Below are 144,179 nucleotides of genomic sequence, written 5' to 3' on the forward strand. Positions count from 1 at the left end.
TCTATTCCTGGCCTGGGCCTTACGAGGGTACGGGGTACTTGGCTTGAGTGACAGCCGTACAGGGGCAACTTGAGGTTTTCCCACATCCTGGGGTCCCTTAGACCATAGACTCTCTGGTACTACGTCCAGTACCTCCTTGGGTAGGCCTCATCGGTTGTTTTGAGGTTCTTGTAGGGCCGCCAGCATGACCATGATTCCTCTTGGTTCAGGGATGAAGAAAGTGTCATGGTCCCATCTTCCTGGAACACTGTGGTTGCCTTCAGCTTCTGCAGTAGGTCCACTCCCAGCAGGTTGAGTGGCAGGTTCTTGACACCACAAACTGGGACAGGATAGAGTGTCCTTGCTGAGTGCACACGATCAGAGGCTTTGTAAGCTGAGAATGTCTGACTTGACCATCAATGCCCATGCGAGACACAGAGGATTCTGATAGGCAGGTGGGATCAGCGAGTTCCGCAGGTCTCATCACACTTCTGGCTGCACCGGTGTGCAGAAGAAAAGACCTGACAACGCCATCCACTTTCAGGGCAATTTGAGGTATTGGTCCTGCAGACAGGGTTTTACATGTCAGGAGCGTAGTGTCTTGCCGACCTGGCTTGCTTACCCCTGTCCCATGGACGGGGTACTTCACTGCCTTCTGTTCTTCTTCCTTGACCTATTTCTCTGGACCAACAATTGGGTTGCATGGGTGCTCTGCACTGGTTCCAGAAATGGCCAAACTTGTCATAGATGTAACACTTGACACTTCCTCTGTCTTTGTAGGGTGGTTGCGCTTCCAGGTCAGTGGTCACCATGAGAGGGGCTGTCTTCTGCACTCCTGGTTGGGACTCAATCCCTTTGGCTACTGTGGACAACGGCATGATGGACACTGTAGCGGCAGCTGGGTCCGGCCTGCTGATTGAAGCTGCGGTGGTAAGATGGGGCCTGCAGGTGCGCCCAGGGGTGCCATGAGACCGGTGGCTGCATCCAACCCAAGGTCTTGGGGTATTACAGGGGCTGTGGCCGCATCTGCCATTACTTCTTCCCCCTGCTTTGACATAGCTTCTTCCCTTTGCTAACCTTATTGAGGTTGGTCTCTCCTCTCTGGAGTCTGCAGCGGTTCTTCCGGTGTGTCGTTCGACACTTTGCAGCGTCTTCACCTCTGGCTTCCCTTCCGGCGTTCTCAGCAGCACGGCACCCGTTTCCTTCTTCGCGCTCTTTGTGGCGCTATAATGGCAGCAGTTTTGGTGACAATTGGCAATAAACAGTCTCCCAGGTGCACATAACCCGTTTTGCTGGGTCAGTCCACTGCTATTGACCTGTTCTCGGGCCTAGCCACTATCGGTGGTTTCCTGATTGGCTGTCTCAGTCCATGCACAAAGGCCTGTGCCAACATTTGCGTGTGTATCTGGTGATGAATGGTGAAGCCCAAGTCCTGGAATACTTGCATTAATCTGCCATGAAACTTCTTTACAGACTCTGTCTTGTCTTGGCTCATGTCATGTAAGCTGAGGGCTTGTCCTGTCAATCTACCTTTGGCTCACACTCTGAGCTGTTCAATTAGCTGTGGCCCTGACTCCCAAGCGTGTACATTTAATTCTGCTAGAAGTCTGAATTGTTCCTTCATGATTGGCCAGAGTGCATCACCTGTTTTTCAGTTCCATTTATGGCCCAGAGATCATTCCAGGTGGCTATATATGTTCGCTGGTTCTGCTACATTCTTCAGTAAAATGGCATGGGATGCATCCCTGGGTCTGGAAGATTGTCACCTGACTTGAAGTGCACATAGTGTAATGGTGGTGCATCTATCTGCCCATGCATTCTTGGTGCCTGTGGGTTTCTTTAACTAGTACTGGATAGCATGTATGATGTTCCCTCCTCATCTTCATCAGAGGAATAGTTGTGATAGCGTGTGCTGGGGTCATACACTGGCTGATTTTGGACTTAGAAGCTGCCTTTTTGTGTGAGGATGTCTCCCCCCCTTGCTGAAGCTGTGGTGGACTAGGCTTATAGCTCTATGTTGATGTGAATGTAGGCAGCTCTGACCGGTGCTGAAGTTGTACATTATCAACAGATGGTGATTATGATGATGATGATGTCAGTCCTCTTCCCCTCTGCACCCAGGGCTGAGCTGTCTGCCACCTACTGCAGCTTGGGGGGTGCCTTCTACTGGGGGATCTCCACCTTCCTCCCCCGATACCATGACTGTCAGAGGCTGGGCAGTATTGGGAACATAGAATGTGCCTTGTGCTATGAGCACCGGATACAGAGACACCTCACTGCTTGAATCTGGCATCAGGCAACAAAGCAGGAGAAGAAGGAGAGTGTGAAACAGGAAGAGATACATGGTGCAGAGGAAAAGAAGGAGGTAGAGATGTGAGGTGCGCAGAAGGCGGGACGTGCGGAGGTGAAGAGTGAGGGAGGTGAGCTGATAGAGCAAAAGACAGGTGGTTTAAGAGAAGGGGGGAGAGAGAGAGAGAAGGAGGCAAAGGGTGTGGCGAAAGAGAAGGAGGAGGTGTGGAATAATGAGACGTAGAAGGGTGAGGAAAAGAAAGAGGAGGAGTTAGAGGTGGAGAAGATAGAGGTGGAGGAGAGGGCAGTGCAGAAGACGGAGAGGAAAAAGATGGAGGAGAAAGAAAAGAAGAGAATTCCTTCTTCTTTGATGCAGCCCGTGCCGGCATCGTCAGAGTAACAGTGCCATCTCCCTGTACCAAGTTTGGGCGGGGCGCACCACATACTGTGCAAAAAAAAAAAAAACTCCCCATACCATGGATTCTGCTGAGAGCAGACTGCGCAGATCCAATATCTCCCGTCTTATACACACAAAAATCACTTCCTGGTTTGCTCACATATCTCTCTGTACCACCTAAACGATGTAAGCTCTGCTGCTACTGTATACCATGTATCAGCATTGAGCAATGTAACATCAGCTAACTTCCCTTATTTCCTTTCTACGTCATGCCATTCTGCAGCTTGAATTCTGCCGTTCTGATGAATTTCACATACTTTATACCTTCTAAAATTCTTCACGTACTTAACACCTTCGTGTTCTACCACTATCTGGTTGGCCGTTTTCTCATCAGGAAGTAAAAGGCTTTCCTGTTGCTTGGCCACTTTATTCCCCATTGCAAAAATAAAAATAAAAAACACAACAATAAAAACCTCAAGGAGGTAGATATATAGAAACACGAAAAATAAAAGGAAAAGGAGGCTTTCAAAAGATTGATGCAAGATGTTGAAATCAAAACATAAAAAAACCCATCAAAAACTCGGTACACGATCCAAAACTCAGGATCTTTACAGAAAAGGAAAAAAAACCCTTTTAAACAAAAAGTGAAGAGGCAGAAAAGAAAAGAAACTTTGAAAAACTTTTTTTTAAAAAAAAACTTTAAAAACTTCAAAATGCAACAAAAAACAGAAAATAAAATAAAATTAAAATGGCTTCTCTTCTCCCCCCTTTTTTTTCTGTACTCTGCGCTCAAATGCAGTCAGAGACACACTTCCCCTTTTTATCAGCAGCTGCTGTTTTACCCAAAAATCACGTATGTCACATCAAAAATAATAGATATCATTTAGTTTCACCTCTTCAAATAAATGTTATACCATAGCCAGATATACGCAAAAACAGGAAACTTAGAAAAAGGAAAAAAAAGCATATGACTGTGTGATTTATAATTGATATATCTCTGCTTGCGGCATGGAAAAGGAAAAAAAAGAAAAAAAGAGGAAGAGAAAAAAAACCTCTCTATACAATTATATGCTCTTAAAGCAGCAACATGTGACTCGAACCAAACAGATACAGACGTCCGAGAGATGCCCATTCAATTATTCTGTGACACGTGCAGGTTGCGCTGGGAACAGACTACTGCCAATCGCACTGGGCACACCTGTGCCCGGGCCGCCTGAGTTGGAAACACAAGCGGGAAATCTACCACCCCGGTCGTCATCCTGACTGGATCGCCGGCACTATGGGAATCTGCAGTAGCCCTCTTAGTTATCACTACCCGTGCCTGGATATGGAGCCACCTGCCCCAGAACTGAGCTGTTCCTCCTATGCACGGGAAACCTGCAATAACTTATCGAGCGATTTGACCTGCAGTCTGTTACCCAGCAACCACAAACAGTCACTGTTCCTTGCTTCTCCCGGATCTACACAAACACAGAACACATACACGGCACAAAGCAGACACCTTGATCCCAGGGTTTTGGGTACAGGCTTTGGACTTTTTACACTACCTGGGAATGCGGTGGTGACCACACCTGACCGGCAAGAGGTATAGACCCGGACTGGGCACAGGGGACTTTCAGGTAAGATGATAACATTTTCTTACCTTACTTATGGAGCTGCGCAGTCTCCGACCCGTGAACCAAGGCCGTGGCCAACACCTCCGTTTCTCCGGTCAGCGGGGTCGCCGTGTGTTTCGTCCACGCCCCACATTGAGTGCCATTTGATATGGAAATTTGGGTTGGATAAATCTATCCCGTGTGTGCTGCGGCCGTTCCCAATAAGACTGAGTATTTTGAGCGCTCAAGAATGAGTCTGCACACGATTGTGACAGGAAAGCATTCCATCAATACTGATCCTTTATTTCCTGATACATAGTTTTATAATTGCATATAGAAAGGAGTGGTTAGGGGTGGTTAATTAATTAACATATTGTCTAGCTCCTCTGTTATTGGTTATATGAATATATATGGAATATTGTGATTAATGCACATATGACTGCTAGGGTTGAGCGACTTTTACTTTTTTAGGGTCGAGTCAGGTTTCGCGAAACCCGACTATCTCTAAAGTCGAGTCGAGTGAAATCGGCCGATTATGGCGAAAAGTCGGGGATCGACTGAAACACGAAACCCAATGCAAAGTCAATGGGATTTTTTTTTCTCTCTCTCTCTCTCTCTCTCTCCTCCGTCCCTGAACAGAAAAGCTGGTGTTACACATTTCAAATCGCTGCAGCGCACAAGCGACAAAATGACGATAGGCGTCCACGCCCCAAAGACCTATGTCATCACTCTGCCCACACTCCTTCATTGGCTGAAAAAATGGCGCCAAGCGCGTCATACGAAACGCGACTTTGGCGCGAAAGTCGCGTACCGCATGGCCGACCCCACACAGGGATCGGGTCGGGTTTCATGAAACCAGACTTTGCCAAAAGTCGGCGACTTTTGAAAATGAACGATCCGTTTCGCTCAACCCTAATGACTGCTGATTAAGCAACAACAATGAAGTTCTCTGCATCTGGGACAAAGTTGAGACATCTCATCAGCACTTAAAGGGACAATCTTCAGCCATGAAGGCGGGGTTTCTGGGTGTTTGATTCACCCTTTCCTTACCCGCTGGCTGCATGCTGGCTGCAATATTGGATTGAAGTTCATTCTCTGTCCTCCATAGTACAAGCCTGCACAAGACAATCTTGCCTTGCACAGGCGTGCACTATGGAGGACAGAGAATGAACTTCAATCCAATATTGTCCCTTTAATACATCTGGAGTTCTTCTGCTTTTTGGGTGGAAAACACAGAACAATCTGTCTGGCTTATATTAGTTTATATCAGCCATTTTAAGCCATTGATTATAATGTATATATATATATTTGCGTTTATATGAGTATATATGATTATAGAGGAGTATACATGCAAGTGAGATCTACATGATAGAAATATTTCTATCACAGGCCCAAAATAAAAAAGTAGGCTAAAAGCAGTTCAAAATTGGTAACAGGACTAAACAGGCGCCATTGCTTTGTTCAGTGGAGGACAACTGTAATGAGTGGCACAGACACAGTTAGTAGGCCCAAAATAAAAAAGTTGGCTAAATGCAGTTCAAAATTGGTAACAGGACTAAACAGGCGACATTGCTTTGTTCAGTGGAGGACAACTGTAATGAGTGGTGCAGACACAATTTGTAGGCCCACAATAAAAAAGTAGGCTAAATGCAGTTCAAAATTGGTAACAGGACTAAACAGGCGCCATTGCTTTGTTCAGTGGAGGACAACTGTAATGAGTGGTGCAGACACAATTTGTAGGCCCACAATAAAAAAGTAGGCTAAATGCAGTTCAAAATTGGTAACAGGACTAAACAGGCGGCATAGCTTTGTTCAGTGGAGGACAACTGTAATGAGTGGCGCAGACACAGTTAGTAGGCACAAAATAAAAAATTAGGCTAAATACCGTTTAAAATTGGTAACAGGACTAAATAGGTGGCATTGCTTTGTTCAGTGGAGGACAACTGTAATGAGTGACAGACACATTTAGTAGTCCCAAATACTAAAGTAGGCTAAATACAGTTTAAAATTGGTAACAGGACTAAACGGGCAGCATTGCTTTGTTCAGTGGAGGACATCTGTAATGAGTGGCAGACACAGTAAGTAGGCCCAAATATTAAAGTAGGCTAAATGCAGTTTTAACCCCTTCCCGACCTATGACGCATACGCTGCATCATGAAAGTCGGTGCCAATCCGACCTGTGATGCAGCGTATGCGTCATGGCGGAATCGCGTTCCTGCAGGCCGGGTGAAAGGGTTAACTGTAATTTCACCCGGCCTGCAGGGACAGGAGGAGTTGTACTTTAGCCCCCCGTGGCTACGATCGCTCTGATTGGCTGTTGAAAGTGAAACTGCCAATCAGAGCGATTTGTAATATTTCACCTAAAAAACTGGTGAAATATAACAATCCAGCCATGGCCGATGCTGAAATATCATCGGCCATGGCTGGAAACACTGATGTGCCCCCACCCCACCCCACCGATCACCCCCCCAGCCCTCCGATCTGTGGTCCGCTCCCCTCCGTCCTGTGCTCCGCTCCCCCGTCCTCCTGTCCGCTCCCCCGTGCTCCAATCCCACCCCCCGTGCTCCAATCTAACCCCCCTGCACTCCGATCCAGCCCCCCGCACTGCGATCCACCCCCCCATGCTCCAATCCACCCCCCGTGCTCCGATCCACCCCCCCATGTTCCGATCCACCCCCGTGTTCCGATCCATCCACCCATGCTCCGATCCACCCCCCGTGCTCCGACGCCCCCCTGTGCCCTGATCTTCCCCCCTTATACTTACCTAGCCTCCCGGGGTCCGTCCGCCTTCTTTCCTGGGCGCCGCCATCTTCCAAAATGGCGGGCGCATTCGCAATGCGCCCGCCGAATCTGCCGGCTGGCAGATTCGTTCCAATGTGAATTTTGATCACTGTGATAGGTTTTATCACAGTGATCAAAATAAAAAAAAGAGTAAATGACCCCCCCCCCTTTGTCACCCCATAGGTAGGGACAATAATAAAATAAAGATTTTTTTTTTTTCCACTAAGGTTGGAGTTAGAACTAGGGTTAGGGTTATGGTTAGGGTACAGTATGTGCACACATATTCTGGTCCTCTGCGGATTTTTCCGCAGCGGATTTGATAAATTCGCAGTGCTAAACCGCTGTGGATTTACCGCGGTTTTTCTGCGCATTTCACTGCGGTTTTACAACTGCGATTTTCTATTGGAGCATTTGTAAAACCGCTGCGGAATCCGCAGAAAGAAGTTACATGCTGCGGAATGTAAACCGCTGCGTTTCCGTGCAGTTTTTCTGCAGCATGTGTACAGCAATTTTTGTTTCCCATAGGTTTACATTGAATTGTAAACTCATGGGAAACTGCTGCGGATCCGCAGCGTTTTCCGCAGCGTGTGCACATACCTTTAGAATTAGGCTATGTGCACACGGTGCGGATTTGGCTGCGGATTCCACCAGGTTTACAGTACCATGTAAACATACGGAATACCAAATCCGCTGTGCCCATGGTGCGGAAAATACCACGCGGAAATGCTGCATTGTATTTTCCGCAGCATGTCAATTCTTTGTGCGGATTCCGCAGCGTTTTACACCTGTTCCTCAATAGGAATCCGCAGGTGAAATCCACGCAAAAAACACTGGCAATCCGCGGTAAATCCGCAGGTAAAATGCAGTGCCTTTTACCCGCAGATTTTTCAAAAATGGTGCTGAAAAATCTCACACGAATCTGCAGCGTGGGCACATAGCCTTAGGGTAAGGCCGGGGACACACACAACGTATAAAAAAACGGTCCGTTTTTGACAGACGAGAATCGCACAAATGTTACCAAAACAGTGATCCGTGTGCAGTGCGAGGATGCGATTTTCTCGCATCAAATGATCTGTGTGACATCCGTGTGACATCCGTATGGCATCCGTATGGCGAGATTTTCTCGCAGGCTTGCAAAATGGACATATAACGGATTTTCCACCTGAAAAAATTTAAATCATCACCAAGAACATTATTTAATGGCCCTAAACACAGGTGCCACACACCAATCTAGGCAGTAGAGTCCCTGCTTGTGTTGGTGCACTTCGGATTGATGAGCAACATGTCTGATCTACTGACTTTTAACACCACAGAGCGTGTGCTTTACAACTGGGTACTTTCCCAACGTTTTGGCCAGCCATACCCAGTTATTGTCGATCCGAGGAGGCAGAGACGGATGTGGGTACATCCGCAACGGATCAATAAAGGCCATTTCAGCCGTCTGTATGCTGCTCTGAGGACAAATCCTGACAAGTTCTTCAACTATTGTCGGATGAGGATTCAAACCTTTGATATTTTGTTGGATATTTTGCGACCAGGGATCACAAAGAAGGACACCAGGATGCGCAAATGTATTTCAGCAGAGGAGCGCCTTATCCTTACCTTACGGTATGTCGAAATAATCTTTGTCCCAAATTATTTAACAATTTAATGTTGTTCCCCCTTATTCAAAGTAGCTAATTAAATGTTTAGGTAACTTCATTTGGCCTTCTTAGATAATATTTAATTTTGTCAAAGATGAAAGCCATCTCATGTCCTTAATGATTTAATAAGCATGCCATTTTTTATGAAATTTGTGTTGTTGCAAATATAACACTGTATTGTGTTCACTTTATATTTTTAAAGAATACTCTCTTTTCTTTTAGCTTTCTTGCCACTGGCCTATCATATGCGGCCCTGCATTTAGAGTTTCTACTGGGCAAATCTACAATTTCTGGTATTGTGCGGGATACATGCACGGAAATCTGGAGAAGACTTCATCAAGAGGTGATGCCTGAACCCAAAATGGCAGACTGGTTAAAAATTGCTCAAGGATTTCAGGACACCTGCCAGTTTCCGCACTGTATTGGGGCACTTGATGGAAAGCACATCCGTGTGCGTAAGCCGCCAGGTTCAGGGACCCAATTCTATAATTATAAACAGTTTTTCTCTGTAGTGCTGTTGGCCCTAGTCAACAGCAACTACAGGTTTATAATTGTAGACATTGGGGCCTATGGGAGAACTGGAGACTCTAGAGCCTTCAGTTCTTCCATTATAGGTCGGCGGCTGCGCAACAATGAATTGGATCTCCCACCCCCAAGTCACATACCAGGTGCTAATTTGGATGCGGTGCCTTACATGATGGTAGCAGATGAGGCATTTCAATTATCAAGGAATGTCATGAAAGACCTGGACTACCGGCGCAGAATTTTTAATTTGCGGCTTTCCCGTGCCCGCCGTCTGGTCGAGTGTTCATTCGGCATTCTCAGTGCAAAATGGCGGGTACTTCAGTCAGCAATCCAACTGAGTGAAGGCAATGTAAATGGCGTGATAAAAGCATGTGTTGTTCTTCACAACTTTACAAGATACCATGATTGCCCATCATCTGCTTCTAATGAAATTGATTCTGCAAATACTGTCTTGACAACTACACGTGTTGTTCCTTCACGTCGTCAGCCCTCAGGCCTTAAAGTTCGTGATGTTTTAACAAATTATTTTGTGTCACCAGAGGGATCGACTGTTTGGCAAGACAATGCTGTTTTGCAGTAAAGTTACGTTAGATTGTAAGTTAATAAATACCATAATTTTCCGTATTCAATTGTGTATTATGTATCTCAACCAGAAATTAGCTAAGTGTGTTAAGTTGACAAGTCATGCATGTAGTTTGACCAATACATAACACTCCGATTTTTTAACAAATTTTTACTGCTCATAGTATATATATACATATTCTCAAAACATATTATCAGCATATGTAATTAGAGCCATATGAGCAAGACAGATTTCCATGCCAAGGAAAAATAAAACTTAGGCCATACAACAACCAAAATGACAGGCCAAAAAAATGGGAAAAAAATTACAGGTTCTGGTAGGTTGGGGGTGGTGATGGTGATGGCGGGTGTCCAGCATGTGCGGAACTTTGCCTGGATGGTTGACCAACCAGACTGTCAACCTGTGTTAGTGTTGATCTAAATTTAGGTTGTTGTGGCAAGTTTCGATCATGTGTATGACTTAACACTTGATGTTGAGGGTAGATGGGCATCAAGTCCTGGGTACCGGCTTGTCCCATTTGGTCAGACCCCCCAATATGGCCATGTCGAGCAGACACTTGTTGGGACTAGCTTCCAAGCATGTGTCTGTTCAAGTGGTCATATTGGGCAGTTGCAGGATAATCATAAATTGCCCTGTTTTGTGGTTGTTGGGTGCTTTGGGTATGCTGATGTTGTGGAGCTATAGGTTGCGGGGGTGGTGCTGCGACAGTTTGTGATTGGTCCTGTGGAAGGTCTTGCACCGCCAGAAGGTTGGTAGCTGACATTTGCCACCGTTCCACATAATTAAAAACATCAGTGGGGTTGTTTGGGGGTGTGGCTGCATCTATCAATATTTGGATACAACCTCTGGTCCGCAGCCTGAGCGAGCGTGGAATGGGCCATAAATAGCGGGCAAGACTGCGGAAATAAGCTTCCTCCCCATCGTCATGGGCAGCTCTGGACAAATAGTCCAACACCCCTGTATCTACTTGCCTCCTGGTGCCAATGTTCGAAACCACCCTTCTGCGCCGACCACGGTTTGGTCTGGTATTAGGCTGTGGTGAGGTATCCAGAGCCAAGGTTGGACTGCTGCTCTGGGCTCCTTCCTCCACCTCTGGATTTGCCTCCTGTGTGGCAGAAGACGCTGCTGCTGGTTGTGGTGGTGGTGGTTGGTTGCTGCCTGTTTGCCCAGATGGTCCAGCCATTTCTGCCTCTTCACCATAGGATCAATCACCAACTCAGAGTCAGATGCAGTCTCCCTTTCTGTCAGATTTGACTCTGTTCTGTATTTCATAAAAGATTTTTATTTAGATAAAAAACATACATATTCACGTAATAAGATGTTTCACATTTTTTGAGACATGCATGCACTTACGGTCTGAGCTCCATCACCGGTGCCAGAAAATTAAGGCCATCAAAATAAAGGTATTTCCTTTTTTTGGTGGCTGCATCACCACTCCGCCCAGAAAGTTGTCGTTCACGCCGGTATTGGTCCCGGCAACTCCGCCAGCGTCTAGTGACATCATTGACTGCAAAGATACAACATTTGGTATATAAAGATCATGCACATAACTCAAACAGGGTTTACAATCACACACGGGCCCAGGAGCCGAGGGGGACATAAAATTCCTTGGGGAATATATTAAAGGACAATAGCTATTACATTTCATCCAAATTTGTGTGTCTTGGTAATGTTTTTGCATCTTCAACCAAGAGCATGGATCATTTACTTCAATCATAAACACACCACATATGATGTGTTCATGCTTATTTTTATCATGAACCCAATATACGAGGGGCGATCCAAAAGTAATGATAATTGGTTATTTCTATTGCACACAAATTAAAATAAAATGTTTTCTTCTCTCTTAGGTACCCACTAGTCCAGGAAAAAAAAATCACTTAAATAGACCACGAATCCTGGGAGCTACATTCATTTGAATATGAACTGCCGAGAAGTGAACATCAAAATGGAAAAAAACGAGCTCAGGGCTGTCATCAAATACCTCTGCTTGAAAAAATTGACTACCAAAGACATACACAGCGACTTAGTGGAAACATTGGGGGACTCTTCTCCTCCATATTCCACAGTTGCATGCTGGGCCAAGGAATTTAAGCTGGGAAGAACATCGACGGAAGATGAACATTGTGAAGGACGCCCATCCATGTCCCTCAATGAGGAAAACGTGAAAAAAGTTGAAGTTGTATTGGCAGATCGAAGAGTGACTATCAGGCATGTAGCTGAGGTCACAGGGATCTCATATGGCAGTATTCAAAGAATCCTTGCAAAAGAATTGCATATGAGAAAGGTCTCCGCGCGTTGGGTGCCAAAAATGTTAACTGACGAGCAAAAGAAGAAACGAGTTGACATTTCAATAGCAAATCTCGAAAAGTTCCAAGCAGACAAGAAAAATTTTTTGTCACTTTTTTGACCATGGACGAGACCTGTATCCACCACTTTGATCCCGAAACTAAACAACAATCGATGACATGGAAATGAGCCGACGAACCGACGCCGAAGAAATTCAAAGTGTCAAGCTCAGCAGGGAAGGTTATGGCGTCCGTTTTTTGGGACGCTGAAGGAATTATTATGGTGGACTATTTGGAGAAGGGAGCCACTATTACGGGCTCCTACTATGCAGAACAAATAAGAAGATTGCGGGAGGCTATCAAGGAGAAAAGGCACGGCAAACTGCGGGCTGGAGTGCTGTTTCACCAAGATAACGTGCCGGCTCACAAAGCTGCAGTTGCCATGGCTACCATTCAAGAAGCGGGCTTTGAACTGGTGGAACACCCCCCCTATTCACCAGATGTAGCCCCCAGTGACTTCTTTCTCTTTTCTCGGCTCAAGGAACACCTCCGGGGCAAGAAATTTGACGACAATAGCGACGTGATAACCGCTGTTGGGGATTTTTTTGAGGGTCAAGATCAAGAATTTTTTTCAAAGGGAATTCTAAGTTTAGAAAAGAGATGGACTAAATGTATAGACTTGTTAGGAGACTATGTAGAAAAATAAAAACATTTTTTGACTATATTCATTGTGTTTAGTATTGGTTATCATTACTTTTGGATCGCCCCTCGTAAAAACCCATTTTTGCATAAAGGATGGTACTTACAAATTTCTTGCTGAACCTCTTGAGGTCGATCATCAAAATCGGGGAACATGTGGCGACATATTGACCTCCATGCTGCGTCTTTACGTGCACGGTCCGCATAATGTGCGTCGCGTTGGTCCCATAATTCGGGTCTATCATGGACCAGAGCAATCAGCATCTCAACATTTATATGCCTGGCCATGCTGCTACACAATACACTCCGTGGAGGCGTGCTTCCTGGTTTGCAATCCAGCGTGGCCCAGAAATTAGCATGCCAAAGCTTCCTGATAATGGATGATTCAATTTCCTGTCACCTGGAGAAGTCTTCCGTATTTCTCGCAATGCACACGCATGGTCCATATGTAATCCGATTTTTTCTCGCACCCATAGACTTGCATTGGCGATTCTTGGCCGAGATACGCTGACAATCGCAGCATGCTGCGATTTCACTCAGATCCTGAATACGACCGAGAAAATATCGGATGATGGGAGCTGCCCCATAGATTAACATTGGGACGAGTGCTATGCGATTTTTTTTTTTAGCGCATTGCACTCGTCCGTATTACGGTCTAGTGTGACCCCAGCCTTAGGGTTGGGTTGGAATTAGGGTTGTGGTTAGGGTTAGGGGTGTGTTGGGGTTACGGTTGTGGTTAGGGGTGTGTTGGGGTTAGGGTTGTGATTACGGTTACGGCTACAGTTGGGATAAGGGTTAGGGGTGTGTTGGAGTTAGAACTGAGGGGTTTCTACTGTTTAGGCACATCAGGGGGTCTCCAAACGCAAAATGGCACCACCATTGATTCCAGCCAATCTTGTATTCAAAAAGTCAAATGGTGCTCCCTCACTTCCGAGCCCCGACGTGTGCCCAAACAGTGGTTTACCCCCACATATGGGGTACCCGCATACTCAGGACAAACTGTGCAACAATTACTGGGGTCCAATTTCTCCTGTTACCCTTGAGAAAATAAAAAATTGCTTGCTAAAACATCATTTTTTTGAGGAAAGAAAAATGATTTTTTATTTTCACGGCTCTGCGTTGTAAACGTCTGTGAAGCACTTGGGGGTTCAAAGTGCTCACCACATATCTAGATAAGTTCCTTGGGGGGTCTAGTTTCCAAAATGTTGTCACTTGTGGGGGGTTTCTACTGTTTAGGCACACCAGGGGCTCTGCAAACGCAACGTGACGCCCGCAGACCATTCCATCAAGTCTGCATTTCAAAAGTCACTACTTCCCTTCTGAGCCCCGACGTGTGCCCAAACAGTGGTTTACCCCCACACATGGGGTATCAGCGTACTCAGGAGAAACTGGACAACAACTTTTGTGGTCCACGTTCTCCTGTAACCCTTGGGAAAATAAAAAATTCTGGGCTAAAAAATTATTTTTGAGGAAAGAAAACGTATTTATTATTTTCACGGCTCTGGGTTATAAACTTCTGTGAAGCACTTGGGGGTTGAAAGTGCTCACCACATATCTAGATAAGTTCCTTTCGGGGTCTAGTTTCCAAAATGGGGTCACTTGTGGGGGGTTTCTACTGTTTAGCCACATCAGGGGCTCTGCAAATGCAACGTGACGCACGTAGAGCATTCCATCAAAGTCTGCTTTTCAAAACGTCACTACTTCACTTCTGAGCCCCGGCATGTGCCCAAACAGTAGTTTACCCCCACATATGGGGCATCATCATACTCAGGAGAAACTGGACAACAAATATTCGGGTCAAATTTCTCCTGTTACCCTTGGGAAAATTAAAAAATTCTGGGCTAAAAAATTATTTTTGAGGAAAGAAAACGTATTTATTATTTTTACTGCTCTGCGTTATAAACTTCTGTGAAGAACTTATCAGCGTACTCAGGAGAAACTGGACAATAACTTTTGGGGTCAAATTTCTCCTGTTACCCTTGGGAAAATAAAAAATTGCGGGCTAAAAAATCATTTTTGAGAAAATATATATTTTTTTTTTCATGGCTCTGCGTTATAAACTTATGTGAAGCACTTGAGGGTTCAAAGTGCTTACCACACATCTAGATTAGTTCCTTTGGGGGTCTAGTTTCCAAAATGGGGTCATTTGTGGGGGATCTCTAATGTTTAGGCACACAGGGGCTCTCCAAACGCAACATGGTGTCCGCTAATCATTGGAGCTAATTTTCCATTTAAAAAGCCAAATGGCGTGCCTTCCCTTCCGAGCCCTGCCGTGCGCCCAAACAGTGGTTTACCCCCACATATGGGGTATCTGCGTACTCAGGACAAACGGGACAACAAGATTTGTGGTCCAATTTCTCCTATTACCATTGGCAAAATAGGAAATTCCAGGCTAAAAATCATTTTTGAGGAAAGAAAAATTATTTTTTATTTTCATGGCTCTGCGTTATAAACTTCTGTGAAGCACCTGGGGATTTAAAGTGCTCAGTATGCATCTAGATAAGTTCCTTGGTGGGTCTAGTTTCCAAAATGGGGTCACTTGTGGGGGAGCTCCAATGCTTAGGCACACAGGGGCTCTCCAAACGCGACATGGTGTCCGCTAACAATTGGAGCTGATTTTCCATTCAAAAAGTCAGAAGGCGCGCCTTCCCTTCCGAGCCCTGCCGTGTGCCCAAACAGTGGTTTACCCCCACATATGAGGTATCGGCGCACTCGGAAGAAATTGCCCAACAAAATTTAGGATCCATTTTATCCTATTGCCCATGTAAAAATGAAAAAATTGAGGCGAAAATAAATTTTTTGTGAAAAAAAAGTACTTTTTCATTTTTACGGATCAATTAGTGAAGCACCTGAGGGTTTAAAGTGCTCACTAGGAATCTAGATAAGTTCCTTGGGGGGTCCAGTTTCCAAAATGGGGTCACTTGTGGGGGAGCTCCAATGTTTAGGCACACAGGGTCTCTCCAAACGCGACATGGTGTCCGCTAATGATGGAGATAATTTTTCATTCAAAAAGTCAAATGGCGCTCCTTCCCTTCCAAGCCTTACCATGTGCCCAAACAGTGGTTTACCCCCACATGTGAAGTATCGGTGTACTCAGGAGAAATTGCCCAACACATTTTAGGATCCACTTTGTCCTGCTGCCCATGTGAAAATGAAAAAATTGAGGCTAAAAGAATTTTTTTGTGAAAAAAAAGTACTTTTTCATTTTTACGGATCAATTTGTGAAGCACCTAGGGGATTAAAGTGCTCACTATGCATCTAGATAAGTTCCTTGGGGCATCTAGTTTCCAAAATGGGGTCACTTGTGGGGGAGCTCCAATTTTTAGGCACACGGGGGCTCTCCAAACGTGACATAGTGTCCGCTAAAGAGTGCAGCCAATTTTTCATTCAAAAAGTCAAATGGCGCTCCTTCCCTTCCAAGCCCTGCCGTGCGCCCAAACAGTGGTTTACCCCCACATATGAGGTATCAACGTACTCAGGACAAATTGGACAACAACGTTCGTGGTTCAGTTTCTCCTTTTACCATTGGGAAAATAAAAAAATTGTTGCTAAAAGATAATTTTTATGACTAAAAAGTTAAATGTTCATTTTTTCCTTCCATGTTGCTTCTGCTGCTGTGAAGCACCTGAAGGGTTAATAAACTTCTTGAATGTGGTTTTGTGCACCTTGAGGGGTGCAGTTTTTAGAACGGTGTCACTTTTGGGTATTTTCAGCCATATAAACCTTTCAAACTGACTTGAAATGTGAGGTGGTCCCTAAAAAAATTGGTTTTGTAAATTTCGTTGTAAAAATGAGAAATCGCTGGTCAAATTTTAACCCTTATAACTTCCTAGCAAAAAAAAATTTTGTTTCCAAAATTGTGCTGATGTAAAGTAGACGTGTGGGAAATGTTATTTATTAACTATTTTGTGTCACATACCTCTCTGGTTTAACAGAATAAAAATTCAAAATGTGAAAATTGCGAAATTTTCAAAATTTTCACCAAATTTCCGTTTTTATCACAAATAAACACAGAATTTATTGACCTAAATTTACCACTAACATGAAGGCCAATATGTCACGAAAAAACAATCTCAGAACCGCTAGGAACCATTGAAGCGTTCCTGAGTTATTACCTCATAAAGGGACACTGGTCAGAATTGCAAAAAACGGCCAGGTCATTAAGGTCAAAATAGGCTGGGTCATGAAGGGGTTAAATAGGTAACAGGACTAAACGGGCGGCATTGCTTTTTTAAGTGGAGGACAACTGTAATGAGTGGCAGACACATTTAGTAGGCCCAAATACTAAAGTAGGCTAAATGTAGTTCAAAATTGTTAACAGGACTAAACGGGCAGCATAGCTAGGTACAGGGTTGGGCTCCTCTGCTGAGTAGCAGACAGTGGTAGAAGGCGCAAAGTATTAACTGGTCTAAATGGAGGCCAGGGCCCCTGTATATTTTATCATCTATCATTTTAACAAATTTGTATTGGCAGTGCCATTGAAGGATTTAACAGCACAGACTACACAGTGGTGGAGCAGGGAGAGGTAAGTATTGCAAGTGGTAGAGCACTGTTTGAGCTGGGGGAATACTCTGTCGTGGGCGGCGGTACTGGCACAGGGCCCCACATACTACGACGGTGTGTCTGACGTTGGTTGTGCACCACCACTGTCAGAGATACTTCATTCTACTATGAGGGACCCTGTGCCAGTGCCGTCGCCCAAGAGTGGGCACACCCACCTGTCCAGGCAAATGGCACTCGCACGGTAGCTTGCGTCAGGTCAAATGTAGGAATTGAAGAAGTCAATAAGAGGAGGCCAAAAGCAAGACATTTTTCCGGCAAGCTACGTGTCAGCAGGGGAAGGTGGGGCAAAATAATTTGAAATCCATGATTGGTTCATTTTAATGAAGGTTAGATCATCAACATTCTGGGTAGCCATACGTGTTCTTTTTTTGGTCAGTATTGAACCAGCAGCACTGAAGGCTCTTTCTGATAGCACACTAGCAGCAAGGCAAATGAGCTCCTGTAATGCATATTCTGCCAGCACTCTGACTCAGCACTCCTCCCATCACCATGTGGTTTTTAATTGCATCTCATCACACTTGGTCCCGGCTAACTCATATGTAGGCTTTGCTGAACAGAGGTGTCCACATTCACCCAGGCATTCAGACATTGGCCTTCGGTAAGTGTTCACATTTGGACAGGGGGGTCAGGGACCCATCAGTTTATGAGACCACCTTGACGACGGTTAATGGGCTCACACTATTTGATTATATCAAATTCTGTGCAAAGCGTCTCTTAAATATTTTCCTAATGTTCAAAAGCCATTTTGCTATTCATATTTCATATATTTCAGATTAGACATGCTTTTGCACAATAGAGTGCAACCTTTTTTGTATATTTATGTATGGAGGTAGCTGCTCCTGGTATGCACCTATTCACACTAGTTTGGATGTGCGAGTCTTTGTTTTGTCATTTCTATGGTAGCTGACTGACTCAGCACTCCTCCCATCACCATGTGGTTTTTAATTGCATCTCATCACACTTGGTCCCGGCTAACTCATATGTAGGCTTTGCTGAACAGAGGTGTCCACATTCACCCAGGCATTCAGACATTGGCCTTCGGTAAGTGTTCACATTTGGACAGGGGGGTCAGGGACCCATCAGTTTATGAGACCACCTTGACGACGGTTGATGGGCTCACACTATTTGATTATATCAAATTCTGTGCAAAGCGTCTCTTAAATATTTTCCTAATGTTCAAAAGCCATTTTGCTATTCATATTTCATATATTTCAGATTAGACATGCTTTTGCACAATAGAGTGCAACCTTTTTTGTATATTTATCCAACAGCACGTTACACACATAACAGCGTCTAGTTGCTGTGACCGCCTGTACGGCGCCGTGCGCTTACCTGACCCAAGCCTGGGTGGTTAGTGGCGTCCGTTTGTGCGGCACCGCACGCACTCTTGTGCCACTTAATTATATTATTTCTGTCACTCTGACACCCCAGTAGTGGTGTCGAGCGCATGAGGTCTTTATGAACTCAAATCCTAAGTCTTGGGATTGAGTTCTGAGACTCTTTGCTTGCGCTCTTTGTGCAGTACCGCGGCCCTGTGACGCAACAGGGTTCACTTCCTTCACACAGGGTGAAGTTAACCCATGTGTGTATACTTATTGTACCGCCATATCGGCTGTCTCAACTAGCAGCAGGGTTTTCACCTGCACGGTGGACCTCGGACTGCGAACGCACCTAATACCATAACATCTGATTCTTGGTGCGTTCCGCCAGTCCTTAACAGAATACTAGCGCCAAGGTCTGGCTAGTAATGACGGACGATCAGCGTTCACAGCGGTACATCCAGCAGCTGGAGGGTAGGTTGGCGGCTCTAGAGCGTGCAACCTCAGCTGTGGACATTACTGCTGTCGCTGTTCAGGCTGCAAGTGTAGTTGCAGCCATTTTGTCCGCTGCCACCCCTGCTCCAACTTTATCCCGTCTCCCGCTTCCAGACAAGTTTGCTGGTGACAGTAAGCTATGTCGGGGATTCGTGAGCCAGTGCTCCATACATCTCGAGCTGCTGGCTACACATTTTCCTACGGAACGGGCGAGGGTGGGATTCATTTTGTCTCTTTTGTCGGGCAGGGCGTTGGAGTGGGCAACGCCGCTTTGGGTACGTGGTGATCGTGTGGTACAGAGTGCTCCTATCTTCCTGGACGCTCTGAGGCAGGTCTTTTTGGGACCCCGTGTCACCCACGATACCGCGCTCCAATTGTTGGCAATTACTCAGGCTTCGTCCATGGTCAGCCAGTTCGCCATCCTATTCCGGACTCTAGCTTCTGAGCTGGAATGGCCGGATAAAGTCCTTATTCCGGTGTTCTGGAGAGGAATGGCAGATCATGTAAAGGACGCCTTGGCCACCAGGGAGATTCCCGCCACACTGGAGGAGCTTATTACTATAGCTACCCGCATCGATCTCCGTTTTAACGAGCGGAGGTTGGAGCGGACCCAGTGTAGGCAGAGGTTTTGGCTGGCTCCCACCTTTGCCAAACCTCTAGAATCTCCTGTTATGGCGTCCGACTCCCATGAGGCCATGGAGGTTTCTCGAGCGGGACCTAGGTCTCAGACCGCTCGAGTACCTGTGGTGTGTAAAAATTGCCAGCAACCGGGACATTACGCTAATAAATGTCCACGGCGGTCGGGAAAACGATCGCGTCTAGTGACCATTGGAGGAGGTTCACTGGACACAGCGGCATTTTCCTTCAAATTGTCCTTTAAAGGGACAATCCTGTTAGGCACATCCACTCTTACAGTAGAGCTTTGTGTGGATTCAGGAGCAGAAGGAAATTTTATGTCTTCTGCTTTTGCTCTGCGCCACGCAGTACCTCTGGTTATGCTTGCCAAACCAGTAACCGTTAGAGTGGTGAATGGGTCGACACTTCCGTTACAGATCACACATCAGACTGTCCCTTTCACGTTAGCCATGTCCCCATCCCACCAGGAGATTATTTCCCTTCTTGTCCTTCCCGAGGGAATGGATGAGATTCTGCTGGGAATACCCTGGCTCCGTTTCCACTCCCCACATATTGAGTGGACCTCTGGGAGGATATTGGGTTGGAGTGAATCCTGTAAGGGCAGATGTGTGAAAGAGTGCGTTCAGGTTTCCACCACTGAGATACCCACAGATCTCTCTACTCTCCCCAAATACTATTGGTCTTATGCAGACGTCTTCTCCAAAAAGGCCGCGGAGACCCTTCCGCCTCACCGTCCCTATGACTGTCCTATAGATCTCTTGCCTGGAGCAGAACCTCCTCGGGGACGTGTCTATCCCCTCTCTCTCCCGGAAACGGAGGCTATGTCCCAATACATCCAGGAGAATTTGGCAAGAGGGTATATTAGGAAGTCAGTGTCACCAGCAGGGGCAGGGTTCTTCTTCGTACAGAAGAAGAATGGAGAATTGCGTCCTTGCATAGACTACAGGGGTCTTAACGCCATTACCGTTAAGAATAAGTACCCGCTGCCCCTGATTTCTGAGCTTTTTGATAGGCTACGGGGAGCTAAGGTATTTACCAAATTAGACCTGCGGGGAGCTTATAACCTGATTCGCATCCGTGAGGGGGACGAATGGAAGACGGCGTTTAACACCAGAGATGGGCACTATGAGTATCTGGTGATGCCCTTCGGGCTCTGTAATGCCCTAGCTGTTTTCCAAGACTTTGTCAACAAGATCTTCCGGGATATGCTTTCCACCTCGGTCGTAGTCTATCTGGATGATATTCTCATCTTCTCTCCAGATGTTGACTCCCACCGGAGAGATGTTGGCAGAGTCTTCGACCTCTTATGGGCAAACTCTCTTTACGCTAAGTTGGAGAAGTGTGTGTTTGAGCAGGAGTCTTTACCTTTCCTGGGCTATATCATCTCTGCCCAGTGATTGGCTATGGATCCTGCCAAACTACAGGCTGTGATGAACTGGCAAGAACCCCATTCACTTAAAGCGGTGCAGTGCGTTATGGGGTTCATTAATTATTACCGCCAGTACATCCTTCTCACATGTAAAGCGCCATGGAATAAATGGCGCTATAATAATAAATAATAATAATAATCTTGAAATAATGAACTCAAAAGTATGGGTTTGAGGAGGGAAACATGAAAATAATTAAGCAATTTAAATTTGTACGAGACTGCGTTAATCCGTTTCAGGACTTCAAAAGGACTGAAGAAGCAGGGACCCAGTTTGTAAGAGGGCATCTTCAGATGGATATATTTGGAGGAGAGCCATACCTTATCCCCTGGCCGGAAGGAAGGAGCCTCCAGACGTCTTTTGTCCGCATGCTTCTTCATACGTAGTGAAGCTCTCTCTAAGGCAACCTTGGTGTCGCTCCATACTTTCGAGAATTCCTCCGTAAAGGTATCAGCTGCAGGAATGCCAGAAGACCCAGAGCTGAGAAGTGGAATCCTGGGTTGGAGCCCAAACACAATCTGAAAGGGAGATTTACCAGAAGACTCACTTACTTGATTGTTGTACGAGAATTCTGCCCAAGGCAGCAACTTGATCCAGTCATCATGATGTACGTTGACAAAGTGATGCAAGAATCCTGTCAGAATTTGATTGGTCCTCTCTAGGGTTGAGCGAAACGGATCGGTCAATTTCAGAAATCACTGACAATTGGCAAAGTCGGGTTTCGTGAAACCCGACCCGATCCCAATGTGGGATCGGCCATTAGGTCGGAAATCTTCCTCCAAAGTCGCGTTTCGTATGACGCTTTAAGCGCCATTTCTCAGCCAATGAAGGTGCACGCAGAGTGTGGGCAGCGTGATGACATAGGTCTCGGTCCCCACATCTTAGAGAAGGGCATTACAGTGATTGGCTTGCTTTCTGCGGTGTCACAGGGGCTATAAAGGGGCGTGCACGCCAACCGCCATCTTACTTCTGCCGATCTGAGCATAGGGAGAGGTTGCTGCAGCTTCGTCGAAAGCAGGGATATAGTTAGGGAGGGAAGATTAACCCCCAAACCGCTTGTGCTGTAGCGATTTCCACTGTTTAACACCACCTTTTTTTTGCAGGGACAGTGTTTTTTTTTTTTTTTTGGGTGCATCAGCTCTGTAGCTTCTTAGGCTGCATTCTAAGGCTCCCTGATAGCTGCATTGCTGTGTGTACGCACAAACCAACTGCTTTTTTCAAAGCACAAATCCTGTTGCTTCTTTCTGCACAGTTCTGTTGTTTCTTTGTCCACAGCCTTTTGTGTGCACTGTGCAGCAGTCCTTTTTATTGCTGCCATACTTGTCCTTTGATCATTGTAGGGAGATTGAAATTCTACTACAGCCCTTGTATTTTTTGATATATCTGCCAGCCACGTTCTGCCTTGTCCATTGTGTGGTGTAATACACAGGGCCTGTTTTTTCCCGCAGTCTCCCGTCCAAATAAAAAGGGAGCTTTAAATAGCCACTAAGTCAGGGGTGGGCAATTAATTTTGCCATGGGGCCGCATGAGAAATTTGGATGGTTTTAGAGGGCCGGACTAATATAATTAACTCATTTTTACCCAATACTGTAGTATACATATATATAATAAGGCCATCTGCATGGGGCATTACAGCTGGCGGGTTCCATGATACATATGATGGGCAATGCCCCATACAGACACTTGCACCATATAGTGCTGCACAAACATTATGGCCCCATATACTGCAGCACAAACATTATGGCCCCATATACTGCAGCACAAACATTATGGGCCCCATATACTGCAGCACAAACAGTATGGGCCCCATATACTACATCACAAACATTATGGCCCCATATACTGCAGCACAAACAGTATGGCCCCATATACAGCAGCACAAACAGTTTGGCCCCATATACAGCAGCACAAACAGTATGGCCCCATATAGTGCTGCACAAACAGTATGGGCCCCATATACAGCAGCACAAACAGTATGGCCCCATATACAGCAGCACAAACAGTATGGCCCCATATAGTGCTGCACAAACAGTATGGGCCCCATATACAGCAGCACAAACAGTATGGCCCCCATATACAGCAGCACAAACAGTATGGGCCCCATATACAGCAGCACAAACAGTATGGGCCCCATATACAGCTGCACAAACAGTATGGGCCCCATATACAGCAGCACAAACAGTATGGCCCCATATACAGCAGCACAAACAGTATGGCCCCATATAGTGCTGCACAAACAGTATGGGCCCCATATACAGCAGCACAAACAGTATGGCCCCCATATACAGCAGCACAAACAGTATGGGCCCCATATACAGCAGCACAAACAGTATGGGCCCCATATACAGCAGCACAAACAGTATGGCCCCATATAGTGCTGCACAAACAGTATGGGCCCCGTATACAGCAGCACAAACAGTATGGCCCCCATATACAGCAGCACAAACAGTATGGCCCCCATATACAGCAGCACAAACAGTATGGGCCCCATATACAGCAGCACAAACAGTATGGCCCCATATAGTGCTGCACAAACAGTATGGGCCCCATATACAGCAGCCCAAACAGTATGGGCCCCATATACATCAGCACAAACAGTATGGGCCCCATATACAGCAGCACAAACAGTATGGCCCCCATATACAGCAGCACAAACAGTATGGGCCCCATATACAGCAGTACAAATGTTATGGCCCCATATACAGCAGCACAAACAGTTTGGCCCCCATATAGTGCTGCACAAATGTTATGGCCCCCATATAGTGCTGCACTGTCGGCTGCGCCCGGGGGCCCCCTGGATACGCCACTGCTGAGACCACCGCTGATGGAGACCATCAGCCAGCAACTTTCTTCACCGCAGCATCCCGCGCGGCCGTGGAGTGACGTACGCAGGTGACGTACGCACGTGACGTACAGGGCCGATGCGGAGCGCAGCCTCTTGTGACCGGTGGCATAATGCTGCCTCCGGAAACAAGAATGATTGACACAGCCAGGAGCCAATGGCTCCTGATGCTGTGTCAATCACATCCTGACCCTGGAGGACTCCCGTATGGAGGAACTGTATGCGCTGCAATGCGCAGCGTGTGGATGACCTCGGGGCCTTCACTCCAGCCGCCAGCCCTCATAAGCATCTGGCGGCTGGCCGAGCGGTGCCGGCGGCGGCTGTCAGAACTGACAGCTAGCTGGCGGGCCGTTAAAAATCATCAGGCGGGCCGGATGCGGCCCGCGGGCCGCATCTTGCCCAGGTCTGCACTAAGTGGAGCTACGTGAGTTCTGTTTGGCGTATATCTGCCAGCCACGTTCTGCCTTGTCCATTGTGTGGTGTAATACACAGGGCCTATTTTTCCTGCAGTCTCCTGTCCCCAAAAAAAGGAGCTTTAAATTGCCACTAAGTGGATCTATGTGAGTTCTGTTTGGCGTATATCTGCCAGCCATGTTCTGCCTTGTCCATTGTGTGGTGTAATACACAGGGCCTGTTTTTTCCTGCAGTCTCCCCCCAACAAAAAAAAGGGGGCTTTAAATAGCCACTAAGTGGATCTACGTGAGTTCTGTTTGGCGTATATCTGCCAGCAACGTTCTGCCTTGTCCATTGTGTGGTGTAATACACAGGGCTTGTTTTTTCCTGCAGTCTCCCCCCAACAAAAAAAGGGAACTTTAAATAGCCACTTAGTGGATCTACGTGAGTTCTGTTTGGCGCATATCTGCCAGCAACGTTCTGCCTTGTCCATTGTGTGGTGTAATACACAAGGCCTGTTTTTTCCTGCAGACTCCCGCCCCCCCAAAAAAAAGGGAGCTTTAAATAGCCATTGAGTGGATCTACGTGAGTTCTGTTTGGCGTATATCTGCCAGCCACGTTCTGCCTTGTCCATTGTGTGGTGTAATACACAGGGCCTGTTTTTTCCTGCAGACTCCCTTCCCAAAAAAAAAGGGAGCTTTAAATTGCCACTAAGTGGATCTACGTGAGTTCTGATTTGCGTATATCTGCCAGCCACGTTCTGCCTTGTCCATTGTGTGGTGTAATACACAGGGCCTGTTTTTTCCTGCAGTCTCCCCCCAACAAAAAAAGGGGGCTTTAAATAGCCACTAAGTGGATCTATGTGAGTTCTGTTTGGCGTATATCTGCCAGCAACGTTCTGCCTTGTCCATTGTGTGGTGTAATACACAGGGCTTCTTTTTTTCCTGCAGTCTCCCGCCCCCCCCAAAAAAGGGAGCTTTAAATTGCCACTAAGTGGATCTACGTAAGTTCTGTTTGGGGTATATCTGCCAGCCACGTTCTGCCTTGTGCATTGTGTGGTGTAATACACAGGGCCTTTTTTTCCTGCAGTCCCCCGTCCCCCCCAAAAAAAGGGAGCTTTAAATAGCCATTAAGTGGATCTAAGTGAGTTCTGTTTGGCGAATATCTGCCAGCGACGTTCTGCCTTGTCCATTGTGTGGTGTAATACACAGGGCCTGTTTTTCCTGCATTCTCCCGTCCCAAAAAAAGGAGCTTTAAATTGCCACTAAGTGAATCTATGTGAGTTCTGTTTGGCGTATATCTGCCAGCCACGCTCTGCCTTGTCCATTGTGTGGTGTAATACACAGGGCCTGTTTTTTCCTGCAGTCTCCCGTCCAAAAAAAAAGGGAGCTTTAAATCGCCACTAAGTGGATCTACGTAAGTTCTGTTTGGCGTATATCTGCCAGCCACGTTCTGTCTTGTCAATTGTGTGGTGTAATACACACAATGGTGTAATTCACAAAAGGGAGCTTTAAATAGCCATTAAGTGGATCTACGTGAGTTTTGTTTGGCGTATATCTGCCAGCCACGTTCTGCCTTGTCCATTGTGTGGTGTAATACACAGGGCCTGTTTTTTCCTGCTGTCTTCCAGCCAAAAAAAGGGAGATATAAATTCTCTAATAGTTAATATACACCTATCTTGTTTAACAGTAGCATATAACGGTTGTTATTTTGGTAACATTTCCGCAAAAATGAGGAAGTCTGGTGGAAGAGGCCGTGCGCGATCGTTGCCAGCTGGTACTGATGGTGGTGGTGGTGGTAGTGGAGCATCTGGTGGTACTGGGAAAAGCAAGATCGCACCAAATGCTCGAGGTGTTGAGGCAGCGTCATCGTCTGCTACACAAAGCCTCGAAGGCTACCTTATCTGGGAGTAGGAAAACAGCTTTTAAAGCCACAGCAGCAGGAACAAGTTTTGGCTTTCCTTGCTGACTAAGCCTCCAGCTTTTTCACCTCCTCTTCAGAAGCTTCAAAATCTAAAACCAGCGAGTCGTCAGTGGATGCTCCAGGTCTGGAAAAAGTTGCTTCCTTGTGTCCTTCACCCAAAACAAAAGTGAAGGATGTGGCAGGCAACACTACACTTTATTCCATGGAGCGCATTACACATACCATGCCTGGGTTAGAGAGGGAAATTGTTAAATTCCTATTACAGGAAGAATCGGACATGGAGTGCACAGATGCACAGCCACAGCTTGATTATTATGCTGTTCCATTTACTCAGATCACTACTTTGCCCTTACAGTGTACTGAGCCCGAATCTGACCCTGATAAGACTATGGTGCCCAGTCCCGAACGCTATAGCACCTTATACGGTGACACAGAGGACGGTGCACATGACATTGAAGAGGAGGTGATAGATGACCCAGTTGTTGACCCAGATTGGCAGCCATTGGGGGAAGAGGGTGCCACAGCCTGTAGCTCAGAAGCGGAGGAGGATGATCTGCAGCAGCCATCTACATCGCAAAAGTTGTCATTTGGCAGGCCCAAAACATTTGTCAAAAACCACAACAGGTGTGGGACAGCGTTGCAATCCGGTGACAGTAGCACGGCGTGCAAAGCCTGATAAGGTATGCCATAGTAGGGTGAGTGCAGTGTGGCAATTTTTTAACCAAGATCCGAATGATCAGTCCAAAGTTATATGTAAGAAATTCTCCAAGACCTTTAGCAGAGGGAAGAATGTTCAAAATGTAAATACAACGTGCATGCGTAGACATCTAACCAGCAGGCACTTGGAAGCATGGACTAACTACCAAACGTCCCATACCGTTGGTGCACCTGCTCATATTGAAGCTAGTCAGCAACGCAACATTGCTTCCCTAACTGGAAGCCCACCGGTTATGACACCACCAGTAGCAAATGTGGAGGTTTTGTCGCAAGGCCAAAGCAGTCAGGGAATCGCAAGGTTCTTGGTTGGAAACACACATCAAGAATACCATCGCCAAGCCTCTCTCAATCTGCCATGTCCACCACCACCCCCGCTAGTTCCACCATATGCAGCTCTCCAGTCCAGCTCAGCCTAAAAGAGACTCTCGATAGGAAAAGAAAGTACTCTTCCTCTCATCCGCGTACACAGGGTTTGAACGGCTACATTGCTCGACTAATCTCGTTAGAGATGATGCCCTACCGTTTGGTTGAAAGCGAAGCTTTCAAAGCCCTGATGGCCAATGCAGTACCACTCTATGACCTACCCAGTTGAGACTTCTTTGTGAGAAAAGCCATCCCAGCACTCCACCAGCATGTCAAAGAACGCATTGTCCATGCACTCAGGCAATCAGTCAGTAGAAAGGCGCACCTCACAACAGATGCATGGACCAGTAGGCATGGCCAGGAACGTTACGTGTCCATTACCGCACACTGGGATAATGTGGTGGATGCAGGGTCCACAGGGGACAGCCATAGTGGCACAGTTGTGCCTAGCCCACGGTCTAGGAAACAGTTGGCTGTAGGCGTTTGCTCCTCCTCCTCCTCCTCCAGAAGCGAAAGCTCGTCCACAGAGCGCAGTCGCACGACCACTCCATCCGCAGCTGCCAGTGTTGCACCCATGGTGTCCCATTATGGAACAGCTAGTGGGAAGCGTCTGCAGGCTGTGTTAGAAATGAAGTGTTTGGGCGACAACAGACACACCGCAGAAGTACTGGCCGAGTACTTGCAGCAAGAAACTCAGTCATGGCTGGGCAGTGTACATCTTGAGGCAGGCAAGGTAGTCAGTGATAACGGAAGGAATTTTATGGCTGCCATAGCCCTTTCAGAACTGAAACACATACCTTGCCTGACTCACACATTGAACCTGGTGGTGCAGTGCTTCCTCAAGAATTACCCTGATTTACCAGCCCTGCTCCTGAAGGTGCACAGACTTTGCTCGCACATCCGCCGACCGCCCGTACACTCCAGCCGTATGCTTAACCATCAGCGATCACTGAATCTTCCCCAGCACCGCCTAATAATCGACGTGGCAACAAGGTGGATCTCCACACTGCACATGCTTCAGAGGCTGTGCGAACAGAGGCATGCTATCATATATTTGTAGGAGGATACACATACACGGGCAGGCAGTTGGATGGCAGACATGGAGTTGTCTGGTGTGCAGTGGTCGAAGCTCCAAGACCTATGTCAAGTCCTTCAGTGTTTTGAGGAATGCACTCGGCTGGTCAGTGCAGACGATGCCATTATAAGTATGAGCATCCCACTAATGCGTTTGCTGATGCAAAGTTTGACGCACATCAAGGAGCAGGCGTCTGCGGCTGAGGAGGAGGGAAGCCTTGAAGACAGTCAGCCATTGTCTGCTCAGGGAACTTTCCTGGACGAGGTGGCGGATGAAGAGGAGGAGGAGGAGGATGATGGGGCAGAATATTTATGGGAGGAGGTTGCTTCACAGGGGGCAATAGAAACTTGTGGCATTGCAAGGTCAGGTACAGGGTTTTTGCAGGCCACAAGTGATGTAGACTTTCAAGAAAGTGCTCCTCAACCCAGCACAAGCAGTGAATTGACACCTGGAACTTTGGCCCACATGGCAGATTATGCCTTGCGTATCCTAAAACGGGACCCCCGCATTATCAAAATGATGACCGATGATGATTACTGGTTAGCATGCCTCCTGGATCCACAATACAAAGGCAAATTACAAAGTATCATGCCACATGAGAACCTTGAGCAAATATTGGCTACCAAACAAGCAACTCTTGTAGACCATTTGGGTCTGGCATTCCCAGCACACTGCAGCGCTGATGGTTCTCACACGAGCTGTAGGGGCCAACATGACAGAGGTGTTAGAGGTGCACAAAGCTGAAGTGGCATTGGACAGAGGGGATTTATGACCAGGTTGTGGAGTGATTTCCCAATGACCGCAGACACGACAGGTACTGCTGCATCGATTCAAAGTGACAGGAGACAGCATTTGTCCAGTATGGTTACCAACTATTTTTCCGCCATTATCGATGTTCTCCCTCACAGGTCATTCCCCTTCGATTACTGGGCATCTAAACTAGACACCTGGCCTGAATTGGCAGAATATGCATTACAGGAGCTCGCTTGCCCAGCTGCTAGTGTGATCTCAGAAAGAGTCTTCGGTGCTGCTGGTTCAATACTGACCGTAAAAAGGACACGTCTGGCTCCCCGAAATGTTGATGATCTAACCTTCATTAAAATGAACCAATCATGGATTTCGAATTATTTTGCCTCACCTTCCCCTGCTGACACGTAGCTTGCCATAAAAATTGCTTGTATTTGGCCTCCTCTTACTGACTGCTCCAATTCTGCCATTTGCAGGTGCCGAATGTCCACCATAGGCCATTTTTTTACCTCCCTAAATGGGCTGACTCCCCCAACAGGTCCATGGTCACAACTTGGCGCAAGCACCAGTGCGAGTGCCGTTTGCCTGGACAGGTGTGTGTGCCCACTTTTGGGCGACAGCACTGGCACAGGGTCCCACATAGTACAATGAAGTGTCTCTGACGGTGGTGGTGCACAACCAACGTCAGACACACCGTCGTAATATGAGTGGCCCTGTGCCAGTACCGCCGCCCACGAGAGAGTGTTCCCCCCCCAGCTCGAACAGTGCTCTACCACTTGCAATACTTACCTCTCCCTGCTCCACTACTGTGTAGTCTGTGCTGTTAGATACTTAAATGGCACTGCCATTACAAATTTGTTGCAATGATAGATGATAGTAAAAATATACAGGGCCCCTTGCTTGCTATTTGACCCCTTAATGCTTTGCGCCAAATACCACTGTCTGCAACTCTGCAGAGGAGCCCACCCCTGTACCTCGCTATGCCACCAGTTTATTTATGAACAATTCCTTGGCAGACATTTAGCTCAATTTAGTTTTTGGGCCTACTAACTGTGTCAGCCACTTATAACAGTTGTCCTCCGCTGAACAAAGCTATGCCACCTGAGTAATCCTGTTACCAATTGTGAACTGCATGTAGCCTACTTACTTATTTGCGTCTAGTTATTGTGTCAGCCTCTCATAATAGTTGTCCTCCCACGCAGAACCAAGCTAGGCCACCTGGTTAGTCCTGGTAGCAGTTTTGAACTGCATTTAGCCACCTTTTTTTTATTTTAGGCCTCTGTCTGTCTGCGCCACACATTACAACTCTCCCCCCCTGAAACAAGCTAGGCCGCCTGGTTAGTCCTGGTAGCAGTTTTGAACTGCATTTAGCCACCTTTTTTTTATTTTAGGCCTCTGTCTGTCTGTCTGCGCTACACATTACAACTCTCCTACCCCTGAAACAAGCTAGGCTGCCTGGTTAGTCCTGGTAGCAGTTTTGAACTGCATTTAGCCACCTTTTTTATTTTAGGCCTCTGTCTGTCTGTCTCTCTGCGCCACACATTAGAACTCTCCCCCCGTGAAACAAGCTAGGCCACCTGGTGAGTCCTGGTAGCAGTTTTGAACTGCATTTTGCCAACTTTTTTTAATTTTAGGCCTCTGTCTGTCTGTCTGTGCCACACATTACAACTGTCCTCCGCTTAACAAAGCTATGCCGCCTGTGTACTACTCAAACTAATTTTGAACAGACATTAGCCTACTTTTTTTATTTTAGGCCTACTCTGTCTGTCTGAGCCACTTAATACAGTTGTCCTCCTCCGCTGAACCAAGCTATGCCGTCTGTGTACTCCTCTGACAAATTTAGAACAGCATTTAGCCTACTTACTTATTTGGGCCTAGTAACTGTCTCAGACTCTCACAACAGTTGTCCTCCACCACTGAACCCAGCAATGCCGCCTCTGTAGTCCTTTTAGCAATTGTAAACAGAATATAGCCTTATTTTTTATTTTAGGCCTACTCAGTGTCTCAAAGCCACTAATTACACTTGTCCTCCTCCGCTTAACCACGCTATGCCGTCTGTGTACTCCTCGTACCAACTCTGAACTGCAATTAGCCACCTTTTTTAATTGTGGGCCTACTCTGTCTCTCTGAGCCACTTATTACAGTTGCCCTCCGCTGAACAAAGCTATGCCGCCTGTGTACTCCACTTACCATTTTTGTACTGCATTTTGCCTACTTACTTATTAAGGCCTACTAACTGTTTCTGCCTCCCATTACTGTTGTACTCCACTGAACAAAGCTGAGCCTCAATTTTCATCCGGTGTCATATATTAAACTCCATTTGACCTACTTCTTTGGTTGGGCCTACAAATGGTGTGTGCCGCAGCTTGGTGGTCTCCACTGAATAAAGCTAAGCTTAAATTTACAGGCTTTCAGCCTATATCAAATATTAAACTGCATTTGGCCTACTTGTTTGGTTGGGACTACTAACGGTGTCTGCTGCTACTTGGTGTTCTCCTTAACTTTACAAAGCTGAGCTTCAATCTTCAGGCTTTCAGCCTATATCAGATATTACACTGCATTTGGGCTACTGGTTTGGTTGGGCGTACTAACGATGTCTGCCGCTGCTTGGTGTTCTCCTCCACTTTACAAAGCTGAGCTTCAATCTTCAGGCTTTCGGCTTATATCAGACATTAGACTGCATTTGGGCTACTGGTTTGGTTGGGCCTACTAACAGTGTCTGCCACTGCTTGGTGTTCTCCTCCACTTTACAAAGCTAAGCTTCAATCTTCAGGCTTTCGGCATATATCAAATATTACCCTGCATTTGGGCTACTGGTTTGGTTGGGCATACTAACAGTGTCTGCCGCTGATTGGTGTTCTCCTTCAGCTTAAAAAGCTGAGCTTCAATCTTCAGCCTATATTAGATATTACACTGCATTTGGGCTACTGGTTTGGTTGGGCGTACTAATGGTGTCTGCGGCTGCTTGGTGTTCTCCTCCATTTTACAAAGCTGAGCTTCAATCTTCAAGCTTTCGGCATATATCAGATATTACACTGCATTTGGGCTACTGGTTTGGTTGGGTGTACTAACATTGTCTGCCGCTGATTGGTGTTCTTCTTCAGTTTAAAAAGCTGAGCTTCAATCTTCAGCCTATATTAGATATTACACTGCATTTGGGCTACTGGTTTGGTTGGGCGTACTAACGGTGTCTTCCACTGCTTGGTGTTCTCCTCCACTTTACAAAGCTGAGCTTCAATCTTCAGGCTTTCAGCCTACATCACATATTACACTGCATTTGGGCTACTGGTTTGGTTGGGCGTACTAATGGTATCTGCGGCTGCTTGGTGTTCTCCTCCACTTTGCAAAGCTGAGCTTAAATCTTCAGGCTTTCGGCCTATATCACATATTACACTGCATTTGGGCTGCTGGTTTTGTTGGGTGTACTAATGGTGTCTGCGGCTGCTTGGTGTTCTCCACTTTATAAAGCTGAGCTTGAATCTTCAGGCTTTCTGCCTATATCACATATTACACTGCATTTGGGCTACTGGTTTGGTTGGGCGTACTAATGGTATCTGCGGCTGCTTGGTGTTCTCCTCCACTTTGCAAAGCTGAGCTTAAATCTTCAGGCTTTCGGCCTATATCACATATTACACTGCATTTGGGCTGCTGGTTTTGTTGGGTGTACTAATGGTGTCTGCGGCTGCTTGGTGTTCTCCACTTTATAAAGCTGAGCTTGAATCTTCAGGCTTTCTGCCTATATCACATATTACACTGCATTTGGGCTACTGGTTTGGTTGGGCGTACTAATGGTGTCTGCGTCTGCTTGGTGTTCTCCACTTTACAAAGCTGAGCTTCAATCTTCAGGCTTTCTGCCTATATCAGATATTACACTGCATTTGGGCTACTGGTTTGGTTGGGCGTACTAACGGTGTCTGCCGCTGCTTGGTGTTCTCCTCCACTTTACAAAGCTGAGCTTCAATCTTCAGGCTTTCGGCCTGCATCACATATTACACTGCATTTGGGCTACTGGTTTGGTTGGGTGTACTAATGGTGTCTGCCGCTGCTTGGTGTTCTCCTCCACTTTACAAAGCTGAGCTTCAATCTTCAGGCTTTCGGGCTATATCAGATATTACACTGCATTGGGGCTACTGGTTTGGTTGGGCGTACTAACGGTGTCTGCCGCTGCTTGGTGTTCTCCTCCACTGAACAAAGCTGTGCCGCCTGTTTTCTCCTGTTACCAATTTTGAACTTCATTTAGCCCACTTTATTACTTGGGCCTACTAACTGTGTCTGCCACTCATTAGTTTTTCACCACTGAACTAAGCTTTGCCACCTGTTTAGTCCTGTTACCAATTTTTAACTGCATTTAGCCTACTTTATTCTTTGGGACTTTATCTGTGTTTCCTCCTCATCCTGCCCATTGGCCAGCCACTGCTACATGAGTCTGCTGGTACATTGACCAGACCACTAAATTCCCCTTGCACTCTACACAGCCAGAATCTGACCCTGCTGAAAGTCAGGTTACCCTTCCCGCATACTATACCACCTTACACGGGGACAAAGAGAAAGGTGCAGATGAAAGTGCAGGTTCCTTCATCAGGTGGGGGGGCATACTCATTGGCTACGTCACTGGCACAGGGCCCCTCATAGTACGCAAAAGTGTCTCTGCCGGGGGGAGGCGCCCCGCTGTCAAACACACCGCCATACTTTGAGGGGCCCTGTGCCAGTGCCAATGCGAACGAGTGGGCCCCCCTGCTTGCTCGGGATCAAAGCACTTGCAAAGTTTAAATACTTACCTCTCCCTGCTCTACAGCCGTGACGTAGTCTGCGTTTCCTGGCCCACGAAAATCTTGAGCCAGCCCTACCCCCCACAACTTTAGCCAAAGGACCCCCTGTTTTCAATGCCTAACTATTATTATAAAGTAAATTAAGATTGACAAGCTTAAGAAATAAAAATTGATGTTTTTGGCATAAAAATGGGCACTGTAGGTGTTTTCCTGTCCTCCACTCACTGCCGACTTTGATTCCCCATTGACTTGCATTGGGTTTCGTGTTTCGGTCGATCCACGACTTATTGCAATAAATGGCCGATTTCACCCGACTCGACTTTTGACAAAGTCGGGTTTCGCGACACCCGACTCGATCCTAAAAAAGTAAAAGTCGCTCACCACTACACAGCAAATACATAATATAATATGATCAGAGATCAATGACACCACCATACACCTTCTACTACATAATGACTGAAACAAAAGTATCTGTTACTAAATAAAAAAAGAAAAAAAGACTACTAAGGTGGGCTTTACATTTGCGGTTGTGTCCGCAGCGTTTCGGATGCTTACATTCGCATGTGTCTTGATTTCCTATCTTTTACATTGCAGACGCAGATTCATGTGTTTGCATGCATACACCCGCGTTTGCTTACGCATGCATAATTTGGTGGTGTGCGGCTGGGCGTGGCTAACGCATCATATTGGAATTTTTGTGACGGCAAATTTCCGCCACCATTCGCATGCTGATGCTTACAGATGGAGTGCATCAAATAAACGCATTACAGTATATGGGAATGCATGCGTACGCAAGGATTTGCGTATGCATGCGTTCTTATGAGTAAACCTGTCTAGGAACTTGTTTTAAGCCACCCCCCAAAACAAACCTTATAAAAGAAGGTGTGGGCAGTGGAAGTCCAGTACTCTGAAGACTCTGGAAGTGATACAAGCATTGCAGCATCTTTTTTGGAAGACTGACTATCAAAATGTAAGTATACAAGCTATATGTCTGCCTGTCTGCTTTTCTCTTTCTTCTATGACAGGCATTAATGTTTAAATATTACGTACCTTAGTGTCACCAGCAGACGTTCCTCAGCAGGAAACACTCTACGTAGCTGGGTGTCCTGCCTGCTGATGGCTCCTTTTACATGGTCCAGCAATTCCATAAAGCTGTATTTACACATCCTCATTTACTCAAAATATTTCTCTGGGTTTTCACGGACCTCACTGAATAAGGAGTGGTGGCCTCCACATCTCTGTCGGAGATCAAGAATCGGGTGCTGCCAAAAGCGCCGATGCTGTCTTCTCTGTTTGTCTCTTTTCAGTTCTTGCTCACAAGCAAATGCAAAGGAAAGAAACAAGTTGACATACAAATCCAGATTCTGATAGAAACTCTCCATGCGAAGATCCATTTTGACACAGGATACAGGAGCAAAATGAGAGGATTTAATCTGTACAAGGGTTTATATACAGAAATCCCATGAGCCACGCATTTGGTGTGGCTTGTTTCAAGGAAATTCTCCATGAAAATGTTTTTCCTATCAAATGCATGCACATAATCAACGTGAACGCATGCAAAAACGCATGCAAATGCGTGGAAATGTTGCGTTTTTTATCCATCATGCGTAAGTTGATGCAGATAAAAAACGCAGCGTTATCATGCATTTGCATGCATTTTTTCATGTGTTTGTGGTGAACTTAGCCTAAAAAGAGTATTATTACCACCTTACTGTAACCGTATATATTGGTAGATACCAGTCCCGCAGAACAAACATGCTCCTTTGAAGGATTTCATATTCCATTTGCCCCCTTCCAGCAACAAATACCCTAGAGTGTCCATTTCAAGTTAACAATGTCCCCACCCAAAAAAATTACTGAAACCTGAGTGCCCCTATCAAATCTCTTAATGTCCCCATTTATAACAAAAAATGTCCTGAGTGCCCACAAAGCTCCGCATATACAGAGCCCCCAATATACACAGCCCCCAATACACAAAATGGTGGTCCCCAAAGCCCTTTATTATATATTGAGGACCTCATGGCTCCCCATATAGTAAAATGGCTACATAGCTCCCATACACAATGTGATATCCCCACTGTTCCGTATATAGAGCATGATGGGCCCCACTGCCCCCTGTAAATAGTATCATTGTCCCCACTGCCCATATATATGGCTCTAGTTTTCACCACATATATAGTTTGATGGCCCTAGTGCTCCCATATATATAGTATAATGGCCCTAATTTCCCCATATAAAGTATGATGGTCCCCTAGGCTGCCTGTACAGTATAATGCACCCCCATAGGTAGCCTGTATAATATAATGCACCCCCCATAGGCAGCCAGTACAGTATAATACACCCCCATTAGGCAGCCTGCATAGTATAATGCACCCCCATTAGGCAGCCTGCATAGTATAATGCACCCCCATAAAGCAGCCAGTATAGTATATTACACCCCCATTAGGCAGCCAGCATAGTATAATGCACCCCCATTAGGCAGCCAGTAGTAGAATGCAGGGGCAGCACGGTGGCTCAGTGGATAGCACTGCAGCCTTGCAGCGCTGAGGTCTTGGGTTTTAATCCCATCTTGGTCAACATCTGCAAGGAGTTTGCATGTTCTCCCCATGTTTGCGTGGGTTTCCTCCGGGTACTCCAGTTTCCTCCCACATACCAAAAACATACTCATAGGGAATTTAGATTGTGAGCCCCATCGGGGACTGTGATGATAATGTGTGCAAACTAAGCCGCTACGGAATGTGTTAGCGCTATATAAAAATAGAGATTATTATTTATTATTAATGCACCCGATTGGGCAACTTTTATAGTATAATGTGCCCCCATCAGGAAGCCTGCATAGTATAATGCACCCCCATTTGGCAGCCAGTATAGTACAATGCACACCCATTAGGCAGCCAGTATAGTATAATGCACCCCCATCAGGCAGCCTGCATAGTATAATGCACCCCCATAGGCAGCCTGCATAGTATAATGCACCCCCATTAGGCAGCCAGTATAGTATAATGCAACCCCATAGGCAGCCAGTACAGTATAATGCACCCCCATATGCAGCAAGTACAGTATAATACACCCCAATTAGGCAGCCAGTACAGTATAATGCACCCCCATTTAGGCAGCCTGCATAGGATAATGCACCCCCATTAGGTAGCCTTCATAGTTTAATGCACCCCCATAAGGCAGCTAGCATAGTATAATGCACCCCAATTAGGCAGCCAGTATAGTATAATGCACCCCCATTAGGCAGCCTACATAGTATAATACACACCTATTAGGTAGCCTGCATAGTATAAAGCAACCCCATTAGGCAGCCAGTAGAGTTTAATGCACCCCCATTTAGGCAGCATGTATAGTATAATGCGCCCCCATTAGGCAGCCTGTGTAGTATAATACACCCCTATTAGACAGCCAGTATAGTATAATGCACCCTCATTAGGCAGCCTACATAGTATAATACACATCTATTAGGCAGCCTGCATAGTATAATGCTCTCCCATTAGGCAGCCAGTACAGTATAATGCACCCCCATTAGGCAGCCTGCATAGTATAATGAACCCCCATTAGGCAGCCAGTATAGTACAATGCACTCCTAGTAGGCAGCTTGCATAGTATAATGCACCCCCATTAGGCAGCATGTATAGTATAATGCACCCCCATTAGGCAGCATGTATAGTATAATGCACCCCCATTAGGCAGCCAGTATATTATAATGCACCCCCATTAGGCAGCCTGCATAGTATAATGTGCCCCCGTTAGACAGCAAGTATAGTACAATGCTCCCCCAGTAGGCAGCCAGTATAGTATAATGCACCCCCATTAGGCAGCCTGCATAGTATAAAACACACCTATTAGGCAGCCTGCATAGTATAATGCACCCCCATTAGGCAGCCTGCATAGTATAATGTGCCCCCGTTAGACAGCAAGTATAGTACAATGCTCCCCCATTAGGCAGCCAGTATAGTATAATGCACCCCCATTAGGCAGCCTGCATAGTATAAAACACACCTATTAGGCAGCCTGCATAGTATAATACACCTTTATTAGGCAGGCTGCATAGAATAATGCACCTCCATGAGGCAGCCAGTATAGTATAATGCACCCCCATTAGGCAGCCAGTATAGTATAATGCACCCCCATTAGGCAGCCTGTATAGTATAATGCACCCCCATTAGGCAGCCAGTATAGTATAATACACCTTTATTAGGCAGGCTGCATAGAATAATGCACTTCCATGAGGCAGCCAGTATAGTATAATGCACCCCCATTAGGCAGCCAGTATAGTATAATGCACCCCCATTAGGCAGCCAGTATAGTATAATGCACCCACATTAGGCAGCAAGTATAGTATAATGCACCCACATTAGGCAGCAAGTATAGTATAATGCACCCACGTTAGGCAGCCTGCATAGTATAATGCACCCCATTAGGCAGCCTGCATAGTATAATGCACCCCATTAGGCAGCCTGCATTGCATAATGTGCCTCCATTAGGCAGGCTGCAAAGAATAATGCACCTCCATGAGGCAGCCAGTAAAGTATAATGCATCCCCAATAGGCAGCCAGTATAGTATAATGCACCCCCATTAGACAGCAAGTATAGTATAATGCACCCCCATTAGGCAGTCAGTATAGTATAATGCACCCCCATTAGACAGCAAGTATAGTATAATGCACCCCCATTAGGCAGTCAGTATAGTATAATGCACCCCCATTAGACAGCAAGTATAGTATAATGCACCCCCATTAGGCAGTCAGTATAGTATAATGCACCCCCATTAGGCAGCCTGCATAGTATAATGCACCCCCATTTGGCAGCCTGCATACTATAATGCACCCCATTAGGCAGCCAGTACAATATAATGCACCCCACTTTGGCAGCCAGTACAGTAAAATGCACCTCCATTAGGCAGACAGTATAGTATAATGCGCCCCCATTAGGCAGCCTGCGTGGTATAATGCACCCCCATTAGGTAGTCTGTATAGTATAATGCACCCCTATTAGGATGACTGCATATTATAATGCACCCCCTTAGGCAGTCTGTATAGCATAATGCACCCTGATAAAAAAATTAAATCCAATACTCAGCTCTCTTCCCTTTGGTCGTGCGGTGCTCTGAGCGCCTGCATGTCTCCAGACCACAGATGCTGAGTACTGACGTCATCGCGACCCCCTGGCAGTGTCGACATCAGTGACATCAGATGCTGACATGGGGATGATGGGAGAGGGAGCGGTAATGCTTCCTCTCTCATCAATGCAGTCAGCTGTATGGGCATCCAACCAGTACAGCTGACCCTGCGATCATGGGCGGGGGCCCCACTGGCACAGGGCCCTCCTCCGCCTCCTCCAGGGGCCCCATAGCAGCCAGCATCAGATCAGGGAGATCAATTCTCCCTGCTCTGCCACAAAATGTAACTGTATCGGTGCAATGTGCTCACCGATACAGTTACATAGGAGGTGTGTATCAGCAGGGTGAATAATCCAAGAAGTAACACTTAAACAAAAGTAGCAATTGGATACAATAAAACTTGACTTTTATTCACTAATATTAAAAAGTACTAAATAAATGCGACATATACACCAAAACAAAAAAATATGTACACGGAGGAAAGGGACCAAGGTGAGGAAGTGCCCTATACCCTAACACAGAAGGGAAGACAAACATAAACACAAATATAAAATGACAGTACTGTTTTTAAGTTGGACTGGTAATGTACCAGCAACCAATGGTAGTGCAGCAAAACTACACTATTGAAATGCAATAGGGAAGCACTATACCTCCTAATCCCTATGGAGAGAATGCATATATTAAATCAAAAGAATAGTGCATCATAAGACTATCTACCATAAGGGATAACAAGATGTGGACTGATATCTACTGATTCCTCTATGCAGGCTAATGTCAAGACATGCATATATCAAAACCACTTGGAGGATACCTGAAGGGAATCAAGTTACAGCCCGCAGTGTTATATCAGGAGGCTTTTTTATATAAAATGTGAGGACAGCATAAATCACTGATGTGGGTCCATAGCCTATAATGTCACACCTGGGGACTGAACCGCTATATTGTGCTTGTGTGCGTCCCAATTATAAACCATACCACACAGTACTGTCAATTAGTAGCAGCATAGCAACGGGGCTTCAAAGCCAACATTATGACAAAATGCACAGTAGTCCGAATTCTTGTAAACATGGAACCATCCTGCCCCCTATAGTGTTGGTGGGCGTTCCCTTACAGTAGAACTACAGATGCTAAAAATAGCTTAAATATGTGTACGTCATTAACATTGGTCCAAACCAGCAACCAATGTATGTACTGAATATTCCCAAATAATGGGTAGATCTCACCAAAGATATTGGAGAAGTTCCTGACTGTCTGGAGTTCTCCCGTAATGGTGAAACAAAACTAGAAGCCCCGGCTATGGACAGCGTCTCCCGATGCGTTTCTTCCTTACGGAGTCATCAGGGGAGTGAAAAGACCTGTACTTGCCGCTATCGTCGGTCTCCCCCCTTCTGTGCCGCTTTATACCTTCAGATTTCTGGCGCGTCTAAGAGGCTCCGCCCCCGGCGTGTGACGCGTGCCTGGTTCAAAGGAGTACTTCCGGTATGCTCGGAACATTTATCTACATAGAGGAACGCAAGCATCTCAGGGAGGTGGAACGCAAGCACTCACCTCCACCAGGTACTGGCGCTTATGAGGGTCAATCTATTAACCCTTTCCATACCGAAAAGACTAGGAATGCATAGTGCGCTGCTGAACGCATCAGCGCGCACTGCAAACCAATGGAGAGACACATGCAAAGACAGAGAAGTCTGAATATGAGTAACAGACATTTATGCATGGGCCCAACACTCAAATAAAAAACGAATACAATTCATGTTCGCTTCATCCTTTATCTATCAACTATGGCATGATACAGGTTTAACTCAACCTCCATATTCTAGACACAAAAGAATGTCCTCATTGGCATGAGTGCGCTGTTACAATTATACACGAGACAAATGGAGTGGTGGCTCAGAATTTTAAAGAGAAAATGTATTTATATGTAAAAGGGGCCATACTAATTAGTACCTGGATATAGAAAGCAATCCAAGGCATGATTCTAAAATGTACGGGACACCACTAGATGAATCAAAAAGTGAAAAGTGAATAGAGAAAGGTAGCCTATAAGACCCTGAAACGAAATTGCCCTAAAAACTAACTGCTCCCTGCCTGACAGCGGAGGTTGGCACCCTAGGAGACCCTGCGCAGATGGCGCCCCCACTCAACGACGGCTGTCCCCAACTGTTAAACCCTACAAAAACCCTACTTAAAAAGAGGAAAAAAAGGGGGGGGGGGGGGGAAAGGGAAAAGTAGGAACAAAAAATAAAGGTAAAACAAAAATTGTGTAAATACACAATAGGGCAATATGGTATAATAACCCTTAAGCTGGGTCCTGCCTACTGTGGGGTTTTTTTTCCTCTTTTTAAGTAGGGTTTTTGTAGGGTTTAACAGTTGGGGACAGCCGTCGTTGAGTGGGGGCGCCATCTGCGCAGGGTCTCCTAGGGTGCCAACCTCCGCTGTCAGGCAGGGAGCAGTTAGTTTTTAGGGCAATTTCGTTTCAGGGTCTTATAGGCTACCTTTCTCTATTCACTTTTCACTTTTTGATTCATCTAGTGGTGTTCCGTACATTTTAGAATCATGCCTTGGATTGCTTTCTATATCCCAGGTACTAATTAGTATGGCCCCTTTTACATATAAATACATTTTCTCTTTAAAATTCTGAGCCACCACTCCATTTGTCTCGTGTATAATTGTAACAGCGCACTCACGCCAATGAGGACATTCTTTTGTGTCTAGAATATGGAGGTTGAGTTAAACCTGTATCATGCCATAGGTGATAGATAAAGGACGAAGCGAACATGAATTGTATTAGTTTTTTATTTGAGTGTTGGGCCCATGCATAAATGTCTGTTACTCATATTCAGACTTCTCTGTCTTTGCATGTGTCTCTCCATTGGTTTGCAGTGCGCGCTGATGCGTTCAGCAGCGCACTATGCATTCCTAGTCTTTTCGGTATGGAAAGGGTTAATAGAATGACCCTCATAAGCGCCAGTACCTGGTGGAGGTGAGTGCTTGCGTTCCACCTCCCTGAGATGCTTGCGTTCCTCTATGTAGATAAATGTTCCGAGCATACCGGAAGTACTCCTTTGAACCAGGCACGCATCACACGCCGGGGGCGGAGCCTCTTAGACGCGCCAGAAATCTGAAGGTATAAAGTGGCACAGAAGGGGGGAGACCGACGATAGCGGCAAGTACAGGTCTTTTCACTCCCCTGATTACTCCGTAAGGAAGAAACGCGTCGGGAGACGCTGTCCATAGCCGGGGCTTCTAGTTTTGTTTCACCATTACGGGAGAACTCCAGACAGTTAGGAACTTCTCCAATATCTTTGGTGAGATCTACCCATTATTTGGGAATATTCAGTGCATACATTGGTTGCTGGTTTGGACCAATGTTAATGACGTACACATATTTAAGCTATTTTTAGCATCTGTAGTTCTACTGTAAGGGAACGTCCACCAACACTATAGGGGGCAGGATGGTTCCATGTTTACAAGAATTCGGACTACTGTGCATTTTGTCATAATGTTGGCTTTGAAGCCCCGTTGCTATGCTGCTACTAATTGACAGTACTGTGTGGTATGGTTTATAATTGGGACGCACACAAGCACAATATAGCGGTTCAGTCCCCAGGTGTGACATTATAGGCTATGGACCCGCATCAGTGATTTATGCTGTCCTCACATTTTATATAAAAAAGCCTCCTGATATAACACTGCGGGCTGTAACTTGATTCCCTTCAGGTATCCTCCAAGTGGTTTTGATATATGCATGTCTTGACATTAGCCTGCATAGAGGAATCAATAGATATCAGTCCACATCTTGTTATCCCTTATGGTAGATAGTCTTATGATGCACTATTCTTTTGATTTAATATATGCATTCTCTCCATAGGGATTAGGAGGTATAGTGCTTCCCTATTGCATTTCAATAGTGTAGTTTTGCTGCACTACCATTGGTTGCTGGTACATTACCAGTCCAACTTAAAAACAGTACTGTCATTTTATATTTGTGTTTATGTTTGTCTTCCCTTCTGTGTTAGGGTATAGGGCACTTCCTCACCTTGGTCCCTTTCCTCCGTGTACATATTTTTTTGTTTTGGTGTATATGTCGCATTTATTTAGTACTTTTTAATATTAGTGAATAAAAGTCAAGTTTTATTGTATCCAATTGCTACTTTTGTTAAAAGTTACATAGGTGGCCGGCCATGCACAGCTGCTGTGGTAGCGGCCCATGGGGCTTTTGCCTCCCTGCCACCCGGCCCAGCCCACCCCTGTATACAGGCCTCTTTTGTGCAATCATATGCTGAACAATCACCCCCTCCATGAATTGGTAGGCTGTGAGTGGATGTCTTATTAGTATTTTGCACCTGTGTTGCCGCCATCTTTACTGCATCTTGAATTTTTGGAGGATTTTTAGTCCTCTTTTTGAGGCTTTGCTATTAAGCTTGCAATTTTTCCCCCTAGCCCCCTAGCAGTGCTGAAATTGGTGGTTCAGGTCTTACTGTGACCAGATGAGGAGGTGGTGGAGAAACCGGAGTAGGAGGAAGAGGCAACCTGAACAGTGGAACATCCAGCAATCTTTATTGGTGGTAGGACATGCATTAGAACGCCATCTGACTCAAACCCAGCTGCCACTACATTTGCCCAATGGTCAGTTAGGGAGATGTAATATCCTTGGCCATGCTTATTGGACCATGTATTGGTGGTTATTTGGGCCTTGCCACTGATGGTGTTGCACAGTGCACATCTGATTTGGTCCACAACATGTGTGTGCAGGGCAAGTGGGGCCTACCTTGAAAAGTAGTTGCGGCTGGACACCATGTACTGCAAGACAGCCTCCGCCATGAGTTTTTTTTAAATTGTCCATCTCCACCAGCTGTAATGGCATCATTTCAAATGTTAGTAATTTGGAAATGCTGTGATTCAGGAACATGGCTCGTGGGTGGGTAGGGGGTAATTTCTTATTGCTCTCAAGGTTTTTGGTTATGGAAAGCTGAACACTTACATGGGACAGTGTGCAGATGCTTGGTGACACTGCGGGTGGTTGTGGTGCATCACACCCTCTGTTTGCGGGGAGGAAGGTGGCCCTGTTGATTGTGACTGGGACAAAGATGCTGAGACCGCAGCAGAAGAGGGAGCAGGAGGAGGATTAACCTGATGACTAAACGGTACAGTGATAAAAAACGCCACAATTACATTTTTTTGTTGCCGCGACATTGCATTAACCCCTTTACCCCCAAGGGTGGTTTGCACGTTAATGACCGGGCCAATTTTTACAATTCTGACCACTGTCCATTTATGAGGTTATAACTCTGGAACGCTTCAATGGATCCTGGTGATTCTGACATTGTTTTCTCGTGACATATTGTACTTCATGATAATGGTAAAAATTCTTTGATAGTACCTGCGTTTATTTGTGAAAAAAACGAAAATTTGGCGAAAATTATGAAAATTTCGCAATTTTCCAACTTTGAATTTTTATGCAATTAAATCACAGAGATATGTCACACAAAATGCTTAATAAGTAACATTTCCCACATGTCTACTTTACATCAGCACAATTTTGGAACCAAAATTTTTTTTTGTTAGGGAGTTATAAGGGTTAAAAGTTGACCAGCAATTTCTCATTTCTACAACACAATTTTATTTTAGGGACCACATCTCATTTGAAGTCATTTTGAGGGGTCTATATGATAGAAAATACCCAAGTGTGACACCATTCTAAAAACTACACCCCTCAAGGTGCTCAAAACCATATTCAAGAAGTTTATTAACCCTTCTGGTACTTCACAGGAATTTTTTGAATGTTTAAATAAAAATGGACATTTAACTTTTTTTCACAAAAAATTTAATTCAGCTCCAATTTGTTTTTTTTTTACCAAGGGTAACAGGAGAAAATGGACCCCAAACATTGTTGTACAATTTGTCCTGAGTATGCCAATACCCCACATGTGGGGGTAAACCACTGTTTGGGCGCATGGCAGAGCTCGGAAGCGAAGGAGTGCCATTTGACTTTTCAATGCAAAATTGACTGGAATTGAGATGGGACGCCATGTTTCGTTTGTAGAGCCCCTGATGTGGCTAAACATTGAAACCCCCCACAATTGACACCATTTTGGAAAGTAGACCCCCTAAGGAACTTATCTAGAGGAGTGGTGAGCACTTTGACCCACCAAGTGCTTCACAGAAGTTTATAATGTAGAACCGTAAAAATAAAAAATCATATTTTTTCACAAAAATTATATTTTCGCCCCCAATTTTTTATTTTCCCAAGGGTAAGAGAAGAAATTGGACCCCAAAAGTTGTTGTACAATTTGTCCTGAGTACGCTGATAGCCCATATGTGGGGGTAAACCACTGTTTGGGCGGATGGGAGAGCTCGGAAGGGAAGGAGCGCCGTTTGACTTTTCAATGCAAAATTGACAGGAATTGAGATGGGACGCCATGTTGCGTTTGAAGAGCCACTGATGTGCCTAAACATTGAAACCCCCCACAAGTGACACCATTTTGGAAAGTAGACCCCCTAAGGAACTTATCTAGAGGTGTGGTGAGCACTTTGACCCACCAAGTGCTTCACAGAAGTTTATAATGCAGAGCCGTAAAAATAAAACAAAATTTTTTTCCCACAAAAATTATTTTTTTAGCCCCCAGTTTTGTATTTTCCTGAGGGTAACAGGAGAAATTGGACCCCAAAATTTGTTGCCCAATTTGTCCTGAGTGCGATGATACACCATATGTGGGGGGAACCACTGTTTGGGCACATGGGAGGGCTCAGAAGGGAAGGAGTGCCATTTGAATGCAGACTTAGATGGAATGGTCTGCAGGTGTCACATTGCGTTTGCAGAGCCCCTAATGTACCTAAACATTAGAAACCCCCCACAAGTGACACCATTTTGGAAAGTAGACCCCCTTAGGAACTTATCTAGATGTGTGCTGAGCGCTTTGACCCACCAAGGGCTTCACAGAAGTTTATAATGGAGAGCCGTAAAAATAAAACAAAATATTTTTCCCACAAAAATTATTTTTTAGCCCCCAGTTTTGTATTTTCCCGAGGGTAACAGGAGAAATTCGACCCCACAATTTGTTGTCCAATTTGTCCTGAGTGCGCTGATACCCCATATCTGGGGGGGAACCACTGTTTGGGCGCATGGGAGGGCTCGGAAGGGAAGGAGCTCCATTTGGAATGAGGACTTAGATGGAATGGTCTGCAGGTGTCACATTGCATTTGCAGAGCCCCTAATGTACCTAAACAGTAGAAACCTCCCACAAATGACACCATTTTGAAAACTAGACCCCATAAGGAACTCATCTAGATGTGTTGTGATAGCTTTGAACCCCCAAGTGTTTCACTACAGTTTGTAACGCAGAGCCGTGAAAATTAAAAAAAAAAATCTTTCCCCCCAAAATTATTTTTTAGCCCCCAGTTTTGTATTTTCCCGAGGGTAAGAGGAGAAATTCGACCCCAAAAGTTGTTGTCCAATTTGTCCTGAGTACGCTGATACCCCGTATGTTGGGGGAAACCACCGTTTGAGCGCATGGCAGAGCTCGGAAGGGAAGGAGCGCCATTTGGAATGCAGACTTAGATGGAATGGTCTGCAGACGTCACATTGCGTTTGCAGAACCCCTAATGTACCTAAACAGTAGAAACCCCCCACAAGTGACCCCATATTGGAAACTAGACCCCCCAGGGAACTAATCTAGATGTGTTGTGAGAACTTTGAACCCCCAAGTGTTTCACTACAGTTTATAACGCAGAGCCGTGAAAATAAAAAATCTTTTTTTTTCCCACAAAAAATATGTTTTAGCCCCGAGTTTTGTATTTTCCCAAGGGTAACAGGAGAAATTGGACCCCAAAAGTTGTTGTCCTATTTGTCCTGAGTACGCTGATACCCCATATGTTGGGGTAAACCCCTGTTTGGGCACACGGGAGAGCTCGGAAGGGAAGAAGCACTGTTTTACTTTTTCAACGCAGAATTGGCTGGAATTGAGATCGGACGCCATGTCGCGTTTGGAGAGCCCCTGATGTGCCTAAACAGTGGAAACCCCACAATTATAACTGAAACCCTAATCCAAACACATCCCTAACCCTAATCCCAACAGTAACCCTAACCACACCTCTAACCCAGACACACCCCTAACCCTAATCCCAACCCTATTCCCAACCGTAAATGTAATCTAAACCCTAACTGTAACTTTAGCCCCAACCCAAACTGTAGCCCTAGCCCTAACCCTAGCCCTAACCCTAATCCTAACCCTAGCCCTAACCCTAGCCCTAACCCTAGCCCTAACCCTAACCCTAGCCCTAGCCCTAGCCCTAACCCTAGCCCTAACCCTAGCCCTAGCCCTAACCCTAGCCCTAACCCTAGCCCTAACCCTAGCCCTAACCCTAACCCTAGCCCTAACCCTAGCCCTAGCCCTAACCCTAACCCTAGCCCTAACCCTAGCCCTAGCCCTAACCCTAGCCCTAACCCTAGCCCTAACTCTAACCCTAGCCCTAATGGGAAAATGGAAATAAATAGATTTTTTTAATTTTTCCCTAACTAAGGGGGTGATGAAGGGGGGTTTGATTTACTTTTATAGCGGGTTTTTTAGCGGATTTTTATGATTGGCAGCCGTCACACACTGAAAGACGCTTTTTATTGCAAAAAATATTTTTTGCGTTACCACATTTTGAGAGCTATAATTTTTCTATATTTTGGTCCACAGAGTCATGTGAGGTCTTGTTTTTTGCGGGACGAGTTGACGTTTTTATTGGTAACATTTTCGGGAACGTGACATTTTTTTATCGCTTTTTATTCCGATTTTTGTGAGGCAGAATGACCAAAAACCAGCTATTCATGAATTTCTTTTGGGGGAGACGTTTATACCATTCCGCGTTTGGTAAAATTGATAAAGCAGTTTTATTCTTCGGGTCAGTACGATTACAGCGACACCTCATTTATATCATTTTTTTATGTTTTGGCGCTTTTATACGATAAAAACTATTTTATAGAAAAAATAATTATTTTGGCATCGCTTTATTCTCAGGACTATAACTTTTTTATTTTTTTGCTGATGATGCTGTATGGCAGCTCGTTTTTTGCGGGACAAGATGACGTTTTCAGCGGTACCATGGTTATTTATATCTCTTTTTGATCGCGTGTTATTCCACTTTTTGTTCGGCAGTATGATAATAAAGCGTTGTTGTTGTTTGTTTGTTTTTATTTAGATAAAGAAATGTATTTATAGGAATAATATTTTTTTTTTTTCATTATTTTGGAATATTTTTTTTTTATTTTTTTTTACACATTTGAAAATTTTTTTTTTTACTTTTTTACTTTGTCCCAGGGGGGGACATCACAGATCGGTGATCTGACAGTTTGCACAGCACTCTGTCAGATCACCGATCTGATAGCAGTGCAGGCTGCTTCACAGTGCCTGCTATGAGCAGGCTCTGTGAAGCCACCTCCCTCCCTGCAGGACTCGGATCCGTGGCCATCTTGGATCCGGGGCTCGAGCAGGGAGGGAGGGAGGTAAGACCCTCGCAGCAACGCGATCACATCGCGTTGCTGCGGGGGGCTCAGGGAAGCCCGCAGGGAGCCCCCTCCCTGCGCGGTGCTTCCCTGCACCGCCGGCACATCGCGATCATCTTTGATCGCGGTGTGCCAGGGGTTAATGTGCCGGGGGCGGTCCGTGACCGCTCCTGGCACATAGTGCCGGATGTCAGCTGCGATAGGCAGCTGACACCCGTCCGTGATCGGCGACGCTCCCCCCGTGAGCGCCGCCGATCGCGCTGGACGTACTATCCCGTCCATGGTCATAGGGGCCCACCCCACATGGACGGGATAGTACGTCCGATGTCAAAAAGGGGTTAAAAGGCAATAACAGGCAATCAAAAGAATGTATCTGCACCGAAATGGTATCATTAAAAATGGCACGCAAAAAATAAGTCCTCAACCAAACCTAGATCACGAAAAATGGAGATGCTACGGGTAACGGAAAATTGTGATTTTTTTTCTTTTAAGCAAAGTTTGGAATTTTTTTTTGACCACTTAGGTAAAAATAACCTAGAAATGTTTGGTTTCTATGAACTTGTAATGACATGGAAAATCATAGTGGCAGGTCAGTTTTAGCATTTAGTGAACCTTGCAAAAAAGCCAAACAAAAAACAAGTGTGGGATTGCACTTTATTTGCAATTTTCACAGCACTTGAAATTTTTCCTGTTTTCTAGTACATGACATGGTAAAACCAATGGTGCTGTTCAAAAGTGCAACTCATCCCGCAAAAAATAAGCCCTCACATAGCCATATTGACAGAAATATATAAAAGTTATTGCTCTGGGAAGGAGGGGAGCGAAAAATAAAAACGCAAAACAAAAAAAAAACTCCGGTCATTAAGGGGTTAAAGGCACAGTACTCCCATAGGCAGGGGTGCATAGCACACACAGAGACTTAAAGGCACAGTACCCCCACAGGCAGCGATGCAGAGCACACACAGAGACTTAAAGACATACAGTTAGGTCCATATATATTTGGACAGAGACAACATTTTTCTAATTTTGGTTATAGACATTACCACAATGAATTTTAAACAAAACAATTTGGATGCTGCTGAAGTTCAGACTTTTCGCTTTCATTTGAGGGTATCCACATTAAAATTGGATGAAGGGTTTAGGAGTTTCAGCTCCTTAACATGTGCCACCCTGCTTTTAAAGGGACCAAAAATAATTGGACAATTGACTCCAAGGCTATTTCATGGACAGGTGTGGGCAATCCCTTCATTATGTCATTCTCAATTTAGCAGATAAAAGGCCTGGAGTTGATTTGAGGTGTGGTGCTTGCATTTGGAAGGTTTTGCTGTGAAGTAAACATGCGGTCAAAGGAGCATTCCATGCAGGTGAAACAAGCCATCCCTAAGCTGCGAAAACAGAAAAAATCCATTAAAGAAATTGGTACAATATTAGGAGTGGCAAAATCTACAGTTTGGTACATCCTGAGAAAGAAAGAAAGCACTGGTAAACTCATCAATGCAAAAAGACCTGGGCGTCCACGGAAGACAACAGTGGTGGATGATCGCAGAATAATCTCCCTGGTGAAGAAAAACCCCTTCACAACAGCCAACTAAGTGACCAACACTCTCCAGGAGGTAGGCGTATCAATATCCAAATCTACCATAAAGAGAAGACTGCATGAAAGTAAATACAGAGGGTTCACTGCACGGTGCAAGATACTCATAAGCATCAAGAATAAAAAGGCTAGACTGGACTTTGCTAAAAAACATCTAAAAAAGCCAGCACAGTTCTGGAAGAACATTCTTTGGACAGATGAAACCAAGATCAACCTCTACCAGAATGATGGAAAGAGAAAAGTATGGTGAAGGCGTGGTGCAGCTCATGATCCAAAGCATACCACATCATCTGTAAAACACGATGGAGGCAGTGTGATGGCTTGGGCATGCATGGCTGCCAGTGGCACTGGGTCACTAGTGTTTATTGATGATGTGACACAGGACAGAAGCAGCCGAATGAATTCTGAGGTATTCAGAGACATACTGTGTGCTCAGATCCAGTCAAATGCAGCCAAACTGATTGGTTGTCGTTACATACTACAGATGGACAATGACCCAAAACATAAAGTCAAAGCAACCAGGAGTTTATAAAAGCAATGAAGTGGAATATTCTTGAATGGCCAAGTCAGTCACCTGATCTCAACCACATTGAGCATGCATTTCGCTTGTTAAAGACTAAACTTCAGACAGAAAGGCCCACAAACAAACAGCAACTGAAAACCACCACAGTGAAGGCCTGGCAGAGCATCAAAAAGGAGGAAACACAGCGTCTGATGATGTCCATGAGTCCAAGACTTCAGGCAGTCATTGCCAACAAAGGGTTTTCAGCCAAGTACTAGAAATGAACATTTTATTTAAAATTATTGAATCTGTCCAATTAATTTTGGTCCCTTTAAAAACAGGGTGGCACATGTTAAGGAGCTGAAACTCCTAAACCCTTCATCCAATTTTAATGTGGATACCCTCTAATGAAAGCTGAAAGTCTGAACTTCAACTGCATCTGAATTGTTTTGTTTAAAATTCATTGTGGTAATGTCTATAGCCAAAATTAGAAAATTGTTGTCTCTGTCCAAATATATATGGACCTAACTGTAGTACTCCCACAGGTAGGGTTGTAGAGTACACACAGAGGCTCAAATGCACAGTACTCCCACAGGCAGAGGTGCAGAATACACACAGGCTTCTTTGCGCAGTACTCCCACAGACATGGGTGCAACATATACATACAGAGGTTTTTTTTACAGACTGCGCATACTGAGAACCTAACACTGTCCCTCTCCACAGCTGCACCTGTCCCTACGCTAATCAGAGCAGAATGGCGTCAGCACCTGTAATATGGCATTTACACAGGCTTGGTTACATGGCCAATCACAGCTATGACAATACTTGGCATGGCTGTGATTACTCCAGAAGTGCCAACACCTAGAATCTTGTTGATTGGCTGTGCTGTAGCCTTTAAGCAAGCTTTATTAGGCATCCGGACCTAATGTGTTCAGGATTCAGTACTGGACACTCCATGTCAGGTACGAACCCCAAACTGTACAGTTTGAGTTGGCTCATCTCTAATTAGGGGCATTTGGTTTGGCTACATCAGCTTTTCTCTCTTCTTTGGTATATACAGATCTAAAGCACTCATTTAATAGTTCTACTTTTTCTTGATCTTAGCCCCTTTACCCCCAAGGGTGGTTTGCACGTTAATGACCGGGCCAATTTTTACAATTCTGACCACTATCCCTTTATGAGGTTATAACTCTGGAACGCTTCAATGGCTCCCGGTGATTCTGACACTGTTTTCTCGTGACATAATGTACTTCATGAAAGTGGTAACATTTCTATGATATTACCTGCATTTATTTGTGAAAAAAATGGAAATTTGGTGAAAATTTAGAAAATTTTGCAATTTTCCAACTTTGAATTTTTATGCAATTCAATCACAGAGATATGTCACAAAAAATACTTATTAAGTAACATTTCCCACATGTCTACTTTCTATCAGCACAATTTTGGAACCAAAATTTTTTTTTGTTAGGGAGTTATAAGGGTTAAAAGTTGACCAGCAATTTCTCATTTCTACAACACCATTTTATTTTAGGGACCACATCTCATTTGAAGTCATTTTGAGGGGTCTATATGATAGAAAATACCCAAGTGTGACACCATTATAAAAACTGCACCCCTCAAGTTGCTCAAAACCACATTCAAGAAGTTTAATAACCCTTCAGGTGTTTCACAGGAATTTTTGGAATGTTTAAATAAAAATGAACATTTAACTTTTTTTCACAAAAAATTTACTTCAGCTCCAATTTGTTTTATTTCACCAAGGGTAACAAGAGAAAATGGACCCCAAAAGTTGTTGTACAATTTGTCCTGAGTACGCCGATACCCCATATATGGGGGTAAACCACTGTTTGGGCGCATGGCAGAGCTCGGAAGTGGAGGAGCGCCATTTGACTTTTCAATGCAAAATTGACTGGAATTGATATGGGACGCCATGTTGCGTTTGGAGAGCCACTGATGTGCCTAAACAGTGGAAACCCCCAATTCTAACTGGAACCCTAACCCAAACACACCCTGAACCCTAATCCCAACCATAACCATAACCACACCCCTAACCCTAATCCCAACCCTAATCCCAACCGTAAATGTAATCCAAACCCTAACTTTAGCCCAACCCTAACCCTAAACCCAACCCTAAAGCTAACCCCAACCCTAACCCCAACTTTAGCCCCAACCCTAACCCTAACCCCAAACCTAACCCCCAACCCTAACCCCAACCCTAAACATTGAAACCCCCCACAAGTGACACCATTTTGGAAAGTAGACCCCCTAAGGAACTCATCTAGATATGTTGTGAGAGCTTTGAACCCCCAAGTGTTTCACTACAGTTTATAACGCAGAGCCATGAATTTTTTTTCCCCACAAAATTTAATATTTAGCCCCCAGTTTTGTATTTTTCCAAGGGTAACAGTTGAAATTGTACCCCAAAAGTCGTTGTCCAATTTGTCCTGAGTATGCCGATACCCCATATGTGGGGGGAACCACATTTTGGGCGCATGGCAGAGCTCGGAAGGGAAGGAGCGCCATTTGGAATGCAGACTTAGATGGAATGGTCTGCAGGCGTCACATTGCGTTTGCAGAGCCCCTAATGTACCTAAACAGTAGAAACCCCCCACAAGTGACCCCATATTGAAAACTAGACGCCCCACGGAACTGATCTAGATGTGTTGTGAGAACTTTGAACCCCAAAGTGTTTCACTACAGTTTATAACGCAGAGCTGTGAAAATAAAAAATCTTTTTTGTCCACAAAAATTATTTTTAGCCCCCAGTTTTGTATTTTCCCAAGGGTAACAGGAGAAATTGGACCCCAAAAGTTGTTGTCCAATATGTCCTGAGTACGCTGAAACCCCATAAGTTGGGGTATACCCCTGTTTGGGTGCACGAGAGAGCTCAGAAGGGAAGGAGCACTGTTTTACTTTTTCAACGCAGAATTGGCTGGAATTGAGATCGGATGCCATGTCGCATTTGGAGAGCCCCTGATGTGCCTAAACAGTGGAAACCCCCAATTATAACTGAAACCCTAATCCAAACACACCAATAACCCTAATTCCAACGGTAACTCTAACCACACCCCTAACCCTGACACACCTCTAACCCCAATCCCAACCCTATTCTCAACCGTAAATGTAATCCAAATCCTAACCGTAACTTTAACCCCAACCCTAACTTTAGCCCCAAACCTAACTGTAGCCCTAACCCTAGCCCCAACCCTAACTCTAGCCCTAACCCTAACCCTAACCCTAATCATTGCCCTAACCCTAGCCCTAACCCTAACCCTGAAGGGAAAATGTAAATAATTCCAATTTTTTAATTTTACTCTAACTAAGGGGGTGATGAAGGGGGGTTTGATTTACTTTTATAGCGGGTTTTCTGGCGGATTTTATGATTGGCAGCCGTCACACACTAAAAGACCCTATTTATTGAAAAAAATATTTTTTGCGTTACCACATTTTGAAAGCTATAATTTTTCCATATTTTGGTCCACAGAGTCATTTGAGGTCTTGTCTTTTGTGGGACGAGTTGATGTTTTTATTGGTAACATTTTCGGGCACGTGACAGTTTTAGATAGCTTTTTATTCCAATTTTTGTGAGGCAGAATGACCAAAAACCAGCGATTCATGAATTTCTTTTGGGGGGGGGGCTTTTATACCATTCCGCGTTTGGTAAAATGGATAAAGCAGTTTTATTCTTCGCGTCAGTACGATTACAGTGATACCTCATTTATATAATTTTTTTATGTTTTGGCGCTTTTATACGATAAAAACTATTTTATAGAAAAAAATCATTATTTTTGCATCGCTTTATTCTGAGAACTATAACTTTCATATTTTTTCGCTGATGATGCTGTATGGCAGCTCGTTTTTTGCAGGACAAGATGATGTTTTCAGCAGTACTATGATTATTTATATCAGTCTTTTTGATCGCGTATTATTCCACTTTTTGTTCGGCGGTATGATAATAAAGCGTTGTTTTTTGCATTGTTTTTTTATGGTGTTCACTGAAGGGGTTAACTAGTGGGACAGTTTTATAGGTCGGGTCGTTACGGACACAGCGATACTAAATATGTGTACTTTTAGTTTTTTTTATTTAGATAAAGAAATGTATTTATGGGAACAATATATATATATATTTTTTAGGAATTTTTTTTAATTTTTTTTTACATATCTGAATATTTTTTTCTTACACTATAACATTGCCTCAGGGGGGTATCATGTTATAGTGTAAGATCGCTGATCTGACACTTTGCTGTACACTGAGTCAGATCAGCGATCTGACGTGCACTCCTGGAGGCTTCCCGACACCTGCTCTGAGCAGGCGCTGTGAAGCCACCTCCCTGCAGGACCCGGATGCAGCCCCGTGGCCATTTTTGATCCGGGCCTGCTGCAGGGAGGAGGAGGTAGGAGACCCTCGGAGGAACGTGATCACATCGCGTTCCTCCGAGGGTCTCAGGGAAGCACGCAGGGAGCCCCCTCCCTGCGCGATGCTTCCCTATGCACCCGAAACACTGCGATCATGCTTGATTGCAGTTTGCCACGGGTTAATGTGCCGGGGTGGCCCATGACCGCTCCTGGCACATAGTGCCGGATGTCAGCTGTGATAGTCAGCTGACACCCGGCCGTGATCGGCCGCGATCGCTATGACATACTATCCCATCGGTGGGCATACGGGCCCACCCCACCTCGAGGATAGTACGTCTAATGTCAGAAAGGGGTTAAAGGGGTTGTCCACTTTTAGGACAGCTCCTTCTAGATCAAAATATCTGGCTCCAATAAAATAATAAAGCTTATATTCACCTTCTGTGTGGGCGCCACTTTCCCCAGGACTCTCATGCAGTTTTGTGACATGTGATGCCAGCGCCCAATCAGCACTGGCATCACTGTCCCTGCCTTCACATGAACTGAACATGAAGAGGAAATCTGGGCAGCAGCTAATTTCAGACTTCCTTTTCCTGCTCAATTCAACAGGAGGTGGGGACAGTGATGCCAGCTCTGAGTGGCCACCGGCGTCATCTGTTACAACACCGCATGAGAGTCCCGAGAGACTGAATGCCGACACCGAGGGAAAGGCACCAGCATGGGAGGGGAGTACATGCTTTATTATTCTGTTGGGGCCAAGCGGGGCATATAAGAAGAAGTTGTCCTAGTAAGTAACTTCTTTAAGCGACCAAATTCCCCATTATCATTATTGGGAGAACATACCTGTAGCAAACTTAGTTTTTTATTGTATTTATGTATTAAATATGAGTTTCCTCGAATTACAGTTATGCTCAAAAGTTTGACAAACATAGAGATTGGAACAGCACCAGGGCTCGCCTTCTGGTTCTATGCCCCTTTGCTTATTTCATATTTCACCGATATATACCAATTGCGTTTTCCAGATAAAGCTACTGGATACGGTGCTCTGCTCAATAAGTAACAGCAATCTTCATATCTCATATCTCATAAAAGGATAATAAAAGAAGCGGCACTCACCAGTTTGCTGAAAAAAGTGTCTTTAATGCAGCATTAATCCATGCTTACAGGCTATTCAGACACGTTGCAGGTGATTGTGAGGGTGCGGGGAGTGAAGGAGGACGACGGCTGTTTCGTGCAATCAGCACTTCGACGGGTCCATGTGGGGGTAAAATGATGTCATTTCCTTTTAAAGGCAATATGCGCATCAAGGTAAATTACTGACATACATGTTTTTGTTTTTTTTTCTTTCTTTTTCATACATTTGCCAAATACTTTTAATTTAAACATTGTCAGTAAAAATACTCAAATGCTTGTTGCAACACTATATGAGATTTATAGAATTTTATAGAAATACGGCCATATCCAATTTGTCGTTTAAGCCCAATGGCCCCTGTGCGTTAGTTTTTATAATCCATTTTCCTTCTTCTCTTAGGAGGAGTTTGTTGTGATCACCTCCCTGGGGTGGATATTTAACTAACTTAAGGCCAGCGAATTGTAACAGTTCAGGGTTACTTTCGTGTTTCTGCTGCATGTGCGTGATAAATCTCATGCATCCCTTTCCTGAGACTACAGAATTGTAGTGTTCTCGGAACCGTACAAATAGGGGCCGTATGGTTTTCCCTATGTAATAAAAATTACAGGGACAAAATATTACGTACACAACGAACTTACTTTTACAAGTTATGAAGTCGGTAACTTTTTGTGTCATACCTCCAATTCTTAGAGGATTATCTAATTTGTGCAGATGGCAGAATTTACAGTTTTTATTGTGGTCCACAATAGATTGTTACCAACGTATAATAATTGGCTACAAAAAGATTCCCCTAAAGGGAACTACAGATGTAAAAACAAACTCCTCCTAAGAGAAGAAGGAAAATGGATTATAAAAACTAACGCACAGGGGCCATTGGGCTTAAACGACAAATTGGATATGGCCGTATTTCTATAAAATTCTATAAATCTCATATAGTGTTGCAACAAGCATTTGAGTATTTTTACTGACAATGTTTAAATTATAAGTATTTGGCAAATGTATGAAAAAGAAAAAAAAAAAAAACATGTATGTCAGTAATTTACCTTGATGCGCATATTGCCTTTAAAAGGAAATGACATCATTTTACCCCCACATGGACCCGTCGAAGTGCTGATTGCACGAAACGGCCGTCGTCCTCCTTCTCTCCCCGCACCCTCACAATCACCTGCAACGTGTCTGAATAGCCTGTAAGCATGGATTAAGGCTGCATTAAAGACACTTTTTTCAGCAAACTGGTGAGTGCCGCTTCTTTTATTATCCTTTTATGAGATATGCTCAAAAGTTTACATACCCCAGCAAAATACCCCTGTGCTTTCTCTTTTTAAATCATAATGACAACCCAATTCATCCAAATGACCCTGATCAAAAGTTCACATACCCCATTTCTTAATACCGTATATTGCCCCCTCTAACATCAATGACAGCATGAAGCCTTTTGTGGTAGTTGTAGATGAGGTTTTGATTTTCTCAGATGGTAAAACTGCCCACTCTTCTTGGCAAAAAAGCCTCTAGTTTCTGTAAATTCCTGGGCTGTCTAGCATGAACTGCACGCTTGAGATCTCCCCAGAATGGCTCAATGATATTGAGGTCAGAAAACTGAGATGGCCACTCCAGAACCTTCACTTTATTCTGCTGTAGCCAATGACAGGTTGACTTGGCCTTGTATTTTGGATCGTTGTCATGTTGGAACGTCCAAGTATGTCCCATGTGCAGCTTCTGGGCTGATTAGTGCAAATTTGCCCCGTGTATTTGCTGATAATGTGCTGCATTCATCTTTTCTTCAACTTTGACCAAGTTTCCTGTTCCTTTGTATCTCACATCACACATCCCTAAAACATCAGCTATCCACCTCCATACTTTACAATAGGAATGGTGTTCCTTCCATCATAGGCTTTGTTGACCTCTCTCCAAATGTAATGTTTATGGTTGAGGCCAAAAAGTTAAATTTTGGTCTCATCACTCCAAACTACCTTGTTCCAGAAGTTTTGAGGCTTGTCTCTGTGATGTTTTGCGTATTGTAGGCGAGATACTTTGCAGCATTTGCGTAGTAATGGCTTTCTTCTGGCAACTCGACCATGCAGCCCATTTTTCTTCACGTGCCTCCTTATTGTACATCTTGAAACAGCCACACCACTAGTTTTCAGAAAGTCCTGTATTTCAACTGATGTTATTTGTGGGTTTTACTTTCCATCCCGAACAATTTACCTGGCAGTTATGGATGACATTTTTGTTGGTCTACCTGACCGTGGTTTTGTTTTAACAGAGCCCCTGATTTTCCATTTGTTAATCACAGTTTGAACACTGCTAACTGACATTATCAATTCCTTGGATATCTTTTTTTTCCCTTTCCTGTTTTATACAGTTCAACTACCTTTTCCCGTAGATCCGTTGACAATTATTTTGCTTCCCCATGACTTACAATCCAGAAATGTCAGTGGCTGTATGAAATATGCAAGAGTCTGTCTGGATCCCAGAAACTCAATCAGCTTGTATGTCCATACACTGATTACAAGCAAACAGGTCACAGGTGAGGATGTTACCTTTAGTAGCCATTCAAACCGATTTGTGTCAACTTCTGCGCATGTTATCAGGCCTAAATGACCACAGTATGTGAATTTTTGATCAGTGTCATTTGGATGTTTTGGGTTGTCATTATGATTTAAAAAGAAAAAACCCAGTAGATTGACAATAAATGGCTTTACCCAACCACTAACCATGAGTGGAGAAAAAGTTTTGATGTTATCATTCATATTCTCTGAAAAAAAGGCCAAGAAAGCAAAAATTCTGCTGGGGTATGTAAATTTTGAGCACAACTGTATCTTGCTTTCCTTGGCTATTTGGAATTCCTTTTCTTCTTTAGCCAATTTGATTACCTTTTTTTTACAGATTTTATTTAGTTATTTGTAGTTTTTAAATATCTCTGATACATTCAGATTTATATATTCTACATGCACCTTTTTTATCCTATATAGCCTATCTAATGATAGGCGTAAGCCAAGTGGGGTTTAATTTTTGTAATCTACTTTTTAATTATAGGAATACATTTTGCAGTCTAATTAACTAATATAGATTTAAAGTGCTTCCATTTATCATTTGTATCACTATCTGACAGAAGATGCTCCCACTCAATGACCTGAAGTGCTGCTTTCAACCTGGGAAAATCTTACTTTTTAAATTAAGTGTTTTTGACCTCCTCACCCGAGTATCATTTTTCCAGTTTTATTAAAATTAAATGATATTGTTATCACTAGTTCCCAGCTTTTTGCAAATAGTGACATTGCCAAAAATCCCTGCATTGCTAGAAATGACCAGATCCAATAGAGCATCAATTCTTGTTGGGTCTTCCACAAGCTGACCCATAAAAATTATCCTGCAATAACTTGAATAATATTAACCCCTTTTCAGTTGAAGCAAAACCATGACCTCAGTCACTATATGGGTAGTGCCATAATCACTAGTGTACTATCCGGAGCAGCATGTACCATTTGAATAAGCAGCTAATCTTCCTACTCCTTATTGAAGTCTGGATGACAGACCTAAAGATTACTGCAACAATTATTTCTTAAGAAATAATAATGTCTGTTTGTTATTCCACCCACAAGGTGTCAACGTCCTCACAACCTTCGCCATTATGACTTCTGACAAATTTGCTTTTGTACCATTCCTTACATAGGGACATACTGTACTCCTCCTCCCTTCCTACTTACTCTGTGTTTTGAAAAAGCCTACAACCTGGATGATTTATAGTCCAATCAAGTGAAGAGTCCAACCGTATCTCAACAATATGAATGTTTCCCCAATACAATGATATCAAGCTCTCCTATTTTGTTTACACTTCTTCACATACTCTTTAGGTTTACATCCATTTTGCACATTTACTTTCAGAATTTTTAATTCCTGATATTTTGGGGGCATTTTTGTCTTCACGGTTTGTGTGAATCACATGGATTTCTCTATCTAAACCACTTCTTCACCCACCTCTGACCTCTATGTGACCTATCAACCCCTTTTTATTGATATTTTTATTATGCATTGCTTATTTAGCGCTATCATATTCCACAGCGCTTTACATACGTTATCATCACTGTTCCCAGTGGAGCTCACAATCTAATATTCCATCTCAAAAATATTTATTGTAATTATTTGATTTATGGCAATTCCTTTAAATGTTTGGTAAAACAGACATTATTCCACTTATTTCTGTTCACAAGTTACGCAAACTTACCTTCTTTTGGAACCCACACTGTAAAATTATCTTTTCTTGTTTACACATTTAAATTCACTGCTGGAATACACAGTTTTGCTGCTGCCAGTCTGTAAAGCCCATGCAGCTATTGTTCAGATATAATTTTCGGAAAGCTGCAGGTATATGAAATAAGATCAAAAGTTACAAAATCTTATCAACTGAGACAAAAAATATATAACAGGATATATATTATCTTAAAAGAATTGCCATGTCTAACTCATTTGCTCTATTTTGAGTACATGGTGAGCAATTTGTTACATGAACTTTGTGTTAGTAACAGCCCTGTAGGTCTTCTGCATGCTGAGTTCATAAATCAAGTGTGGAGAGCTAGCATTCACCAATCAATAAGAGAGTAGATTAAAGTGATAGCAGTATGTGTGCTGTGGGCTGTTATCACCTCTAGCATGGAACTAGTAAAAACTATTAAACTGTTCCTAAACAGAGAATGAAAAGAACGCTTCTTGATGTGTTCCGCAAAATGTATATGTGTGTGTGTGTGTGTGCATATACAGTATATATATATATATATATATATATATATTATGTATTATTATAGCGCCATTTATTCCATGGCGCTTTACATGTGAGGAGGAGTATACATTATAAAAACAGGTACAATAATCTTGAACAATACAAGTCACAACTGGTACAGGAGGAGAGAGGACCCTGCCCGCGAGGGCTTACAATCTACAAGGGAAGGGTAAGGATACAGTAGGTGTATATATATATATATATATATATATATATATATATATATACAGTATATTAATGTATGTGTGTATATATATACACGTGTATATGTTTGTATATACGCATATGTCATGTGGGACATGAATCGATAAAAAATGGAAGTAATGCACCCCATAACAAGAACATTTTGAAAAAGATATACAAAGGAGTAAAACAAATTTTATTAAGTATCAAAAACAATTCAAAGACCATAAGTAAACAAAGTATTAAAATGGGTCAATGGTGAAGAGACATGCAGACATAAAGACACAAAACAACAAGAAAAGAAGTCCAAGCAAAACGCGCATTGGGGTTGCAGGCACATACTGTGGACATGACTAACATATAAAAGCACTACAACCAGTCTATTCACTATTGGTCAGATATCTATGGATGCCAAACTAGGGTACTGTCTGTGAAATCCATGTGCTGTATGTTACTTTATGCTATTATCTTGGATGAGTCTTGGAATTGATTACCATTTACAGCTCATGTATATGTACTTTTTGATTATCGATTCCTGCTTCTATTACACTGGTCAACACAAACAAGTCACCAGCAAAAGTAATATGTCTATTTTATGGAGTTTGATGTGCTGATTCCAAAAATATGCTTAGTTTTGCTCTATCACATAAAGTTTCTAAGATATAAGTATTTTTGCTATTACGTTATTTCTGCATTTTCAATGTATGTGGTTTTTTCATATGTCATTCCCATTTCTTTGCTTGTCTTACCTAATTGTGAATTCTCTTACAGGGACAACATCAGATTGTGATGGCAGCAAGGAATGGTATGTGAGACTCTGACAGGAGACAGGCCTCTACAGGGCCTCTGAGCTCTGCCACAGGGAGATAGAAGGGAAGGCATCAGAGAGCCGCCATTGTGAGAGGATTTTCACTGCATTTCTGGGAGGGCAAGTTACCTCAGAGGGAGGAAAACAGCTCAGCCACTGAGGTGTAACTGAGTGAGGGTCTCCACAGAGATAGAACCTGAAAGCAGCCAATATCACACTAAGAAACTGCCTGTCTGCAAATGCTCAAGGAATAAACTGACCCGTTTACCTCACAACTGTATACAGTTATCTACCAGATTACCTCCAGTAAAATCAGTACAAAATACAAGCTACCTCTGTCATCTCTGGGGAAATCTACTATATAAAGCTGAATGTGTGTGTGTGTGTGTGTGTATGTCCGGAATTGGCATCTGCACCGTCGCAGCTACAGCCACAAAATTTTGCACAGTCACACGTCTGGACCCCGAGAGCATCATAGGCTATGTTGTGAGGCGAAATTTTAACCCCGCGCGTTCCAATTCACCAAACAATTTTGCCCCTATCGGGGAAAAAAGTGAAAGGAAAAGTGTTGGAAGCGTCGCAGCTACAGCAACAAAATTTTGCACAGTCACACGTCTGGACCCTGAGAGCGTCATAGGCTACGTTGTGAGGTGAAATTTTAACCCCGCGCTTTCCAATTCACCAAACTATTTTGCCCCTATCTACATAATGGGGAAAAAAGTGAAAGGAAAAGTGTTGGAGGCGTCGCAGCTACAGAAACAAAATTTTGCACAGTCACACGTCTGGACCCCGAGAGCGTCATAGGCTATGTTGTGAGGTGAAATTTTAACCCTGCGCGTTCCAATTCACCAAACAATTTTGCCCCTATCTACATAATGGGGAAAAAAGTGAAAGGAAAAGTGTTGGAGGCAAATTGACAGCTGCCAGATGTAAACAAGGGGGACTTAAAGAGTGAGAGCGATGGCGCCAAAGAGTATATAGCGTACAGTTGCTAAGGTGGGGCCTCGACATGGGATACTCACCACACACGGGGATATGAACACACACAAAATGCGCCACACACTACCACGTGCTTGAACACATATACCACCCTCAGCACACATTTCACCACACATACACCAACCTCGCCACATAAAAGTCGAAACACAAAAGTCGCCGCTCAAAACTCACCACGCGCAAAACTCGCCACATGCAAAAAATAGGCTCACGCAAAACTCGCCACAAGTGCAAAACTCACCTCATGGAAAACTCGCCACACGCAAAACTTGCACATGCGGAAAAATTGCCACATGCACAAAATTTGCAACACATGCAAAAGTTGCCTCACACAAAACTTGCACATACTCAAAAGGCACCACACATAAAACTCACCACGCGCAAAACTCGCCATGCGCAAAACTTGCTGCACACAACTTGCTACACTAACCTGTCACATGCAACTCGACACACAAAAAGTTGCTACACGCATGTCGCCACACACAACTCAACACACACAACTTGACAAACGAAACTCGCCCTAAAACACACACAAGTCTGGTATTAGCCTTCAAAAATAAAATTCTGATTAATAAGCAGACAAACTACAAGAGCAACAAATGTACCATAAAGGAAATACGGCAGCTGTCAGTCACATAACCTGTCTATTATGTGTATGTGTGAGCTAATATATACTGCCAGGGGGAGGGCTTCCTGTTGGCTGGGGATTTATCAGGCTGCCAATTTATCTTACAAATACTGAGGTAAAAATACTGAGCAAATAACGTGTTAATGAGGTCTAATACAGGAGATCACACAGGTATATACTATATACAGGGGAGGTGACACACAGATATATACTATATACAGGAGAGATGACACACAGGTATATACTATATAAAGGAGGAGATGACATACAGGTACATACTATATACAGGAGGAGATGACATACAGGTATATACTATATACAGGAGGAGATGACACACAGGTATATACTATATACAGGAACAGATTACCTACAGGTATATACTATATACAGGAGGAGATGACATACAGGTATATGCTATATATAGAAGATGACATACAGGTATATACTATATACAGGAGGAGATGACACACAGATATATACTATATACAGGGGAGATGACACACAGGTATGTACTATATACAGGAGGAGATGACATACAGGTATATACTATATATAGAAGGAAATGACATACAGGTATATACTATATATAGGAGGAGATGACATACAGGTATATACTATATATAGGAGGAGATGAAATACAGGTATATACTATATATAGGAGGAGATGACATACAGGTATATACTATATACAGGGGAGATGACACACAGCAGGTATATACTATATACAGGGGAGATGACATACAGGTATATACTATATACAGGAGATGACAAACATGTATATACTGAGGTGAAAATGAGAGGTGTGAGGTGAAAATGAAAAGGTGTGAGTGCAAAATGAGAGGAGTGAGGGAAAATAGTGTAGTGATCGGAAAATGACAGATGTGAGGTCGAAATGACAAGTGTTAGGCGGGAATGAGAGGAGTGAGGGAGAAAATGAGAGGTGTGAGGGGGAAAATTAAATATGTGATTGGGAAAATGAGAGGCGTAATGGGAAAATAAGAGAAGTGACGTGCTATAACTAACCACAGATATTTACTATGCCCAGGCAACGCCGGGCTCTTCAGCTAGTATCTACATATAATTGGTCGGCTCATCGCATTTTTTTGTTTGTCACCACCATTGAACTGAACTTACTTTACTGTTTGATCTGATTTATAGGAGAAAAATGCCCTGACAGTGTATCAATCATCGGAAAAGATTCTGCCATGTGTGTGGTTCTTTTACACCAAAAGCGCAAGTACTTTCAATCACTCAATCAAGACAAAAGCTGAGCCCCTAATGTGATATGCTCAAGTTATTCAAATGTGGAAAATTATACATTTAGCACACTCCAATATATGTGATGCAACAGGGGGGGTAATTAATGTCATACATACAGTAGTCACAAACGTTTCGGTCTGCAAAGACCTTCATCAGTGGGCCACAGAAACAAAATAAATGTGCATAAACATAAAAATAAAGAAACAAAAGTATATACAACCGAACAAAAATGCAGATATGGTCATAAATCATACTGTGAAAACAGCCATATAGTAATGCCAGCAACACCATCAACTCAAAGAACATTTTATATTATGGTTGATATAGGCAAGATATCGTTATGAAGAGCTAAGGATACGACGGAGAAGACGGGGGGAAGAGGAGGGGAGGGGGGAAGGGGGAGAGAGAGGGAGAGAGGGAAAAGAAGGTTGATGGGGTAGGGTTAAATGGTATGGAAAAGTACATACCTAATGGTAGCAAGAGTGGTACATATAGTGAAACCCCTGTAAAGCTTATTTGCATCTGGAGAAAAAGGAATGATGTAAAAAATGTGAAGAAGGACATGATTACCATATTAAACCACATGCAAGTCTGATGCAGTACCTACCAATAATAGGAATAAAGTGAATATGACGGAAAAATGTGGAGGGCTGTTCGACAGGCTAATCTGGGGACAGATATACGCCACTAAACATATACGAGGGTGGTTCCCTATGAAAGGCACAGATGGCACTAACAAAAGAGAGATATATGTGGTGCCTAACAAACTACTTACCCAGCCGCCAGAGGGCTATGGGGAAGAAAAAGAAACTACGCGGTATCCACCGCAAGTAGATGGTAAAGGGCGAACGAGTCCGTGGTCCCTGAAATACAGCGGCAGTGTGTGCACGCTGGAGCCGACAAATGAAAATCGGAAGGGGCGGGGCGGAAGTGACACGAATGTGTCACATGATCGATGAGAGCAGTGTGGGGTGCATTCCACAGATGCTGAAGCAACGGCAGTGCGGCCCAAGGAAAAAGTGAGACGCTGTGAGTCACAGGAGAGTGATGATCTTGTGGCAAAGCAGTGTCAGAGGATACAGACGTGGAGAAGATGTATCAAAAAGGACGGCTCTGTAGGGAGAGACAATAGATTAGTGTCTACAATTTACATGTTGCAGCAAATAGAGATAAATACAATAGACATTCTGTGGCTTATGTAGTATGACGGCACATCTCGAATGAATGGATAGGAACCAAATATTGTGATATGAAACATAATAGCAAAAAAACAGGAGGAAACAATATTACCTGGAAAATATTCACAATAATCATGAAATTCATGAGGTTTACATAAAGGATTGCAAATCGTATTCTCTATTGAGTCCCTTTGGACTCAAAGTGTTCAACTCATGGATCCAAAATGCTTCTCTGCGTTTAAGAATAGAGATCCGGTCACCTCCCCTATGGGGAGGTGTCACTTGTTCAATTATTTGGAATCTCAATTGAGACACATTGTGACATTTAGAAATAAAATGATTCGGTATGGGAAGTAGGAGGTTCTTACACCGAATGGTCAACTTATGTGTCGATATTCTGTCCTTGACCGATTGGGTAGTCTCTTCCACATACAATAAGCCACAGAGGCACTTGATCAAGTAAATTGCAAAATTAGTGTCACAAGTGTAAAAATTGTCGATATGATACCGTTTGCCTGTATGTGGGTGATGGATAGTGTCACCCTTAAGCACATTGCTACATTGATTACAATTCAAACAAGGGAATGTATCTGTCTTAGGATTACTCAAAAAGCATGAAGCGGAGGATGGTCACAAAGGACCAATGTCTGCTCGAACCAGACTGTCTCTAATATTACGTGGTCTCTTGAAGCAAGGCAGGAAGGGATGTTTAAATTCTTTGATAGTAGGATATTCCGTCTGGAGGATGTGCCAATGCTGGTGAATGGTTCTATGTAATTTATACGCTGAGGGATGGTATTGATGTACAATTGGTATTCAATGGTCAGCAGAGTTGTCCTTACTATTGGTGCTGCTATTCTGAATGTCAAAGACTTGTGGGGGGTAACCTCTATCATGGAACTTAGACTTCATTTCTAGAATTCTTTGTTCCCTTTGGTACTGGATTAGAAACTATTTTGGCCACTCTATGTAACTGAGATTTGGGTATAGATTTCTTAATGTTGCGTGGGTGAAAACTGTCATAATGCAACAGACTGTTGTGGTCTGTAGGTTTAGAATACAAGTCAGTGGACAAATTGCCACTAGCATCTTTGATGACAAGCGTATCCAAGAAGCTGATCTGGTTATAGTCGTACGTCATAGTGAAATCCAGTCCTGGCCAAGAAGTTCTAAGGAATTGATAGAAATCATTGAGGGATGAGGGATCACCTTTCCATATACAAAAGATATCATCTATATATCTTTTCCATGATACAACATTGTTATGGAAGGAATTATGTGCATAGATAAGGGTATCCTCACAGTGGGCCATGTAGGCATTGGCATACGGAGGTGCCACATTCGAGCCCATGGCTGAGCCCTTGATTTGGAGATAAAAGATGTCCTCAAAAAGAAAGAAGTTATTCATCAATACAATAGAGAGAAGTTCACAACAAAAGTCAATGAGATCGGGGCTCATGTTTGAGGTGGATAGAAGCCAGCGGGTGGAGCTAATGCCAGTAGTATGAGGTATCGATGTATACAGGTCTTTAACATCGAAAAAAAACTAAAATAATGTCGGTGGGTACAGGGTTAATATTTTTAAAAATTTCAAGAAAAGCTCCTATATCTAGGAGAAAGGAGCTAGTCCTTCTGATCAGAGGTGTGAGTATTTTTTCAAGGTATATGGAAATAGGTGCTAGAAGTGAATCGGTAGAAGCTACTATTGGTCTGCCTGGTGGGTTTTGTAAATTTTTGTGAATCTTGGGGAGAATTTATATGACTGGTATGATTGGGTGCTTTTTTGTCAGAAAATCACGCGTTTTGGTATCTAGTATACCTCGGGTTTGGAAATGATCTAATGTTGTCTTAATCATGCTTTGGTAGGATTAGAAAGTAGTTTCTTGCAAGTGGTGATATCTCTAAGTTGGCGGTATACTTTATTTCTATAGAATGATTTATCCATCACAACGATAGCTCCGCCTTTGTCAGCTGGCTTGATTATTATGTCTTTATCATGTTGGAATGACCTCAGCGCCTGTCTTTCAGATACAGAGAGATTAGAGGGATAGTGTATTCTACCTCTTTCAGTGTCATGACGTAATTTCTGGAAGGATGAATCAACAAACTGGATAAATGTCTCAAGAGGGTGGGAACCCTTAGGGGGCCAGTATGTGTTTTTATTCCGCAAACCAAGACTGGCTGTGGTGATGCCTGATGATGGAGTAATCTGTGTAGTGGGGGTGACCATGAGGTCAGTTTCAGCAAAGTGTAATTTCAATCTTAGTGAGCTGTAAAATTTCTGTAGGTCCATGTCCAATTGAAAAGTATTGATTTATAACTTGGACAGTAGGAGAGGCTTTTTGTAAGGCACCATACTCAGCTATACCTAAGGATTTTGAGGAAATATTGACAACTAGAGAGTGTATACCTGTGATCGGGTCACCCGTACAAGGTCCATATTTCTGTGTCCTACGGATCCCCCATCTGGTCCTCTTCTTCTTCCTTGTCGCCTCTGTCTGCCTAAAAAACGACCTGGGTTGGGATTTCTTCCTGGTCTCTCCGGGTCCGAATCGGATGTTATATAGTCCATGTATGAACGATAGCCATCCTGTCTGTATGATTTCTTGGGTGCCGATTTGTCTTGCCATCCGTATACTCTATTGAGTTCGTAGTCCTCGAGGTTCCTCTGAAATTTTGTTCTCTTTTTAAGTTCAATATCACGGCGATGTTGGGTGATGTTGGTATCGATTTTTTTCTTTAGAACATTAAATTTGTCTGTAGGGATAGTAGATGAGAGCTGACTCTCGATGTTCTTGATTCGTTCCTGAGTAGAGGTGATTTCCTTGTGCAGGTGTTCTAGTGTGAGAACCATAAGGTCAAAAGAACATTTATTTAGGATAAGTTCAAATTTAGTACAGAATTCTGGGGAGTTACTAAAAAGAGTGGGGCGGAGTGATATCGTCAGACCACGAGGTATTATTTGTGCCTTAAAGTATTCTGTCAGGGTTGCTCCATGTAACTCTAGATTGGTACAGAGTCGTAGTTCACACTCTACCCCGAATTTCACAGGGGGGAATTCTAAGGAATCACTCGGGACCTTAGATAGAGCGATGATGTTGGAGGTTTCCTCTGCGTTGTAAGAAAAAGTCAGTGCTGATATGACCACAAGAAGGCGTGCTTAGCATAAGAGTAAATAGTGTAGTACAGAAAATGTTCAACACAGCCTGAAGGAGAGGTGCATAAAGATAGGTTCCCAAACCTATATATGTGGAAAATTATATATTTAGCACACTCCAATAGATGTGATGCAAAAAGGGGTATTTAATGTAATTCATACAGTAGTCACAAACGTTTCGGTCTGCAAAGACCTTCATCAGTGTGCTACAGAAACAAAATAAATGTGCATAACCTTAAAAATAAAGAAACAAAAGTATATACAACAGAACAAAAATGCAGATATGGTCATAAATGATACTGTGAAAACAACCATACCGGGGATACCGCGTAGTTTCTTTCTCTCCCCCATAGCCCTCTGGCGGCTGGGTAAGTAGTATATTAGGCACCATATATAGCTCTCTTTTGTTAGCGCCATCTGTTCCTTTCATAGGCAACCCTTGTATACATTTACCGGCGTATACAGTATCTCTCCCTAGATTGGACTGCCGCACAGCCCTCCACATTTTTCCGGCATATTCACTTTATTCCTATTACTACTGGGTACTGCATCAGACTTGCATACGGTTTAATACAGGCATCATGTTCTTCTTCACATTTTTTACATCATTCCTTTTTCTCCAGATGCAAATAAGCTTTACAGGGGTTTCACTATATGTACCACTCTTGTTACCTTTTTCTCCAGATGCAAATAAGCTTTACAGGGGTTTCACTATATGTACCACTCTTGTTACCATTAGGTATGTACTTTTCCATACCATTTAACCCTACCCCATCAACCTTCTTTTCCCTCTCCCCCTCTCTCCCCCTTCCCCTCTAGGAGCTAGTTTATAAATAATGGGGACACAGTGCCATAGGATACCTCAAGAGCCAAACTTGTTACAAAAAAAGTATAAATATAGTTGCCCTAAACATATTTTTCATTTATAATGCAAAGGAGCATAGCAAAATACAATGTGCCGCAAAATACATGTTTTTGTGGCTATATGAACGGCTGTAATACCAACATGCCATAAAAAATGCCAAAACATGCATTATTAAGTAGCAATTAAAGTGTGCAAATACTGCTGTACATAAAGTGCAAATAAGAAATACGATTCCTATGAAAATGTGTACATATAGGTACCCCTGGGCATCCCTATGCCCCGACGCGTGTTTTGCACTGCTTCTTCGGGAAGCGTGTGAGAGAGAGGGGGCATGCCGGTTTGACTATATAGTGTCGCCCTGCATGGAGCACTGTGGCGCGTGCGCGAGTAATACTGGTCTGTATAGCCAAAGGAGAGCAGAGCCTGCGGTCACGTGGGTGGACATGCGGTGTCGTCAAAAGAAGACATAGGCAGACCGAAACGTTTGTGACTACTGTATGTATGACATTAAATACCCCCTTTTGCATCACATCTATTGGAGTGTGCTAAATATATAATTTTCCACATATTAAGGTTTGGGAACCTATCCTTATGCACCTCCCCTTCAGGCTGTGCTGAACATCTTCTGTACTACAAGTTATTCAAATGGTCTTCATGACTGGTTGAATATGGGGAAAGTGGCTATGCCATTTGCTGTTCTCATGATTTGGAGATAACCCAAAAATCGTAGTGATGACTGCTACTTTTGTTTTGACAAACTGAAGGGCTTTTCTACAAAGAACAAACATAAGATTAATTACCCTGAACTTGTATCTGCGAGTAGGCCAGTTTCACATGATGGTACCTTGCCAGTTCCTGTATAACAGTTGTCTAGATTGGATGAAAATGAAGTAGAATATTAAGACTATGGATCTGAAGCTACTGGCGAAGTCATGAAGACCTCAAGTCAAGATGAGTATGTACCTGATGGAGCAGCCAGAAGGCATTACTCAACATAAATTAAATTATCTCATCAGAGACCTTTCATTGTCAAGAGATATAGCTGAACTTCTTGCATCTAGGTTGAAACAGAAGAATCTTCATGATGATGTCAAAGTGTGTTATTACTGAAACAGAAGTAACACTTTAACACAATTTTCCACAGTTCATGGACTAATGGTGTACTGTAACAATGTGAATGGTCTCTTTGAAGAACTGAATCAAGAGTATTTTGTTGCAGATTGGCGATTGTTTATTGACTCATCCCAGAGAAGTTTGAAAGCAGTGTTGCTTCACAATGGAAATATAAAACCATCAATCCCTATTGCTCACTCATGTCATCTAAAGGAAAGTTATGAAAATCTGCCAGTTGTTTTGGATGCTGTATAATATAAGCATCATCAATGGAATATATGTGAAGATTTGAAATTGATCGGTCTGCTAATGGGAATACAAGGAGGTTTCACAAAATTTTGTTGCTTCTTGTGTTTATGGACAGTAGAAATACAGTAGAGCATTATGTTTGTCATAATTGGGGACAGAGAAGCATCTATGCTCCAGGTAGAGACAATGTTCAGCATAATCCTTTAGTTGTTCCAACAAAAATCTTTCTTCCACCAGTACATATAAAGTTTGGATTGATTAAAAACTTTGTGAAAGCCATGGCAGAGAGAAATTAACAAGGTTCCAGTACATTTCACAGAAACTCTCCAGCATTTCACCAGCAAAACTGAAGGAAGGGGTATTTGTTGGTTCTCAGATCAGAGAGCTTATGATAGATGATGTGTTTGAAGGAACTCTAAATTATAAGGAATTGAGATCTTGGAAAAGCTTCAACTGGATCTGCACAAACTTCTTAGGAAAAAAAAATCTCCAGAATATGTTGAAGGTGTTGAAGAACTGCTAAATGCATATCAGTTGGAAGTTGGATGTCTCTAAAAATGCACTTTTTGCATTCACATTTATATTTCTTCCCTCAAAATCTCGGGGATGTAAGCAATGAACGAGGCGAGCGGTTTCAGCAGGACATTAAAGTAATGGAACACGACTACCAGAGTTTTTGGAATGTCTCAATGATGGCAGATTATTGTTTGATGCTATATAGGGACAACACTGAAAAATCGTATCAACGACAGTCTAATGTCAAGCACTTATCATTTTTGCTCATATTTTGGTTTCTATTTAGCATGTGAAATTATAAAAAACTGTTTTGTAAGGTGAAGCATTTTTTTCTGATATGTAGATTACTGTTTTCTTATTGTCGCCAATATATTTCCTATAATTTATAATAATGGTGCTGCTTCATGGAAACTATACGTGCCGCAGAAAAACTACCATACTTACTCGTGTATAAGTTGAGCTTTTCAGCACATTTTTTAGTGCTGAAAACGTTCCCCACGGCTTATACATGAGTCATTGTCCAGAAATCTGGCAGGGGGAGGGGGGAGCGGCAGAGCAGCTGTAGGAGCCGGAAGCTGTGGCACAGTGACAGCCACACCTGCAGCCTCTGGCTTCAAAAAGACATTATAGTCACCCTCCTCGCGCTATTGCTGCATCTCCGTCCCTGCATCTCTGTTCCGACACCAGCAGCCCTTACCCTGTGCTGTAGGGTCACGTGATACTGCTCATTAACGTAATGAATATGCACCCATCTCCACTCCCATAGGGGTGGAGCGCATATTCATTACCTTAATGAGCGGTACTACATGACCGCTGAGCAAAGGAAGAGCTGCCTGTGTCGGGACAATGGAGGTGCAGCGACAGCGTGAGTAGGGTGAGTAGGACGGGGCCCTGTGGGACCGGGGGAGCCGAGCCATGCGGTACCAGGGGAACCAAGCCATGTGGGACCAGGGGAGCCATGTGGGACCAGGGAGCCATGCATATAACAGGGGGAGCCACACATAACAGGACAGGATGAGGGGGAGCCACACGTAGCAGGACAGGACGGGGGGAGCCACACATAGCAGGACAGGTAGGGGGAGCCACATATAGCAGGACAGGACGGGGGAGACACACAAAGCAGGACAGGACCGGGGGAGCCACACATAACAGGACAGGATGGGGGAGCCACACATAGCAGGACAGGGGAGACACACAAAGTAGGACAGGACGGTGGGGGGAGCCACACATACCAGGACAGGACGGGGGAGCCACGCATAGGAGGACAGAGATAAGGGGACAATGCATACCCAGCTTATACTCGAGTCAACAAGCTTACACAGTTTTCCTTTGCAAAATTTGGTGCCTCAGCTTATACTCGGGTCAACTTACACTCGAGTATATATGGTATATACATTTTTGAATTCCGGATAAAAAGATGATGCAGAAAAATATAAAGTCACCTGCGATGATAACAAAAAATATTTTTTTGTAGACCTGTGTTATCTGTATTCTTACTATTGATTCCAATTTATCTCTGTGCTATCCTTTTGTATATCTCCATTTTTTGTCCTTATGTGCCTTTATATATCTGTTTGTTTCCATTGACCCATTTCAATCATTTATTTTCTTTTGTTTTTTTATTGTTTATAAAACTTAACATTTATTACATTCTTTAATATATTTTTTCAAAAGTTCCTTTCTTGAGGTTTCATTGTTCTCATTCTTTAAAAAAAAAAATCATAAACTTGATTGCGTATTCAGATACCACCATAGCTTATCTCTATGTATAAGGATTCTGATATGACTTATAATTCACCTCTCTTGCTGAATCACTCTGTTCTTGCATGAAACTATGTGACTGAAATTACTGCCAAATGCTGTATTGCTCAAAAGGGAGGCTAATATGGGTGTTGGTGATGGTAACAATCAGATAGTAATGATTAACGGTTGTTGTTCATATTAATTATACTAATTATCTACTTTTCACATGAATAAGGGTATCTGCACATGTTGTGGATTTTGCTGCGGATCTGAAGCGGATTGGCCGCTGTGGATTCGCAGCAGTTTTCCCTGAGTTTACCGTACCATGTAAACCTATGGAAAACAAAATCCGCAGTGCACATGCTGCGGAAAAAACCACGCGGAAACATAGTGTTGCTTATTCCACAGCATGCCAATTCTTTGTACGGATTCTGCAGAGGTTTACACCTGCTCTATAATAGGAATCCGCAGGTATAAAACTGCAGGTGGAATCTGCACAAAATCTGCCAAAAAATCGCGGTAAATCCATGGAAATTCCGCAGGAAATCCGCAGTGTGGTTTACCTGCGGATTTACCAAAATCAGTCCTGAAAAGTCCGCAGAGTAATCCGCAACATGTGTACATACCCTAAGGCTTTTAGATAATCAATAGTTTGTACACAGCAATAATATGTACGCCCATTCAAAAAGGATGTATAATGCAAATCTGTTCAGTAAAGCTTTTATGGCTTCTTATGCAGATACAACCTGTCTCTGTGTGGATCCATCACTGCTCGAGCATCCTCATATTTCACAACCATTCAATATACTCTGTGGTCTGTTAGTGACCAACCTAACATTTTGGTGTCCTTGTGTGGGCTGGTCTAAACAAAAGACTTCCAATATCTGAAGCCTGGCAATCGCAGACTGAGGTCCAGTGGACACACAGACTACAAACCACCAGTGGAAGGTAAGAACTTTAGTTTCTTACAAACTCCCACTGTGTCTCCATCCTATCTCAAAATCTGCAGACTGGACTCTGGGTATGCTATAGCCAAGTCTTTTTACATGACCAGCCCATATTCGTTTGGCAAACAACTGTAGAATATCCTAGTGATACTGTACTTAACTGTTATGAACTGGTGGTTTAGGAGCAACATGGGACGAGCTCTGAAGGAGGTGGTACCTGTACTGACCGCAGTCCCTAAGCTCAACACAACACTAGAAGTAGCCGTGGGATGCTCCTGTCACTCCCTAGGCACCTCGTCACAGCCTGAGAACTAACTACCCCTAAAGATAGAAACAGGAAAACTATCTTGCCTCAGAGAAAATCCCCAAAGGATAGATAGCCCCCCACAAGTAATGACAGTGAGTGGAGAGGGAAAAGACATACACAGAATGAAACCAGGATGTAGCACAGGAGGCCAGTCTAGCTAGATAGATAGGACAGAATAGAATACTGTGCGGTCAGTATAAAAACTACAAAAATCCACACAGAGTTTACAAAAATCTCCACACCTGACTAAAGGTGTGGAGGGTAAATCTGCTTCCCAGAGCTTCCAGCTTAACTGAATTAGTCCATACTGACAAGCTGGACAAAACAAAGAATGCACGGAATGAATAAGTCCACAACATGTGGACAGAAAAGAGCAAAGCAAGGACTTATCTTTGCTGAACTGGTCAGGATAACAGGGAAATCCAAGAGAGATGTGAATCCAACCAGGAACCATTGACAAGTGGCACTGGCTGAAGGGAAGAGCCAGGCATAAATAGCCGAGCAGAAAGACAATCAGTGGAAGCAGCTGCAGACTGCTAAATCCAAGGAGCAGCCATACCACTTAAAACCACCGGAGGAAGCCCAAGAGCAGAACTCACAAAAGTGCCACTTAGAACCACCGGAGGGAGCCCAAGAGCGGAATTCACAACACTTAACCCCTTCACCCCAAAGCCTGTTTTCAACTTCCTGACCAGGCCATTTTTTTCAATTCTGACCACTGTCACTTTATGAGGTCATAACTCTGAAACGATTCTGGTGATTCTGAAATTGTTTTCTCGTGACATATTGAACTTTATGATAGTGGTAAAACTTCTGCGATTTGACTTATGTTTATTTTTTGAAAATTTTGCAATTTTTAAATTTTAGGTTTTATGCCCTTAAATTAGAGAGTCATATCATACAAAATAGTTAATAAATAACATTACCCACATGTCTGTTTTACATTATCACAATTTTAGAAACATAATTTTTTTGTTAGGAAGTTATAAGGGTTAAAAATTGACCAGCGATTTCTCATTTTTACAAAAAAATTTGCAAAATCATTTTTTTTAGGGTCCACCTCACACTTGAAGTGACTTTGAGGGGTCTATATGAAAATGCCCAAAAGTGACACCATCCTAAAAACTGCACCCCTTAAGGTACTGAAAACCACATTCAAAAAGTTTATTAACCCTTCAGGTGCTTCACAGGAATTTTTGAAATGTTTAAAAAAAATTGAACATTTAACTTTTTTTCACAACATTTTTACTTCAGATCCAATTTGTTTTATTTTACCAAGGGTAACAGTAGAAATTGGACAACAAAAGTCATTGTACAATTTGTCCTGAGTACACCGGTTCCCCATATGTGGGGGTAAACCACTGTTTGGGCCATTTGACTTTTCAATGTAAAATTTGCTGGAATTGAGATCGGACACCATGTCACATTTGGAGAGCCTCTGATGTGCCTAAACAGTGGAAAATAGTGTTGAGCGAAACCTTCCGATGTTGAGAAATATCGGATCAGATTGGATCGGACCGATACCCCCAAAATATCGGGTATCGCCGATTCCGATACCGGAAACCAATGCAAGTCAATGGGACACAAATATCAGAATTAAAATAAACCCTTTCTTTTCTTGTAGATTAATTCTACTTGAAGGAAAACAACTAAGAATAATGTAGAATGTATCGGGGGAGGTGGAGGAGATATTAAAGGCATTGAGGTTTAGCCCAATCAAATGGAATAGAAGGAATTTTTTTTTAAGACGTTCAGAGTTACAAAAATATTGACTATGTTAAGCTTTTTTATATTTTGTCAGATATTTATGTTTCACTACTTCCATGCTCTTCACCTTCTTTTTTACTTCTCCCACACTTTTTCCTTCATCATCCTCAGCAGCAGCATCTTTTTCATCAACTTCTTCTTCACCTTATTCATCTTCTTCTTCTTCACCTTCTTCCTATTATTCTTTTTTTTTACATTCTTCATATTCTTCTTATTCAACTATTATCCTTCTTCATATTCTACTTCTTCATCTTTTTCATATTCTTCTTCTTCATCATATTCTTATTTGTGACTGGCATTCCTGTAGTTATCTATAAAAGTTTGAAGATTACACCTTCCGTTCTGCCTGTGACAAAAGATTTACAACAGGATTTGTCCGCGTTCAGTTTTGCCTGCAGCAGAAGGTTTTTTCCAGGGGCGCCACGAGGAGGAATGGACTCAACCCGTACACTGCTTAGTCTTCTTCTGCTTATAATTTAGATAATATCTTTTGCTCTGATTTTTAGTCCTATGCTTAATGTTCTGCTTTTTGTTCTGCAGCTTCTTGTTCTTCTGCTTCTTGGTCTTCTGTCTCTTGTTCTTCTGTATCTTGGTGGTTGTCTTCTTGTTCTTTGTCATTTTGGTCAACTTCTTCAGGGTCATCTTCTTGGTCTTCCTCGGGGTGATTGTCAGGGTTGTCATCTCCAGGGTCATTGTCTCTGGGTTCGTCGTCTCTGGGATCGTCGTCTCCGGGGTCGTCGTTTCCTTCGGGGTGGTCTTCAGGGTCGTCGTCTCCAGGGCCATCGTCTCCCGGGTCGTCTTCTTTTTCGGGGTGGTCTTCAGGGTTGTCGTCTTTAGGGTCATCGTCAGGGAGATCCAGAGTGATTGAGTGATTACCAAAAACCATTTCAAAAAGCTTGAACTTGGAAATGTAGCAGAAGGTACAAGAAGGCTGAGAAACTGCTGAGAACCAGCTGACGGTAATGAAACCCGGATGGGCAGCCAAAAGTACAAGAGCCAATGGAACTACCGAGGACCAGCTGATGGTACTGGAACCCGGTTACTAAGCAGGAGGTACCCGTGCCAGAAAGCACTGCCAAGGACCACCAGACATTGGTGGAACTTGGATACCGAGAAGGAGGCAACTAAGCCAAAGGCTCTGCCTGGAACCAGGATGGGTAGCAGAAGGTACAAGAGCCAAATGGAACTGCCAAGGACCAACTGATGGTACTGGAACCCAGTTACTATGCAGGAGGTACCCGTGCCAGAAAGCACTACCAAGGACCACCAGACATTGGTGGAACTCGAATACCGAGACGGAGGCACCTAAGCCAAAGGCTCTGTCTGGAACCAGATGACGGTACTGGAACCAGGATGGGTAGCAGAAGGTACAAGAGCCAATGGAACTATCGAGGACCAGCTGATGGTACTGGAACCTGGTTACTAAGCAGGAGGTACCCATGCCAGAAAGCACTGCCAAGGACCACCAGACGTTGGTGGAACTTGGATACCGAGAAGGAGGCAACTAAGCCAAAGGCTCTGCCTGAACCAGGATGGGTAGCAGAAGGTACAAGAGCCAATGGAACTGCCAAAGACCAACTGATGGTACTGGAACGCAGTTATTAAGCAGGAGGTACCCGTGCCAGAAAGCACTACCAAGGACCACCAGACGTTGGTGGAACTCGAATACCCAGAAGGAGGCACCAAAGCCAAAGGCTCTGTCTGGAACCAGATGACGGTACTGGAACCAGGATGGGTAGCAGAAGGTACAAGAGCCAATGGAACTACCGATGACCAGCTGATGGTACTGGAACCCGGTTACTAAGCAGGAGGTACCCATGCCAGAGAGCACTACCAAGATCCACCAGACGTTGGTGGAACTCTGATACAAAGAAGGAGGCATCTAAACCAAAGGCTCTGCCTGGAACCAGCTGACAGAACTGGAACCAGGATGGGTAGCAGAAAGTACAAGGGCCAATGGAACTACCGAGAACCAGCTGATGGAACTGGAACCCGGTTACTAAGCAGGAGGAACCCGTGCCAGAAAGCACTACCAAGGACCCCTAGACATTGGTGGAACTCGAATACCAAGAAGGAGGCACCTAGGCCAAAGGCTCTGTCTGGAACCAACTGATGGTACTGGAACCAGGATGGGTAGCAGAAGGTACAAGAGCCAATGGAACTACCGAGGACCAGCTGATGGTACTGGAACCCAGTTACTAAGCAGGAGGTACCCATGCCAGAAAGCACTACCAAGGACTAGGGATGAGCAAAACGGATCGGTCATTTTCATAAGTCGCCGACTTTTGGCAAAGTCGGGTTTCATGAAACCCGATCCGATCCCAGCGTGGGATCGGCCATGTGGTGCGCGACCTTCGCGCCAAAGTCACGTTTCATATGACACGTTCAGCGCCATTTCTCAGCCAATGAAGGTGGACGCAGAGTGTGGGCAGCGTGATGACATAGTTCTCGGTCCCCACCATCTTAGAGAAGGGCATGGCTGAATTAAATCAAACTGGCTCATTGCATTATGGGAATTTCTGATTCCGGTATTCGATATTGCAAAAGTATTGGAACTCAGTATCAGAACTCCGATACCGCGAATATCGGCCGATACCCGATATTCGCAGTATCGGAACGCTCAACTCTACTGGAAACCCCCCACAAGTGACACCATTTTGGAAAGTAGACCCCCTAAGGAACTAACCTAGATGTGTGGTGAGCACTTTGAACCTTTAAGTGCTTCACAGAAGTTTATAATGTAGAGCCGTAAAAAAAAAATCATATTTTTTTCACAAAAAATGATCTTTTCGCCCCAAATTATTTATTTTCCCAAGGGTAACAGGATAAATTTGACCCCAAAAGTTGTTGTGCAATTGGTCCTGAGTACACTGATACCCCGTGTGTGGGGGTAAACCACTGTTTGTGCACATCGCAGAGCTTGGAAAGGAAGGAGCACCGTTTGACTTTTCAATGCAAAATTGGCTGGAATAAAGATCGGACAACATTTCGCGTTTGGAAAGCCCCTGATGTGCCTAAACAGTGGAAACCCCCCACCAGTGACACCATTTTGGAAAGTTGACCCCCACAAGTGACGAAGAAAGGAAAAGGGAATATCCAGCACGTCCATCCAGTGTAAGTAAAATATCCAAAATTTATTGAAGCATTTTAAAAAACAATATTAAAAAAGAGAGAGGGAGACTCTCTCTGCCTGACGCGTTTCTGGCGCACCACGGCGCCCTTAGTCATAGGAACAATTGGCCCCATTTTGGAAAGAAGACCCACTAAGGAACATATCTAGATGTGTGGTGAGCACTTTTAACCCCCAATTGTTTCACTAAAGTTTAGAATGGAGAGCCGTGAAAATTAAAAAATCATTTTTTCTTTCCACAAAATGATCTTTTAGCCCGCAATTTTTTTCTCAAGGGTAACAGGAGAAATTGAACCACAAAAGTTGTTGTCCAATTTGTCCTGAGTATGCTGATACCCGATATGTGGGGGGAAACCACCGTTTGGGTGCACGGCAGAGCTTCGGAAGGGAAGGAGCACCGTTTGGAATGCAGACTTAGATGGATTGGTCTGCAGGCGTTACGTTGCATTTGCAGAGCCCCTGATGTACCTTAACAGTAGAAACCCCCCACAAGTGACCCTATATTGGAAACTAGACCCCCAAAGGAACTTATCTACATGTGTTGTGAGAACTTTGAACGCCGAAGTGTTTCACTACAGTTTATAATGCAGAGCCGTGAAAATAAAAAAAAAAATTTCCACAAAAGTTATTTTTTAGCCCCCCCGGTTTTGTATTTTCCCAAGGGTAACAGGAGAAACTGGATCCCAAAGTTGTCCAATTTGTCCTGAGTACACTGATACTCCATATGTTGGAGTAAACCCCTGTTTGGGTGCATGGGAGAGCTGAGAAGGGAAGGAGCACTGTTTGAGTTTTTCAACGCTGAATTGGCTGGAATTGAGATCGGACGCCATGTCGCGTTTGGAGAGCCAATGATGTGCCTAAACAGTGGAAACCCCCAATTCTAACTGAAACCCTAACCCAAACACACCCTGAACCCTAATCCCAACCATAACCTTAACCACACCCCTAACCTTAATCCCAACCCTAATCCCAACCGTAAATGTAATCCAAACCCTAACTTTAGCCCCAACCCTAACCCTAACCCCAACCCTAAAGCTAACCCCAACCCTAACCCCAACTTTAGCCCCAATCCTAACCCTAACCCTAAACCTAACCCCAACCCTAACCCTAACCCCAACCCTAACCCTAACTTTAGCCCCAACCCTAACCTAACCCAAACCCCATCCCTAAATTTAGCCCCAACCGTATCCCTAAGCCCAACCCTAACCCCAACCCTAACTTTAGCCCCAACCCTAACACTAATGGGAAAATGGAAATAAATACATTTTTAAAATTTTATTATTTTTCCCTAACTAAGGGGTTAATGAAAGGGGGTTTGATTTACTTTTATAGTGTTTTTTTGGCTGATTTTTCATATTGGCAGCCGTCACACACTAAAAGACGCTTTTTATTGCAAAAAATAGTTTTTGGATCACCACATTTTGAGAGCTATAATTTATCCATATTTTAGCCCACAGAGTCATGTGAGGTCTTATTTTTTTGTGGGACGAGTTGACGTTTTTATTGGTACCATTTTCTGGCAGATTACATTTTTGATCACTTTTTATTCCGATTTTTGGGAGGCAGATTAAACAAAAACCAGCAATTCCTGAATTTCTTTTAGGGGGGGGGGGGGGCGTTTATACCGTTCCACTTGTAGTAAAATTGATGAAGCAGCTTTATTCTTCAGGTCAGTACGATTACAGTGATACCTCATTTATATCATTTTTTATGTTTTGGTGCTTTTACACAATAAAAACTATTTAATATAAAAATAATTGTTTTTGCATCGCTTTATTCTGAGAGCTATAACTTTTTAATTTTTCCGCTGATGATGCTGTATGGCGGCTATTTTTTTGCAGGACAAGATGTCGTTTTCAGCGGTATCATGTGTTAGGGCAAGCGGAACGCACCGAGTAAATATAGATGTTTTATTGTAATTGATGCGTTCACAGCCCGGGGTCCACCGTGCAGGAGAACCTGCTGCTAGCAAATAGCGGCACTATATGGCGGTATGAACTAGCTCTGTTATTTCACAGAGTAGCCGTGAAAGCAAAGCACTGCATCCTGTTAGACTTCACAGAGGCACAGGCTAACTACCCAAATGAGAGCAGTCAGTGGTCATGCATGCACGCAAAACTCCTCGCCGGAGGTGCCAGCATTCTAGGGGCTTATTTCAGCCGGGTCCCTGAACACAATCTTACATGACCACGCAGGCACAAAGCACATAACTTAGAAAGATACTAGCGCATGGCCGTGCAGCCATGCAAGCCTTAAATAGTTGTAGCACGTACAGGGCCTTCCTAGAAGGACCAATGAGAAGCTGTTACAGAGCCTGAGCACCTACAGGACCTTCCTGGAGGATCAATGGATTTAGCTGCAGTATCTGAACATGTGACCCTCGATCTCCACTGAGAGATCTTACTCTGGGCATGCTCAGAACGAGAAAAGCAGAACTTAGTCCTAGAAGCATCTGCTCGCCGCTGCCCAGCACTGACTTCAATGGCAGAAGCAGGAAAAGCAGCAGTAACTCTTTGTACAGAGTCAGACCTAGCAAGACGCTGGGACCGATGTCTCTGCCAAGCAGGCTCCACTGCGGCAGGAGAAGAATGGGAGACTGCAGCAGAGATGGCCTGAGATTCCCCCTTTGCAGAAGTGGGAACTGGACGCCGAACACCATGTTTATTTATATCCGTCTTGATCATGTGTTATTCCACTTTTTGTTCACCGGTATGATAATAAAGCGTTGTTTTTTGCCTCGGTTTTTGGGTGTTTTTTTTTCGGTGTTCATTGAAGGGGTTAACTAGTGGGATAATTTTATAGAGCAGGTTGTTACGGACGCAGCGATACCAAATAAGTGTACTTTTATTGTTTTTTTATTTACATAAATAAATGGATTTATTGGGAAATTTTTTATTTTTTCTTTATTTGGGGATTTTATTTTTTTTTTGCATACATTTTTTTTTTTTTACTTTCTAACATTGTCCCATGGTGGGACATCACTATATTAGATCTGATCGCTGATCTGACACTTTGCATAGCTCTGTGTCAGATCAGCAATCTGACGGGCAGTGCAGGAGGCTTTCCGGTGCTTGCTCTGAGCAGGCAGCGGCTAGCCACCTCACTTCAGGACCCGGAAGGAGCCCTGTGGCCATTTTGGATCCGGGGAGTCCTTCAAGAACATGGGAACAATGCGATTGCCTCACGTTGTTCTGGTGGGAGAGCACAGGGAGCCCCATCCCTGCGCGATGCCCCTATATGTCGCTGTCACTACTGACAGAGGGATTAAATGCCCATGATCGGCGCCAATCGTCGGCATTGCTGCAGGGTGTCAGATGTCATATACAGCTGACACCCGCACGCAATCGCCGCAGCGTTCAGGATAAGGCCGCACGATCGTGCTGCCGTACTAGTACTGCGGTTTAATGTTAAAACACAGAAACACCACATATCACTAAAATACTTCCGTACAAATACATAAAAATAATAATAATATTAACTAATCACACTGCTCTATGAAAGTTGGTGACCACCACCACCAAATAAGGAGAATAACCAAATCAACCAAGCTATGAACTGCCAGAGAAACCCCACGCAGGTATTATATAAAAAAATGCCTCTATTACATATTCCTCATGGCAACAATTTAAAACCAATAAATCTGTACGCATAACAGGAAATATAAGGTTATTTCATAAGATGGTATTGGCAGACCCAGTGTCCAAATAATGAGTCCCTTAATATGTGAAAACAAAGTGTAATCAAATATAACTCATAAAAAATGTATCTCATAAAAATAGTGCACTTAAATCCACCACGTATTGCATATATCCACTCCAGAATATAATATATAAAGTGCAATGTGCTATAAGCCAATAAACAGGCAAACCATGTGCTTTAATCTAATCAAAGTGCTATGAGCTGAGGGGGACTCAAAAAATTGCAGGTGTATACCTTTAAGGGTCGCCACGTCCTGTGATTGCGCATCCCGACGCGCATTTTGGAAGATTTCCTTCATCAGGGGGTGATTACTGTAAGGTCCCGGGGATGTTTTATACTGTGCATCCTCCTATCACTGTAGCCCTGAGTGTTACTGGTGCGTGCGTGGTCATGAGGACCCGGAAGTCCAAGCACCCGCCCCACGTGACCGGACGTATGGGGCCAAGTACCCGACATTTCCAAAGACACGGGGATGCGGTGTGCAAGGACTCCGGATCGCAGACCGGGCATGCGCACTACCCAAAGCGCAGTCTAGGAGGAATGCATGGGATTATGAGTAAATACGCTGGAGAGCAAGACATTGTGTCTCAGGCCAGCGTCACACTAGTGTTTTAAACGGCTGAGTGCAATGCGATAAAAAATCGCATTGCGCTCGGACCAATTTTAAGCTATGGGGCAGCTCCCACCAGCCGACTTTTTGTAGGTCGTTTTCCTCAGTCCAAGACAATCACAGCATGCTGCGATTGTCTCGGACGGAGGGACACTCTCGGCTCACTCGCACCCATATAAGCCTATGGGTGCGAGTGAAATAGCGCATACCACTCGGATATCATCTGAGTGATATACGTTATCAGCGGACCCCAGCAATTGAGGAGATGGAGAAATTCATTTCTCCGCCTCCTCCGCAGCTGTGCTCCGATCCTCCCTGTGCGAGAGAATCGGAGCACAGACGCATGACACTCGGCTCCTGCTCTGCTGCAAGCAGGAGCCGAGTGTCATTAGCATATCGCATCCGATGCTCTCACATCAAATGCAATACGCCAGTGTGATGCCGGCCTCATACTAAATAAAGCTAAAAAGAATTGTTTCTGGAGATAGTACCGATATATACCACGGTTGGCAAGTAAATAAGGCAGCACACTGCAGCGCTAAAACATGCAAACATGAAACACGAAAATTGAACTGCATTACTGCACTAGAAATATGAAAAATGAGAGCGTTTAGCGCATAAAAATGGCCAATTTTATGTGTACCTGGTAGCCACTTTACAGCATCTCTCTTATACCAGGTCCTATTTTTGAAATATACCACGGTGGGAACTTGCCAACTGTGCAGACCAATTCCAAAACAAGTTAATTAGGTAACATGCATGCAATATATACAATGGTGATTATACAGTGACAATATATAATGACAAATAGCACAAAAATACATAAGAATATATATAAAAATATATATATAAAAAAAATCATACATTAATCCATCAATATAATACTCAATTAAAAATACTAAATTAAATGGATTAAAAAAATAAATAAAAAAAATATGTATAGAAAAAGAATAAAAACACACCGGCGCTCCCAAAGAGTGTTGATGATAATAGGTCAAAGCTTCTGGTGCCTAGACAGCTACTGTGCTAAGTCTGTCATATGTCAAAAGAAATGATAAACATTAGGTCACCGCGCTAACCAAATGAAAGATGGTTCACTAGGCAAGCTCGGCCAATAACGTGCCTGGGTAAACCTTAGAGTACTGGTATATCAACAATTGAATAGCCAATCTAAATTGATGCTGACAGCCAGTGCTGAAAGTATGTGTAGAAGACCAATCTGGGTGAAGATTTGAGAGCTTTCTGACAGTCACCAATGATACTGGACATGTATGGAATATCACAATGCCAAATGATAATTAAACACTTCCTAGCAGTCACCGGTAATAATGATAATATGCCCAGATAAGTGATGCAACAATGAGTGAATATCTAAATGATGGTTCAACTTAAAAAAAGTGAGGCAAACACTACCTGATCTTGGGCCGCTCAAGTGCCGGTACTATGCCCATTCCCGAGTGGTGGTATGCCAGAAGAGAAGGAGACAAGCTAAAATCTGTGCATCCAGAGAATGGGGGTCAGAGCGGTGCTGTGGGGCGGCAGAGCACCGGGGAGCATCCTCCCCTGTTGGCGCCCAGCCACCACGCGCACCTAGAGGACGGGTAAGCGGCATGCCTTGGCCGAAGATGCCGCTAGACTGTAGCGGTGTGTGAAGGGGGAGTGGTCTGGGTGACGTCACCTAGAGATGAAACCAATGAGCAGGGGACGGATGCCGAGCAGGGCCAATTGCCTACGCGTTTCGAAGGTCACCGGACCTTCTTTGTCAGGTCCCTTGAGCGACGTAACATCAGATAGTGTTTGCCTCACTTTTTTTAAGTTGAACCATCATTTAGATATTCACTCGTTATTGCATCACTTATCTGGGCATATTACCATTATTACCGGCGATTGCTAGGAAGTGTTTAATTTTCATTTGGCATTGTGATATTCCTTACATGTCCAGTATCATTGGTGACTGTCAGAAAGCGCTCAAATCAAAGATTTGTCTCAAAGATTGGTCTTCTACACATACTTTCAGCACTGGCTGTCATCATCAATTTAGATTGGCTATTCAATTGTTGATATACCAGTACTCTAAGGTTTACCCAGGCACGTTGTTGGTCGAGCTTGCATAGTGAACCATCTTTCATTTTCAATCTTTCATTAGACCTAATTTTTATCAAAAAATATATATAAATGAATACATATATGCTAGCCACCTTAGGGAGAGACCCAAGTTGGGCTAAATGTAGCGGGACGAAAGAGACCGAAAAGCCCTCTACTTAAAGGAAATACATAGTGGATGCTTTCCTGAAACGGAAAGTACTTGCAAGCAGCATAATACAAAGAATAGCAGGTTTACCCAGAATCCTTTGCAGTAGGCGGAGCTATGCTATGCCAACCAATTCCAGCCCTGTGCTGATGAGGGCCTAAAGCCCGAAACACGTGTCCACAGGTAGGAATTGGTTGGCTGTGTAAATTTAGAAACTAATCCGCAGCATTGCACGCTTGGCGGTTCCATGCGCTGTGGATTAGACCGCGGTGGAAAGAGATGATTTTCATAGCTCCGCCTACTGCAAAGGATTCTGGGTAAACCTGCTATTCTTTGTATTATGCTGCTTGCAAGTACTTTCCGCTTCAGGAAAGCATCCACTATGTATATCCTTTAAGTAGAGGGCTTTTCGGTCTCTTTCGTCCCGCTACATTTAGCCCAACTTGGGTCTCTCCCTAAGGTGGCTAGCATATATGTATCGCTTGCTCACCGAGCCCCACTCCATACAGCCAACCAATTCTAGCCCTGTGCTGATGAGGGCCTAAAGCCCGAAACACGTGTCCACAGGTAGGAATTGGTTGGCTGTGGAAATTTAGAAACTAATCCGCAGCATTGCACGCTTGGCGGTTCCAAACGCTGTGGATTAGACCGGGGTGGAAAGAGATGATTTGCATAGCTCCGCCTACTGCAAAGGATTCTGGGTAAACCTGCTATTCTTTGTATTATGCTGCTTGCAAGTACTTTCCGTTTCAGGAAAGCATCCACTATATATAAATGAAAAAATTGAAAAAATGTGGAAAATATAAAAAGAATAAAAAATAAAAATAAAAATTGTGGGAAATATAAAAATAGCATCTCAGTATTAAATAATACTCTCTATAGTGAATTATATCAGTTATAATTACAACAGTATGTTTTTTAATTACTGCACAATACATTATTTTCCATCTTTGAAATATATAGTCCGCATATGATCGCCACAAAAAATGAAGACTTCCACCGGAAATACCAATCCAATGACAATCAGCATGATCTCCAATCCAGTCCACACCACCTCCTGTATGAAGGAAGTGATCCCTGTTGCATCACAGGGCCACGGTACTGCACAAAGAGCGCAAGCAAGGAATCACAGAACTCTATCCCAGGACACAGGATTAGAGTTCGTGTAGACCTCTTGCTCTCAACACCACAATTGGGGTATCAAAGTAACTGAAAAAGTAACTTATTGCACAAGAGTGCGTGCTGTGCCACTCTGGCGGATGCCACTAACCACCCTGACTTGGATCAGGAAAGCGCTCTGATAGCGCACGGTGCTGCACTGGCAGTCACAGCAATTAGATGCTGTTTTGTGTGTTTTTGTGCTGATAGCTCAGTCGAGCGCTAGATAGCAGACATCCACCTTACGCGAGCAGTCATACACAAGGGAGGGGATGATTAAAGAACGACTTTAAAGGGAAGATGCCATCAAAAAAAATTTTTTTCCAGCAATTGAAATAATGTAAAGAATTAATGTTCATATTTTCTTAAAAACATTATCATTTGTTTATAATTTAGTAAAATATGAAAAAAAAAAGGGGAAAACATTTGGCATTTCCACTTTTAAACACTAGGGGGAGCAGCTGCTAAAATTTGACAAAAACTAGTGTACAACTAGCTCACATTACAGCACTGCAGTAATTATGGGCGGAGTCTGCTGACGTGTGTGATGTCTCCTCTCCTCCCCTTCTGGGTGTTTGCTAAGGGATAAGAGGATGATATTCAGGAACCCAGTGAGCAGCCATTTTGTTGGTGATTGCAAAGTTATACTGACAAGTAGACAGTCACCGAGGATGGCAGGCAGCAAGGATTCTGGGAGATATATGGTGGAGGGAGCAGGGTGACAGCAGCGCAGAGTATTTCAGGAGAGCAGTGTGCTGGTCTATAGGGGCCCCCTGTTCGGTGCTCGGAGCAGCCAGGGATTGTACATAGAGCACTGTTTTTTCTACACATGGATGGACTGTCTCCTCAGAAATCCAGGAAACATTTCTGCGGATTGATGGCCTGGTCTGATCCCGACTTTGCATGCAGACCCCATTCCCCTCCTCAGATCCTGTCTTCTCCATCCTGTCCTGGCAATGTGTGAAAGCGAGGCGACAGGCGCAGTCCAGGGTGATGCTGGGAAGGAAATATAGCCATATAGTAATGATAAAAATGAGACACCTCTCTTCAGCTGCCTCACCAGCCCTCCCATGACTGCACCTACCTGGAGGTCATGCTGCCCCCTCTATTACCCCAGACCCGTGTGCAGGTGCTCAGCCAGAACCACCCTAGAATGGGTCCCCTTTTTGAAGATAATACTGCCATAGTGTTCTCACATAATACTACTATAGTGTTCTCACATAATGCCACCATATAGATCACACATAATGCTGCCATATAGATCACAGTGCCACCATATAGATCACACATAATACCGCCAGTGTTCTCACATAATACCACCATATAGATCACACATAATACCACCACATATGTCTCAGATAATACCGCCACATAGAACACACACAATACCACCATATAATTTTCACATAATACCGCCACATATCACACATAATCCAACAATCTAGTTCTGATATACCGTCATATAGCTTTTACATCATTCCACAATACTGATAAAAATAATACCGCCATATAGATCACATATAATACAGCAATAGATCACACATAATGCCATAATACAGCATGACCGCAGCTGCTCCTGTTATTGCACGCACTGAGCTGTGTGCGCAATGGGGAAAGACATGCAGGGGGGAGAGGACTGCATCTGAGAGGATTAGATACACAGCTCAGCAGACAGTATCACACAGGATAGGATTAGATACACGGCTCAGTAGTCAGTATCGCACAGGATAGAATTAGATACACAGCTCAGCAGACAGTATCACACAGGATAGGATTAGATACACGGCTCAGCAGACAATATCACACAGGATAGGATTAGATACACGGCTCAGCAGACAGTATCACACCGGATAGGATTAGATACACAGCTCAGTAGTCAGTATCACACAGGATAGAATTAGATACACAGCTCGGCAGACAGTATCACACAGGATATCATTGGATACACAGCTCAGCAGACAGTATCACACAGGATAGGATTAGATACACAGCTCAGCAGACAGTATCACACAGGATAGGATTAGATATACAGCTCAGCAGACAGTATCACACAGGATAGGATTAGATACACGGCTCAGCAGACAATATCACACAGGATAGGATTAGATACACAGCTCAGCAGACAGTATCACACAGGAGAGAATTAGATACACAGGGTGGCAGTCAGTATCACACAGGATAGGTTTAAATGCATGGCTCAGCAGTCAGTATCACACAGGAGATGATTAGATACACCTGGCGGCAGTCAGTATCACACAGGATAGGATTAGATGCATGGCTCAGCAGTCAGTATTACACAGGAGAGAATTAGATACACAGCTCAGCAGTCAGTATCACACAGGACAGGATTAGATACACAGCTCAGCAGTCAGTATCCCACAAGATAGGATTAGATACAGGGCTCAGCAGTCAGTATCACACAGGAGAGAATTAGATACACAGCTCAGCAGTCAGTATCACACAGGATAGGATTAGATACACAGCTCAGCAGTCAGTATCACACAGGATAGGATTAGATACACTGCTCAGCAGTCAGTATCCCTCAGGATAGGATTAGATACAGGGCTCAGCAGACAGTATCACACAGGATTGGATTAGTGTTGTGAATTCTGTTATCGAACTCCCTCCTGTGGTCATGAATGGTACTTCGGCAAGTTCTGTCCATGGACTCCCTCTGGTGGCTGTGAGTGGAGCGGCTGATTCTGAGGTTCCTTCCACAGGTGACTTAGTTTATTCTTTGGCTGGCTGCTCTATTTAACTCCACTCAGATCATTACTCCATGCCAGCTGTCAATGTTCTTGTACTGGTTCAGTTCGCTCTTGAATCTTTCTGGTGACCTGTCTACTCTAGCAGAAGCTAAGTCCCCGCTAGTTAATTATTTGTTCATTGTTTTCTTGTCCAGCTTGCTATCATGATTTTGCCTTGCTAGCTGGAAGCTCTGGGATGCAGAGTGGCACCTCCGCACCGTGAGTCGGTGCGGGGTCTTTTTGCACACTCTACGTGGTCTTTTTGTAGTTTTAGTGCTGACCGCAAAGATACCTTTCCTATCCTCAGTCTATTTAGTAAGTCTGGCATCCTTTGCTGAAACCTGTTTCATTTCTGTGTTGGTGACTTTCATCTTAACTCACAGTCAATATTTGTGGGGGGCTACCTTTTCCTTTGGGGAATTTCTCTGAGGCAGGGTAGGCTTTATTTTCTATCTCTAGGGCTAGTTAGCTCTTAGGCTGTGAAGAGGCGTCTAGGCAGCGTTAGGTACGCTCCATGGCTATTTCTAGTGTGTGTGATAGGATTAGGGGTTGCGGTCAGCAGAGCTTCCACTTCCCAGTGCTTGTCCTGTGTTAGTTTAACCATCAGGTCGTTCCGGGTGCTCCTAACCACCAGGTCCATAACAGATTAGATACACGGCTGAGCAGTCAGTATCACACAGGAGAGAATTAGATGCACGGCTCAGCACAGTATCACACAGCAGAGAATTACATACATGGTTCAGCAGTCAGTATCAGACAGGATAGGATTAGATACACGGCCAACGGACAGTATCACACAGCAGAGTATTACATACTCAGTTCAGCAGTCAGTATCACACAGTATACTAATAGATACACCATGGTGTGTTGTCCTTTATCAGTGGCTGCAGTGAGAGGCAGAGCCGGAGCAGCAGAGAGAGACTCTCCCCCTCCCTTGTGTTACCTCTGCAGCTTGTGATAAGAGGACATCAGACAGGCAGCAGAGAAGAGGACAGGGAACGGCTGCTGACAGTGTGAGGGGGAGACAGATGAAGCTGCCCCTCCAACAGCGCAGCTCTCAGTCACAGTGGAGCTCACAGGTACACTCCACTGTGGGCTGAAGAAAGATGGCACCGACCTCCTGCCTCTGCAGTGATGTGGAGACAGCCCAGGGGGCGTGGCCAGATCACAACAAGGTGCAGCACAATGATAGATATGCAGTTGGACGCCGACTGTTGACTCCTATGCCCAGGGCTGCCGTATTTGCAGAGTGTAAGTGTTGTGCAGCTACACTTACATTCCTGCAAAGCAAAATGGCGGAGCCCAGTGGCTCCAAAAATAATTAATAATAAAAAAGATATTAAAGTTAAAAAAATTAGTTTTGTATTAAAAATAATTTAATATATTTTATATAAACAATCATTTTTAATACAAAAACAAAATTGCGGCACCTTCCCTTTAAAGAACGACTTGCACTCATCAATACACACGTTTTCAAATGTACACTAGCGTATGGCCGAGCAGCCATGCGAACCTTTTATAGTGGCAGTGCTACAAAACATTCCAGATGGACCAATAGAAGCCGCAACAGGACCTGAATATGTGACCCCTCGACCTCCAATGGGAGTTCGCCCCATGGGCATGCTCAGTATGGGAAAAGCAGGACTTAGTCCCAGAAAGACCTGCTCATTGCTGAACATTGCTGGCTACAAAAACAGAGCCTGGAAAGGCAGTAGTAACCAGTCATCCAGTATCAGCCTGAGCTATGCGCTGGGACTGACGTCTGTGCTGAGCAGACTCCACTGTGGCTGGAGAAGAATGCAGCGGAGATGGTTTGAGATTCCCCTGTGCAGAAGTGGTAACTTGACACCAACCATTACTCCCCCTCCTTGGACCTTGCTGCTCTCAAAGGCAGCAATGAGCTGTGGAGATCAAATGTGCTCAGCAGGCTCCCAGGACCTGTCCTCTGGGCAATAACCCTTCCAATCCACCAAGTAAAATTTTTTACCCTGTACCACCTTACACCCCAAGATAGCGTTAACCTTGCAATCATCCATAGATGAACCCGATGTCCCAGCAGATGACTCAGAAAACCAGGACAAGTATACGGGCTTCAAGAGGGACACATGAAAGGTGTCAGTGATACCAAGGCGTGGAGGAAGGGCCAGACGGTAGACCACAAGGTTAACCTGTTTGAGGACCTTGAAGGGACCCAAGTAGCGAGGTGCTAACTTAGTGGACTCAACTCGCAGACTGATGTTATGGGCGGAGAACACAGTAAGGAGCAAAGATCGGTGTGGGGAGCCGGTGTGCAATGGCAGAAACCCTCATTCTTTCCTTGGAGGTCCGGATGGCATCCTGAGTGCGGTCCCAAATATCCCGTGTCCCGTGTCTCCACAGCCCAGTCTGCTACCCTGGAGTTGGCGGAAGACACGGGCATAGGCACAGGAACCCACGGATGCTGGCCGTAATTAAAGAGGAATGGGATCTGACCAGTAGAGCCAGCTATGGCGTTGCTTAGCGCAAATTCCACCCACGGTAGCAAGGATGCCCAGTCATCCTGCCTGACTGAAACAAAATGTCGCAGATATGTGACAAGGGTTTGGTTGGCCCTCTCTACCAATCCATTCGTCTCGGGATGATATGCTGAAGAGAGATTTAACTCAAAGCTGAGAAGACGACAAAGCTCTCTCCAGAACCGAGACGCAAACTGGGGACCCCGGTCACTAACAATTTTGTCCGGCATACCGTGTAGGTGAAAGATATGTTTAATAAACAACGCTACCAGAGCCCGTGCAGAACGTAGCCGTGGAAGAAGCACCAATTGCACCATTTTGGAAAAATGGTCGGTGATCACCCAAATAATGGTGCAGCTACGAGACTTGGGTAAGCCCCCACAAAACCCATCCCAACCATCTCCCAGGGCCTGTCTGCCATCGGCAGGGGGTAAAGCAACCCAGCTGGCCGTTGTCGAGGGACTTGTTTTTGGCGCAGGAGACACATGCACGAACATAGTCTCCGATGTCACGGGTCATATGCGGCCACCAGTATGTCCTTGCCAGCAGCTCAGATGTCCTTTTAGTCCCAAAATATCCACCCTCCCTGGATGAGTGAGCCCAAGAGAGAACCTCTGGATGCAAATTTGGTGTTACAAAGGTCTTGCCCGGAGGCACAGACTATAGCAAAACCGGAGCCACGGTTCTCAGGCTCTCAGAAGGGACAATAAGCCAAGGCTCCTCTTCCTCCTCCTCAGATGATACAACGGAGTGAGAGAGAGCTTTGGCACGGATGTTGTTCTCCCCAGAGAGAAAATGGAGGGTGAAATGGAACTGGGAGAAGACAGGGACCATCTGGCCTGGCGAGAATTTAGCTGCTGGGCTGTCTGTATGTAGACCAAATTTTTGTGATCTGTGAATACTTGGAAGGGAAAGCGAGGCCTCTCCAAAAGATGTCTCCATTCTGAGAAAGCCAACATCATTGCTAGCAACTCCCTGTCCTGGGTGGAATAATTCTTCTCCGCTGGAGTGATGGTCTTGGAAAAGAAGAAGCAAGGATGCTTCTGACCTTGAGCATCCTTTTGGAAGAGGACTGCTCCAGCACCAACGGATGAGGCATCCACCTCCATTATAAACGGCTTATCTAGATCGGGGCGATGTAGGATGGGAGCGCTAGAAAAATAAGACTTTATAGAAGTGAAAGCGTTGGAGACCTCCTCCAACCACAATTTTGGATTTGCTCCCTTCTTGGTGAGGGTTACCAAGGGAGGTACCAAAGTTGAGAAATGAGGGATGAACTGTCAATAAAAGATAATGAACCCCATAAAGCTCTGCACCGCTTTAAGGGAAAGGATTTCATGTAAGTCCATCACAGCCTGTAATTTGGCAGGATCCTTGCCCAATCCCTGGGCAGAGATGATATAGCTCAGGAAAGGTAAGGACTCCTGCTTAAAGGGAACCTGTCACCCCGTTTTTTGAGATTGAGATATAAATACTGTTAAATAGGGCCTGCGCTGTGTGTTACTATAGTGTATGTAGTGTACCCTGATTCCCCATGTATGCTGAGAAATAACTTACCAAAGTCGCCATTTTCGCCTGTCAATCAGGCTGGTCAGGTCGGGAGGGCGTGTTCACAGCGCTGGTTCTTCCTCAACTTTACGTTGGTGGCGTAGTGGTGTCCGCATGTTGAGGTGACTAATCCACTGTGGGCACGTGAACAAGCAGCGCGCGATCTGCGCTGTCATCCCTTTCGTCGGTGGGGGCGGCCATCTTCCTGGGGCCGCGCGTGCGCAGATCGAGTGCTCTGCTGCACGGGGCTTCAGGAAAATGGCCGCGGGATGCCGCGCGTGCGCATTAGAGATCGCGGCGGCCATTTTCCCAAAGCCGAGATGCAAACTCGGCTTTGGGAAAATGGCCGCCGCGATCTCTAATGCGCACGCGCGGCATCCCGCGGCCATTTTCCTGAAGCCCCGTGCAGCAGAGCACTCGATCTGCGCACGCGCGGCCCCAGGAAGATGGCCGCCCCCACCGACGAAAGGGATGACAGCGCAGATCGCGCGCTGCTTGTTCACGTGCCCACAGTGGATTAGTCACCTCAACATGCGGACACCACTACGCCACCAACATAAAGCTGAGGAAGAACCAGCGCTGTGAACACGCCCTCCCGACCTGACCAGCCTGATTGACAGGCGAAAACGGCGACTTTGGTAAGTTATTTCTCAGCATACATGGGGAATCGGGGTACACTACATACACTATAGTAACACACAGCGCAGGCCCTATTTAACAGTATTTATATCTCAATCTCAAAAAACGGGGTGACAGGTTCCCTTTAAACACGCATTTCTCTAACTTGGCATACAGGGAATTTGCCCGTAAGAGGTCAAAGACTCTGCAAACATCTCTCCGATGGGAGTCAATATCTGGAGAGTAGATGAAAATATCATCCAGATAGACTACAACCGAGGTGGAGAGCATATCCCGGATGATATCATTTACAAAGTCTTGGGAAATGGCTGGGGCATTACAGAGCTGAAAGGGCATCAATAGATATTCATAGTGCCCATCCCTGGTGTTAAAAGCCATCTTCCATTTGCCCCCCTCACAGATGCAAATCAGGTTGTAATCACCCCGCAAATCTAGTTTAGTAAATACCCTTGCTCCCCGTAGCCTATCAAAGAGCTCAGATATAAGCGGCAGAGGATACTTATTCTTAACGGTGATGGCATTAAGACCCCTGTGGTCTATGCTTGGACATAGTTCCCTGTTCTCCTTCTGCATGAAGAAGAACCCAGCCCCTGCAGGTGACACTGACTTCCTAATGAATCCTCTTGCCAGATTCTTCTGGATGTACTGTGACATTGCCTCCATCTCTGGGAGAGATAACAGATAGACTTGACCCCGGGGAGGCTCAGCACCAGGCAAGAAGTCAATAGGACAGTCATTGGGGCGGTGATGCGGAAGGGTCTCCGCAGCCCTTTTGGAGAACACGTCCGCATAGGGCCAACATTGCTTGGGGACAGAGGAAAGATCTGCAGGTACCTCCGTAGTAGCAACCTGAACGCATTCCCTCTGACATCTACCCCTACAAGATTCACCCCATCCCAAAATTCTGCCTGTGGACCACTTAATATGAGGAGAGTTGTACCGTAGCCAAGGTATCCCTAACAGGACCTCATCAATTCCCTCAGGAATGACGAGCAGAGATATAATCTCCTGATGAGATGGCGACATGGACAAAGTAAAAGGGATGGTCTGAGGTGTTATCTGTGAAGGCAGTGTCGACCCATTCACCACTCGTATGGTACTGGTTGAGCAAGCATCACCAGGGGTATTGCGTGTCGTTGGGCGAAGGCAGAAGACATAAAATTGCCCTCCACCCCAGTATCCACACTGAGCTCTACTGAATGAGTGGATGAGCCTATTGGAATTGTCCCCTTAAAGGATATTTTGGAGGCAAATGCCGCCATGTCTGGTGTACCTCCACCTACTACCACTAGACGCTGACATTTCCCCGATCGCTGGGAACATCTGGTGGCTAGATGTCCTGACTGCTGGCAAACATGACAGACCTTGAGTGTACGAGCAGTCCGGGACTTAGATCCCGCTCGTGACACTTCCATGGCCTCATGTGACTCAGGAACCACAACCGGAGATTCCAGAGGTTTGGCAAAGGTAGGAGCCAGCCGAAACCTCTGCCTACACAGGGCTCGCTCTAACCTCCACTCGTTAAAACGGAGGTCAATACGAGTGGACACAGCTATTAGCTCCTCCAGTGTGGCGGGAATCTCCCTAGTGGCCAAAGCGTCCTTCACATGGTCAGCCAGCCCCCTCCAAAAAATAGGGATAAGGGCTTTATCTGACCACTCCAGCTCAAATGCTAAGGTGCGGAAGTGGACAGCAAAATGGCTGACCAAGGATGAGCCCTGAGTCAATGTCAACAGTTGGAGGGCCGTATCATGGGTGACTCAAGGTCCTAAAAAGACCTGTTTCAGAGTGCTCAGGAACAGCGGAGCACTCTGCACCACATGATTGCCACGCTCCCACAGCGGCGTAGCCCATTCAAACACCCTGTCCAACAGGAGAATCAAAATTAATCCCACTTTTGCCCGCTCTGTGGGGAAACATGCAGAAAGGAGCTCGAGGTGTATAGAGCACTGGCTCACGAAACCCCCACAAGATTTGCTATCACCAGAAAATTTATCTGGCAGCGGGAGGCAAGATAGGGTTGGAACAGGGGTGGCAGTGGACAAAGTTTCTGCAGCCACGCTAGCAGCCTGAACATCTACAGCTGAGGTTGTGCGCTTGAGAACCGCCAATCCACCCTCCAGCTGCTGGATGTACCACAAGGATTGCTGTTTGTCTGTCATTACTAGCCAGACCCTGGCACTAGTGTAATGTTAGGGCTAGTGGAACGCACCAAAAAATTAGAGAGAAGGTATGTGGTGCGTTTGCATCCCGGGGTCCAACGTGCAGAGATGGAACCTGCTGCTGAGTAATGACAGACTATATGGCGGAACAATGTGGATGCACACATGGGTTAACTTCACCCTGTATAAAGGAAGCGAACCCTGTCCTCTATCCGAGGACACAGGATTAGAGTTCATGTAGACCTCTTGCACTCCACACCACAATTGGGGTATTAGAGTAACTGAAAAAGTAACTTATGTGCACAAGAGTGCTTGCTGTGCCACTCTGGCGGATGCCACTAACCAGCCAGACTTGAGTCAGGAAAGCGCTCTAATAGCGCATGGTGCCGCAATGGCGGTCACAGCAATTAGAAGCTGTTTCGTGTGTTTTTGTGCTGATAGCTCAGCCGGGTGCTAGATAGCAGACATCCACCAATGTGAGCAGCCATACACAAGGGAGGGGATGAATAAAGAACGACTTGCACTCATCAACACACACACTTTTCAAATGTTCACTAGCACATGGCTGAGCGGCCATGTGAACCTTTTATAGCAGCAGTTCTACAAGACCTTCCAAATGGACCAATAGGAGCTGCAACAGGTTCTGAGCATGTGACCCCCGACCTCCAATAGGAGGTCATTCCGTGGGCATGCTCAGTATGGGAAAAGCAGGACTTAGTCCCAGAAAGACCTGCTCGTTGCTGAACATTGCTGACTACAAGGACAGAGCCTGAAAAGGCAGTAGTAACCAGTCGTCCAGTATCAGCCTGAGCTAGACGCTGGGAATGACGTCTCCGCTGAGCAGACTTCACTGCGGCTGGAGAAAAATGTGAGACCGCAGGGGAGATGGTTCGAGATTCCCATGTGCCGAGTCGGGAACTCAACACCTAACAGTGTGTTTTTCAGCTGCATGGACAGGACATCTGGTTGTCATTGAAGAAAACAAGAATGTGGCCAAGTACAGAGATATCCTGGATGAAAACCTCTTCCAGAGTGTTCTGGACCTCAGACTTGGCTAAAGGTTTACCTTTAGTGATGAGCGAGTGTACTCGTTGCTCGGGTTTTCCTGAGCACGCTCAGGTGATCTCCGAGTATTTGTTAGTGTTGGAGATATAGGTTTCATCGCCTCAGCTGAATGATTTACAGCTATTAGCCAGCTTGATTACATGTAGGGATTCACTGGCAACCAGGCAACGCCCACATGTACTTAGCCTGGCTAGTAGCTGTAAATCATTCAGCTGAGGCGATGAAAACTGTATCTCCAAACACTAACAAATACTCGGAGATCACCCGAGCGTGCTCGGGAAAACCCAAGCAACGAGTACACTCACGCATCACTATTCACCTTCCAACAAGACAATAACCCTTAGCACAGACCTAAAATAACAAATGAGTGGCCATTCTTGACTGGCTCAGCCAGAGCCCTGACCTAAATCCAATTGAGCTTCTCTGGAGAGACCTGAAAATGGCTTTTCACCAATGTTCACCATCCAACCTGACGGAACTGAAGAGGATCTGCAAGGAAGAATGGCAGAAGAACTCCAAATGCAGGTGTGAAAAACTTGTTGCATCATTTCCAAGAAGACTCATGGCTGTACTAGCACAAAGGGGTGCTTCTACTCAATACTGAACAAAGGGTCTGAATACTTATGACCATGTGATATTTCAATTTTTCTTTTTTAATAAATTTGCAAAAATTACTACATTTCTGTGTTTTTTTTCAGTCAAGATGGTGTGTAAATTGTACACTAATGAGAAAAAAATGAACTTTTTTGAATTTACCAAATGGCTGCAATGAAACAAAGAGTGAAAAATTTAAAGGGGTATGAGTACTTTCTGTACCCATATTCTTGCGACAGAAACAACCACGTTAGGATAATTGAAACAAATACCAATCCTTCCATACTATTTCAAAACTATTTCAAAACACTCTATTTCGGTGATTATTTTGTATTTCAGTTCATACTGCTCCAACACACACAAATGACACACTATTTGAAAGGTAAACTTGCCCCCTTCAGCAAAGAAAATAGCCAAACAAACCACACATCCATGATGTTATCACAAAATACATTTTAACCCCTTTACCCCCAAGGGTGGTTTGCACGTTATGGACCGGGTCAATTTTTACAATTCTGACCACTGTCCCTTTATGAGGTTATAACTCTGGAACGCTTCAACGGATCCCGGTGATTCTGACATTGTTTTCTCGTGACATATTGTACTTCATGATAGTGGTAAAATTTCTTTGATATTACCTGCGTTTATTTGTGAAAAAAACGGAAATTTGGCGAAAATTTTGAAAATTTCGCAATTTTCCAACTTTGAATTTTTATGCAATTAAATCACAGAGATATGTCACACAAAATACTTAATAAGTAACATTTCCCACATGTCTACTTTACATCAGCACAATTTTGGAACCAAAAATTTTTTTTTGTTAGGGAGTTATAAGGGTTAAAAGTTGACCAGCAATTTCTCATTTTTACAACACCATTTTATTTTAGGGACCACATCTCATTTGAAGTCATTTTGAGGGGTCTATATGATAGAAAATACCCAAGTGTGACACCATTCTAAAAACTGCACCCCTCAAGGTTCTCAAAACCACATTCAAGAAGTTTATTAACCCTTCAGGTGCTTCACAGGAATTTTTGGAATGTTTAAATAAAAATTAACATTTAACTTTTTTTCACAAAAAATTTACTTCAGCTCCAATTTGTTTTATTTTGCCAAGGGTAACAGGAGAAAATGGACCCCAAAAGTTGTTGTACAATTTGTCCTGAGTACGCTGATACCCCATATGTGGGGGTAAACCACAGTTTGTGCGCATGGCAGAGCTCGGAAGGGAAGGAGCGCCATTTGACTTTTCAATGCAAAGTTGACTGGAATTGAGATGGGACGCCATGTTGCGTTTGGAGAGCCACTGATGTGCCTAAACATTGAAACCCCCCACAAGTGACACCATTTTGGAAAGTAGACCCCCTAAGGAACTTATCTAGAGGTGTGGTGAGCACTTTGACCCACCAAGTGCTTCACAGAAGTTAATAATGCAGAACCGTAAAAATAAAAAATCATTTTTTTTCACAAACATTATCTTTTCGCCCCAAATTTTTTATTTTCCCAATGGTAAGAGAAGAAATTGGACCACAAAAGTTGTGGCACAATTTGTCCTGAGTACTCTGATACCCCATATGTGGGGGTAAACCATTGTTTGGGCGCATGGGAGAGCTCGGAAGGGAAGGAGCGCCGTTTGACCTTTCAATGCAAAATTGACAGGAATTGAGATGAGACGCCATGTTGCGTTTGGAGAGCCACTGATGTGCCTAAACATTGAAACCCCCCACAAGTGACACCATTTTGGAAAGTAGACCCCCTAAGGAACTTATCTAGAGGTGTGGTGAGCACTTTGACCCACCAAGTGCTTCACAGAAGTTTATAATGCAGAACCGTAAAAATAAGAAATCATTTTTTTTTCACAAAAATTATCTTTTCGCCCCCAATTTTTTATTTTCCCAATGGTAAGAGAAGAAATTGGACCACAAAAGTTGTGGCACAATTTGTCCTGAGTACTCTGATACCCCATATGTGGGGGTAAACCATTGTTTGGGCGCATGGGAGAGCTCGGAAGGGAAGGAGCGCCGTTTGACCTTTCAATGCAAAATTGACAGGAATTGAGATTGGACGCCATGTTGCGTTTGGAGAGCCACTGATGTACCTAAACATTGAAACCCCCCACAAGTGACACCATTTTGAAAAGTAGACCCCCTAAGGAACTTATCTAGATGTGTGGTGAGCACTTTGACCCAATAAGAGCTTCACAGAAGTTTATAATGCAGAGCCGTAAAAATAAAACAAAATTTTTTTCCCACAAAAATAATTTTTTAGCCCCCAGTTTTGTATTTTCCTGAGGGTAACAGGAGAAATTGGACCCCAAAAGTTGTTGTGCAATTTGTCCTGAGTGCGCTGATACCCTATATGTGGGGGAGAACCAGCGTTTGGGCGCATGGGAGGGCTCGGAAGGGAAGGAGAGCCATTTGGAATACAGACTTAGATGGAATGGTCTGCAGGCGTCACATTGTGTTTGCAGAGCCCCTAATGTACCTAAACAGTAGAAACCCCCCACAAGTGACCCCATATTGGAAACTAGACCCCCCAAGGAACTTATTTAGATGTGTTGTGAGAACTTTGAGTCCCCAAGTATTTCACTACAGTTTATAACGCAGAGCCGTGAAAATAAAATAAAAAATTTCCCCTCAAAATTATTTTTTAGCCCCCAGTTTTGTATTTTCTCGAGGGTAAAAGGAGAAATTGGACCCCAAAAGTTGTTGTCCAATTTGTCCTGAGTGCGTTGATACCCCATATGTGGGGTGAACCAGCGTTTGGGCGCATGGGAGGGCTCGGAAGGGAAGGAGCGCCATTTGGAATGCAGACTTAAATGGAATGGTCTGCAGGCGTCACATTGCGTTTGCAGAGCCCCTAATATACCTAAACAGTAGAAACCCCCACAAGTGACCCCATGTTGGAAACTAGACCCCCCCACGAACTTATCTAGATGTGTTGTGAGAACTTTGAGCCCCCAAGTGTTTCACTACAGTTTATAACGCAGAGCCGTGAAAATAAAAAATCTCTTTTTTTCCCACAAAAATTATTTTTTAGCCCCCAGTTTTGTATTTTCCCAAGGGTAACAGGAGAAATTGGACCCCAAAAGTTTTTGTCCAATTTGTCCTGAGTACGCTGATACCCCATATGTTGGGGTAAACTCCTGTTTGGGCACACGGGAGAGCTCGGAAGGGAAGGAGCACTGTTTTACTTTTTCAATGCAGAATTGGATGGAATTGAGATCGGTCGCCATGTCGCGTTTGGAGATCCCCCTGATGTGCCTAAATAGTGGAAACCCCCCAATTATAACTGAAACCCTAATCCAAACACACCCCTAACCCTAATCCCAACGGTAACCCTAACCACACCTCTAACCCAGACACACCCCTAATCCTAATCCCAATCGCAAATGTAATCCAAACCCTAACCCTAACTTTAGCCCCAACCCTAACTGTAGCCTTAACCCTAACCCTAGCCCTTACCCTAGCCCTAACCCTAGCCCCAACCCTAACCCTAACCCTAGCCCTAGCCCTAACCCTAACCCTAATCCCAACCCTAACCCTAGCCCTAACCCTAGCCCTAACCCTAGCCCTAACCCTAGCCCTAACCCTAACCCTAGCCCTAACCCTAGCCCTAACCCTAGCCCTAATCCTAGCCCTAACCCTAGCCCTAGCCCTAACCCTAGCCCTAGCCCTAGCCCTAACCCTAACCCTAGCCCTAACCCTAGCCCTAACCCTAGCCCTAACCCTAGCCCTAGCCCTAACCCTAACCCTAACCCTAGCCCTAGCCCTAACCCTAACCCTAGCCCTAACCCTAATGGGAAAATGGAAATAAATACATTTTTTTCATTTACTTTTATAGTGGGTTTTTTAGCGGATTTTTATGATTGGCAGCCGTCACACACTGAAAGACGCTTTTTATTGCAAAAAATATTTTTTGCGTTACCACATTTTGAGAGCTATAATTTTTCCATATTTGAGTCCACAGAGTCATGTGAGGTCTTGTTTTTTGCGGGACGAGTTGACGTTTTTATTGGTAACATTTTCGGGCACGTGACATTTTTTGATCGCTTTTTATTCCGATTTTTGTGAGGCAGAATGACCAAAAACCAGCTATTCATGAATTTCTTTTGGGGGAGGCGTTTATACCGTTCCGCGTTTGGTAAAATTGATAAAGCAGTTTTATTCTTCAGGTCAGTACGATTACAGCGATACCTCATTTATATCATTTTTTTATGGTTTGGCGCTTTTATACGATAAAAACTATTTTATAGAAAAAAATAATTATTTTTGCATCGCTTTATTCTCAGGACTATAACTTTTTTATTTTTTTGCTGATGATGCTGTATGGCGGCTCTTTTTTTGCGGGACAATATGACGCTTTCAGCGGTACCATGGTTATTTATATCCGTCTTTTTGATCGCGTGTTATTCCACTTTATGTTTGGCGGTATGATAATAAAGCGTTGTTTTTTGCCTCGTTTTTTTTTTTTTTTTCTTACGGTGTTTACTGAAGGGGTTAACTAGTGGGCCAGTTTTATAGGTCGGGTCGTTACGGACGCGGAGATACTAAATATGTGTACTTTTATTGTTTTGTTTTTTTTATTTAGATAAAGAAATGTATTTATGGGAATAATATATATATTTTTTTTTCATTATTTAGGATTTTTTTTTTTTTTTTTTTTTTACACACTTGGAAATTTTTTTTTTTACTTTTTTACTTTGCCCCAGGGGGGGACAATACAGATCGGTGATCTGCCAGTTTGCACAGCACTCTGACAGATCACCGATCTGTCTGAGAGCAGTGCAGCGTTACCAAGTGCCTGTTCTGAGCAGGCACTTGGTAAGCCACCTCCCTCCCTGCAGGACCCGGATCCGCGGCCATTTTGGATCCGGGACTTACTGCAGGGAGGGAGGTAGGAGACCCCCGTCACATCGCGTTGCTGCGGGGGTCTCAGGGAAGCCCGCAGGGAGCCCCCTCCCTGCGCGATGCTTCCCTGCACCGCCGGCACATCGCGATCATCTTTGATCGCGGTGTGCCGGGGGTTAATGTGCCGGGGGCGGTCCGTGACCGCTCCTGGCACATAGTGCCGGATGTCAGCTGCGATAAGCAGCTGACACCCGGCCGCGATCGGCCGCGCTCCCCCCGTGAGCGCGGCCGATCGCGCTGGACGTAATATTCCGTCCTTGGGAATTAAGGCCCACCCCACATGGACGGAATATTACGTCCAATGGCAGAAAGGGGTTAAACATTAATTTTCATAAAACTGCAGTAAGGAAAAATGGCCTGCAGGTGGCACCACACTACCCCAAAGCACAATACCACAAGACTGAAACAAATCCTAATATTTGGCTTGGGGGCTTTCCAGCTTGCCGAACTCCTTGCTCAGTCAATTTCAGGCAGGTACACATAAAATATTTGCTACATATGGTGAAGTAGAATACAAGTAAAACTTTACCTGTTTAAGACTTCTGCTTTAAAACTGAAGATATAAATGAATGCAGCCTAAATGGGACCAAACAGGTCCTGAACCATCAGATTTTCCATATTATTGAACAGTCATTGAAAAGTCTATCTTCCTTCTAAGGTTGCAGCTTATTGGTGACCTGGAGTTTCTTCTGGTTTCAAGTAAAAAAAAAACTGCAACATTGACATAACTCAGATTGTACATTTTTTTCCGATGGGAGAGATTGCAAAACCTTGCAAAAATCAAAAAAAAATCCAACTGTAGGGAAAAAAAAGGTAAAATAATCTGCAGATAATACTTTTTTTTTTTTAAAGGGATATTCCCAATTATTATACAATGGTGTAAATACGCTCAGTTATTGGGTCAATTCTCCTTCATCATTTTTACTGTCAAAGTGGCACTGCTGTACAGGGAGCTGCTCCGTTCACATACAGGGCTGTGTTGCACTTACCTACACTGCAGATAGATGGCAGTGCTGCTGTGGAGGGGAAAAAGTGCTGCAGCCCTGTTCTTTTGCAAGGTCCTGACAACCAGACCCCTTCTGATCAGTAAGTAAAACACCATTATGTTTACTGTTGGGGATCTCCCTTAGGCTGGAGTCACACACAACATATAAAAAAATTGGTCTGTTTTACATGGACGAAAAAGCGCAAAAAATGTTCCCCGAACAGTGATCCGTATGTCATCCATGTGCAGCGCAAGGATGCGATTTTCTCTCATGTAAGCATCCGTGTGACATCCGTATGATGTCCATATGGTGAGATTTTCTCGCCGGCTTGCAAAATGGACATTTAATGGATCCATGGGCTCAAATATTTGTGAAAACATATATACAATCAGTGAGACACATACCTCTCTGTGTTCATCATCTCGTTAAATACATTTACATTTCACCAGCTTGATTTTCCTGAAATTGCCTGCGCCCCCGACAACTAATGTGGAAGAATTTTGCACGGGCCAACTAATAACAGAAAATAAAAACCTACAAGAGAAAAAATGAGCAAAAACCCTGCTGTAAATAAGTGAAAAGCAAAAGTGCTAAATATCACAGTTTTTAGTAATACTGTTTTTGATCAAAAATGGCACAAAAGCCATCCCACCACATCAAGGTAACTCTGATCAGGGCAGTCCTACACTGTCTAATATTGAAAACCTTGCCATGTGTCACTGTTGACCTCAGTGTGAATAAGAGCCCAACCAGTATAGCACCAGCCTGGGGGAGCTTTAAATAAAATCTCTAGCTCAGAAAAGAGTAGCCACACCCCGGCTTGCACAGAATGCAATAATACGAAAAAAACACAAAAATTGAGCTTGACTTAAGTTGGTACATATTCAGAAAAAAAGTCTGCCACATGTCTGTCGAGGGTAAATATATAATTATATGACTTTCTTAGCGCATTGTAACAAATAATGAGTGTATCCATAAATCAATTTTTATGAAATTGTATTAAGTAATACATTTGAGTATTTTTCACCCAAATACAATTTGTCCTTTTCTTTGTATTTTATTTTGTCAAAATTACAGGTTATATAATAGAATACATCAAGGACTTGTATATAGTCAAAATAAAGGACAACTGTAAGATGACATGATTATCCCAGGACTTGTTAAGCAATAACCCTGTTGAAAATGTTAACAACAGTGTAGATCCAGTGCTATAAAAATATACAGACCATATCTTGCTTTATTAATTACTTAGTAATGGTTACTGCCTTTTATAGGTCTTATATCATGGTACAGCAACTTTAGAATACTGTTGGTTCTCTTAACTACTCTATTGATGTTTTATCGCTGTCCTACAAAAGGCTCTAAAGCAATTGCTCAGTACATTTTCCCTATCAATTATATTTTTGAAAAAGCAAATAGTTTCTATTGAACAACAAGCAGAAATTCATTTTTGAAAATGTCTTATTTAAAAAAAAATATATATATATATTATGCTCACACCAGTCTTGGAATGGAGATTTTGAATTTATCACATCAATATTTATAAATATAACTAGATGGAGGCCCAATGCTATTGCATCGGGAGGGCGGTAATGTCATGATGGGGGCAGGATTTGCAGCGTTGAGATTCTCTCCCCCCACCCACCTATCCACTCTCTGCATTGTTTGTGTCCCAGCGATGCTGTTGCTCTTCAAGTGTCTCTTTCGCCCGTTGTTGTCTTTGACGTTATGCCTTTGCTGCTTTCCTTTCATTGTCATTGGCGTACTTTTTAGGAGGAGCCATGTTGACGTTGATATTTGCTTTTTAAAGGGGTTTTCCCATGAATGAAAGTTCATTTTAAAAATTGTCTGTGTCTGACCATGTACAAAACATACCACAGCTCCTGGGCAGGGGAGAGAGCAAAAGACAATGCTGACATTACAGCAGGAGATCGCAGAGAACACATTTTGTGAGGTAAAATACTGTTTAAAAACAGTCAGTTAAATATTTTACCTCACAAAATGAATCCTCTGTGATCCCCAGCTGTAATATCAGTATTTTCTTTTGCTTCCTCCCCTGCCCAGGAGATGTGGTATGCTCCGTACACGGTCAGACACAGACAATTTTTAAAATTAACTTTCGTTCATGGGAAAACCCCTTTAATGTGACCGGCTTCCTCTGCCTGTAGACACTTCACGCATCTGCCACCGGGATCAGCCGAATGATTCACTGCGCCTGCTCGAAATTCATGCATGCGCAGTTAATCAGACCTCCACCATCTTTGTGCAAGCAGATAGCGGCGGTCACACAAAAACTGCGCATGCGCACCTCCTGTACAAAGATGATGGCTGTTATGAAAGGCAATTCAGTATCACAATGGACATGGAGGTCAGAGCACATACAGTGATCTGACAATAACCCAAAATAATAGAACGAGCTCTGAGACGTGGGAACTCTGCAGACCGCAATCCCTGATCCTCTCCAAACACAACTAGAGGCAGCCGTGGATTGCGCCTAACGCTACCTATGCAACTCGGCACAGCCTGAGAAACTAACTAGCCTGAAGATAGAAAAAATAAGCCTACCTTGCCTCAGAGAAATACCCCAAAGGAAAAGGCAGCCCCCCACATATAATGACTGTGAGTAAGATGAAAAGACAAACGTAGGGATGAAATAGATTCAGCAAAGTGAAGCCCGATATTCTAGACAGAACGAGGATAGGAAAGATAACTTTGCGGTCTACACAAAACCCTAAAGAAAACCACACAAAGGGGCAAAAAGACCCTCCGTACCGAACTAACGGCACGGAGGTACACCCTTTGCATCCCAGAGCTTCCAGCAAAACAAATAGACAAGCTGGACAGAAAAAATAGCAACAAATAGCAAAAAAGCACTTAGCTATGCAGAGCAGCAGGCCACAGGAATGATCCAGAGAAACACAAGTCCAACACTGGAACATTGACAGGAAGCATGAATCAAAGCATTAGATGGGGTTAAGTAGAGAAGCACCTAACGACCTCACCAGATCACCTGAGGGAGGAAACTCAGAAGCAGCAGTACCAGTTTCCTCCACAAACGGAAGCTCCCAGAGAGAATCAGCCGAAGTACCACTTGTGACCACAAGAGGGAGCTCTGCCACAGAATTCACAACAGTACCCCCCCCTTGAGGAGGGGTCACCAAACCCTCACCAGAGCCCCCAGGCCGACCAGGATGAGCCACATGAAAGGCACGAACAAGATCGGGAGCATGGACATCAGAGGCAAAAACCCAGGAATTATCCTCCTGAGCATAACCCTTCCATTTAACCAGATACTGGAGTTTCCGTCTTGAAACACGAGAATCCAAAATCTTCTCCACAATTTACTCCAATTCCCCCTCCACCAAAACCGGGGCAGGAGGGTCAACAGATGGAACCATAGGTGCCACGTATCTCCGCAACAATGACCTATGGAAGACGTTATGTATGAAAAAAGAATCTGGGAGGGTCAGACGAAAAGACACAGGATTAATAACCTCAGAAATCCTATAAGGACCAATGAAACGAGGTTTAAACTTCGGAGAGGAAACCTTCATAGGAATATGACGAGAAGATAACCAAACCAGATCCCCAACACGAAGTCGGGGACCCACACGGCGTCTGCGATTAGCGAAACGTTGAGCCTTCTCCTGGGACAAGGTCAAATTGTCCACTACATGAGTCCAAATCTGCTGCAACCTGTCCACCACAGTATCCACACCAGGACAGTCCGAAGACTCAACCTGTCCTGAAGAGAAACGAGGATGGAACCCAGAATTGCAGAAAAATGGCGAAACCAAGGTAGCCGAGCTGGCCCGATTATTAAGGGTGAACTCAGCCAAAGGCAAAAAGGATACCCAGTCATCCTGATCGGCAGAAACAAAGCATCTCAGATAGGTTTCCAAGGTCTGATTGGTTCGTTCGGTCTGGCCATTAGTCTAAGGATGAAAAGCCGAGGAAAAAGACAAGTCAATGCCCATCCTACCACAAAAGGCTCGCCAAAACCTCGAAACAAACTGGGAACCTCTGTCAGAAACGATATTCTCTGGAATGCCATGCAAATGAACCACATGCTGGAAGAACAATGGCACCAAATCAGAGGAGGAAGGCAACTTGGACAAGGGTACCAGATGGACCATCTTAGAAAAGCGATCACAGACCACCCAAATGACTGACATCTTTTGAGAGACGGGAAGATCTGAAATAAAATCCATAGAGATATGTGTCCAAGGTCTCTTCGGGACCGGCAAGGGCAAAAGCAACCCACTGGCACGAGAACAGCAGGGCTTAGCCCGAGCACAAATCCCACAGGACTGCACAAAAGAACGCACATCCCGCGACAGACGGCCACCAAAAGGATCTAGCCACTAACTCTCTGGTACCAAAGATTCCAGTATGACCAGCCAACACCGAACAATGAACCTCAGAGATCACTTTATTTGTCCACCTATCCGGGACAAACAGTTTCTCCGCTGGACAACGATCAGGTTTATTAGCCTGAAATTTTTGCAGCACCCGCCGCAAATCAGGGGAGATGGCAGACACAATTACTCCTTCCTTGAGGATACCCGCCGACTCAGATAAACCCGGAGAGTCGGGCACAAAACTCCTAGACAGAGCATCCGCCTTCACATTTTTAGAGCCCGGAAGGTACGAAATCACAAAGTCAAAACAGGCGAAAAACAGCGACCAACGAGCCTGTCTAGGATTCAAACGCTTAGCAGACTCGAGATAAGTCAGGTTCTTATGATCAGTCAATACCACCACGCGATGCTTAGCTCCTTCAAGCCAATGACGCCACTCCTCGAATGCCCACTTCATGGCCAGCAACTCTCGGTTGCCCACATCATAATTCCGCTCAGCAGGCGAAAACTTCCTGGAAAAAAAAGCGCATGGTTTCATCACTGAACAATCAGAACCTCTCTGCGACAAAACAGCCCCTGCTCCAATCTCAGAAGCATCAACCTCGACCTGGAACGGAAGAGAAACATCAGGTTGACACAACACAGGGGCAGAAGAAAAACGACGCTTCAACTCTTGAAAAGCTTCCACAGCAGCAGAAGACCAATTGACCAAATCAGCACCCTTCTTGGTCAAATCAGTCAATGGTTTGGCAATACTAGAAAAATTGCAGATGAAGCGACGATAAAAATTAGCAAAGCCCAGGAACTTTTGCAGACTTTTCAGAGATGTCGGCTGAGTCCAATCATGGATGGCTTGGACCTTAACAGGATCCATCTCGATAGTAGAAGGGGAAAAGATGAACCCCAAAAATGAAACCTTCTGCACACCAAAGAGACACTTTGATCCCTTCACAAACAAAGAGTTAGCATGCAGGACCTGAAAAACCGTTCTGACCTGTTTCACATGAGACTCCCAATCATCCGAGAAGATCAAAATGTCATCCAAGTACACAATCAGGAATTTATCCAGGTACTCTCGGAAGATGTCATGCATAAAGGACTGAAACACTGATGGAGCATTGGCAAGTCCGAGTGGCATCACTAGATACTCAAAATGACCCTCGGGCGTATTAAATGCAGTTTTCCATTCATCGCCTCGCCTGATTCGCACCAGATTATACGCACCACGAAGATCAATCTTGGTGAACCAACTAGCCCCCTTAATCCGAGCAAACAAATCAGATAACAAAGGCAAGGGGTACTGAAATTTAACAGTGATCTTATTAAGAAGGCGATAATCTATACAAGGTCTCAGCGAACCATCCTTTTTGGCTACAAAAAAGAACCCTGCTCCTAATGGCGACGATGACGGGTGAATATGCCCCTTCTCCAGGGATTCCTTCACATAACTGCGCATAGCGGTGTGCTCAGGCACGGATAAATTAAACAGTCGACCTTTTGGGAATTTACCACCAGGAATCAAATTGATAGCACAATCACAATCCCTATGCGGAGGTAGGGCATCGGACTTGGGCTCATCAAATACATCCCGGTAATCAGACAAGAACTCTGGAACCTCAGAAGGAGTGGATGACGAAATTGACAAAAATGGAACTTCACCATGTACCCCCTGACAACCCCAGCTGGACACCGACATGGATTTCCAATCCAATACTGGATTATGGGCTTGTAGCCATGGCAACCCAAAAACGACCACATCATGCAGATTATGCAACACCAGAAAGCGAATATCCTCCTGATGTGCAGGAGCCATGCACATGGTCAGCTGGGTCCAGTATTGAGGCTTATTCTTGGCCAAAGGCGTAGCATCAATACCTCTCAATGGAATAGGACACTGCAAGGGCTCCAAGAAAAACCCACAACGCCTAGCATACTCCAAGTCCATCAAACTCAGAGCAGCGCCTGAATCCACAAACGCCATGACAGAATATGATGACAAAGAGCAGATCAAGGTAACGGACAGAAGAAATTTTGACTGTACCGTACCAATGGTGGCAGACCTAGCGAACCGCTTAGTGCGCTTAGGACAATCAGAGATAGCATGAGTGGAATCACCACAGTAGAAACACAGCCCATTCAGACGTCTGTGTTCTTGCCGTTCAACTCTGGTCAAAGTCCTATCGCACTGCATAGGCTCAGATTTAAGCTCAGGTAATACCGCCAAATGGTGCACAGATTTACGCTCACGCAAGCGTCGACCGATCTGAATAGCCAAAGACATAGACTCATTCAAACCAGCAGGCATAGGAAATCCCACCATGACATCCTTAAGGGCTTCAGAGAGACCCTTTCTGAACATAGCTGCCAGTGCAGATTCATTCCATTGAGTGAGCACTGACCATTTTCTAAATTTCTGGCAATATACCTCTATCTCATCTTGACCCTGACAAAGAGCCAGCAAATTCTTTTCTGCCTGATCCACTGAATTAGGCTCATCGTACAGCAATCCGAGCGCCAGGAAAAACGCATTGATATTACTCAATGCAGGATCTCCTGGCGCCAGAGAAAATGCCCAGTCCTGAGGGTCGCCGCGCAAAAAAGAAATAATAATCAAAACCTGTTGAACTGGATCACCAGAGGAACGAGGTTTCAAGGCCAGAAATAACTTACAATTATTTTTGAAACTCAGAAACTTAGTTCTATCTCCAAAAAACAAATCAGGAATAGGAATTCTTGGTTCTAACATAGATTTCTGATCAATAGTGTCTTGAATCTTTTGTACTCTTGCCGAGAGCTGATCCACAAATGAAGACAGACTTCTAATGTCCATCGCTACACCTGTGTACTGAACCACCCAAATGTCTAGGGGAAAAAAAAGACAAAACACAAAGCCAAGAAAAAAAAATGGTCTCAGAACTTCTTTTTTCCCTCTATTGAGAATCATTAGTACTTTGGGCTTCCTGTACTGTAATGAAAGGCAATTCAGTATCACAATGGACATGGAGGTCAGAGCACATACAGTGATCTGACAATAACCCAAAATAATAGAACGAGCTCTGAGACGTGGGAACTCTGCAGACCGCAATCCCTGATCCTCTCCAAACACAACTAGAGGCAGCCGTGGATTGCGCCTAACGCTACCTATGCAACTCGGCACAGCCTGAGAAACTAACTAGCCTGAAGATAGAAAAAATAAGCCTACCTTGCCTCAGAGAAATACCCCAAAGGAAAAGGCAGCCCCCCACATATAATGACTGTGAGTAAGATGAAAAGACAAACGTAGGGATGAAATAGATTCAGCAAAGTGAAGCCCGATATTCTAGACAGAACGAGGATAGGAAAGATAACTTTGCGGTCTACACAAAACCCTAAAGAAAACCACGCAAAGGGGCAAAAAGACCCTCCGTACCGAACTAACGGCACGGAGGTACACCCTTTGCATCCCAGAGCTTCCAGCAAAACAAATAGACAAGCTGGACAGAAAAAATAGCAACAAATAGCAAAAAAGCACTTAGCTATGCAGAGCAGCAGGCCACAGGAATGATCCAGAGAAACACAAGTCCAACACTGGAACATTGACAGGAAGCATGAATCAAAGCATTAGGTGGGGTTAAGTAGAGAAGCACCTAACGACCTCACCAGATCACCTGAGGGAGGAAACTCAGAAGCAGCAGTACCAGTTTCCTCCACAAACGGAAGCTCCCAGAGAGAATCAGCCGAAGTACCACTTGTGACCACAAGAGGGAGCTCTGCCACAGAATTCACAACAGATGGCGGTCAGTGAATCATTGGGCTGATCCCGCCGGTGGCGTGTTCGCGACGGTATTCCACTGGTGGTACCGCGCAAGAGCCCGCGTACAGCGTATACAGTGTGTGAGTGTGTGTGGTGCGTACGGAAGATACAGAGTCTGTGTGTGTGTTTGGTGAATACAGCATATACAGTGTGTGTGCGTGTGCGTGTGGTGCATACGGAATATACAGTGTGTGTGTGTGGTGCAACGGTGTTCCACTGGTGATACCACACAAGATGCTGGTACCACCAGCAGTTTCCATATTGAGACACCCATTACTTGGGTGTCCCAACATGGCGGTCAGTGAACTTCCGCCGCTTGGAATTCTGGGATCCGGACACATCTGGATGGAACAGGATCTGAAGACATTACATGGTAATTAGATAAAAAGAAGTTTCTGCTGCTACTATTTAAGGTAGACATGGTTGAGATGATAGCAGAGAGGATAGTATTATAAATATTAGAAAAAATCTTAGAGAGTTAATCTTTTGAAATTTGAATTTACTTGTTCACTAAATTTTCCCCAAAATTTTGATTCACATGAAATAAATGTGTGTGAATCTCAATACTGGCAATCTTTTAATATAATGCATATTGAGGAGGGGGAAAAAAGAGAGAACCTCACTGACCATAAAAGCTTACAAGCTATAGGAGAAAGGTAAGCTCAAAGTGTTCAAATTCAGATGAAACTGCGTATCTCTGGAAAGTCGACTCAAAATCAATCACCCATACAACAAAAATTAAGTGACCACTGCAAAATGTTCAGTTTGTCTGATTTTTCTCTTTATAGGTATATTTTTGAGTAAAATGTAACTTGTTCTTTTAGTCTATTAACATCTGACAACATGTTTCCGAATTTCCAAACAATACATTGTGTATTTTTTTTCTGAAAAAGAAAAATGGTCAAAATTAAAAAAACAGTGCCTTCAGACCTCAAATAATGCAAAGAAAGCAAGTTCAAAATCATTCACAAACAACAATATTAATGTTTTAACTCAGGAAGAGTTCAGAAATCAATATTTTGTGGAATAACCATGATTTTTAATCAAAGCTTTCATGCATATTTTCATGCTTTCCACCAGTCTTTCACACTGCTTCTGGTGCAAAAATGTAATCAGTTTTTCTTTGTTTGATGGTTTGTGACTATCCATCTAAAAACGGTGTGGATCCGCATCAAAATCCGCAATGTGCACACATAGACTTATATTTTTTACATTTTTAAAAACCTTTTTTTTTACTTGGGAGACTAGAAGCTGCTATCATCCGATCGCTTGTGCTACATAGCACACTTGCTATAAGCACCAACCACTGGGAGGTGCTCATAGCAATCCGACAATGACAACCACAGAGGTCTCGTGCAGACCCCGGGTTTTTGTGCTAACCCATCGGCAACCCGCAGTCATGTGATATGGGCGCTGATGGGTGGGGTTAATGACGTGCTTCCTATAGCCCCATCCAGCTATGTCTGCTGTCACATAGAACAAGAACAATGACAGCATTAGCCGATGATGGGACAGTAGTAGTCCCATCATCTGGCTACTCTATAGAATAGTAAAACAAACATATACATATACAGTACATACTCACCAAAACAGGTAATCCCTGACACCCTTGATAGCCTGCAAAAAAGATAAAATAATAAACCAACAGTATACTCCCTGTTCCGATCTAATCCATTTAATAACAATTGTCCCTCGATAATCTCCTGTGTAGAACTGTCACATCGGGAGATATGACTGCTCTACACAGCTCCGGTGATATAGTGATCGGAGGTATCCTACCACAGTTGATCACTCCACTGCCTAGAAATCACTAGAGTTCATGCTGTCACTTGCGGCACCGCTGTGTGAGAAAATTCTCACGCAGCAGTAGTGCCGTAAAGTGAGAGCACAAACTCTGATGAAGTATACTGCAGGAGTATTATCTGCGGACAGTGTATCATTGGAGGCCCCTGTAGAGCAGTCACATCTCCCGTTGTGACAGCTCGACACAGGAGATCATCGTGGGACACTTGTTATTAATTGGATTACATCAGAACAGGGAGTATTTGTGTCAGTTTATTATTTTCTTTTCTTTGCAGGAGATCGAGAGCGTCGCAGGAATAGCGTATAATAAATAAGGCAAACTGTTGTGTTTTATTTCATGATAAGACTTTATTCTGGCTGTTTCTTTATTTCACCTATAACAAGTATAGGATTAGTAAAGGATAAGTGTCTTACTGACACCTCTCCATTAGTAAGCTGGGCTTACAATACAAAGGTGACATCAACCCCACAACTATTACCCCACTTGCCACTGCTACAGGGCAAGTGGGAAGAGAGAGGCTAATTGCTAGAATTGGCACATCTTAGAGATGCACCATTTCTGGGGTGGCTGAGAGCTGATGTTTGTAGCCGGGGGCCAATATCCATGGCCCCTTCTTAGGCTATTAATATCAGCCTGCAGCTGTCTGCATAGCCTTTTCTGGTTATTAATTATAGGGGGACCCCACATCATTTTATTTTTGGGCTCCAGTATTTTTATAGCCAGTAAAGGCTAAATTGTAATGACCTGGTGGTCAGGACAATAATGGACCTGGTGGTTAAGAGCACACGGAATGACCTGATAGTTACTGATAATAAGGACGAGCTCTGGGACGTGGGAACTCTGCTGACCGCAATCCCTAAACCTATCAAACACACTAGAATTAGCCATGGATTGCGCCTAACGCTCCCTATGCAACTCGGCACAGCCTAAGAAACTAGCTAGCCCTGAAGATAGAAAAATAAAGCCTACCTTGCCTCAGAGAAATTCCCCAAAGGAAAAGGCAGCCCCCCACATATAATGACTGTGAGTAAAGATGAAAATACAAACACAGAGATGAAATAGATTTAGCAAAGTGAGGCCCGACTTACTGAACAGACCAAGGATAGGAAAGGTTACTTTGCGGTCAGCACAAAAACCTACAAAAAGACCACTCAGTGGGCGCAAAAAGACCCTCTGCACCGACTCACGGTGCGGAGGCGCTCCCTCTGCGTCCCAGAGCTTCCAGCAAGCAAGACAACAAAATAAATAGCAAGCTGGACAGAAAACTAGCAAACCAAAGAAATACAAGCTGGAACTTAGCTTCTGATGGGAAGACAGGTCACAAGAACGATCCAGGAGTGAACAGACCAATACTGGAACATTGACAGGTGGCATGGAGCAAAGATCTAAGTGGAGTTAAATAGAGCAGCAGCTAACGAATTAACCTCGTCACCTGTGAAACTCAGAAACACCCACCAGAGGAAGTCCATGGACAGAACCAGCCGAAGTACTATTCATGACCACAGGAGGGAGCCCGACAACAGAATTCACAACAGTACCCCCCCTTGAGGAGGGGTCAACGAACCCTCACCAGAGCCCCCAGGCCGACCAGGATGAGCCAAATGAAAGGCACAAACCAGATCGGCAGCATGAATATCAGAGGCAAAAACCCAGGAATTATCTTCCTGACCATAACCCTTCCACTTGACCAGGTACTGGAGTTTCCATCTCGAAACACGAGAATCCAAAATCTTCTCCACCACATACTCCAACTCCCCCTCAACTAACACCGGGGCAGGAGGATCAACGGATGGAACCACAGGCGCCACGTATCTCCGCAATAACGACCTATGGAACACATTATGGATGGCAAAAGAAGCAGGAAGGGCCAAACGAAATGACACAGGATTGATAACCTCAGAAATCTTATACGGACCAATGAAACGAGGCTTAAACTTAGGAGAGGAAACCTTCATAGGAACATAACGGGACGACAACGAAACCAAATCCCCAACACGAAGTCGGGGACCCACACAGCGCTGGCGATTAGCGAAACGTTAAGCCTTCTCCTGGGACAATGTCAAATTGTCCACCACATGAGTCCAAATCTGCTGCAACCTATCCACCACAGTATCTACACCAGGACAGTCTGAAGACTCAACCTGCCCTGAAGAGAAACGAGGATGGAAACCAGAAATGCAGAAAAACGGCGAAACCAAAGTAGCCGAGCTGGCCCGATTATTAAGGGCGAACTCAGCCAACGGCAAAAAGGACACCCAATCATCCTGATCAGCAGAAACAAAGCATCTCAGATATGTTTCCAAAGTTTGATTAGTTCGTTCGGTTTGGTCATTTGTCTGAGGATGGAAAGCCGAGGAAAAAGACAAATCAATGCCCATCCTAGCACAAAAGGATCGCCAAAACCTTGAAACAAACTGGGAACCTCTGTCAGAAACGATGTTCTCCGTGATACCATGTAAACGAACCACATGCTGGAAAAATAATGGCACCAAATCAGAGGAGGAAGGCAATTTAGACAAAGGTACCAAATGGACCATCTTAGAAAAGCAATCACAAACCACCCAAATGACCGACATCTTTTGAGAGACGGGGAGATCCGAAATAAAATCCATAGAAATATGCGTCCAGGGCCTCTTGGGGACCGGCAAGGGCAAAAGCAACCCACTGGCACGAGAACAGCAGGGCTTAGCCCGAGCACAAGTCCCACAGGACTGCACAAAAGAACGCACATCCAGCAACAAAGACGGCCACCAGAAGGATCTAGCCACCAAATCTCTGGTACCAAAGATTCCAGGATGCCCAGCCAACACTGAACAATGAATCTCAGAGATAACTCTACTAGTCCATCTATCAGGGACAACAGTTTCTCCGCTGGGCAACGGTCAGGTCTATCAGCCTGAAATTTTTGCAGCACCCGCCGCAAATCAGGGGAGATGGCAGACAAAATTACCCCCTCTTTGAGAATACCCGCCGGCTCAGGAACACCCGGAGAGTCAGGCACAAAACTCCTTGAAAGGGCATCAGCCTTCACATTCTTAGAGCCCGGAAGGTACGAAACCACAAAATCAAAACGGGAGAAAAATAATGACCATCGAGCCTGTCTCGGATTCAACCGTTTGGCAGACTCAAGATAAGTCAAATTCTTGTGATCTGTCAAGACCACCACGCGATGCTTGGCTCCTTCCAGCCAATGACGCCACTCCTCGAATGCCCACTTCATGGCCAACAATTCACGATTACCAACATCATAGTTACACTCAGCAGACGAAAACTTTCTAGAAAAGAAAGTACATGGCTTCATCACTGAGCCCTCAGAACTTCTTTGTGACAAAACAGCCCCTGCTCCAATCTCAGAAGCATCAACCTCAACCTGAAACGGAAGCGAAACATCTGGCTGGCACAACACAGGGGCAGAAGAAAAACGACGCTTCAACTCCTGAAAAGCCTCTACAGCCGCAGAAGACCAATTGACCACATCAGCACCCTTCTTGGTCAAATCAGTCAATGGTTTAGCAACACTAGAAAAATTAGCGATGAAGCGCCGATAAAAATTAGCAAAGCCCAGGAACTTTTGCAGGCTCTTCACAGATGTCGGCTGAGTCCAATCGTAAATGGCCTGGACTTTAACAGGGTCCATCTCGATAGTAGAAGGGGAAAAAATGAACCCCAAAAATGAAACCTTCTGCACTCCAAAGAGACACTTTGACCCCTTCACAAACAAGGAATTCGCACGAAGGACCTGGAACGCCATTCTGACCTGCTTCACATGAGACTCCCAATCAGTCGAAAAGACCAAAATATCATTCAAATACACAATCAGGAATTTATCCAGGTACTCTCGGAAGATGTCATGCATAAAGGACTGAAATACTGATGGAGCATTGGAAAGCCCGAATGGCATAACCAGGTACTCAAAATGGCCCTCGGGCGTATTAAATGCTGTTTTCCATTCATCGCCTTGTATAATACGCACAAGATTATACGCCCCTCGAAGATCTATCTTTGTGAACCAACTAGCCCCTTTAATACGAGCAAACAAATCAGACAGCAACGGCAAAGGATACTGAAATTTGACTGTAATTTTAATAAGAAGGCGGTAATCAATACAAGGTCTCAAAGAACCATCCTTCTTGGCCACAAAAAAGAACCCTGCTCCTAACTGTGATGACGACGGGCGAATATAGCCTTTCTCCAAGGATTCCTTTATATAACTCCGCATAGCGCCGTGTTCTGGCACAGATAAATTGAACAATCGGCCTTTAGGAAACTTACTACCAGGAATCAAATTAATTGCACAATCGCAATCCCTATGAGGAAGTAGGGCACTGGCTTTGGGCTCATCAAATACATCCCGATAATCCGACAAAAACTCTGGAACTTCAGAAGGAGTGGAAGACGAAATAGACAAAAATGGAACATCACCATGTACCCCCTGGCAACCCCAGCTGGACACAGACTTAGATTTCCAGTCCAATACTGGATTATGAACCTGTAGCCATGGCAACCCCAAAACGACCACATCATGCAGATTATGCAACACCAGAAAGCGGATATCCTCCTGATGTGCAGGAGCCATGCACATGGTCAATTGGGTCCAATACTGAGGCTTATTCTTGGCCAAAGGCGTAGCATCAATTCCTCTCCATGGAATAAGTTACTGCAAGGGCTCCAAGAAAAAACCACAGCGCCTAGCATACACCAAGTCCATCAAATTCAGGGCAGCGCCTGAATCCACAAATGCCATAACAGAATAGGATGACAAAGAACAAATCAGAGTAACAGACAATAGAAATTTAGACTGTACCGTACCAATGGTGGCAGACCTAGCGAACCGCTTAGGACAATCGGAGATAACATGAGTGGAATCACCACAGTAAAAACATAGCCCATTCTGACGTCTGTGTTCTTGCCGTTCAGCTCTGGTCAAAGTCCTATCACATTGCATAGGCTCAGGCCCATGCTCAGATAGTACCGCCAAATGGTGTACAGCTTTACGCTCACGCAAGCGTCGATCGATCTGAATGGCCAAGGACATAGACTCATTCAGACCAGCAGGCATGGGAAACCCCACCATGACATCCTTAAGGGCTTCAGAGAGACCCTTTCTGAAGATTGCTGCCAGGGCACATTCATTCCACTGAGTGAGCGCTGACCACTTTCTAAACTTCTGACAATATATCTCCGCTTCATCCTGACCCTGACACAGAGCCAGCAAGATTTTCTCTGCCTGATCCACTGAATTAGGTTCGTCATAAAGCAATCCAAGCGCCAGGAAAAACGCATCAACATCATGCAATGCCGGATCTCCTGGCGCAAGGGAAAATGCCCAGTCTTGAAGGTCACCACGTAATAAAGAAATAATGATCTTTACTTGTTGAATAGGGTCACCTGAGGAGCGAGGTTTCAAGGCAAGAAACAATTTACAATTATTTTTGAAATTCAAGAACTTAGATCTATCACCAAAAAACAAATCAGGAATTGGAATCCTAGGCTCTGACATCGGATTCTGAACCACAAAATCGTGAATGTTTTGTATCCTTGTAGTGAGATTATCCATCCAAGAGGACAGACCTTGAATGTCCATGTTGACACCAGTGTCCTGAACCACCCAGAGGTAAAGGGGAAAATAGAGACAAAACACACTGCAAAGAAAAAAAAATGGTCTCAGAACTTCTCTTATCCCTCTATTGAGATGCATTAGTACTTTGGGCCACCTGTACTGTTATGACCTGGTGGTCAGGACAATAATGGACCTGGTGGTTAAGAGCACACGGAATGACCTGATAGCTACTGATAATAAGGATGAGCTCTGGGACGTGGGAACTCTGCTGACCGCAATCCCTAAACCTATCAAACACACTAGAAATAGCTGTGGATTGCGCCTAACGCTCCCTATGCAACTCGGCACAGCCTAAGAAACTAGCTAGCCCTGAAGATAGAAAAATAAAGCCTACCTTGCCTCAGAGAAATTCCCCAAAGGAAAAGGCAGCCCCCCACATATAATGACTGTGAGTAAAGATGAAAATACAAACACAGAGATGAAATAGATTTAGCAAAGTGAGGCCCGACTTACTGAACAGACCGAGGATAGGAAAGGTTACTTTGCGGTCAGCACAAAAACCTACAAAAAGACCACGCAGAGGGCGCAAAAAGACCCTCCGCACCGACTCACGGTGCGGAGGCGCTCCCTCTGCGTCCCAGAGCTTCCAGCAAGCAAGACAACAAAATAAAAAGCAAGCTGGACAGAAAAATAGCAAACCAAAGAAATACAAGCTGGAACTTAGCTTCTGATGGGAAGACAGGTCACAAGAACGATCCAGGAGTGAACAGACCAATACTGGAACATTGACAGGTGGCATGGAGCAAAGATCTAAGTGGAGTTAAATAGAGCAGCAGCTAACAAATTAACCTCGTCACCTGTGAAACTCAGAAACACCCACCAGAGGAAGTTCATGGACAGAACCAGGGAGCCCGACAACAGAATTCACAACACTAAATATACAGCTGTGAGCTGATATTAATAGCCTTGGAAGATCCATGGGTATTACCCCCTTCCCAGGCTATAAACATTTGCTCCCAGTCGCTGGCTTTCCCTCTCTGGTTTTGAAAATTGAGCTGGAGCCCACACAATTTTTTTGCCTTTTTTTAATTAAACATATTCCGGGGTCCCATTTGCGAGAAACTTGCATGAGTGTCACACCTCAGTACCTGGCACTGTATTTCTATGCAACTGAACACTCCGGTCCAAGTGCCAGCGGCAGTATCGGGTACTGAGGTGCGAGACTCGTGTCAGTTTCTCACAGCTGTGACCCTGGCCTAAGGCATATTTTGTGTGTGTGTGTGTGTGTGTGTGTGTGTGTTTTGTGTGTCTTTATTTAACTCTTTATGTACCATTTAATTATGTTCATTACTAAACATCAGGCTTGTTATTATATATTTATTTATCTATCTTTAGAAATATCTATCTATATATATTCACTTATATTTGTTTTGTGTGTGTAAACATTATATTTGGACATGGTATGTAATCATATTATGGTATTCAATGGAGTATGTAAAAGAAGAGGTTGGACAAAGAAATTACATCACAATTCTTTTTTGTTAAATAGTGAATCTTTATTTAGCTTGCAAAAACACATACAAATCTGCATTTAAAAAATGCATGAAAATCCGCATCAAATCTGCATCAAAAATGCATCAAATCTGAGTTGATTTTCTACTGATTCTTCTGCCAAGAGAGGAAAAATCCGCGCAGAAAATTCCACAGGCAACTTGTGCACATAGCTTAAAAGTTCAAGTTACCCCCCCATTCGCCCCATTCAAAATAAAACAATTAAGAAAAATTAAAAATACACATATTTGGTATCGCCGCATTCAGAATTGCCTGATCTATCAATATATAAAAATAATTAATTCGATCAGTAAGCAACAAAGCAAGAAAAATCAAAATGCCAAAATTATGTTTTTGGGTCCCTGCAATATTGCAATAAAATGCAATAACAGGCGACCAAAAGGTCATATCTACACCAAACACATATCAATAAAAACGTCAGTTTGGGAAACAAAAAATAAGCTCTCATACGGCCCCAGATCCCGAAAAATGGAGATGCTACGGGTCTCGGAAAATGGTGACTTTTTTTTACAAATGGATTTTTTTTCCACCACGTAAATAAAAAAGAACCTATACATGTTTGGTATCTACGAACTCGTAATGACCTGGAAAATCATAATAGTAGATCAGTTTAGCATTTAGTGAACATGGTAAAAAAAAATCAAAAAAACAATTGTAGAATTACACTTTTTTTTGCAATTTTCACCGCACTTTAATTTTTTTCCTGTTTTTCAGTACACAATTTGGTAAAATCAATGGTGCCGCTCAAAAGTACAGCTCGTCCTGCAAAAATACAAGCCTTCATATTGCCATCTTGACATAAAAATAATAAAGTTTTGGCTGTGGTAAGAAGGGGAGCGGAACGGAAAATATTATTATTTATTATGATTTATTATTATTATTTATTTGTATAGCACCATTGATTCCATGGAGCAGCATGATGTAAGGACAAAGATCCTAAATCCTGTGATGTGTCACTTTCTCTACTGCTAGCTGCAGTTTGTTTTTATAAAATCATTGTTTAATCTGCAACAGATCTACCTGTTCTTTGAACACTGAGCTCTGTATAACCACTCCCACACTACCGATTAGCAGCTTTCTGTATACACTGTACATAGGCAAAAAGCTTCTAACTGTTAGGGACTGGGTCAGGGGCGGACATATGATTGGTTCAACCTGTGCGGTCGCACAGGGGCTCAAGGGGTAAGAGGGCCCATTTCTGCCTCCAAAGCAAGGGTAATTTTGCATATGTAGGAGCTTTTGGTCTAGAAAGGGCCTGTATATTGTTCTTGCACAGGGGCCCTTTTCTGTGTATGTTTGCAGAGTGGACTGGATTATGTACAGCTCATGAAATGGAGACTACAGTACATGACAGAAAGTTTACTTGTCCTCCAGTGATAATCTTCTGATAAAACATGGATTTTTATCAAAACTACAGCAAGCGTCCTAATAAGTAACACATCGTTGGAATCAAGGTTTCTGTCTCTACATTATTCTGCTCTCAGATTAGGTAGTAAGTAATAAGTGGTTAGCTATGTCAGTTACCAGATTGAAATGCAAAAGGCCAACATCTGCATGAAGTTCATATGTTTTATCCACATTTAAAAAAAAATTCTCTGGGCACTCCAATTTCAATATTTCAATCATAAGTTTTGATTTTGAAAATTGTCCCTAGTATGTGTATCAGTCCATATGGGTTTCAGACATAGAATCTAGATTGTTATCTCTTAATGTAATGGCACATGAAACAAGAGTTCAAAGAATGCATAAGAGAAAAATTATCAACTGCACAGCAAGATATAAGGGGCGTTCATTAAAGATTTCCCCTGACCCACTTCCTGTGGACTGAGTGCAATAAAACTTGGCACAGTTATTAAGCCTTCTCTACATAGGTGCCACCTAGAGACAGTTCTCCCATCTCTTTAAACAACTGTAAACACCTTGCTTGTAGAAGTCAACAGGTTCTCCAAAAGCCAAGTTGTGACTTCGGAAATGGCAGTCTCATCATCTGGGAATTGTTTGCCCTCTAAAAATAACTTCATTATTGGAAAGAGGTGGAAGTCCTATGGTGCGTGGTCTGGTGAATAAGGGGAATGTGGTAGAATTTCAAAGCCACAGAAGCATGCTTCCATTTGGGCAACATGTACTGTAAGTTGTGAACTGGGGCATTGTCTTGCAGAAGGCGGACACCTTTGGTGAGCATGTCATGTCTCTTGGTTTTGATGGCTTCTAGCAATTTCCGCAGCAGTGAAGCAAAGTATGCCCCAGTGATCATGGTACTCTTTGCTTAGGAAATCCATCAATGCTACTCCATGCTGGTCCCAAAATACTGTAAGCATGACCTTATCTGCTGAGGGTAGGACACTTGCCTTCTTTGGAGGCCGCGAGTCATGATACTTCCATTGCATCAACTGGACTTTAGTCTCAGGATCATATTGATGGACATAGCTTTCATCCTATATGATCAGTGTGTTGAATAAGTCCTCCTGGTTTCCATGGCACATTGTCAATAGAGCTTGAGAGCATTCGACTCGTTCCTACTTCTGGAAAGGTGTGAGCAGCCGGGGAACCCAGTGAGTGGATACCTTATGCATATGAAGATGGTCTTGGATGATTTTTTCCATGGACCCAGCACTAATGGCAAGACATTTTGGGCTAGTTGGCAAATGGTTACGCAGCGATTTTCCAAAATGGTGACTTCCACTTGCTGGATGGTGTGTTCATTAATAGCAGAGAGGGGTCGCCCTGGAATTGGAGCTGTTTGCACCGAAGTCCAACCACATTTGAATTGACAATAATATAATAGGAGGACCGAGAGTCAAAACTGGCCAAAAGGTTCACAAAAGGTTATATTTATTGAAAAAGTCCATTACATAAACACAAATATAATATACAATGATAAGTAGTTTATAAAAAACATTGCAACTGCATCCATGAATACATCCAGTAATTCAGGTGCACAAGACAGGACCAGTGTAAGTATAAAAAACAGTGTTTAGAATCATAAGTATAAGAACAAATACTACCCACACATGAGCTCTGCTAACTCAGGTGTGTGGCGATCAAACCAAATGGTGTACTCCCAATAGCCGTATTCTAGGGATCACCCCATACCATAAGTGTACTAATTGTGACATCTAAATGAAGACAGATAAGTAAATTACCCATGTGTGTGAAGGAGTCCTGTCAGGGTCCTGGGTCACGTTCCCCAACGCGCGTTTCGCGTTTGATTGTTACCGCTTCCTCAGGGGGCGTGGTTTAATAGGGATCTCTATCCGGTTTAAATAGTGTTTACATCCGATCATGTGATCATAAGAAACAAGTGCGCAAGCGTGAAACGCCGGACAGTCCCCTCGCTGCGCTCCAAACCTCAGTACCAGCAGACTGATCCCAGTCACGTGAGTGGGCCGGCACCACGCCCACATCACGCGACCTAGGACCGCCTGCCAGGGAGAAGGCGGGGCGCAACCGGTTCTGTGTGCCAGCGTATATTGATTCAAAGTGACAGTGCCTATAAAGTGCGTGAGTGAATACAGTAAACTAACCATATGAATGTGTCAACGTGAGTGTTTCTACGGAGAATGCGATAGTGCGCAAGCAGGTACAACAAAAGGGGATACCTCTATATATATCTGTCATCTGTTCCCATCGGTCGGCCAGCTGATATCCCCAATGCTAATGCTGGACAAACCTCTAAAAAGTAATGATAATAATAATAATAGTGCCATAATAGCAGTCTGACCAATGACAGGCTGCGGGTGGAGTGAAAATAGATGCCAATAGAGACATTAAGAAAGTGTACATTATTCTGTACAATATGACAAGTACAGAATTAAAGTGACAGATTGCTCCAAAAGCCACGTTGTGACTTCGGAAATGGCAGTCTCATCATCTGGGAATTGCTTGCCCTCTAAAAATAACTTCATTATTGGAAAGAGGTGGAAGTCCTATGGTGCGCAGTCCTGTGAATAAGGGGGATGTGGTAGAATTTCAAAGCCACAGAAGCATGCTTCCATTTGGGCAACATGTACTGTAAGTTGTGAACTGGGGCATTGTCTTGCAGAAGGCGGACACCTTTGGTGAGCATGTCATTTCTCTTGGTTTTGATGGCTTCTAGCAATTTCCGCAGCAGTGAAGCAAAGTATGCCCCAGTGATCATGGTACTCTTTGCTTAGGAAATCCATCAATGCTACTCCATGCTGGTCCCAAAATATTGTAAGCATGACCTTATCTGCTGAGGGTAGGACACTTGCCTTCTTTGGAGGCCGTGAGTCATGATACTTCCATTGCATCAACTGGACTTTAGTCTCAGGATCATATTGATGGACATAGCTTTCATCCTATATGATCAGTGTGTTGAATAAGTCCTCCTGGTTTCCATGGCACATTGTCAATAGAGCTTGAGAGCATTTGACTCCTTCCTGCTTCTGGAAAGGTGTGAGCAGCCGGGGAACCCAGTGAGCGGATACCTTATGCATATGAAGATGGTCTTGGATGATTTTTTCCATGGACCCAACACTAATGGCAAGACATTTTGGGTTAGTTGGCAAATGGTTACGCAGCGATTTTCCAAAATGGTGACTTCCACTTGCTGGATGGTGTGTTCATCAGTAGCAGAGTGGGGTCACCCTGGAATTGGAGCTGTTTGCACCGAAGTCCAACCACATTTGAATTGACGATGCCAGTTCTTGACTACGTCATATGATGGGAAATCATTACCATAAACCTCTTTCATCTCATCGAACGTCTCCTTTGGTGTGCGGCCATTCAAGTAAAGGAACTTTATGACTGCGCTGTATTCCACTGGGTCCATTATCAAACCTCACACCACTTCAGCACCTGTAGAATCAAGACCATTATCAGTTATGAATTGCAAATTGACACGTAAACTCTAGAGATTTATATCATTAGACATGTGCAGTTTCAGTGTCCTGTGATAAAATAGAAGTGGGTCAGGGGAGATCTTTAATGAATGCCCCTCATATATCCTAAGCATTCTCTATTCGATGCTCCCGATTCATAACACAGGGGAACAATTTGAAAAAAAATTTCTGTTGAGTTAGGTTTTTGAGCTGATTTATACTAAAATTGGCATGCTGATTCCAAAAATGTAGTCAATTTTTTTCTAGCACGTCAAGTTTTTCCTACACAACTTACCTGCCAGAGAAGCACAATTGCACTGATATCTGTAATAGGACTTGTTATCTGATTACAATTCGACTCATATAGAGCTACGTGGCAACTTGTAAGAGTAGTCACAACTTTGTCATGCCTATTTCTTATATATTTCATTTTTTGTTCATATTTGTACTATTTAAAAAAAACACTTTTTAGGTACAGTAGTTTACATAGTTTTGAGAAGACAAAAATCCTATAGTTGAAAAACTTGACGTGATAGAGAAAAACTGAGATCATTTCTGGATTCAGCATCCAAAAATCAATTAAGAACAGTTGTCTGACCTAACTCTTAAAAAATTGTGTTCCCCAGTGTAATTTATAGATCCTTTAAATCACTGTTCTTTGTTTACTTTTGGCTTCTACTGATGTTTTTGTGTCAAATTCAGCAAAATTGAGCACACAATTTATGAATTCTGGGCAAAGTCCAACATTTTTTTTCAATCTTTAAAAGGGTCTTACCCTACTTTTTCACCCCCTGTTATAGATCACAGCTCTTCAAAATAATAACTCTTTTAATATACTTGAGTTAGATGTATAGATTCTATGAACGCTCTCATCAGGGATCACATGGTACTTGATTCTTATGGAGATTCTTCTTCCTCCTCTGTTTTCTACGATACTCTCCTTTTCCAGCACAGGAATCACAGTAAATTAAATTAAGTTGTCACTGTGCTCCTGATGGTGGGTGTAGATGTTTTGGATTGAATGACAGCTTGCCTGAGCATGCTTTCTGAAGACACAATTAGTCTGTCACACACAAGCTGAGCAGACAGTTTGATTCAGCAGTAGAACAAAGATGCTAGTGAAGTGCTACAATCTACAATTCAAAAGCAAAGGGGTATGTATTTAACCCCTTCATGACCGGGGGATTTTTCGTTTTTTCGTGTTCGTTTTTCGCTCCCCTCCTTTCCAGAGCCATAACTTTTTTATTTTTCCGTCAATTTGGCCATGTGAGGGCTTATTTTTTGCGGGACGAGTTGTACTTTTGAACGACATCATTGGTTTTAGCATGTCGTTTACTAGAAAACGGGAAAAAAATTCCAAGTGCGGTGAAATTGCAAAAAAAGTGCAATCCCACATTGGTTTTTTGTTTGGCTTTTTTGCTAGGTTCACTAAATGCTAAAAATGACCTGCCATTATGATTCTCCAGGTCATTACGAGTTCATAGACACCAAACATGACTAGGTTATTTTTTATCTAAGTGGTGAAAAAAAATTCCAAACTTTGCAAAAAAAAAAAAAAAGTGCGCCATTTTCCGATACTCGTAGCGTCTCCATTTTTCATCATCTGGGGTCGATTGAGGGCTTATTTTTTGCGTGCCGAGATGACGTTTTTAATGATAGCATTTCGGTGCAGATACGTTCTTTTGATCGCCTGTTATTGCATTTTAATGCAATGTCGCGGCGACCAAAAAAACGTAATTCTGGCGTTTCGAATTTTTTTCCTGCTGCGCTGTTTAGCGATCAGGTTAATACTTTTTTTTAATTGATAGATCGGGCGATTCTGAGCGCGGCAATACCAAATATGCGTTGATTTGATATTTTTTTTATTGATTTATTTTGATTGGGGCGAAAGGGGGGTGATTTAAACTTTTATGTTTTTTTTATTTTTTTCACATTTTTTTAAACTTTTTTATTTAACTTTTGCCATGCTTCAATAGCCTCCATGAGAGGCTAGAAGCTGGCATAGCACGATCGCCTCTGCTACATAGCAGCGATCTGCTGATCGCTGCTATGTAGCAGAATTGCACGTGTGCTGTGAGCGCCGACCACAGGGTGGCGCTCACAGCGACGGGCAATCAGTAACCATAGAGGTCTCAAGGACCTCTATGGTTACCATTCACAAGCATCGCCGACCCCTATCATGTGACGGGGGTCGGCGATGACGTCATTTCCGGCCGCCCGGCCGGAAGCGGTGGTTAAATGCCGCTGTCTGCGTTTGACAGCGGCATTTAACTAGTTAATAGGTGCGGGCAGATCGCGATTCTGCCCGCGCCTATTACGGGCACATGTCAGCTGTTCAAAACAGCTGACATGTCCCGGCTTTGGTGCGGGCTCACCGCGGAGCCCTGCATCAAAGCAGGGGAGCCGGCATCGGACGGTATAGTACGTCCGATGCCGGTAAGGGGTTAAATCTCTGTAAAATGCTCAGGGCCACATTTGCCACTAGGCACTCGAGGGCACGTGCCTAGGGCGGGGACGATGCGGGGGCCGGCACCTGAGCAAGTGAGCAAGGTTTTTTTTGTTGTTTTTTTTCACCTCCCGACCGACCGCGTGGAGGGGGGGAATATAAGCCATGCATACAGGAGGGGGGGAATATGAGCCATGCATACAGGAGGGGGGGAATGTGAGCCATGCATACAGGAGGGGGGAATATGAGCCATGCATACAGAAGGGGGGAATATGAGCCATGCATATGGGAAGGGATGGGAGGGAGATGAGCCATGCATACAAGATGGGAGGGGGCATTATACACTATTGAGCATCATGTGGGGTCATTATACAGTATGGAGTATCATGTGTGGCCATTATACAGTATTGAGCATCATGTGTGGCCGTTATACAGTATTGAGCATCATGTGGGGCCATTATACAGTATTGAACATCATGTGGGGTCATTATACAGTATGGAGCATTATGTACAGTCATTATACAGTGTCGAGCATCATGTGCGGCCATTATAAAGTATGAAGCATCATGTGTGGCCATTATACAGTACTGAGCATCATGTCTGGCCATTATACAGTATTGAACATCATGTAGGGTCATTATACAGTATGGAGCATCATGTGTGGCCATTATACAGTATTGAACATCATGTCTGGCCATTATACAGTATGAAGCATCATGTGTGGCCATTATACAGTATGGAGCATCATGTGTGGCCATTATACAGTATGGAGCATCATGTGTGGCCATTATAATGTATGGAGCATCATGTGTGGCCATTATACAGTATTGAGCATCATGTGTGGCCATTATACAGTATGGAACACTGTGGCCATATGGAACACTGTGACCCAGGAAAACATACTCAGAAGGGAGGTAAGAACATTTCTAAAACAATACACAGCGAGGAGATTGGAACAAAACAAAATCCTCTAAACTGCATGCTCGCAAACGCCAGAAGCCTGACAAACAAGATGGAAGAACTAGAAGCAGAAATATCTACAGGTAACTTTGACATAGTGGGACTTTAACTACCCGGATATTAACTGGGAAACAGAAACCTGTGAAACCCATAAAGGCAACAGGTTTCTGCTAATAACCAAGAAAAATTATTTTTCACAATTGGTGCAGAATCCAACCAGAGGAGCAGCACTTTTAGACCTAATACTATCTAATAGACCTGACAGAATAACAAATCTGCAGGTGGTCGGGCATCTAGGAAATAGCGACCACAATATTCTACAGTTTCACCTGTCTTTCACTAGGGGGACTTGTCAGGGAGTCACAAAAACACTGAACTTTAGGAAGGCAAAGTTTGACCAGCTTAGAGATGCCCTTAATCTGGTAGACTGGGACAATATCCTCAGAAATAAGAATACAGATAATAAATGGAAAATGTTTAAGAACATCCTAAATAGGCACTGTAAGCGGTTTATACCTTGTGGGAATAAAAGGACTATAAATAGGAAAAACCCAGTGTGGCTAAACAAAGAACTAAGACAGGCAATTAACAGTAAAAAGAAAGCATTTGCACTACTAAAGCAGGATGGCACCATTGAAGCTCTAAAAAACTATAGGGAGAAAAATACTTTATCTAAAAAACTAATTAAAGCTGCCAAAAAGGAAACAGAGAAGCACATTGCTAAGGAGAGTAAAACTAATCCCAAACTGTTCTTCAACTATATCAATAGTAAAAGAATAAAAACTGAAAATGTAGGCCCCTTAAAAAATAGTGAGGAAAGAATGGATGTAGATGACGAGGAAAAAGCTAACATATTAAACACCACCTTCTCCACGGTATTCACGGTGGAAAATGAAATGCTAGGTGAAATCCCAAGAAACAATGAAAACCCTATATTAAGGGTCACCAATCTAACCCAAGAAGAGGTGCGAAACCGGCTAAATAAGATTAAAATAGATAAATCTCCGGGTCCGGATGGCATACACCCACGAGTACTAAGAGAACTAAGTAATGTAATAGATAAACCATTATTTCTTATTTTTAGGGACTGTATAGCGACGGGATCTGTTCCGCAGGACTGGCGCATAGCAAATGTGGTGCCAATATTCAAAAAGGGCTCTAAAAGTGAACCTGGAAATTATAGGCCAGTAAGTCTAACCTCTATTGTTGGTAAAATATTTGAAGGGTTTCTGAGGGATGTTATTCTGGATTATCTCAATGAGAATAACTGTTTAACTCCATATCAGCATGGGTTTATGAGAAATCGCTCCTATCAAACCAATCTAATCAGTTTTTATGAAGGGGTAAGCTATAGGCTGGACCACGGTGAGTCATTGGACGTGGTATATCTCGATTTTTCCAAAGCTTTTGATACCGTGCCACACAAGAGGTTGGTACACAAAATGAGAATGCTTGGTCTGGGGGAAAATGTGTGTAAATGGGTTAGTAACTGGCTTAGTGATAGAAAGCAGAGGGTGGTTATAAATGGTATAGTCTCTAACTGGGTCGCTATGACCAGTGGGGTACCACAGGGGTCTGTATTGGGACCTGTTCTCTTCAACATATTCATTAATGATCTGGTAGAAGGTTTACACAGTAAAATATCGATATTTGCAGATGATACAAAACTATGTAAAGCAGTTAATACAAAAGAAGATAGTATTCTGCTACAGATGTATCTGGATAAGTTGGAAACTTGGGCTGAAAGGTGGCAGATGAGGTTTAACAATGATAAATGTAAGGTTATACACATGGGAAGAAGGAATCAATATCACCATTACACACTGAACGGGAAACCACTGGGTAAATCTGACAGGGAGAAGGACTTGGGGATCCTAGTTAATGATAAACTTACCTGGAGCAACCAGTGCCAGGCAGCAGCTGCCAAGGCAAACAGGATCATGGGGTGCATTAAAAGAGGTCTGGATACACATGATGAGAGCATTATACTGCCTCTGTACAAATTCCTAGTTAGACCGCACATGGAGTACTGTGTCCAGTTTTGGGCACCGGTGCTCAGGAAGGATATAATGGAACTAGAGAGAGTACAAAGTAGGGCAACAAAATTAATAAAGGGGATGGGAGAACTACAATACCCAGATAGATTAGCGAAATTTGGATTATTTAGTTTAGAAAAAAGACGACTGAGGGGCGATCTAATAACCATGTATAAGTATATAAGGGGACAATACAAATATCTCGCTGAGGGTCTGTTTATACCAAGGAAGGTGACGGGCACAAGGGGGCATTCTTTGCATCTGGAGGAGAGAAGGTTTTTCCACCAACATAGAAGAGGATTCTTTACTGTTAGGGCAGTAAGAATCTGGAATTGCTTGCCTGAGGAGGTGGTGATGGCGATGGGGGTTCAAGAGAGGCCTGGATGTCTTCCTGGAGCAGAACAATATTGTATCATACAATTATTAGGTTCTGTAGAAGGACGTAGATCTGGGGATTTATTATGATGGAATATAGGCTGAACTGGATGGACAAATGTCTTTTTTCGGCCTAACTATGTTACTATGTTACTATGTTACTATGTATGTGAAACAGTGTGATCAGCAGTGCTAAATGGGTGTGGTTGGGACTTGGATATGGGTGTGACTAGTTGTTAAATGGGTGTGGTCAGAGGCATGGCCTAAAATTTGCTGCAGCGCACTATGTGCGCCGCAACCTTTAGACCCCTTTCCCTTCTTCAAAAGTTGGGAGATATGGTACCACATCTGCCAGATCACAGCAAGTGCCGCAAATCCCATAGGGAATGAATGAAGCCAAACACAGTGTTGCCGTAGGTGATCCGTTACACGGCAGATGCGGAAAAACTGCCTGATCTGCTGCAAAAGGCGACTTTCACATCAGCAATTCTTGCCAAAGTCTATGCCGATAGTGTCATACTCACCAAAGGGGAGGCAGCACTAAAAGTGCCTAGGGCAGCAGAAACTAAATACGGCCCTGGAAATGCTATTGCTTTAGAATACTGGCATGGACACCAGGGTGGCCCTTAATGCAAGCAAACAAATATATTTTCAATTTTTTGATGGGGAACCCTCAGATATGATTCATTCTGGTAAAAAACTAAATAAACTACAAACATTTTAAAATCTTTTTAATTGTACAGGTCCCTGCCAATCAAGATATGTAGTCATTTGAACATTTCTTGGTAAAACTTAACCATTTTGACCGTCAATTACAAATCATTTATTATTCAGCAAAAACAGTCACTTTTGTTGCCTCACAGTTAAATAATTGTTTGATAGCATTTCTTATTATTAGCAATCCATTAGTTTCTTTTTCATTCTATCTCCATACCATTCTCAATTCTCCTTGACTACCAGCAGCAGAAATGGTTTCTGTTATTCATTGGTTGTGTGCAGCTAAGTATGTTTTTACATCAGTGCTGCTAGTTGTTTTCAGTATCATTAGTGGAGATGAGCAAACTTTTCAAGGTTCGGTTCGGGTCCGCTGAATGGACCGCCGTTCGTTGAAACAGTTTGCCGAACATATCCAAACAACATTAGATTCAAGGGGATGCAAAACCAAATGCATAGACAACACCTTAAGTGTTGTGACAAAAAGCTTCCTAAACAGCTAAAATTAGAGGCAGATGCAGCGCCCCAGAGATCTGGTCGTTGCAGCATGACACTCTGCCGCTAAGGGGAGTGATGGTACGTCTGATGGCACTGAAGGAATTCTACTGACCAGGTATCACCAGCACACATTACACTTCACACTCCGGCCACTAGGGGGAGAAAAAGGCTTTATTTATTGGGCCACTCCTCACACTGGTAAAACAAGGGGTTGGGTAGGAAGTTAGTCAGAAGCTGACTGGGTTGGATTCAGGCAACATCCCGCGGCAGGAGGTGTTGCAGGGAGAAGACACAGGGGGGTCCCTGTCGGGCGTGGGAACCTGGCAGGTACCCAGCGAACAGAGCAGAACGTTACGGAACCGCGCCTGCACTACCTTGCGGCGGTATCCTAAGAAAGAGACACGAAGCGAAGGGTATTGTGGAACAGTGGGAAATGAGATCAAGCACAAAGGAGAGCCAGTAGGAGTCGTCCTGTGGGACCGAGGCAACATCCTACTGAGGCGCGTAGCCGGTGGCCGGAACACCATGGAAGTAACTGACTCCATGCCTTACTTCCAACTCCGCAGGACAGTTAATTATAGGTTGGCTGTCTACCTTAAATTTCCTACGAAGACATAAGGGGCAACGCGTGGAGAAGGGCGTCTCTAGGGTCCCGGAAGAGCTCCGAGCCTTCCCGTCATACGGGTGCGTCCTAGCCATAATATATCTGGGGGACGAGAAACTAGTAACATCTGGAACAAGAGAGAGAGAAAGAATTAGAAGGAACTAGAAAGAACGAACGAATGAGAACAGAAGTTGTGAGGACTATTCTGAATGCTCAGCAGGGTAGCACTACAACACACAGGTGCTAGTGGTAGGCACTGATTTCCACCTGCAAAGGGAACTCTGGATGTGCCCATCGGACCGGCCGGTCTCAGAAAGCCCTGTTAAACGTGCTCTGGATTGCGGATCCTGAAGTCTTCAGTAAAGAGGTAGAGAGACTGCAACCTTGTGTCCTCGTTATTATCTGCACCTCACACCATCGCCATCTACATCACTGGGAAGCCCGGGGGACATACTTCACCTGTGGGAAGGTATACCATCTAGCTGCCATTCCATCACCCCAGCGGACCCCAAGCAGCGTCGGCCATCCTGACCGAACACCACTGGTGGCGTTACGAAACCTTGACAGACTCCTATCACCTTTTATTGGATGCCCCTTTGCAGGGTCACGGACCAGGTCCAGCCACCGTGACAATCCCAGAACTGAGATAGAATGGACCGGTACCGAGTATCCTGTGGTCCTGTGTCTAGGGGCGATCCAACTTGGCGTCACGAACAGGATCGTACTGAAGCCTGAGAAGCAGGTCATGTGTGCCTTGGAACTGTGATTGAAACGTGATTGAACTGTGATTTATTGCAAGGACTGTGTATTGCTATCTGCCGCAAGATTCCCGCCAAAACCGCCGCCATTACAGCACCACGAGGAGCACAGGAGAAGAAGAAGGGCATGAAAGTGGGTGTGAACAAACTGCAGAGCGCGAAAGATAATGGCCGCTCAGTCTAAGTATTGTTGTATCCTTAGGGCATGCCCGTCAGCCGCTGAGGTCCGCCTTCTCATCCTCTATGGAGGGTGGGGACAGTGGGGACGGAGCTGCCCCCGGAAAAGAGCCCGGGAAGAAGATCCAGAGGAGGGGACAAAGATGGCGACTTCCAGGACCCCGCATGGAGACGTCCCGGCCCGGCGCAGGGCTGTATCACCCGTAGCAGCCCCGGAATCACCGACGCTGCAGGGATGGACCGGCACGGAGCTGACTGGAGGGAAACCCGGTGGCCGGATGCCTGAGGGCTGGGTGGCCGCGGCCGAAGCCCGGCAGCTGGCGCATTACCGAGAGGCCCAAGCTCACGTGAGTTCCCGATTGGGCCACCCGACGGAGATTCGCCTTTCGCCCTTGTCTCCTCCTCCACCCGCTCCGACCGCGGTAGACCCCCGAACCCGGCCAGGGGATCGTGCACCGCAGGAGCCGGACCTGAGGATCCTGCCGGTGACGGAGCATCAGCGGTGCCTGGTGGTGGCCTGGAGGAAGCAGCCCCGACCTGCAACCATGATTGACCTCACAGAGGAAGTGAAGGTTTCGCCTTCGCACTGGGGAGTGGTGGTCCTCTTCAACGCTACGGAAGAAAGGGGAATTATACAGGAGATCAGGGAGCCCCTACAGGTCCGTGTCACCCGGAACAAGGTGAAGCCCTGTTATGGAACGGTCGATGAAGATCGTGACCTGAAACCTGGGGATGCTGTGACCTACACGCGATGGCAGAGGGGAACCGGCTGGATGGCCAGGGGCGTCCAGCGGTGCACAGTCCTCCAGGTCACAGCCGAAACTCCAGAGAGCGAGGTCCCTGCTACAGACCATCCGACAGACCAGGCCCCATGTATGACTGTGGGTCCCACCCATTCTCGGCCGAGGGGGGTGGTCTGCGAGGTAAGACCACAACCTTCGCAGCAATTAACCTCGGAGGCCTGATGACTGTAAATAGTTAACTGTTTCCTGCTCTTTTACTGCTAAACCCGTTTAGGGTTATTTCTTAAAGGGATCCCTTTGTTGACCCGGGATCCCTATTGTTTTACATTTCTTTTTCTACTTTGCACAAGTTATCATTGTTTTCAAAGACTACCGGATCATGAACAGTGAATGATTCCAAAAATGTTTTGTATATAGTTTGCACCTTCTTAAAGGAGCTCCCTACTGGTTTTACAAAAGAAAGAAGACTTTGCGAAGAAACTGCTTTTGGACATGACGCAGAGGGTCTTGCTTTCGTTGGACTTGCAGACGGAGAGAATCTGCACTACCTCAGAGAGACTTGGTTCCCTCTTAAAGGGAGTGTTCGCATGTTGCCTTAAGAAAAGTTAAAATGTTAATAATGTTGTGATTCAGAAAAGTTTGATAATGTTGCTAGAGATTGAGGACAGGAAAGGTCGAAAGTGAACCCATGGGGGTTAGAGAGAGAGTCCTCCTGAGAACTGTAGAACGATAGTTGGTTACTGAAAGAGAGACAATGACAGTAGGCCCAGCCAAGGAGCTAGGCGGTCCTGCATTGGTGACGCTAGAAAGAAGAGAAAGAAAAAGTTGAGTTATTTTATAGTATTTTATAGTAGGCCTTTAGTGGGTTTAGCTTACACGCCCTTAAAGGAGAAGTTAAATTATTGTTCAGAATTTGTACTCAGTAGAATACCCGGCAGGGTACTAGAAGTTATTTATAGTCAGAATGTTATTTAAAAATATTTAACCTTGTTTTTGTTTGTAACGTTCAAGTGTCCTCACCTCCCATAAAGGTAAGCCTTGTTATATTTACTTGTTTCGAGCATTTCAAAATTTTGTATGTCTTTCGCTGATATGTATTGTTGTTCTTCTTCCCAGTCCAGGAGTACTGGATTTAACCGGGGGATGGTGCAGCGCCCAAGAGATCTGGTCGTTGCAGTATGACACTCTGCCGCTAAGGGGAGTGATGGTATGTCTAATGGCACTGAAGGAATTTTACTGACCAGGTATCACCAGCACACATTACACTTCACACTCCGGCCACTAGGTGGAGAAAAAGGCTTTATTTATTGGGCCACTCCTCACACTGGTAAAACTAGGGGTTTGGTAGGAAGTTAGTCAGAAGCTGACTGGGTTGGATTCAGGCAACATCCCGTGGCAGGGGGTGTTGCAGGGAGAAGACACAGGGGGTCCCTGTCGGGCGTGGGAACCTGGCAGGTACCCAGCGAACAGAGCAGAACGTTACGGAACTGCGCCTGCACTACCTTACGGCGGTATCCTAAGAAAGAGACATGAAGCGAAGGGTATTGTGGAGCAGTGAGAAGCGAGATCAAGCACAAAGGAGAGCCAGTAGGAGTCGTGCCATGAGACTGAGGCAACATCCTACTGAGGCATGTAGCCGGTGGCCGGAACACCACGGAGGTAACTGACTCCATGCCTTACTTCGAACTCCGCAGGACAGTTAATTATAGGTTGGCTGTCTACCTTAAATTTCCTACGAAGACATAGGGCGCAACGCGTGGAGAGAGGCGTCTCTAGGGTCCCGGAAGAGCTCCGAGCCTTCCCGTCATACGGGAGCGTCCTAACCATAATATATCTGGGGGACCAGAAACTAGTAACATCTGGAACAAGAGAGAGAGAAAGAATTAGAAAGAACTAGAAAGAACAAACGAACGAGAACAGAAGTTGTGAGGACTATTCCGAATGCTCAGCAGGGTAGCACTACAACACACAGGCGCTAGTGATAGGCACTGATTTACACCTGCAAAGGGAACTCTGGATGTGCCCATCGGACTGGCCGGTCTCAGAAAGCCCTGTTAAACGTGCTCTGGATTGCGGATCCTGAAGTCTTCAGTAAAGAGGTAAAGAGACTACAACCTTGTGTCCTCGTTATTGTCTGCACCTCACACCATCGCCATCTACATCACTGGGAAGCCCTGGGGACATACTTCACCTGTGGGAAGGTATACCATCTAGCTTCCATTCCATCACCCCAGCGGACCCCAAGCAGCGTCCGTCATCCTGACCGAAGACCACAGGTGGCGTCACGAAACCTTGACAGACTCCTATCACCTTTTATTGGATGCCCCTTTGCAGGGTCACGGACCGGGTCCAGCCACTGTGACAATCCCAGAACTGAGATAGAAAGGACCGGTACCGAGTATCCTGTGGCCCTGTGTCTGGGGGCGATCCACAGACACCATAAAAAGTGGCATCAATTGACCCCCAGTAGAAATTTGCAAATGGCAGAGCAGCAGTCAGATATGGGCCATACATAATGTATCAGGGTCTGCCCAAGAATTTACTGCTTGTAATTGAAGTTCAATGAAGACCTTGTGGAATAGGGAGTGGTGTAAGCCTTCTTAGCTGGGAGACCTCATACATCATGCAACACCACCAATTGTTTGTTTTTTTTCTATTCCAGCCACACTCAGATGGCACAAGCATCAGTTTCATAGACTACAGTTAATAGAAAAATGGTTGTTGACTGATCAATTGACCCACAGTAGAACCTGTTATAATGGCACAGAAGCAGTCAGCCGTGGCCCATGCATGATGTATCAAGATCTGGCCCAGCATTTACAGCTTGGAATTGAAGTTTCAATGAGGACCTGGTGGTTAAGGAAGCGATGTAAGCCTTCTTAGCTGGGAGACCTCACACCTCAAGCAACACCTCTGATTTTTTTCTTTTTCCAGCCACATTCAGAAGGAACCAACATCAGTTTCATACAGTAATATTGGTAGAAAAATGTAAGGAAAGTAGCACAGGTAATTGACTGAAAGTGCAGGCCTGCCCGTCTGGGAGCCCTACTTACATGGGCAACCCACCAGAAGGAGACCCAACTTGGAGTCTTCACATTTCAAAAAATAATTGTCCCGCAGCACTAAAGTGGCATCAATTTCCACTGAGTAGAAACAGTATAATAGACCTCTGACACGCTTTCTACTACAGGCAACCCACCAGATGGAAACCAAACTTGGAGTCTCCACATTTAAAAAAAAATAATTTGGAACATCAGCAGCAATAGCAACACCAGCCACAGACACCACAACAAAGGTGGGACAGACTGTAATAGCACAAGATCAATGCATGACAATAAAAATCAAACCATCACTTAGTCTGCCCAGTCTGCAACTGGGGTGCAAAATTCATCGGAGATCCATGACTTGTTCATTTTGATGAAAGTTTGGCAATCTACACATTGAGGGGACAGCCAGATGACCCCCAGGGCACTGCCAACAGTGCTGAAGCACAGGCCACTCTTCCATTTTTGGAGACCAAAATGTAAATGGGTCCACTCCCCGATGGCATTGAAATTGAGCTCAAGATACTTCTGCACCATTCTTTCCAGTCGTTTACAACGTTTCATACTCGTGCTGTGTTCTGCTGGTGCACGGGCTTTTATAAAAAATGTATTAAACAACTTACAGAAATTGCTTATGCCACTTACACTGCTGCTGCAGCTAATGTTTTGGCATTGATGCCTTGACGTTCTTGGGATTGGACTTCTACAATTGGGATGCATATGTAAGGTTACGCCATGGCGGTAGTCGTGGCTGAGAGCTTCTGCTCTATCAGACTCTTGCCTCCCCTCACATACACTCCACGGCTCCCAGTCAGCATACCTGCTGCTCCTTTAGCAAGTGTACCTGTTTCTCCAGGTACTAATCCTTCAGAGTCTCCTCTCTTCTGCAGGGGACTCTCTTCAGTCGATTTCACACAAACAGAGACACAGTCCTGTTGAACTCTTGAACAATGAACTTTACTTGAAGCAGGCACATAACGGTTCTTTTCAGCATTTACAGCAGGCTTTACAATACATAGTTCCTTCTCTGTCCTTGTCTCCTCTCTTTCCTTGTTAGCATTTATATCAGGCTCTGCACTACACAGCTGCTCCTCTTTCTCTATCTTTCCCTCATTTTTACTAAGCCCGCTTCCAGAATGGACCATGTTTACAGGTCCTCCAGCGTCCTCTGTTCCCAGTCTTATTTTTTCTGTATCAGGACTTCCGCTAAAGTAAGGAAAGCACTCACCGTTCTTGTAAAAATCAATCCTTTATTGGGACATACAAATCTTCAGCAGGAGAGAATATGAGCAATGAACGGAGGACAACCGTTTTGCACTACCGCACTTCCACGGGTAGGACCTGCTGTAATTAAAACACCTGTGGCTAAAAGGCGGAGTGCTCAGTCAGAAAGCTAATGAATACAAATTTCAAAAAAACTGGCCATCACATTCAAACATAGACTAAGTGTGAACATGTGCTAAACCTAGGGTCACCAACTCATATACAAACAAATAAAAAAGGCAGCACTCTGCAGCGCCACAGCATGCAAAATTTATATATGAAAATTTAATTGCATTACTGCACTAGAAACATGAAACATTGAGAAAGTTTAGCGCATAAATTGGCCAATTCATGTGCACCTGGTAGCCATGGTAAGGAGTTTCTCTTTTACCTGGACCTACTGCCATTCCTCTCTCAGAATAAAGTCTTCATCTGAATGGGAACCTAATGTGAGTCCTCTCTTAGACTAAAATCTCTCTCTCTGTGGAGGGGTAGTGGTCCGGCTGTAGTTAAAACACCTGTACCTAAAAGGCAGAGTGCTCAGTCAGAAGGCTAATGAATACAAATTTCAAAAAACTGACCGTCACATCTAAACATAGACTAAGTGTAAACAGGTGCTGAACCTAAAGTCACCAACTCATATAGATACAAACAAAAAAGGCAGCACTCTGTAGCACCATAGCATGCAAATATGAAATATGAAAATTGAATTGCATTACTGCACTAGAAATATGAAAAATTGAGAATGCTTACCTCATAAATTGGCCATTTCATGTGTACCTAGTAGCCACGGTAAGGCGGTTCTCTTTTATCAGGACCTAACACTGCCATTCCTCAATTAGAATAAAGTATTCATCTGAATGGGAACCTAATGTGAGTCCTCTCTTAGAATAAAATCTCTCTCTCTGTGGAGAGGTAGTGGTCCTGCAGTAATTAAAACACCTGTGGCTAAAAGGCGGAGTGCTCAGTCAGAAGGATAATGAATACAAATTTCCAAAAACTGACTGACACATCCAAACATAGACTAACTGTGAACAGGTGCTAAACCTAGAGTCACCAACTCATACATACAAACAAAAAAAATAGTAACTGACCCAGCCTGGTAGGAGGACATGCAGAGTGAGGACAGCAGCACACAAGGGGAAGAAAGCATAGCACCCCAACAGGCAGGAAGAAGCAGTGTGGTGGCCACAGTCAACTAACACCATCATCAAGCACATACACGTCCTTGTCCCAGCACAGCCTTCAGTTGTTCATACCACAGTCATTGGAACGCAAGAGGAAATAAGCAGCCAAAGCCCCAAAGGCCACTGTACTAAATTCACACATTTTGTCATCTGTTTGCGGTCGAAATGTTGCCTTTTAGGCTTGTGGAGATGGAAGCTTTCTGCAGCCTGTTGGCGGTGGTCATCCCAAGGTGCTTGGTCCCCAGCCACCACTATTTCTCCCGGTGTACCGTATCGGCATTACACCAGCATGTGTCTCACAACATTACCTGTGACCTTAACAATGCAGTTACTGGGAAAGTCCCCTAACCACAGACACATGGACAAGTGCTTGTGGTCAGGGATGGTGCATCTCACTGACAACACACTTGGTTAACATAGTGGAAACCAGGACCCAGTTGTACCTTGGGATGGAACACATCCTCCACATGCAGAGGATTGCTGGTCCTACATCAATCAGGGTTGCTCCCACAGTCTACAGCTCCTACACCTCCTCCTCCTCAACATCTTAAGCCTCCATCTCTGAAATGAGCACATCAGTCACAAGCTGGAAGCACTGCAGCACTGCCTCAGCCAAGCGGTAACAGGCTGTGCTGAAGCTAATCTGCATAGGTGACAAACCGCACAATGCTGAAGAGTTGTGGACAGCTCTGAAAGAGCAGACAGATTTGTGGCTGACACTGCTGAATCTACAGTCAGGCATGGTCATGTGTGACAATGGCCGGAACCTGGTGGCGGCTCTGAGGTGAGGTGAGCTCACACATGTTCCATGCCTGGCCCATTTGCTTAACCTCACCGTTCAATGGTTTCTCAAAAGCTACCCAGAGCTTCCGGATCTGCTTGTGCAAGTACACTGCCTGTGTGCCCATTTTATAAAGTCAGCTACAGCTTCAGCTGCCCTTGCCATGCTTCATCAGCGTTTGCAGCTTCCTACTCACCAACTGGTGTGTGTGATGTTCCTACGTGTTGGAACTCTACACTTCATATGTTGGAAAGGATTTGTGAGCAGAAGAGGACAGTTGTTGACTACCAACATCAACAAGGCCATCATTATTCAGTTCAGACTCAACACATAAGACCTCAGGAGCGGACATGGATGTCAGACATATGTACCATTCTACAAATCTTTGAGGACTGCACCAAGATGGTGAGAGGTGATGAAGCCGTAATTAGTGTCACATCCTGCTTCTCTGCATTCTGAAAAGCTCTATGCTCACAATGAAAGAGAATGCACTGCAGGCGGAGCATGAGGACATGGAACAAGGAACCATAAAGAGTCATTACACACAGCCCAGCCTCAAGTCATCCCAACGTTGATTGGTAGGCAATGAGGCTACAGCTACTTTCATACACTATAGACGGTACTGCAAGCACAACTGTCATACTATCTGTTCAGCGTGGATGGCCTGAGGGCAGGGAGGAGGAGGACACCATGGTCAGTTGTCCTGTTGGTGAGGACACGGAAGTCTTGCCTGTTGCGCTGCCTTTCCCGTGATCCTTGCATTGTGAAATGTTTTGGTGACACTCTTTACTGGTTGGTGACACTTCTAGACCCACTGTACAAGGAGTACATTCAATCTCTTCTTCCAGAGGCAGACAAATGGTGCAGTAACAGAAGGTCCTTGTTGCGAAATTGCTAAAACAATTCCCATCTGAGAACGCTGGTGTCATACATCATAGTTTGTTGGACAACAAAGGAGTACAGGTGAGACAGACATAACTCAAATCCAGCAGAGGCAGGGGAACACTGGCAAAGTTCTGGGAGAGTTTTCTCAGACCCTCCCATCACTCTGGCACAGAGGCAAGGGGTACTGTCACTAGGAGTGCAATGTTTTGGAAGATGCTGAGGGAGTACCTTGCTGACTATACCAGCATCTTCCATGATTCCTCTGTGCCTTTTAATTATTGGGTATCCAAGCTCGACACATGGCATGAACTGGCTCTCTACACCTTGGAGGCCATGGACTGCTCTGTCGCTATCATTTTGTCAGAGCGGGTTTTTAGTGCCGCTGATCGATTTATAATTGATAAGTGCATCCGCCTGTCAACTGAAAATGCTGACAGGCTGACTCTTATAAAAATGAACAAGGGCTGGATTGGGCCAGACTTCTTTACACCACCGAATGATAGCAGTGAAACATAACCTCCAATAGTGACTTTTATTGGAGGTGTATTCTCATGCACCTCTTCACACCCACACATGAGCTTCATGATTTGGGCTTTTTGGTGTTATCCTCCTCCTTCTCCTCATCCTCACCATCCTCCACCACTAGAACACCAGGGTGAACGTTTTCCATGATGCTACAGCCACATGTTTTTGCAAAAGTGTTTATGATGCCCGTAAAAAATTAAATTAAAAAATGTGTACTTCCCAGAAAGAAATGTTTGTCAGCCTATACACTTAGTGTATGGGCATTCCAAATATAGGAGACCCGCTCCTTTAAATTAGGAATAGATCTTTAGGAGGACATTCTCCACGTCTCTTCAAACACCACCACTAGAACACCAGGGTGAATGTATTCCGTGATGCAACAGTCACTCTATTTTATGGCAAGGGTGTTTATGATGCCCGTGACTAATTAAATTAAAAAAAAGTGTACCTGCCAGGGGAAAATGTTTGTCAGCCCATATACGTAGTGTATGGGAATTACAAGTATAGGAGACCCACTACTTTA

This window comes from Ranitomeya imitator, chromosome 4, assembly GCF_032444005.1.
Source record: "Ranitomeya imitator isolate aRanImi1 chromosome 4, aRanImi1.pri, whole genome shotgun sequence".
NCBI lineage: Eukaryota > Metazoa > Chordata > Amphibia > Anura > Dendrobatidae > Ranitomeya > Ranitomeya imitator.